We start from the raw sequence: 144,179 nt of genomic DNA, 5'->3' as shown, positions 1-144,179 counted from the left end.
TCCAGTCTGGACCGCATACTCGACCGTCCATGTCAAATCCACGGTACCCCCGATAAACCAGCCAATCATACCAACATAGAATGTTGGGTCTTGAAACAGGTCGGCAAGTAAAACGCCGAAAGCAAAGAGAAGGGATCACAAAGTGATGGCGATGACGAGGAGACGTGGCTACTGAAGACAGGAGGACAAAAGAAGTTTCCTCCACCAGTCAAAATGGTGAATATGATATACGCCACCCATATCCCCAAGAGGGAGTGGAGGCGTGCACTCAGGGACGTCTACGCGATGGAGCCAGTCGCCCGAAAGTACAACCCATGGCCATCCTGTCCGATAACCTTTGATCACAGGACCATCCGACCAGTATCCGTCACGGCGGTTCAGCCGCACTGGTGCTCGACCCAATCATTCAGGGATTCCACCTTACACAAGTCCTTATGCACGGTGGAAGCAGCCTGAACATGCTCTATCAGGATACAGTTCGAAAGATGGGTATCGATCCTTCAAGGATCAGGCCCACAAAAACCACCTTTAAAGGTGTCATACCAGATGTAGAGGCATGTTGTACGGGCTCAATCACACTGCAAGTGGTCTTCGGATCCCCAGATAACTTCCGAAGCGAAGAGCTAATCTTTGATCTTGTCCCCTCCAGCAGCGGCTATCATGCACCGCTCGGACGAACCGCATTCGCCAGATTCAATGCGGTGCCACACTATGCTTATCTTAAGCTCAAGATGCCCGGTCCACGTGGTATCATAACAGTCAACGGAAACACGGAATGCTCCCTCCGTACTGAGGAGCACACAGCTGCCCTCGCTGTAGAAGTACAGAGCGGCCTCTTTAGGTCGAACCTCAATTCGGTGGCCAAGCTCCCGAATACTGTCAAACGTGTTCGAACTACACAGCAGCAGGACAGTCTAGTCCGTCAAGAGCTCGACTAGCAATCCGGCCTCCGTCCCAACCCCGACTAAACAACGGCTTTTGTACCACGCGTACATAATTACGCACTCAAAATACCATGGGGATATACGGAGGCACAACTAGGTTGTGTTCAACAATGCGGCTCAACCGCTCCTGGACACGCATCATTTTATATATTTTTTTCTTTTCTTTTCAGGTCACTTTTTGTCTAGGCCGTTACGGGCGGCCTGATTGCTGGACTTATCAAAGGACAGATATACCAAAGAGGGAAGTAGCTCGAACGGGCGAGGGAATCTCTGGATATTCTTTTTGAGGGTCGTTCGATCTGTCTCTGGATCGGCATGTAGCTCCCCTGTGGTCACAGCAGGTTCCGAAGTCATATTGTTTATCGCACTACGTGTGCTTGTACGCTTCGATGTACTCTTGAATTAGAATGAAAACAATCTGCGGTCCTATCTATATGACATTCACTTCTTGTTTACTTTTTTGATATTTTTTGTCAAGTAGCAGCCGTACACTCTGGTACGCCCTCATTCGCCAGGGGCTTCATACCCCATAACACAGCAAGAAAGTCTGAACACCTTCACGGTTGTTCGGCACCCCGAACTTATAGCATTATATGCATCAGCTCCGAATCATGTCTTGGGTCAATAGTTGGGTTGCCCGGCTCATGTGCTTGTTACCCTATGTTCCACTATATCGGCTAGGGTAGTAAAGGAAGTACTACTACGATTGTGTCCCGGTTCTTCCGAACGAGCACCTCAGTAGAGAAAGCCAAAAACTGACTGTCATGACTCTATGAGAGATGGTCAGCTGTTCGAGAGGTCACAAAATCTTTAGTGATTTCTTCCGCATTATGCGATAACTAATGCATCGTGCGACAGATCGGTTTTTATCCGATCATGTGTTTTATAATACCCCAAGTTCAGTCTTCCAAACACAAAGGGTTGCGCCTACCTTTCTTTTGTCAAACTCATATGGCTAAGTGAGGGTGATACAGCCTTATAGTCTGATTGCCTGGTTCGTTGCGCTAAACACCTCCTTTAAGTACCAAAAATCTGGAGTAAAGAGTGTTTAGATTTATCCCGAACACCCCCGTACTTCCTACGTGGGGGCAGAAGCCGACGACTGGCCAACTCTCAGAATTAATTTAAAAAGGGCCGCATACGAGGTAAAAATTCAAATAGCAAGCATTATTTTACATAACGACCTTGTTTCATATTACATCATTGGATAACATGCATATATTCATGGGAATATAATATCCTTGGCACATTGCTCCACCACAAGGCGGGATCCCTCCAGGACACTATCATAATAAAACTCGGGCTTGCGGTGCTCTTTCCCTTCGGGCGGTCCTTCGGTCATCAGCTTCACGGCATCCATCTTCGCCCACTGCACCTTGATGCGGGCAAAGGCCATTCACGCACCTTCAAAGCAAACCGACCGCTTGATGGCGTCAAGCCGAGGGCATGCACTAACCAGCCGCTTCACGAGTCCGAAATAGCTGCCGGGAATCGCTTCGGCAGGCCATAGCCGGATAATCTAATCCTTCAGGGCTAGTTCGGCCGCCCTATGCAGCTCAACCAGCTGCTTCAACTGGTCGGTAAAGGGTACTGGATATTCTGGCACAAGATATTGCGACCAGACAGCTTCTCCGTAGAGCTCTCCTCTTCGGCTCGGTAGAATTGTGCGGCATCAGACACGCTGCACGACAGATCTGCAAACACCGCTGGAGAACTCTGAATCTGGGTCAGTAAACGAAATTTTTCCTTCACATATTTGCTCTTCATAATAAAGGCCTTACCCGCCGCGATCTTTCTGGCCTCCTGGATTTCCTGGAAGGCACCTTGGGCTTCAGCCCGGGCATCGTGTGCAGATTGACAAGCCTTGGTGAGTTCGGACTCTTTATCCGCTATACTCTGCTCCAAGGTCTCGCACTTCTTTATGGCTTCTTGGAGCTCTTGTTGAACTTCAATGACCCGGGCCTCGTGGTTTTCACGAGTGGCCTGCTCCTTGGCTGCCTTCTTCTCGGCCTCGGCTACCTCCTTCTTAAGAGCCTCGACTTCAGTCGCCGAACCTAATACATATCATGACATTTTTTATTTAAAATAAATTATTCATTTGTCTCATACCTTGGTTATATTCCAATTGCTTTTTTACTTGGACGAGCTCCTTTTCGGCTCACTCCAGACTCCTTGGCCGAGCTACTTGGCCGAGCAGTATGAGAGGTTGTAGTCAATAATGACGCCTGCTCATTCACATAGGAATTTCCTAGTTAGTCTCCTGCAAAATATATTTGATCCTCTGTCCGGCCATCTTTTCGAACACCGAACAGTGTATCAGGGGCTACTCTCTATATTTTTGTGACACTCTTTTAACTTCATTACTTACCTCAAAGCCTGTTAGAAGGCTGGTGCATGCTTCAGCCAACCTGCTTTTGGCAGACTGGATCTTCTCAATCACCGCCACCAATAAAGTATCCGACACCTCTGGGTGGACCGAGGTGACCAACGGAATAGGCGCACCACCTTCTGTTGGGCCGGAATTGTCTCTGGCTGGGGGCCGAATTCAGGACGGCCCCCGCCGTCAGCATCCATGGGGGTCTACCCCCCCCCCCCCCATGTGTCCGGCTGCCGAGGTTTGACCCTCCGGCGCCGCCTCGACGGTCTCCTGAGCTTTGCCCTGGCCTGGGCCCCTTTGGGACGATACCTCGGTGTTGGCCACGCCTTTGGGGGAGGAGGCCGTCAGGAGGGTCTCACTGTCCATCGCATCCGGGTCCAGTAAATCTTCTGATGAAGATCGCTCGATGCCGGACCCGGCCGGACTGCAGAATGCATGAGTCAATACATTAATGCTATGCAAAAGTGAGACTGAATATATGAATGTGTCCGGTTTCTTTGTACTCATGATTTGGCCAGGGGCTTGACCCTAGGTTCCCACTCCGGGCTGCTATCGGTGGCTGGGGTGGATTCGTCTGGAAGGGAAGCTTTCCCCTTCTTAGATGTTTCGGCCTCCAAACGTGTGGAGGCTGTCCTCTTCTTTCTCCCCCTCGCAGGGGGGTGTCTTTCCTCTTCTTCCTCCTCCTCTCCCTCATCTTCTTCGGCGGATGAGTGGGCCTTGGTGTCTTCGGACACCACGTCCGAAGTACCCTTGCGGCGGAGCCCGCCCTTGGTCTCCTTGGCCTCCTTCTTGGCCTTCTTCTTCGGTGCCTTATAAGGCGCCAGGACCAGCATCTTCATAAGAAGTGGGTCGGCTTGTTCTTCAGGCAGTGGGGCCGGACAGTAGATCCGCTCCGCCTTCTTCATCCAGCCCTGGGAGAATCATTAGGGAAATATTAGGTGTTTTCCCCAAAGTATACGAATAAAGGATACACCTTGTAAACATATAAAGACTTACCGAACTTGCAGGGTAGGACAATTTGTGCCCGCGATCCTCGGCGGTGTCCGGCCACGACTTGCCAGGTTTGAATAGCACCTTCCAGATGTCTTCGTGCATCATGCCGAAGAACTCCAGCAAGGTTTGGTGCTTGGCCGGATCAAACTCCCATAGATTGCAAGTCCAGCATTGACATGGAAGGATCCGGCGAACTAGCATCACCTGGACCACATCGACAAGTTTGATATTCTTGTCCTCCGTGCTCTTGATATGCACTTGGAGCATCATCAGCTCGTCTAACAAAGACCAGTCTAGGCCCTTTTCGGGCCAGGATGTGAGCCGCGTGGGGCTCCAGATCGGATTTTGGGGGCTGCGGCCCATTTGGTGCCGCGTGGCTCGGTGACATAGAACCACTGTTGTTGCCAACCTTTGATGGACTCGTTGAATGTACCTGATGGCCATTTGACATTGGGCATCTTGCTCACCATGGCGCCTCCGCACTCGGCGTGTTCGCCACCTACCACCTTTGGCTTCACATTGAAAATCTTTAGCCCAGTCAGAAGTGTTGAGGGATGTGGAGGAAGGCCTCGCACACGACGATGAATGTCGAGATGTTGAGGAAGGAATTGGTGGATAGGTCATTTAAATCAATCCCGTAGTAATACATAAGGCTGCGAATCCACGGGTGGAGGGGAAACCCCAGCCCACGGACGAAGTGAGGAAGGAATACAACCCTCTCGTGGGGTTCCGGAGTAGGGACGATCTGTCCCCCCAGCGGGAGACGGTGCGCGATCTTCCTGGCCACGTATCTGGCCTCCTGGAGTTTTTTGATATCCTTCTCCTTGACGGAGGAGGCCATCCAGTTGCCTTGCGCTCCGGATCCGGACATGGTTGGAGTGCTTTTTGGGGCAGAAGAGGTGGCTGCTTGGGCGCTGGAGCTTGAGAGTGAATAAGCAGAGGAAGAGGAAGGCATGGGTGAAAGAAGGAATCCTTATCCCTTTATAAAGGCAGAAAAAATCATGCGCCTCCCAACTTGCCCTAAAGCTCGCTTATTTCCCAAGCGCCATGCAGATGGCACGGTTGGGTTACCCGTACCCGCAACAATTAGAATCCCGTGATAAGGGGACACGATCTCTTCTTTGACAAGACGTGCCAATTAAACCATGCCTCGAAATACGGAGCGGAAGGATTAAAACGGTTCGAATAAAGACCGGGCCATGGCGTGATGTCACGTTGTGAGTTGTCAGCAGATTGGACTCGTGGGATTTTATACTCTCTACAGTGGTATCTGGAATTTGTTTTGCAGAGCCGGACACGATTCTTATGTTCAAGATCTACTTAGAAGTATTCGGAGAAGGAACCCGCCTTACAATGCCGAAGACGATCTACGCACCGGACTCAACGTCATTGAAGCCTGGTTCAGGGGCTACTGAGGGAGTCCTGGATTAAGGGGTCCTCGCACAGCCGGACTATATGCATATGCCGGACTGTTGGGCTATGAAGATACAAGATAGAAGACTTCGTCCCGTGTCCGGATGGGACTCTCCTTTGCATGGAGGGCAGGCTTGGCGATTCAGATATGAAGATTCCTTTTTCTTTAACTGACTCTGTGTAACACTAGCCCCCTCCGGTGTCTATATAAACCGAAGGGTTTAGTATGTAGAACAAGAACAATCACAATCATAGGCTAGCTTCTAGCGTTTAGCCTCTACGATCTCGTGGTTGATCAACTCTTGTAATACTCATATCATCAAGATCAATCAAGCAGGAAGTAGGGTATTACCTCCATCGAGAGGGCCCGAACCTGGGTAAACATCGTGTCCCCCGCCTCCTGTTACCATTAGCCTTAGACGCACAGTTCGGGGGCCCCTACCCGAGATCCGCCGGTTTTGACACCGACAAGGCCCCCCCCCCCGACAAGACCCTTGCTAGGGCAGCCTCCGCAGCCCTGGCAAGGGCCTTGCCGGGGCAACTTGCCCAACGCCAGCGGAGCGCGCCACACTTGATCCCAAAGGTTCCAATGCCATCAACCACGTTGGAACCAAGGCTCGGGAGGCACCTCCATGATGGCATGCAGATCTTCGTAAAGATCACAAACACACAAGGTCAGATAAGGACCAAAAGACGACAATCCTCGACAAGATCCTTGCTGAGGAAATCCACAAGACCTCCGGCAATATCCTTGCCGGGGACGACCGCGATGTCACGGCAAGACCCTTGCCGGGGGCCCGGAAAGGCCCTTTCCGAGGACATCCGCGGGGCCACAACCAGGCCCACATCTGCCGAAGCTCCACAGCCGTTCCCATCCAGCTGCCAGCCCATCAACTAGGCAGGCACCTGCATGGTGACGTGCGGTTTCCAGGCCACCTCAGCAAGCACCTGTGTGGTGGCATGCAGTTCTTCGTGAAGAACCTACCACCACCAACCTACATGGCACTGCACGCCTCGTTAGCCTGGACGTGTGTCGAGGCAAGGCGAGGCGGCAACGGATGGGACATGCCTTGTTACTGTCCCCAATAAAGCAAGGGGACACCTAAGGAGCGCATTTCATGCGTTCTGTCCCGTAATGGCGAGCGATAAGCTCAGCCACTGTACACCTTTCCACCTCCTGTGTGCCACTGTGGCGCCCCCATCGACTATAAAAGGAGGCCCGAGGCATACTAGGAAAGGATTCAGCTCTTTTGAACATGACATGCACCGTAGCTAGCTCAAGAGCTCAAGAACACTCAAATATACACCAAAGCAGGAGTAGGGGATTACGCATCCTCGCGGCCCGAACCTGGGTAAACGATCTTTGTGCTGACTCCTAAACCCGCTCTTTCCACAACCTCGCGCCCCGACAACCGTAGTAGGGATTCCAGTGATCCCATAGGTGTCGTTCCCACACCGACATCTTTGGCGCGCCAGGCAGGGGGCGTGAGCTGTGAAAATCCGGTGTACCCGTCAGTTTAGCAGTCTTCATTGCCATGGCTCCCAAGAGGAAAACGACGACAGTGGTCGGTTCATCCGGAGCTGGACAACCCATACCAGTGCGGGCGAGTAGCGGGGTGGTCGCAGACAGAACCCGAGGCGCTGCCCGTGAACACCCACATCGCTTTGGAAATCAAAGCCTAGCAAGCGGCGTCGTTCTTGCACAAGACGACGGGCCGCAAGCCGCCAAATCCAAAGACGGAGCTGGGCCCCTCGCAGGCGGAGCGGGGCCCTCAAAGGGCGGCAGCACGGCGACCTCCAAGACACCTACGCCAGCGCCCACAATGCGCTCTTCCCAAGTTGTGCGCGATGAACAGCGTCACCATGCTGGTGACCCCGGGCGCCGCCGTGGGAAGTGTCCTGCGCATCATTCGCAGGACGAAGGAAGCCAGCATGCACACAGAAGTGCCGGTGAAGATGGCATACAGCTGCAGGGCCATGATAGAGCTCCTTCTAACATGGTTAGAAGTTGGAGCGCGTCACGGTCCACGCAACTTTCGCCGCCACCCATGCCAGGAGAAGCTTTGGCGTGCGCGCAACTTCTCCTCGACTTTCCTTCTGTTGTGGTAAAGCTTGATGAGTGGAGAGCCATCATCCGGAGCCTCGTCTGTGTCGCCAACAGAGATGAGCCGTGATCGGCGGGCCCTTAGGCCGATGCTCCATTGGGCCACCACATGCTAGTGGTGGAAGGGCCGGAGGTGATGCAGCCACGATGCACTCTCCTCCACCACCAGTTACCGCGGGTGTTGGTACGTCGTGATGATGCTTGTGATAACATTTCCATAGCATCGTCTGATCCATGGACCCACCGCGATCAGTGCCAAGTTCTTCAGGAGCGAGCCCTTGAAGATGCTTGAACCACCATCGAACGCCGGCGTGATGCACGCCACCAGTCATATAGGCGGGCGGGGCCCACTATGGACCACCCGGTACCAAGAGGCAATGGTGGCCTACCTTACGAGGTGGGTTGCCCAGCCTTTACCCGTGAGCTGCGGTAGTTCCAGTGGCCCTCCCACCGCATGTTCAAGCCCAACGTTGGCGAGAAGTACAACGGCAAGACTCACCCGTCGGAGTTCCTCAGCATCTACACCATCGCGATGCAAGCTGCTGGAGCCCGTGACGACAAGGTGCTTGCCAATTACTTCTCGTTGGCACTTAAGCCCAATGTCATGTCATGGTTGATGCACTTGTCGGCGGATTCCATTTCTTCTTCGTCGGATTTGTGCCATGAGTTCGTTGGCGTCTTCACTGGGGGCCATCAAGCTCATGGCCAGGCAAGTGATTTGAATATCATCCCCTAGAAGGAAGGTCAAAGCCTGCGCAAGTACATACAAAGGTCCAGCTGGGTGCAGTACAACGTCCCAGATGTTCATCCCGCCGCCATGATCAGCGCATTCCATCAAAATGTGCGCAACCGCAAGATGCATGAAGAGCCGGCGATGAACAAGGTCAAAGATGTGGCCGAACTTTATGTTCTGGCCGATAGGTGCGCTCGAGCTAAAGAGGGGAGGAAGTACCCCGATGAGGACGCTGGTGCAGAAACCGACTCCACAAACGAAGACACCGCTGCCCCGATTAAGAAGGGCCGACGCTGCAATAGAAAGCGCAAGGGTAAGGCCGTGCTTGCCGTCAAGGGATCCGACGGCACCGGTGCTGCCAAGAAGTCCAAGGCGAGTGACCCCGGCAAGGAAATTGCCGGGTGTGCCGCTTGCTGGGCCTTGGCGGCTGCCAACAAGCCAGAAAGCTCCGACAAGCAGTACTACAAGATCCACCGCACCAAGAGCCACAACCTCCAGAACTGCCGACATGTTGAGCTGCTTGCTGAGAAGCAAAAGCAGAGTATGAGAGGCGGGACAAGGAGAAGGGTCAGGACGGTGCCGAAGGATCTGACAAGAAGCGTGGCGGCCAAGGAGGCTGCTGTGGCAAGGATGACCATCAAGAGAGGCCCGCCCGGGGCCGCGACAAGGAGCAGGAAGGGGATGGTCATGATGAGGAAGATGAGTCTGGCGACCATGAGTTTCAAAAAGCTACAGAGGCCATGTGCGTTGACGGTGGCGACTCGCTGCACATTCCTCACCGCCAGCTGAAGCAATGGGCGCGTGAGATCGCAGCAGCAGAGCCATCGTTCGATGCTCGGAAGCCACTAAAGTGATCTAGCACGCCTATCATTTTTGACACCGATGACCACCCTGATCACACAACTGCGGTCAGGTGTCTGCCGTTGTTGGTTTCACCAACGATACGCAACCTCAAGGTGACAAAGATGCTAGTTGACAGCGGGGCTGGTTTGAACTTGATCTCGCCTATTGTGGTCAAAAGGCTGCCGATTCCTGATGGGAACCTCGAAGAGACGGGCATGTTTCAAGGGGTCAACCCGGGAAGGAGTCAGCCAAAGGGTAAGGTCAAGCTGCCTGTGACGTTTGGAGGCGAGTTGAACTACGGGACGGAGAGGATTGTCTTCAACGTAGCCTAGATCCCCTTGCCCTACAACGGGATCCTCGGCCGCCCGGCAGTAGGCAAGTTCATGGCGGCGTCGCACTACGCCTATAACACGCTGAAGATGCCCCGGCTGATGACCATCATCACCGTCCCGTCCGACAAGAAGGATGCGCTGATCTGCACTGACCAACTCTACCGGGAAGCAGTTGCAGCGACTGCCTCCAAGGCACTTGCTCCTGCTGCCGAAGCCCGGGGAGGGATGAATACCGGCAAGACCTCTCGGACCCACTCCGGCAAGCGCACCTCTTCGGAGTGCTATGCTCCCATCGAGGACGTGCCAGAGAGCTCCACCGGCAAGAGGAAGAAATCCAGAGCTACACCACCAGAGACCAAGAAGGTGTCCGTCAAGGAGGATGGAACGGGAGGGGCTTTCACCATAAGCTCCGCCCTCGGTAGCAAATAGGAAGGCGCGGTCATCACTTTCCTGCGGGCATATGTCGATGTGTTTGCATGGCAAGCATCTGACATCCCCTGCGTTCCCAGGGAGGTGATTGAGCACCACCTTGCTGTCCATCCTCATGCGCGACCCATCAAGCAGAAGGTCAGGAAGCAAGCTTTGGAGAGGCAAGAGTTCATCACAGAGGAGTCAAGAAGCTAGAAGCAGCAGGCTTGGTGAGGGGAGTACTCCATATGACGTTGTTGGCCAATCCGGTGGTGGTGCGCAAGGCAAATGGGAAGTGGAGGCTGTGTATTGATTACATAGATATCAATAAAGCCTGTCCAAAAGCCCTATCCCATTGTTGCGCATTGACCAGATTGTTGACTCCATGGTCGGTGTGACTTGTTGTCATTCCTCGACGCCTACTCAGGATACCACCAGATCTTCATGATGAAAGAAGATGAAGAGAAGACAACATTCATCACCCCATGTGGTACATATTGCTTTTTACGGATGCCTTTCGGGTTGAAGAGTGCTGGCTCAACCTTTGCAAGAGCGGTCCAAACTGGTTTTGAGCCCCAGCTACATAGAAATATGGAAGCTTATATGGATGACATAGTGGTCAAAACCAAGGACAAGGCAACACTTGTACAAGATTTGGAAGAGACGTTTGCAAATTTGCGCAAGATCAACCTCAAGCTGAACCCTGAGAAGTGTGTCTTCGGTGTTTCATCCGGCAAACTTCTTGGGTTCTTTGTGTCACAGCATGGGATCGAGGTGAATCCAGACAAGATCAAGGCCATTGAGCAGATTGAGGCACCTAAGCGGGTCAAGGATGTGCATCGGCTCACTCGCTGCGTTGCCAACATGAGCAGATTCATCTCCAAGTTTGCTGAGCGTGCCCTTCCCTTTTTCAAAATCTTGAAAAAGGTGGGCCCAATGGAATGGCCCCAGAAGCCGAAGTAGCGCTGCAAGATTTGAAGAAACACCTCTCCTCCATGCCAATACTGGTTGCGCCTAAACCACAAGAGCCATTGCTGCTGTATCTAGTGGCAATGAATCAAGTGGTTAGCGCCGCGCTAGTGGCGCAGAGGGAGGTCGACAAAGAGGCAGTGGCAACAGCAGGACTGGCGGATGGTGAGCCAGAGCTCCCCCCGGCTAGGCATGGTCCCGACAAGGCGGTGCCCCCGGCAGGGCCTGACGCCGGCGGGACAGGGCCTGCGCAGTCAGATGAAGTGGTGCAGAGGGAAGATGCAGCACCTCGTTTACTTCGTTAGCTCCCTCTTGTAGGGGGCTAGGTTAAGGTACTCCGGTGTGCAGAAATTGCTCTTCGGCCTCCTGATGGCCTTGAGGAAGCTGCGTCATTACTTCCAAGCGCATGAGATCACCATCGTCACCCGCCTCCTGTTGCAATGGATACTGCATAACCCGGACGCAACCGGGAGGATTCTGGAACGGGCCTTGGAAGTATCGAGCTTCGGTTTGAAGTTTGAAAGTACTTCGACGACCCAGAGCAGAGTCTTGGCAGAGTTCATTGCAGAATGGACCTCGACGCCCGACGAAGAAATCCAGGAGACCACTCTTCCCGGCAAGGAAACAAGTCGCAACTGAATTATGTACTTTGATGGGGCTTTCTCGCTGCAAGGCGTCGGTGCTGGTGTGTTTCTTATCGCATCCACCGGAGAGCACCTCAAGTATGTAATCCAGATGCAGTTTCCTAGGGAGATGTCGACGAACAATACCGCTGAATACCAGGGATTGCTTGCCGGTCTCAGGATCGCGGCAGGCCTTGGGATCAAGAAGCTCATCGTCAGGGGTGATTCATAGCTTGTCGTCTGGCAGGTCAACAAGGATTATCAAAGCCCGTTGATGGAGGCCTACGTAGATGAGGTGAGGAAGCTGGAGGAGCGCTTTGACGGTATTTAGGCGGAGCATGTTCCCCGGGTGGAGAACGACATCACCGACTACCTGTCGAAGCGCGCCGCCTTCAAACTATGTGTGGAACCAGGTACTTTTGTGCTTCAGTTAACTCAACCATCCGTTGAACCATCAACGGAGCAGAACAAGCGGAGGAAATCAGGCCCCGACAAGTACTTTCCCACTGAGCTCCCAGGAGCCGTTGGCAAAGCTATTGCCGTGGACACTGAGCCTGCCATGGGGCAACTCACTCCGGCAGGGCGTCAAGCCCTGGCCATAGAGACAGCCACTCCCATGGCAGAGGAAATGCCTTTAGTCCTTGCCGTCGAGCCCCAGGCTCCGGCATGGGGGAAGCATACCATTCGATTCCTCCAAACAGGGGAACTTCCTGAGGAGCAGGAAGACGCGGAGAAACTATCCTGTCGGTCTGCCATGTATCAGTTCGTTGACGATGTTCTGTACAGAAAAAGACCAAACAGTGTGAAATTGAAGTGCATTCCCCAGGAGGAAGGACTGGAGCTGTTGGCAGAGATACATGGAGGCATATGTGGCTCCCACATAAGGTCGAGGTCCCTTGTCGGCAAGGTCTTCCGGCAAGGTTTCTTCTGGCCCACTGCCCTCGCGGATGCGACGGCACTAGTAACCAAGTGTGAAGCGTGTCAATTCCATTCAAAGAAACTTCATCAGCCAGCTCAAGCCCTTCAAACAATCCCTCTCTCCTATCCATTTTTGGTCTGAGGGCTCGACATACTGGGCCCTTTCCCCTGCGCTGTCGGGGGCTTTGAGTACTTGTACATTGCAATCAACAAGTTCACAAAGTGGCCGAAGGTGGAAGCAGTGAGGAAGGTGACAGCGCAGTCAGCCGTCAAATTCTTCAAGGGGCTAGTCTGCCGTTTTGGGGTGCCAAACAGAGTCATCACCGACAACGGCACACAGTTCACAAGCCACACATTCATGTAATACATCCACGACCTTGGCAACAAGGTCTATTTTGCTTCCGTGGCACACCCACGGAGCAATGGCCAGGCTGAGAGGGAAAATGCTGAAGTGCTGTGAGGCCTGAGGACAAAGACCTTTGAAAAGCTGCAAGATCGGAAGGCGTTGGATCGATGAGTTGCCGGCAGTTCTTTGGTCGATCAGAATGACACAAAATCGAGCCACAAGCTAGATGCCCTTTGCCCTGGTATACGGGGCAGAAGCAGTTCTCCCCACGAAACTCATATACGGGTCACCATGAGTGCTCTCTTATGACGAGCTTGAGCAAGAGCGATTGTGGCAAGATGACGCAACGCTCCTCGAGGAAGATCGTCTTCGGGTGGCTGTGAGAGCAGTGTGCTACCAGCAAGCCTTGCGCCACTATCATAGCCGCAAGGGTCATGCCCGAAGCTTTGACGAAGGCGACCTTGTTCTTCGGCGCGTTAAATCGGCCAAGAATTCCAACAAGTTGACGCCAAAGTGGGAAGGCCCTTATCAGGTAATACGAGTCACCAGGCTCGGCGCAGTCCGCCTGGAGACCGAAGATGCCATTCCAGTGAGCAACTCCTGGAACATCGAGCATCTTTGCAAGTTTTACCCATAGGGCGCGGTTGCCCCCCCCCCCGGCAAACCACCTATTGTACAAGCCTTGCCAGCAAGGCATGTAACCCTATGTACAAAGCTAGGCGCAGACCCTGAGCATAAATAAATGAAGCGTTGGCACCCTAAGTTATAGCATGCATGCTAGGTTAAGTCTCTCCCTCGGTTAGGGTTGATAGTGCTTAGCAGCGACTAACCCCTAGCATAGAGGTCGAGTGTGCGTCTCTCTGTTCCTTTCCGTCCTCTTTGGTTCACAGGGTATATGGACATTTCTGCTGAGCTATTTGGAAGAAAGAGAACGAGTCGGCGCTCCGATCCCGGCAAGCCAAGGTTGTCGGGGGCTGCCGACACAAGGGTCCAACCACGACAAGCCAAGGTTGTCGGGGGGGCTGCAGATTTAGATATGTCCTTTATCCCATGTTGTGCATTTCTGTATAGAATTGGGACATATGAAACCTCGTTTTATTCCTATGCCACCGTGCTCCCCTTTTCCTCTACCCAATCCCTGGGTCGGAACTTGGTTGTAGTCGCGGTGACAAGGAAGCGAACAAAGCGCCTAACCCTACTTCACCCCGGTCTCCACCAAAAGCGTGAGTATGGTCGACTGAAGCAAGGGGACGGCAAGGCCTGTTGCCGCGTGACAATGTTTATCTTAAAAATAACAAGGAATTATTCGTTGGCATGGGCCTCGCTCACGCGCAAAGAACCCAACAAGAACCCTTTTTTAATAATACGTCCCATACAGGTACAGTTCGTACAGAATGTAAACATGAGCAAGGGGATTACAAGGTTTAAATCTGACAAGTGCACATAGTCTTAAAAACTAAAGAGAGATAAGATGCCCATAATCCCTTTCATGTCCCTCCCCCAGGAAGCGGAACAAGACAGCAGGAGGGCAAAAGGAGTGCCTAAGCAAGGTACGAGTAGCAGAAGACACCAAAAGAGGGCTGGTGATGGTGGTGCCGGGAGAAGAGCCCAAAGATGAGGCAGTGGGACGGCAATACGCTGTGAAGGCAACGGTGCCCACGTACTCTGACTTGACGGCCCGCCACCCGCCTTCTTTGCCTTCTCCGGCCTTCCCGCACCAACCTCCCAAGGAGGCGACCCTAAGAAGTTCAAGGAGTTGGCGATGCAGATGATGGCGCTGCCAGCATCGCCCAGGAACGGTGTGCCCGACGCCTAGTCGGACCAGTCATCCTCCCGCCTGCTACCCTTGTCGTCGCTGTTGCTGTCCTCCCTGTCACTCTCGCTCGAAGAGGAGCTTTCACCATTGGTCGAGCTCTCCGCACAGCATCCTAGTTTGTGTCCCGAGCGCCCGAAGACCTTGACGGAGAGCAAATCACTCTCCGCTTGCTTGAAGCAGAGGATGTGCCCATCCATCAAGCAATGTGCACGTGCAATGGTTTTCCAGCCCCGACGAAGGAGCATCACTTGAGGGACGTGGAACGTTGTGTTCACCCACATGTCGTCGTGCAACACCCCTTCACGTGAAGCCTCATCCACGGTGGCTGGTCGACCTCCACCACACTCGTGAATGCCCGGGGAAGACGAAGGCTGCGGCACGGCGGCCCACACAGCTGCAGGAGGAACTCGAGCGCCGAGTCCCCGACGTGGCCGATCAGCGAAGCAGGAGGAGTTGGCGAGGGAGATGGCGACAGAGATGGAGACGACGCATGCACCCCCCTTTCGCGCCCACCTCTGCCTCGACCGCCTCGCCGACCGCGGCCCCGCCCAACAGCCCCGCCTCGAGTATGGCCTTCACCCTGAGCATCCAGCTCTTCCTTGACTGCCATAGCTCTCTGGTGGGAGGAGGACCTGGTCGCCTCCAGAGAAGAACGGCCGCGGCCACGCCCCTCGCCATGACCATGGGTGAGGATGGAGACAGGCGGAGACGCAGAGATATGTTTTTCCTCCTGCCCCAGAGTCCCTTTTTTATAGTTGGGCAGGGGAGACCGAAGGACTAGCTCTACGCCCCTGAAGAGCCCGCTCGAATCCGGCTCAATAAAGTGGTAGCAGGCGAGGCCATCGACTGCCCTTCCCGACCAATCGAGGGCGCGTGAGTATCGTCCCTCGCACGCCTTCCCATATCCCACGCGCGTGTCACCTACCCCACGTCGTGCATGCAGCGTACGTGGCGCAAGGGGGCGGGCATAGTGGGAAACATGGAACGATGGTTCCAAGGCGGAGAGAGTAAATGAGCGGCGGCTCTGCCATTCCGAGGGGACACGTAAGCCACCTCTTTACTATTCGCCACAGATGACGCAAGCATGTTGTGGTCATTCCACGCACGACCCCCACGTCACGCATTCAACGCGAGTCGTGGGGAACCACATCGGACAAGGGAGTTACCGCGGTAAAAGTCCAGCTCGCCTACCCGCGCACCATTTTGGTCCTAGCCCAACAACGCATCGCGCTTATGCTTGGCCTAGGCCCGGGGGCTCCTATTAGTGTACAAAAGTAAGGGCTCTCTTTCGTACCCCTTTACTTGTGCACGGGCAGTCAGAGCCGGGCCCGCGGCCACACCTAGCAGGGCAGAGGAGGGAAGCCGAAGGCACAAGATAATCAAGGAAACACCAAGACCGGAGACACAAGAAGCAAGAGGGCGAGGCAGGCCCCCCGGCAAGACCCTTGCCGGGGCAGCCTTTGCAGCCCCGGCAAGGGCCTTGCCGGGGTAACTTGCCCAACACCAGCGGAGCGCGCCACCCATGAGCCCAAAGGTTACAATGCCATCAACCATGTTGGAACCAAGGCTCCGGAGGCACCTCCATGATGGCATCTAGATCTTCGTAAATATCACAAACACACAAGATCAGATAAGGACCAGAAGACAATGATCCTCGGCAAGATCCTTGCCGAGGATATCCACGAGACCTCCGGCAATATCCTTGCTGGGGACGACCGCGATGTCACGGCAAGACCCTTGGCGGGGCCCCGGCAAGGCCCTTGCCGAGGACATCCGTGAGGCCGCAGCCAGTCCCACATCTGCTGAAGCTCCACCGCGGTTCTCATCCGGCTGCCAACCCACCAACTAGGCAGGCACCTGCGTGGCGACGTGCGGTTTCCAGGCCACCTCAGCAATCACCTGCATGGTGGCATGCAGATCTTCGTGAAGACCCTGCCACCACACCAACTAAGCACCCTGCCAGCCTACATGGCACTGCACGCCTCGTTGCAATGGACGTGTATCGAGGCAAGGCGAGGTGGCGACGGACAGGACGGGCCTCGTTATTGTCCCCAATAAAGCAAGGGGACACCTAAGGAGCGCATTTAATGCATTATGTCCCGTAATGGCGGGTGATAAGCTCAGCCACCGTACACTTTTCCACCTCCTGTGTGCTACTGTGGAGCCCCCTTCGACTATAAAAGGAGGCCCAATGCATACTGGGAAAGGATTTGGCTCTTTTGAACAAGCCACGCACCGTAGCTAGCTCAAGAGCTCAAGCACACTCAAATATACACCAAAGCAGGACTAGGGTATTACGCATCCTCGCGGCCCGAACCTGGGTAAACAATCTTTGTCCTGACTCCTAGACCCGCTCTTTCCACAACCTCGCGCCCCGACAACCGTAGTAGGGATTCTAGTGATCCCATAGGTGTCGTTCCCACACCGACACTTTCATTGCCACAAAGCAATGGAACATGTTTCGCATATATCCCATAATATTTATGAGTTTGGGTCATCCAAAGTAGTTGAGCACAACATGATCCAGCGGCAATGTATTCCTCTTAGGCGGTGGATAAGGATACCGAGTTTTGTTTCTTGGAGGACCAAGACACAAGAGATCTACCAAGAAATTGACAAGTACCTGAAGTGGACTTTCTATCAACCTTGTCACCAGCATATTCCGAATCGGAGTAGCCAACAAGATCAAAGGAAGACCTCTTAGGATACCAAATGCCAAAGTTTTGTGTGTGAATTAAGTATCTCACCATCCTTTTCACAGCCTTAAGGTGACATTCTTTTGGGGCCGCTTGATATCGTGCACACATGCACACACTTAGCATAATATCGGGACAGGAGGCACATAGATATAACAATGAACCAATCATAGAGTGGTAAACCTTTTGATCAACTGATTCGCCATCCTTTGTCAAGTCAAGATGTCCACTAGTAGGCATGGGGGTACTCATACCTTTGCATTCTTGCATGTTGAACTTCTTGAATAAGTCTTTGGTGTACTTTGTTTGAGAAAGAAAGGTACGCTCCTTAGTTTGCTTGATTTGCAAACCAAGAAAGAACTTGAGTTCACTCATCATAGACATCTCAAACTTCTCTGACATTAGCCTTCCAAACTTTTCACTAAAATGAGGGTTAGTCAAACCAAATATGATATCATCCACATAAATTTGGCACACAAATAATTCACCATTAACCCTTTTAGTAAAAAGTGTAGAATCAATCTTTCCAACCTCAAAGCCTTTTTGAATAAGGAACTTAGTCAAGCATTTATACTACGCTCTAGGAGCTTGTTTAAGACCATAAAGAGCTTTGTGAAGTTTGTAAACATGACTGGGTTTCTTGGAATTAACAAAACTAGGAGGTTGTTTAACATAAACTTCCTCGTCAATTTCACCATTAAGAAAGGCACTTTTAATGTCCATTTGATAAAGGGTGATGTCATGATGATTGGCATAAGCAAGTAAGATGCGAATGGACTCAAGTCTAGCAACGGGGGCATATGTCTCACCGTAGTCCATACCTTCAACTTGAGTGTAGCCTTGAGAAACAAGAAGAGCCATGTTGCGTACAACTTGTCCATCTTCATCTTTCTTCTTCCGAAACACCCATTTGGTTCCAATGACATTGTGCTTCTTATCGGGCTTTTCAACCAATGTCCACACTTGGTTCCTCTCGAAATTGTGTAGCTCTTCATGCATAGAGTTCACCCACTCCGGATCATCAAGAGCATCTTCAACCTCCATTGGTTCAATGCTAGAAATGATTGAGTAATGTTCACAAAAGTTAGCCAAACGAGTAATTCTCCCGGTTTGAATATCATCATAGATTTGTTCGACGGGATGATGTCTTGAGACTCTTGCTCGAACTCATGAGAGCTTTTGTTTGGGTCAGGGTGGAACATCCTCTTCATTGTCTTGTTCTTCCTCTTGTATTTCTTCGTTGTTGTTGGCATTGTTGTTCTCTCATGGAGGTGGAGAAGGAGCTTGTCGAGGTTCATCTTATTGTACATCCTTGTTTTCATCGTCTTGATGTGTCCCACTTGTGGATGCCTCCAAGTCAACTTGTGGTTCACCTTGGCATGAGGTTGAGGATTCCACTTGGACAGACGAGGTACTCTCCTTCACCTCCGTTGGGCGAATCTTGCCAGTAGACAAGTCTTGTATAGCTTCCGAAGGATCTTTATCACCTACATCAATTGGCAATTGCTCTACTTGCGAGCTGTTAAATTCATCAAACTTCACATCTACCGTCTCTTCAACCTTTCGGGTGAAGTTGTTGTAGACACAGTAGGTGTGAGAGTTTGAGCCATAACCGAGAAGAAATCCTACATGAGATTTAGGAACAAATTTCGAACGACAATGCTTATCAAGAATGTAGCACTTTGACCCGAATACTCGAAAGTATCCAAATTGGGGTTTGTTCCCGGCGAGAAGCTCGTATGCCATCTTGCCTAGTAGCTTGTGAAGATATAGACGATTTGTTGCATGGCAAGCTGTCTCAACCGCTTCCGCCCAAAAGTGTTTTGGCGTCTTGTACTCATAAAGCATCATTCTCTCCATTTTGATGAGCGTCCGTTTCTTCCTCTCAACAACTCCATTTTTTGAGCGGTGTACGTAGCCGAGAACTCATGTGAAATCCCTTCTTTGTCAAGAAAGGTGTCCACATTGGCGTTCTTGAACTCCGTTCCGTTGTCGCTGTGAACCTTCTTGATCTTCACTTCAAATTGATTTTGGGCTTTCCAAGCGAAGTTCTTGAAATCTTTTGGACCTGCGAATTATCATCAAGAAAGAGCACCCACGTAAATCTTGAAAAATCATCAACAATGACCAATCCGAATGAGTTACCACCAAGACTTTTGTAAGCGTTGGGACCGAAGAGATCCATGTGAAGTAGATCAAGTGGTATCCTCATGGTCATGATGTTCTTCATGGGATGACTTCCTCCAACTTGTTTTCCTACTTGGCAAGCACTACAAAGTCTATCCTTGTCAAATATAACAGATTTAACACCAAGGATATGATCACCTTTAATAAGCTTGTCAAGATTTCGCATGGACCCATGACCTAACCGTCTATGCCACAACCAACCTTTAGAGGATTTAGCAATTAAGCAAGTTCTAGGTTGAGCCTTTTTAGTGAAATCAACAATGTATAGATCACATCTAGGTATGACGGTAAAGACCATATTATGATTATCTCTTCGAAACACTTGGCAATCTACTTTAGTGAATAGGACATTGAAACCGAAATTAGCTAGTCTAGATATAGAAAGTAAATTGTAGCCAAGAGATTCAACGAGCATAACATTTTGTATGGAGATGTCATGTGAGATGGCCACCTTACCGAGGCTAACCACCTTACCCTTTGAGTTATCACCAAAAGTGACATACTTTTGAGGGCCGTCGTTTTCAGCAAGCTCACGAAACATATCCTTGTCTCTGGTCATGTGATTGGTACATCCACTATCAAGAACCCATTCCTTTCCTCCAACCATGTAGCCGTGAAGGTTTGCCATAAGACCAAAGTGTCTCATAGACTCATCGAGATCATAGTCACTATCATAGTATCCACGTTCAACATCATCTTGTGATTGATCATTTCCTAGAGAGAGTGATTCATTAGTTTTGCGATCATGAAAATGTGCATCTCTATGAATTCTAATGACTTCGGATATGATATTGCTAATGATTCCAACATCTCATTTGGTACGCATAAGGTCACGAAGCTCAAATAGAAAGTCACCAAACTTAGGGTCATTGGGACTCATCTTATTCAAAGCAATAGACTTGTGAAGAATATCATCTATGTTTTTCGAGGAATAGTCTGGAAATCTTTCCTCAAGAAATCACCATATAGTGTAAGCACATTCAAGAGTTGGCAAGCGAGCAATCAAGTTTCTAGGTAATCCTCTAGTGATAAGACTGGCCATTATAAGGTTGCGAATCCTATCAAGAGACTCATCAGGGGTAGGATGCAAGGGGTCAACAAGGGGCGCACAAGGGGTAGTAATGTACTTGTTCAAGTCATATTCATTGAAAATCTCAAGCTCTCATTTTCCCAAGCAATAAAGAACTCTCCATCAAGCATAGGCACTCTATCTCTAATACTTCCAATCGTAGACTCATCCATCTTCCTCCAATGGTGTTTCAACCAAAGCAATGGAGACCAAAGCTCTAATACCAATTGAAAGGATCGAGAAGAGGTGTCTAGAGGGGGGTGATTAGACCCTCAACAAGTAAAGATAGAAGTTTCTAAGTTTTTCAAATTGAGGTGGGAAATCAGCACAATTTCAAACATTCATACATTTCAAGCAATCATGGCAAGAGTATATGAGCATCGGAAAGAAAAGCATGCAACTTGCCAGAAAGTAAAGGGATGGGATTGGAGTGTGCAAACGCAATTGGAGACACGGAGATTTTTGGTGTGGTTCTGATAGGTGGTGCTATCGTAGATCCATGTTGATGGAGACTTCAACCCACGAAGAGTAACGGTTGCGTGAGTCCACGGAGGGCTCAACCCACGGAGGGTCCATGAAGAAGCAGACTTGTCTATCCCACCATGGACATCGCCCATGAAGGACTTTCCTCACTTGGGTAGATCTTCACAAAGTAGGCGATCTCCTTGCCCTTACAAACTCCTTGGTTCAACTCCACAATCTTGACGGAGGCTCCCAAGTGACACCTAACCAATCTAGGAGACACCACTCTCCAAAAGGTAATAGATGGTGTGTTGATGATGAACTCCTTGCTCTTGTGCTTCAAATGGTAGTCTCCCCAACACTCAACTCTCTCTCACAGATTTGGCTATGGTGGAAAGATGATTTGAGTGGAAAGCAACATGGGGAAGGCTAGAGATCAAGATTCTTGTGGTTGGATTAGAATGTCTTGGACTCAACACATGAGTAGGTGGTTCTCTCTCAGAAAATGAGTAGTGGAAGTGTCGGCACGTTCTGATGGCTCTCTCTCTCTGATGGAGAAGGGGGTGGAGGGGTACATATAGCCTCCACACAAAATCTAACCGTTACACACAAATTCCCAAACTCGGTCAGACCGACTTGGTTCAAAATGTGAACGTTAGGCTTTTCAGTGGGACCGACAAGGTCAACTCAGTGGGATCGATGTGCTAGGGTTAGTGCAAAACCTCATCTCGGTGAGACTGATTGCGTGAACTCGGTGAGACCGGCTTCAGCAATAAGCAAACAAAGACTTGGTCAATCAAACTCGATGGGACCGACTGCATATCTCGATGAGACCAAAATAACTGCAATAGGTAGCAGAGAGTTTGCAAGGCCATCTCGATGAGACCGAGATCCCACCAGTGAGATCGAACTGATTAAGGTTTTTGGCAGTGGCTATGTCAAGTGAACTCGGTGGTGCCGGATGAATCAAATCGGTGGGGCCGAGTTTGACTTTTAGGTTTAGGACATATGTGGAAATGAGAAAGTGGTTAAGGGCTTTGGAGCATATCACTAAGCACTTTGAGCAAGCAAGCAATTAAGCAACACCTCATCCCCTTTTAATAGTATTTGCTTTCCTATGGACTCAATGTGATCTTGGATCACTAAAATTAAAATGTAGAGTCTTGAGCTTTTCCCAATGTTTGTACTTAGCATCTTGAAGGGGTTCCACATCCTCATGTCCTGCCACTCCAATGTTGAACTTGTGTGAAATATACTAGATAGAGGTATTATTCCAACAAGAGATATGTTGACATTAATTACCAAAATCACCCAGGGAGCACTTGTGCTTTCACAAATGAACTTGGTGGTGTCGGATAGGATATTTCGGTGGGTCCGAGTTTGACTTTTAGTTTTGGACATATTTGGAATGGGAAAGTGGTTGAGGGTTTTGGAGCAATATCACAAAGTATTTTGAGCAAGTAGACCATAAAGCAACACCTCACCCCCTTTTAATAGTATTGGCTTTCCTATGGACTTAATGTTTTCTTGGATCACTTAAATAGAAATGAAGAGTCTTGAGCTTTTGCCAATATGTGTCCTTACCATTTTGAAGGGGTTCCACAACCACTTGTGCTTGCCATGCCATTATTGAAGTTATCTGAAATACACTAGATAAAAGCATCAGTCCAACAAGAGATATGTTGACATTAATTACCAAAATCACCCAGGGAGCACTTGTGCTTTCGCTATGCTAACTACATTGTTGCTAAATATATACCACCTAGTTTCACATACCAACAAAAGAAAAAATTCTTCTATGATTTAAGACATTACTTTTGGGATGACCCACATATTTACAAAGGAGTAGGTGGTATTATTATACATTGTGTACCTGGGCATGAACAGGAACAAATCTGACGGAAATGTCACTCCGAGGCTTATCGAGGGCATCATGCTGGAGATAGAACTACTCACAAGGTACTGTAATCTGGTTTTTAATAGCCTACTTTCTTCAAAGATGCCCATAAGTTTGTTTTATCTTGTGATGAATGTCAACGAATTGGTAATATTTGTAAGAGTCAAGAAATGCCTATGAATTATTCACTTGTTGTTTAACCATTTGATGTTTGGGGTTTAGATTATATGGGGCCTTTTCCCTCCTCTAATGGGTATACTTATATTTTGGTTGCTGTTGATTATGTCACTAAGTGGGTACAAGCTATTCCAACTAGTAGTGTTTGTCACAACACTTCCATTAAAATGTTTAAGGAAGTTATCTTCCAAGGTTTGGAGTCCCTAGATACTTAATGACTGATGGTGGTTCACACTTCATTCATGGTGCTTTCCGTAAAATGCTTGCTAAATATGATGTTAACCATAGAACTGCATCACCTTATTTATGTTTGCTTGAACTACGTCGGTACTTCCCCATAGAGGAAGGGATGATGCAGCACAGCAACGGTAGGTATTTCCCTCAGTGATGAGACCAAGGTTATCGAACTAGTAGGAGAACCATGCAACACAATGTAAACAACCCCTCCACACAAATAACAAATACTCGCCACCCGACGTGTTAAAGGGGTTGTCAATCCCTTTCGGGCAACGGCGCCAGAAATTGGCACGGAGATGGGATAAAGTTGTAATAGATTGGATAAATCGATCAAAAATAAAATAAAGTGCAGCAAGGTTTTTTGTATTTTCTGTCTAATAGAACTGAAAGTAAAAGCAATGGAAAATAGATCGCAAATGCAAATATATTAAAGAAGAAACCCAGGGTCGTAGGTTTCACTAGTGGCTTCTCTCGAGAAAAATAGCAAACCACGGGAAAACAATAACTGTTGGGCAATTGGTAGAATTTCAAATAATCATGGCGATATCCAGACAATGATCATTGTATAGGCATCACGTCCGAGATTAGTAGATAGACTCCTACCTGCATCTACTACTATTACTCCACACATCGACCGCTATCCAACCTGGATCTAGTGTATTAACTTCATGAAAAAAATGGAGTAATGCAATAAGAACGATGACATGATGTAGACAAGATCTATTTATTTAGAAATAGACCACATCTTGTTATCCTTAAGAGCAACGATACATACGTGTCGTTTCCCCTTCTGTCACTGGGATCAAGCACCATAAGATCGAACCCATCACAAAGCACATCTTCCCATTGCAAGATAAATAGATCAAGTTGGCCAAACAAAACCCAAATATCGGAGAAGAAATACGAGGCTATAATCAATCATGCATATAAGAGATCAAAGAAGACTCAAATAACTTTCATGGATAAAAACATAGATCTGATCATAAACTCAAAGTTCATCGGATCCCAACAAACACACCGCAAAAAGACTTACATCATATGGATCTCCAAGAGACCATTGTATTGAGAATCAAGAGAGAAAAGAACCGTAGGTCTACAAACTACGGACCCGTAGGTCTACAAAGAACTACTCATGCATCATCAGAGAGGCGCCAATGGATATGATGAACCCCTCCGTGATGGTGTCTAGATTGGATCTAGTGTTTCTAGAACTTGCGGTGGCTGGAATTGATTTTCGATGACTCTCCTAGGGCTTCTGGAATATTGGGGTATTTATAGTGCAAAGAGGCGGTGCGGGAGGCCACCAAGGTGGTCACAACCCACCTCGACGTGCCTGGGGGCCCAGGCATGCCCTGGTGTCTTTTGCCCCCTCGGGCTCCCTCTCCGGTACTTCTTCAGCCCACTGGATGTCTTCGGGTCCAAAAAAACCCACCAAAAGTTTCGATGTGTTTGGAGTCCTTTTGATATTGATTTCCTGCAATGTAAAAAACAAACAGAAAACAACAACTTGCACTGGGCACTATGTCAATTGGTTAGTACTATAAAATGATATAAAATGACTATAACATGATTATAAAACTTCCAAGAATGATAATATAACAGCATGGAACAATAAAAAATTATAGATACGTTGGATACGTATCATCATCCTCAAGCTTAATTCCTGCTCGTCCTCGAGTAGGTAAATGATAAAAACAGAATTTTTGATGTGGAATGCTGCCTAACATGTTCATCACATTTTCTTTTCTTTGTAGCATGGCATTTGGACGTTTATATGGTTCAAAGCAATAGTCTACTTTTGACATGAAGACTTACATACTCAAGCATACCAACAAGCAACCATGTCTTTCAAAATATCAACACCAAAGCAAGTTATCCCTAGCCCATTATGCTCAACCATTGATCCATTCATGAAACACACTCGAATATTAGCTATACCCAATGCTCAAATACGATCATAGTGCCCCTTATTTTGTGCTTTATAAGAGAAGATGGAGACTCAATTTCAAAAATGAAAAAATTGCATAATGTAAAAGAAAGGCCCTTCGCAGAGGGAAGTAGGGATTTGTAGAGGTGCCAGAGCTCAAAGCGAAAACTGAGAGATAAAAAACATTTTGGGAGGCATACTTTTCCCACCAACGAAAACGGCTTAGAGCTCCCAACACTTTCCATGCTAGATACATCATAGGCGGTTCCCAAATAGAAAATAAAGTTTATTCCTTTTTCCACCTAACTTTCACTTTCCATGGCTATCCGTATCCACAGGTGCCCTCCATACCAACACTTTCCAAGGAATTTATTATTTGATAACATAAAGTAAATTCATTTTTCATTTCGGGACTGGGGATCTGTAATACCTTTGTCGTACTCTCGTGCAATGACTAGTGAATCAACACTCATCGTGAGAATAACACATCTAGCATGGAAAATATCAGCCACCCCTCACCGCCTTGTGAGCGGTACGAGTACACAAAAGAGAAATTTATTTTGAAAATTAGAGATTGGACATAAAAATTTGCTTAGAATGGCATGGAAATACCGCATATAGGTAGGTATTGTGGACTGATATGGAAAAACTAGTTAGAAGGGTTTTGGATGCACAAGTAGTGATCATACTTAGTGCAAAATGAAGGCTAGCAAAAAGATTGAGAAGCGTCCAACCAAGAAACGAAAAATCCCCCTACCCAAGCATTAAGCATAAGTAACACAAAATAATGCACCATAAGTAGGATGTAATTTCATTCCATAACTATTGAATTTCATGCTTGCATAGGGAGTTACAAAACTTAACACCAATAATCTTACTAAAGTATAATTACTCATCAACATGACTCACATATCATATCGTCATATCTCAAAACCATTACTAAGAACCAAGTTTATTTTGTCCAATGACCTTCATGATTTTTTTATTATATCCTCCTTGGATATCTAAAACTTTGGGACTAATTCATATGTTGCTTTTAATAAGCTCAAACAAATATAAGTGAAGATCATGAGCATAATTTTTCTTTCTCTCAAAATAATCTAAGTGAAGTAAGAGAGAATTTCTTAAAAAATTTACTAACTCTGAAATAAATCTAAGTGAAGCATGAGTTCATTTCTTGAAAAATAACAAAGCACACCATGCTCAAAAAGATATAAGTGAAGCACTAGAGCAATTCCAAGGCTCTAAAAATTTAAGTGAAACATAGGAGCAAGCATAGCATAAATTTTGGCTCTGTCAAAAAGGTGTGTCCAGCAAGGATTCAAGACTTAAAATAAAAAGCAGAACAATCAAACACTCATATCATACAAGATTCTCCAAGCAAAACTCATAATATGTGACGAATAAAAATATAGCTCCAAGTAAAATACCAATGGTCGCTAGAAGAAAGAGGGGATGCCACTCGGGGGAAAGAGGGGATGCCACTCGGGGGCATCCCCAAGCTTAGTTGCTTGCCACTTCTTGAATATTATCTTGGGGTGCCTCAGGCATCCCCAAGCTTAGCCTTTTGCTAAACCTTATTCCTTCGTCCATCGTAATCTCACCCAAAACTTGAAAACTTCAATCACACAAAACTCAACAAAACCTTTGCGGGATCCGTTAGTATAAGAAAGCAAACCACTACTATAAGTACTATTGCAAACCCATTCATATTTTATTTTCACATTATATCTATTGTATTCCAACTTTTCTATGGAAAAAACTCTTCAAAGAAAATCATAGAATCATCAAAACAAGCACACAACACAAAGAAAACAGAATCTGTCAAAAACAGAACAGACTGTAGCAATGTGACTACTTCGAATACTTCTGTAACTCCAAAAATTCTGAAAAATTAGGACGACGTGAATAATTTTTTTATTAATCTTCTGCAAAAATAATCAAATCAGAAGCACTCTTCTATTAAAAATGAAAAATATTTTTATAAGCGCAAAAGTTTTTGTTTTTCAGCAAGATCAAATCAACTCTCACCCAAATCATCCCAAAGGCCTTGCTTGGCACAAACAGTAATTTAAACCCCAAAACATAGATAATCAAAGGCATATTTGTGTATTTTATTGAAAACAGCAAGAAAACCAAAAAGCAAAAAGATACAAGTTGGGTTGCCTCCCAACGAGCGCTATCATTTTACGCCCCTAGCTAGGCATAACATAAGGATCTACGTGTTGTCATCTTTAGCTCTAGATCCATATGACGCCCTCATGATTGATTCATATGGTGGCCTAATTCTTATTCTACGGAAATGTTCCATACCCTTGCTTAGTGGAAATTGAAATTTAATATTGCCTTCTTCAATATCAATCATGACACCAATAGTACGTAAAAACTGTCTACCAAGTATAATTGGACAAGATGGATTGCAATAAATATCAAGAACAATAAAATCTATGGGCACATAATTCCTATTTGCAAGAATAAGAACATCATTAATTCTTCCCATAGGATTTTTAATAGTAGAATCCACCAAGTGCAAATTTAAATAGAATTCTTCAATATCGGTAAGACCAAGCACATCACATAAAGATTTCAGAATTGTAGAGACACTAGCACCCAAGTCACATAAAGCAAAACACACATAATTTTTAACCTTGCTTTGATGGTAGGTTCTCATTCATCATGTAATTTTCTAGGAATTGAAACTTCTAATTCCAACTTTTCTTCACAAGCTTTCATCATAGCATAAAGAATATGTTTAGTAAAAGCTTTGTTTTGTTGATAAGCATGGGGTGAATTTATCATGGATTGCAACAAAGAAATATAATCAACCAAAGAGAAATACAAGAATTAAAGTCTTAGTAATCCAAAATAGTGGGCACATCACTAGTTAAAGTTTTGACCTCTTCAAACCCACTTTTATCAATTTTCTCAACAAGATATTCACCCTCCAAATTATCAGGACGCCTTCTAGCTAAAGTTGACTCTTCTCCAGTCCCTTTTTCATCAATCTTAATTTTACTAAACAAAGAATCAATGGAGGAAACACCAATCATTTTAAGATCTTCATTACTTTTATGAAAGCAATCACTAGAAAACACCCTTTCCAAAAATTATCTTTTAGCTCTAAGCATAGCGGTTCTTTTCTTACTTTCGTCCATAGAAACATAAAGAGCTTTTATTGATTCCTCAACTTTAGGCACAAAATTTTTCATCTTGACAGTTTCTACATCATGAGAAATTATATCAATACTTCTAGAAATTATATCAATACTCCTATTATTCTTATAAGAAGGATTACCATAGGAATTACCAAAATAATTAGGGGAATTACTAGGAAAATGCCTAGGATTGAAATTACCTCTATATGCATTGTTATTCAAATTATTTCACGAGATAAAATTCACATCTATGGCATCACTATTTTGCTCAATCAAAGTAGACAAAGGCACATCATTAAAATCAATAGGAGCACGTTCATTGGCAACCAAGTTCATAAGAGCATCAACTTTTTCACTCAAAGAATATATTTCTTCTACTGAATTCACCTTTTTACTAGTAGGCGCTCTTTCGGTATGCCATTGTGATTAATTTTCTACAATATTGTCTAGCAATTTAGTAGCTTCACCCAAAGTAATTTCCATGAAGGTACCCCCAGCGGTGGAATCTAAAGGATTACAAGAAACAAAATTCAACTCCGCATAAATTTTTTGTATGATCATCCAAAGATTTAACCCATGAGTTGGGCAATTCCTTAGCATCAATTTCATCCTTTCCAAAGATTGTGCAACGTGCTCATGTTCAAGTTGCTTGAAATTCATGATATGGGTTCTAAGGGAAATGATTTTTGTGGTCGGAAAATACTTCATAATTAAAGCATCCTTGCACTTGTTCCAACAATCGATACTATTGCGAGGCAAAGAAGAAAACCAATTTTTTGTGCGATATCGCAAAGAAAACAGAAATAATTTCAATTTCACAACATCATTTTCCACATCTTTTTTATTTTGCATATCTCATAATTCCATGAATGTGTTAAGATGGGATGCGGCATCCTCATTAGGAGTACCAGAAAATTGATCTTTCATAACAAGATTCAGCAAAGCAGTATTAATATCACAAGACTCCGCACTAGTGGCGGGAGGAGTAATCGGAGTGCTAATAAAATCATTGTTGTTGGTATTTGAGAAATCACACAACTTGGTGTTCTCTTGAGTCATGGTGACTTCACAACAAGATTGCACTCAAAAACATTCTGACGAGAAAACGGTGAACGAAAAAGAGGGCGAATAAAATGGCAAATTTTTGTGAAGTGGGGGAGAGGAAAATGAGAGGCAAATGGAAAATAATGTAAATTGCAAGGAGATGAGATTTGTGATTAGGAATCTGGTTGATATTGACGATCCTCCTCGACAATGGCGCTAGAAATTACTTTTAATTATTGCTTGAACTACGTCGGTATTTCCTCAAAGAGGAAGGGATGATGCAGCACAACAGCGGTAGGTATTTCCCTCAGTGATGGGACCAAGGTTATCGAACCAGTAGGAGAACCACGCAACACAACGTAAACAGCCCCTGCACTCAAAAAACAAATACTCGCAACCGACGTGTTAAAGGGGTTGTCAATTCCTTTCGGGCAAGGGTGCCAGAAGTTGGCGTGGAGACATGATAAAGTTGTAATAGATCGGATAAATAGATCGTGAATAAAATAAAGTGCAACAAGGTATTTTTGTATTTTTGGCTTAATAGAACTGAAAATAAAAGCAAAGGAAAATAGATCATGAATGCAAATATATTAAAGAAGAGACCCATGGGCCGTAGGTTTCACTAGTGGCTTCTCGCGAGAAAAATAGCAAATGGTGGGAAACAATTACTGTTGGGCAATTGATATAACTTCAAATAATCATGATGATATCCAGGCAATGATCATTATATATGCATCACGTCCAAGATTAGTAGACTGACTCCTGCCTGCATCTACTACTATTACTCCACACATCGACTGTTATCCAGCATGCATCTAGTGTATTAAGTTGATGTAAAAACGGAGTAATGCAATAAGAACGATGACATGATGTAGACAAGATCTATTTATGTAGAAATAGACCCCATCTTGTTATCCTTAATAGCGATGATACATACGTGTCGTTTCCCCTTCTATCACTAGGATCAAGCACCGTAAGATCGAACCCATCACAAAGCACCTCTTACCATTGCAAGATAAATAGATCAAGTTGGCCAAACAAAACCCAAATATCGGAGAAGAAATACGAGGCTATAATGAATCATGCATATAAGAGATCAAAGTAGACTCAAATAACTTTCATGGATAAAAACATAGATCTAAGCATAAACTCAAAGTTCATCGGATCCCAACAAACACACCGCAAAAAGACCTACATCATATGGATCTCCAAGAGACCATTGTATTGAGAATCAAGAGATAGAGAGAGAGAGAGAGGAAGCCATCTAGCTACTAACTACGGACCCGTAGGTCTACAAATAACTACTCACGCATCACCGAAGAGGCACCAATGGACATGATGAACCCCTCCATGATGGTGTCTAGAGTGGATCTGGTGTTTCTGGAACTTGAGGCAGATGGAATTTATTTTCATCGACTCTCCTAGGGTTTCTAGAATATTGGGGTATTTATAGAGCAAAGAGGCGGTGCAGGAGGCCACCGAGGTGGGCACAACCCACCTGGGAGCCCAGGCACGCTCTGGTGTCTTGTGCCCCCCTCTGGCTCTCTCTTCGGTACTTCTTCGGCCCACTTGATGTCTTCTGGTCCAAAAAAATCCACAAAAAGTTTCGCTGCATTTGGACTCCATTTGATATTGATTTCCTGCGATGTAAAAAACAAGGAGAAAACAACAACTAGCACTGGGCACTATGTAAATAGGCTAGTACCAAAAAATTATATAAAATGACTATAAAATAATTGTAGAACATCCAAGAATGATAATATAACAACATGGAAAAATCCAAAATTATAGATACATTGGAGACGTATCACCTATCATCCTCAATATAGTGGTTAAGTTGAACTTAGCAATAGAGAAATAAAACTAATATTGGGAAAACTATTAATAGGTCTCGAAAGAATTGGTCTAAGAATTAGATGATGCACTTTGGGCCTATAGAACAACTTATAAAAATCCTATGGGTATGTCTCCTTATAAGAAGGTTTATGGAAAAACTTGTCATCTACCTCTTGAGTTAGAACATAAAGCATATTAGGCAATAAAAGAACTCAACTATGATTTCAAACTTGCCGGTGAAAAGAGGTTTGATACGTCTCCAACGTATCTATAATTTTTTATTGTTCCATGCTATTATATTATCTGTTATGGATGTTTTATATGCATTAATATGCTATTTTATATTATTTTTGGGACTAACCTATTAACCTAGAGGCCAGTGCCAATTCCTATTTTTTCCCTGCTTTTGAGTTTTGCAGAAAAGGAATACCAAACAGAGTCCAAATGGAATGAAACCTTCGCGATGATTTTTCTTGGACCAGAGGACAACAAGGAGACTTGGAGATGAAGTCGGAGGAGCCACGAGGCGGCCACAAGGATGGAGGGCACGCCTAGGGGGTAGCCCCCCCACCCTTGTGGGCCCCTCGTGCACCTCCTGACCAAATTCCTTCGCCTATATTTCCCATATATCCCCAAACCAATCGAAGTATCCACGAAAACACTTTTCTGCCGCCGCAACCTTCTCTACCCGTGAGATCCCATCTAGGGGCCTTTTCCGGTGTCGTACCGGAGGGGGATTCGATCATGGAGCGCTTCTACATCTACACGATTTCCCTTTCGATGAAGCGTGAGTAGTTTACCATAGACCTACGGGTCCATAGCTAGTAGCTAGATGGTTTCTTCTCTCTCTTTGATTCTCAATACCATGTTCTCCTCGATGTTCTTGGAGATCTATTTGATGTAATACTTTTTTTGTAGTGTGTTTGCCGAGATCCGATGAATTGTGGATTTATGATCAGCTTATCTATGAATATTATTTGAATCTTCTCTGAATTCTTATATGCATGATTTGATATCTTTGTAATTCTCTTAGAACTATCGGTTTGGTTTGGCCAAGTAGATTGGTTTTTCTTGCAACGGGAGAAGTGCTTAGATTTGGGTTCAATCTTGCGGTGTACTTTCCTAGTGACAGTAGGGGCAGCAGGGCACGTATTGTATTGTTTCCATCGAGGATAAAAAGATGGGATTTCCATCATATTGCTTGAGTTAATTCCTCTACATCATGTCATCTTACTTAATGCGTTACTCCGTTCTTTATGAACTTAATACTCTAGGTGCATGCTGGATAGCGGTTGATGTGTGGAGTAATAGTAGTAGATGCAGAACTGTTTCGGTCTACTTGACACGAATTTGATGCCTATATTCATGATCACTGCCTTAGATATCGTCATAACTTTGCACTGTTCTATCAATTGCTCAGCAGTAATTTGTTCACCCACCGTATTCTTTGCTATATTGAGAGAAGCATCTAGTGAAACCTATGGCCCCCAGGTCTATTTTCCATCATACAAGTTTCCAATCTACAATATAAGTTTCTAATCTACTATTCTTGCAATCTTTTACTTTCCAATCTATAAACCAAAAATACCAAAAAATATTTACTTTATCGTTTATCTATCTCTACCAGATCTCACTTTTGCAAGTAACTGTGAAGGGATTGACAACCCCTTTATCACGTTGGGTGCAAGTTTGTTTGATTGTTTGTGCAGGTATTCGGTGATTTGCGTGTTGTCTCCTACTGGATTGATACCTTGGTTCTCTGAAATACTTATCTCTACTTTGCTGCATCACCCTTTCCTCTTCAAGGAAAAAACCAACGCAAGCTCAAGAAGTAGCAAGGTTATTTGATATTAGCTCATTAGATGAATGGAGAACCCAAGCTTATGAAAATGCATAACTATTTAAAGAAAAAGTTAAAAGATGGCATGATAAAAGAATCCAAAAGCGGGAATTCAAAGTTGGAGAATATGTGCTTTTGTACAAGTCTCGTTTCAGATTCTTTGCAGGAAAACTGCTCTCCAAATGGGAAGGACCATATGTTACCAAAGAGGTTTATCGCTCCGGAGCCATCAAAATCAATAATGCCGAAGGTACAAATCCGAACGTGGTCAATGGTCAAAGAATTAAAACTATATCTCAGGTATGCCTATTAATGTTGAAAGCAATATAATCAAAACAATGACACCAGAGGCACACATAAAATAAACCTTCCGGAACACTCCAGAATAGTTGAAAAAGAGGAGGTACATGATACGGCAAGTAAACAGACTCCGAAAGATCCGAAAAAATATTTTCTATCAGTTTTGGAATATTAAAAAAATTAGGAAAATAAGAAACAACCAGGAAGGCACCCGAGGGGGGCACAAGACACCAGGGCGCACCAGTTCCCCCTGGCATGCACAGGTGGGTTGTGCCCACCTCGGGAACCTTCTCGACTCCGTTTTCCTCCCGTTTGCTTGTTTCCCAAGATAAAAAAAATCTTTATATACCCCCCGAACGTGTTGACCACCGTATCATGGATAAATCTTCTGTTCTTCTTTCTTGTTGTTTTCTGACAGATATAAATCACCATGGCGGCCTCGAGCTCCTCCAAGGATAAGTTCTTCAAGAATGGCATAAACCCATATTTGTGGGAGGTGATGCAACACCCTCAATCCATTGAGATGCGTGAGGGGGTGCTCCACATTCAAGACATCCAGGGGCCCAAGAGGACGAAAAGCGTGGAGGCTAGGTTTGAAGCTATGGAGCAAGAGGTCTTCAAGTGCAAGGGGATGGTGGAGCGCGGACTCAATGCCAATAACCTCATGATTACGGATTTTACTCATGATCTCAATGTGGATGGCCGGTCCATGAAGGGTGTCGTCTTCACCCTCAACGAGAAAATCAACTATCTGCAAAGCTAAATCTATCATCTCCAAAACCAAGTCTTTAAATATGAGGCAATGTTTAAATGTATGAGTTTGGCTGCCAGTTGCAGGACTTAGAGACTCGTTCTTCCTCTTATGATGGTGAACCACTGCCATGGAAACTCGAGGATAAGCTCGCTACTACCTCATCACCACCACCTCCTTCTTCATCACCAAAAGGGACTTGAGTTCATGGTATGGGCACCCCCCTTGGCTGGTCCTAAGCTTGGGGGACGTGCCCCAGTATCGTATCATCACCACTATCTTTGCTTTTATCTATTTTATTTCAATCTTTAGCTTTCCTATGATTTAGTTCAATAAAAGTTTAGTTCGATCCTTTGTTTTCGAGTGCTTGCTTAGTGATCTACCTATCTATGTAATCATGTTCAAGTTATACAATAAAGTTTTGGTGTGAGTCTTTGCTTATTTACTCTCATGTTGCAATCAAATAAAAGGAAGAAATAAATGAAAAAGATCATATGATAATCTTATGGTAAGTAATGACATCAGGAAAAGTACAAGTGGTAAAATTTGTTGGAGATTGACAAACATAACATTGGTCAATGATGCAACTCATGAAAGAATTAATAAGGGAAGAGAAGATTCACATGCAAATATACTAACTTGGACATCTTTTATGATTGTGAGCCCTCGTTAGATATTATATGCCAAAATAGTTGATGTTGGACAAGGAAGACAACGTAATAAGTTTTACTTGTTCATATCCACATAGAAGTTATATTGTTATAGATCTTTCAACATGTGGTGCTTGCCTAATATCTTTTCTAGCCAAAAACTCCGCACCAAGTAGATATACTAGTTGTGCATCCAAAAACCTTAAACCCAATTCATGCCTTGAGAGTCCACCATACCTACATATGGATTGAGTAAGATCCTTCCAGTAAGTTGTCATCGGTGCGATAAGGCAATAGAAATTGCTTCTAAAAGTGTTGGATCGTTTAGTGCAAGAGAAAATTGAGCGTTGTACGAACTTGTGATGGCAAAGAATAAAAGTGACATACTGCATAATAAAGGCTGCTATCTTAAGGGGCAATATAACGTGACATTCTTTTGCATTAAGGCACATGGCAACCTCTGCTTCCCTCTGCGAAGGGCCTATCTTTTACTTTCATGTATTTACTTTTACCAATAGTCAAAGTATTCTTCCATGTTCCTTTTTATTTATTATTTTGGCAAGCATCATGTGGTGAGGAAATATCTAAGAACATATATCCAGTTGGATGTGAGTGAGCATGAAATATTATTGTTGACATCACCCTTGAGGTGAGTATGTTGGGAGGCGAAACTATAAGCCCCTATCTTCCTATGTGTCCGGTTGAAACTTTTTGCTCATGGGTATGATGTGAGTGTTAGCAATCATGGAAATTAAATGATGGTTGAGTATGTGGACTTGCCAAAAGGCTTCGACATGTGACCCTTCCTAAAAAATATGATGAATTGTAGTTGCAAAGTTGACAGAGAACATAGTTTGTCGGTTTTCAATAGAGTTTATGCTTTATACTTCAATGTTGTGATGAATTGTTACTTGTTCATTAGAAGTTACATGATAAAAAGTTGTGTGATAAAGTTTTATGTTAGGATTCTTTGCTATTATAATAATAATCATGATGCTTCTCTGTCCATATTTTGTTTTTATCTACACCTCTCTCTCTAAGCATGTGGACATGTTTCTCGATATCGGTTCTTCGCTTGAGGACAAGCGAGGTCTAAGCTTTGGGGAGTTGGTACATTCATTTTGCATCATGATTTCCTAATGTTATTTATAATGTTTTTATGCTAATGATGCTTTTTGGAGTATTTCTAATGCCTTTTATCTCATAATATGCAAGGTTTTCACAAAGAGGGAGAATACCGGCAACTGGAATTCTGGACGTGAAAAAGCTACATCAGAGTTACCTATTCTGCACATCTCCAAATGAGTTGAAACTCCACTGAGAATTTTTATGGAATATTGAAGAATTATTGGAGTCAATAACTACCATAGGGGGCCCACCAGGTGGGCACAACCCACCTGGGTGCGCCAGGGCCCCCAGGCGCGCCCTGGTTGGTTATGCCCTCCTCGACCCACCTCTAGTGCCCATCTTCTGGTATATAAGTCATTTTGACCTAGAAAAAAATCAGGAGAAGACTTTCAGGATGAAGCACCGCCGTCTCGAGGCGGAACTTGGGCAGGAGCACTTTTACCCTCCGACGGAGCGATTCCGCCGGGGAACTTCCCTTCCGGAGGGGGAAATCATCGCCATCATCGTCACCAACAACTCTCCCATCTTTGGGAGGGTAATCTCCATCAACATCTTCAACAGCACCATCTCCTCTCAAATCCTAGTTCATCTCTTGTGTTCAATCTTTGTACCGGAACCTTAGATTGGTACTTGTGGGTGACTAGTAGTGTTGATTACATCTTGTAATTGATTACTATATTGTTTATTTGGTGAAAGATTATATGTTCAGATCCATTATGCTATTTAATACCCCTCTGATCTTGAGCATGATTATCATTTGTGAGTAGTTACTTTTGTTCTTGAGGTCATGCGAGAAGTCATGTTGCAACTAATCATGTGAACTTGATATGTGTTTGATATTTCGATGATATGTATGTTGTGATTCCCTTAGTAGTGTCATGTGAACGTCGACTACATGACACTTCACCTTATTAGGGCCTAAGGGAATTCATTGTGGAGTAGTTATTAGATGATCGGTTGCTAGAGTGACAGAAGCTTAAACCCTAGTTTATGCTCTATTTCGTAAGGGACCGATTTGGATCCAAAAGTTTAATGCTATGGTTAGATTTTATCTTAATACTTTTCTCATAGTTGTGGATGCTTGTGAGGGGGTTAATCATAAGTTGGATGTTTGTTCAAGTAAGAACAACACCTAAGCACCGATCCACCCACATAACAAATTATCAAAGTAGCGAACACGAATTAAGCCAACATGATGAAATTCCTGTGTACCCTATATAACACTTTGCTCATTATAAGAGACCATTTTGGCATGCCCTTTACCTCAAAAGGATTGTGCTACCTTGCTGCACTTTATTTACCGTTACCATTACTTGCTTGTTACCAATTATCTTGCTAGCAAACAACTTGTTACCAATAATTTTAGTGCTTTTAGACATTACCTTGCTGAAAACCACTGGTCATTTCCTTCTGCTCCTCGTTGGGTTCAATTGATCCCCTATACTTGTGGGTCATCAACTTGCACCACCCTAAATGTTGGAAATATTCTCTAGAGGCAATAATAAGTTGGTTATTATCATATTTCCCTATTCATGATAATCGTTTATTACCCATCCTAGAATTGTATTGATCGAAAACTCAGATACATGTGTGGATACATAGACAACAACATGTCCCTAGTGAGCCTCTACCGGACTAGCTTGTTGATCAAAGATGGCTACGGTTTCCTAGACATGGACATGAGTTGTCATTTGATAACGGGATCACATCATTAGGAGAATGATGTGATGGACAAGACCCAAACTATGAACTTAGCATATGATCGTATCAAGTTTATTGTTATTGTTTTCTACATGTCAAGTATATGTTCCTATGACCATGAGATCACACAACTCACTGACACCGGAGGAGTACCTTGTGTGTATCAAATGTTTCAATGTAACTAGGTGGCTATGTAGATGCTCTATAGGTATCTTTGAGGGTGTCTGTTGAGTTGGCATGGATCAAGACTGGGATTTTGTCACTCCGTATGATGGAGAGGCATCTCTGGGCCCTTTCCGTAATACAACATCACAATAAACTTGCAAGCAATATGACTAATGGGTTAGCCATGGAATCTTGTATTACGGAACGAGCAAAGAGACTTGCCAGTAACGAGATTGAACTAGGTACGGGGATACCGACGATTGAATCTCAGGCAAGTAACATACCGATAGATAAAGGGAACTGCATACGGCATTAGTTGAATCCTTGACATCGAGGTTCTACTGATTAGATCTTTGTAGAATATGTAGGAACTAATATGGGCATCTAGGTCCCGCTATTGGTTATTGACCATAGAGGTGTCTCGGTCATGTCTGCATAGTTCTCGAACCCGCAGGGTCTACACACTTAACGTTTGGTGACGATATATGTATATTTGAGTCATTATGGTGGTTACCGAAGGTCGTTTGGAGTCCCGGGTGAGATCCCGGACATGACGGGGAACTCTAGAATGGTCCGGGGGTGAAGATTGATATACTGGATGAAGGGTATTGGAGTCCGGAAGTGTTACGGGGGTATCAGGTGATGACCAGCATGACCGAAAGGGGTTTCGGGGGGCCAGGCAAGTGTTGGGGGCCTCATGAGCCAAGGGGAGGGAGCACACCAACCCGCTAAGGGGTTGTGTGCCCCCAAGCCCCCTTCCCATGTTGCCAGAGGAGGTGGGGCGCCTCCCTAGAGCGGGGGGGGGGGTAAAACCCATCTAGGGTTGCCCCATCCTGGCCACCGCCACCCTAGCTAGGATCTAGGGGTGCCCCTCCTCCTCCCTTCCCCCTATATATAGAGAGGGCAGTCGCACCCATACACATATATCTATGCCACCGTGCTGCCCCTCCTCTTCATCGTAGCCTTCTTCCTCTCCATAGTGCTCAGTGAAGCTCTATTGAGATTCCGCCACCACTACCGCCACCATGCCGTCGTGATGCCGAAGGACTCGCGCTACTACTTCACCATCGCTCACTGGATCGAGGAGGTGAAGGCATCATCAAGCCGTACGTGTGTTGAACACGGAGGTACCGTCCGTTCGTTGCTAGATCGGGAGTTCGCGGGACGGATCATGATTGGGTCGTGAAGACGTTCAACTACATCAACTGTGTTTCTTAACACTTCCGCTTAGTGATCTACAAGGGTATGTAGATGCAACCTCTTGTCTCGTAGACGGTCATCTCCTAGATTGATCTTGGTGAGCATAGGAATTTTTCTGTTTCCCATGTAATGTTCCCCAACAGTGGCATCATGAGCTAAGCCTATGCACAAATGACATCATGAGTAGAACACATAGGAGTTTGTGGGTGTTCATATTCAGATTGCTTCCCTCCTTGGTCTTTTCTTGATTCAGCGATATTGTGGGATGAAGCGGCCCAAACAAACTTTACATGTCCACGTACATGAGACCGGTTCCATCGAATGACATGTGACTTTGTTGCATAAGATGGATGGCGAGTGTATGTCTCTTCCACCTTAGTTGAATCGGATTCGACGAAGGCGGTCCTTGTAGAAGGTTAAATAACAACTTGCACATCTGTGGTTTTGCGTAGGTTAGAATCATTCTTGCTAGATACCATGGCAGCCACGTAAAACATGCAACAAAAAATTAGAAGACGCCTAACTTGTTTTTGCAGGGTATGTTGTGATATGATATGGCCAAATACGTGATCAAATATATTTGATGTATGACATGATCATGTTTTGTAATAGTTTATATCGACTTGCATGTCGATGCATACGGCAACCGGCAGGAGCCATAGGGTTGTCTACAATTATTGTATGCCCTGCGTGTCAATCATTAAGCGCTATGTAATGCTTTACTTTATCACTAAGCGGTAGCAATAGTTGTAGAAGGATGGTTGGCGTGAAAACCCCGATGGCGACACGATGATGGAGATCATGGTGTCATGCCTCTGACTATGGAGATCATGCCAGTGGTTTGGAGATGGAGATCAAAAGCACAAGTTGATGGCCATATCATGTCATGTATGATTTTCATGTGATGTTAATCCTTTTATGCATCTTATTTTGCTTGGGACGATGGTAGCATTATATGGTGATCCCTCACTAAAATTTCAAGATAAAATTGTGTTCTCCCCAAATGTGCACCGGTGCGAAAGTTCTCGTTTCGAAACACCATGTGATGATCGGGTGTGATAGACTCTATGTTCGCATACAACGGGTGCAAGCCAGTTTTGTACATGCAGAACACTTGGGTTAAACTTAAAGATTCTAGCATGTACATGCATGGCCTCGGAACACAAGAGACTGAAAGGTCGAACACGAGTCATATAGTAGATATGATCAACATGGAGATGTTCACCATTGAAACCACCTCATCTCACATGATGATCGGACCTGGGTGGGTGAAGTTGGATCGTGTTACACTCAAATGACTAGAGCAATGTCAATTTAAGTGGGAGTTCTTAGGTAATATGATTAGTTAAACTCATTTTCATGAAACATAGTCTAAATTGTATTTGCAAATTATGTTGTAGATCAATAGCTCGCTCTATAGCTCCCTGTTTTAATATGTTCCTAGAGAAAGACTAATTTGAAAGATATTGTAAGCAATTATGCAGACTAGGTCCATAGTCTGAGGATTGTCCTCACTACTACATAGAAGGCTTATGTCCTTGATGCACCGCTTGATGTGTTAAACCCTCTAGCGTCGCTTGTGGATGTTGTGAACATCTGGCAGACATGTTCTGATGACTACTTGATAGTTTAGTGCGCCATGCTTTATGGCTTAGAATCGAGGCTCCAAAGACGTTTTGAACACCATGGAACATATGATTTTCCAAGAGCTGAAATTGGTATTTCAAGCTCATGCCCGTGTTGAGAGGTATGAGACCTCTGAAAAGTTCTTTTCCTACAAGATGGAGGAGAATATCTCAGCCAGTGAGCATGTGCTCAGAATGTCTGGGTGCTACAATCGCTTGAATCAAGTGGGAGTTAATATTCCAGATAAGATAGTAATTGACAGAGTTCTCTAGTCACTATCACCAAGCTACTAGAGCTTCGTGATGAACTATAACATGCAGGGGGTGGAGATGATCCCGGAGTTGTTCGCCGTGCTTAAGGCCGCAATGGTAGAAATCAAGAAGGAGAATCAAGTGTCGATGGTTAACAAGACCACTAGTTTCAAGAAGGGCAAGGGCAAGAAGGGAAACTTCATGAATGGCAAGCCAGTTGCCGCTCCAGTGAAGAAACTCAAGGTTGAACCCAAACCCGAGACTAAGTGCTTCTATTGTAAGGGGGGTGGTCACTGGTAGCGGAACTACCCCAAATACTTGGTAGATAAGAAAGCTGGCAACTTCAACAAAATGTATATTTGATATACATGTTATTGATGTGTACCTTACTAGTACTCCTAGTAGCACCTGGGTATTAGATATCGCTTCAGTTGCTAGTATTGGTTACTCGAAATAAAAGGCTACGGAATAAACAAAGACTAGCTAAGGGTGAGGTGATGATGTGTGTTGGAAGTGTTTCCAAGGTTGATGTCATCACCATCGCACGCTCCCTCTACCTTCGCGATTAGTGTTGAACCTCGATAATGTTATTTGGTGTCTGCGTTGAGCAAGAACATGATCAGATCATGTTTATTGCAATACGATTATTCATTTAAGTCAAAGAATAATGGTTATTCTTCTTACATGAATAATACCTTATATGGTCATGCACCTAATGTGTATGGTTTATTGAATATCGATCATAGTGATACACATGTTCATACCATGGATGCCAAAAGATGTAGAGTTGATAATGGTAATACCACTTTCTTGTGGCACTGTCACTTAGATGAAGAAACTCCATGCTGATGGGCTTTTTGGAGTCACTTGATTTTGAATCACTTGACACATGCAAACGTGCCTTATGGGCAAGATGACCAAAACCCTGTTTTCTGGAACAACAGAACGGACAATTGACTTGTTGGAAATCATACATATTGATGTGTGTGGTCTGATGAGTATTGACGTGCATGGTGGATATCATTACTTTCTCACCTTCACTGATGATTTGAGTAGATATAGGAATATTTACTTGATGAAGCATAAGTCTGAAACATTTGAAAAGTTCAAGCAATTTTAGAGTGAAGTTGAGAATCATCATACGAACGTCATAATCGTACCTTATTGGATATGGTGCATTCTATGATGTCTGTTTCTTATCTGCCACTCTCACTTTGGGGTTATGCATTAGAGACAACTGCATTCACTTTAAATAGGGCACCATATAAGTCCGTAGATACGACACCGTATGAACGATGGTTTGGCAAGAAACCTAAGTTGTTGTTTCTTAAGGTTTGGGGCTGCGATGCTTATGTCAAAAGGCTTCAGCCATAAAAGCTCAAACCAGAGCGGATAAATGCGTCTTCATAGGATACCCAAAGGAGACGGTTGGGTATACCATTTATCTCAGATCTGAGGGCAAAGTGTTTTTCACTAGGAACGGGCCCTTTATCGAGAAAGAGTTTCTCTCGGAAGAATTGAGTGGGAGGAAGATAGAACTTGATGAGGTTGTTGAACCTTTACTTTAACCAGTGAGTAGTGCAGGGCAGAAAGATGTTTTTGTGGCACCTACGTCAGTTGAACAGGAAGCTAATGATAGTGATCGTGAAGTTTCGGATCAAGTTACTATAGAACCTCGTAGGTCGACGAGGATACGTACTACTCCTGAGTGGTATGGTAACCCTGTCTTAGAGATCATGTTGTTCGACAACGATGAACCTACAAGATATGGAGAAGCGATGGTGGGCCAGGATTCCGACAAATCGTTAGAGGCCATGGAATCCGAGACAGGATCCATGTATGAGAATAAAGTATGGACTATGGTGGACTTGCCCGATGATCGACAAGCCATTGAGAATAAATGGATCTTTAAAAGGAAGATAAATGATGATGGTAATGTCACCATTTATAGAGATTGACTTATCTCACATGGTTTCTGATAAGTTCAAGGAGTTGACTATGATGAAACTTTCTCACTCGTAGGAATGCTAAAATTTGTTGGGATTATGAATCTTAGCAGTTCCTGCATTTTCAAATTATGAAATCTGGCAGATGGATGTCAAAACAAAGTTTCCTTGACGGTTTCCATGAGGAAAGGTTGTATGTGATACAACCAGAAGGTTTTATCGATCCTAAGGATGCTAAAAGGTATGCAAGCTCCAGCGATCCTTCTATGGACTGGAGCAAGCATCTCAGAGTTCGAATACACACTTTGATGATGTGATCTAAGTTTTTGGGTTTATACAAAGTTTGTAGGAAACTTGTATTTACAAGAAAGTGAGTGGGAGCGCTACATCATTTCTGATAAGTATATGTGGATGACATATTGTTCATCAGAGATGATGTAGAATTTCTAGAAAGCGTGAAGGGTTGTTTGAAAGGAGTTTTTCAAAGAAAGACCTGGGTAAAGGTGCTTACATATTGGGCATCAAGATCTATAGAGATAGATCAAGATGCCTGATAAGACTTTCACAGAGCACATACCTTGACATGATTTTGAAAGAGTTCAAAACGGATCATCCAAAGAAGGAGTTCTTGCCTGAGTTGTAAGGTGTGAAGTCGATTAAGACTCAAATCTCGACCACGGCAGAAGAAAGAGAAAGGACGAAGGTCGTCCCATATGCCCTAGCCATAGGCTCTATATGATATGCCATGTTGCGTACCACGCCTGATGTGTGCCTTGCCATGTGTCTAGCACGGGGGTACAAGAGTGACCCAGGAATAAGGAAATGTTTCTCGGTTATGGAGGTGATAAAGAGTTCGGCGTTAAGGGTTACATCGATGCTAGCTTTAACACCAATCCGGATGACTCCACTACAAAACAAAACACTTCCGTGATGATATCTGTTTGTCACAGTAGGTCACGTTTTCTGTTATGCATGTACATCCATGACGACTTTATGAAAGAATCAAGATAGGCATACCTATGCTGTCGTAGAAGTGTTCCATGACATTACCAAAATTATCATCACGGAAGTGTCCACTTCCATGACGATAAATCGCACGTCATACAAGTGCTTTCGTCAAGGGTGACCAACACGTGGGACCCATCCTAACAGGTCGCCGTTAAGCTATCAGGTTCCAGTTTGGATTCGTTAACCCGTTAACAGCCCGGACCAATGGGGATTTTCCACGTGTAATATTCTCAAAGGCCAGAGGAACCACATGTCGCTCACCGTTGGGACAGATGTCATCCACTCACCGGAAAGCCTATTAACGACATGTTCGCATATAGCCCATTTACAGCCTGCTAAGTCACGACCCATTACGGCCTATCCGAATTAGGCCCAGTAGCGTCATCTGGGCCGACCAATATGATTCCAGCCCATTGTAACTTCCGGCCCATGTATGGCCCATGACATCTTTCGGCCCATATGAGGCTGTCGGATTTCGGGTTCCGCAAACCCTTGATAGGTTCGAACTCTGGGGTGCATGCGGAGATCTCAACCTACCCAGCCTGCCTACTCGCGATCCTCACATCCTAGCGCGACAAACTCAAACGGAAAGAGAGACACGGCAATTTATCCTGGTTCGAGCCACCTTGCGGTGTAAAACACTACTCCAGGCTTGTGGTGGATTGCCTCGAGGAGCTGAGGATGAACTAGTACAGTGGTTGAACAACCTCAGGAGGTGAGGTGTTCTTCAGCTCAAGTGAGCTGGTGAGATGGTGAGGGTGGAATGGATTCAATCATTTCCGTCCATCGTCCTTGTGTTTTTGTCTCCCCTTCCATGGTGGTGGCTAGGTCGTATTTATAGTGGCCCTGGTCCTCTTCCCAAATGTTGGCGAGAAGGGATCCCACAACGGACAGATTTGAAGGGAGACAACAAGTGCATCCTATCCTGACTAAAGTGCTCTTCGCCTGCAAAAGCCTCTGGTCGTGACGCTGCGGTGGGCTCGGCGATAACCTCCGTCCTGCCGTTCTGGCGGTCTTGGTCTTGTTGCACCAAAACAGAAACCTTTGGTTGATTCCTCGGGACTCTGCACTTGCTTCTTGCCTCCTTTCCACCAAGGAGGAAACTGGTATACTACGCCCGCTGGCGCCCGCCTGGACGTGGTCGTCATGGCTCACCTCAGCTGAGCCTCCTAAGGTGCACCTTGCATAGAAATCTCCATTCCTCGGGAGCCAGCCTGAGGAGGCTGATCCCCTTGGAGGTCTTGGTGTCATCTACCTCGCGAGGCTTGGCCCCTCGCGAGGGTCTTGAGTTATTGATGCTGAAGCTGGGCCGCACCAGGCCGTCGATAGATCGATGCAGTGGGCCACATGCAAACATGTCTGGGTACCCCCATATCCAGAACACCGATAGTAACCCCCAGGCCCAAGGCGTGCTCGGACTTGGATTCTGGGCGAAGTCAAAAGGCAAGTGCGGAGTGCCGCGGATCCTAACCGCCTGCGGCCTTGGACGACGTGTGGCGATTGATGGTACGTGGGCGTCTCCACTTCCCCATGCTGCCTTGAAATCCGTCTGACTTGACGAGTCGAGGCTGCATGCAGAGGATCATCATCGCGCGAGGTCGTGGAGGCCGGCGGTTGGCCTCCCTCTGCCTATAAATGAGGGGAGGAGCAGAGCCCCCCTCGCTCATCTCTTCCTCCATTTTCTCGCTGCTCGTCCCTTCTTCTTCTCCACCTTGTCGTGGCGTCCATGGCGCCGATGAGGAGGTTCTCGGCTGCTGAGAAGGGGAAGGCTCCTAAGGAGGGACCAGCTTCTCCACCAACCAAGAGGGCCCGCGTCCGTCCACGCAAGCATGCCACGACCCCGACGGCGGCCCCCAGGGGGACACGGGCACGCATCCCCAAGGGTCGGCCTCTCCCTTGGCATTCGTGGTGGTGCTTCTTGCGACGGGGGCCACCGGCCACGGGGTAGCCCCCGCGACGAGGGAAGGCACGCTATGGTTGCTCGCCCTCCCCGACCGCGCTTCTGCTTGCTGGACGTGCTCTCGGAGTTTGTGGTGTGGTCGGAGAGGCCCTCCAGCACCTCATTCCGGCTTCCGCGCTTCTTCTCCGGCGAGCTTCCGTCCTCGGGGTTTGACGGCCTCTAGCTGCAGGCCGACGGCTGTAGCAGCAGGGCCTCGTGGACGGGGACTGAGGTCACTGCCGCGGGAAGTGTTGTCCTGACCCGTAGCTGGTAGGCGTTTGCCCGCGGACGAGGCCTGAGCAGGAGGTGCACCCTCCACTTCAAGTACGACGGCCTGGCGACCCTCTTCGTGAGGGTGTTCAGGGAGGATGGCCGCCGCATAGGGTGCTGCCTAGAATACGGAAGCGATGACGAGCTTGGCCTTGACATCGGCTACGCCAGCGGCAGGGGTGAGCTTGGCCTTGACGACCTCCACACCTTGTCCTATGGCAGCAACTCTTCCTTAGGCGAGAGCTCGAGTAGCAGCGGCCACGACTGTCGGTGTCAAAACCGGCGGATCTCGTGTAGGGGGTCCCGATCTGTGCGTCTTAGGCTGATGGTAACAGGAAACAAGGGACACAATGTTTACCCAGGTTCGGGCCCTCTCGATGGAGGTAAAACCCTACTTCCTGCTTGATTAATATTGAAGATATGAGTAGTACAAGAGTAGATCTACCACGAGATCGTAGAGGCTAAACCCTAGGAGCTAGCCTATGATGGTATGATTGTAATTGCGATCAGCCTTCTAAGGACCATCCTCTACGGTTTATATAGACATCGGAGAGGGCTAGGGTTTACATGGAGTCGGTTATAAGGAAGGAAATACAATATCCGGATTGCCAAGCTTGTCTTCCACGCAAAGGAGAGTCCCATCCGGACACGGGCCGAAGTCTTGAGTCTTGTGTCTTCACGCTCAAATAGTCTGGACGATGTATATAGTCCGGCTGTCCGGATACACCCTAATCCAGGACTCCCTCAGTAGCCCCTGAACCAGGCTTCAATGACGATGAGTCCGGCGCACGGCCTTGTCTTCGGCATTGCAAGGCGGGTTCCTCCTTCCGAATACTCCAAGGTTATTATCGAACACGTAGACCGTGTCCGGATCTGCAAAATGATCTTCACATACCAGCATAGAGAGAATGATACCTCAGTTGACAACTTTTTAGACGACGTGATATGTCATTACGGTCAGGTCATTATTCGAACCGTTTTCCCACAACCAGTCATAGCGCATATTGCGAGGCGGTTTCCTTGACACGTCTTGTCGAAGTAGAGATCGTGTCCCCTTATCACGGGATTCTCATCAATACGGGTATGGGTAATCCCACCGTGCCATCAATCATGGCGCTTGGGAAGTAAGCGATTCTCAACGGGCTAGTGGGGAGGCGCACCACTTTCGTGGCCTCTATAAAGGGATAAGAGTTCCCCATTTTTACCCACGCCTTCTTCCTCCTTTGCCCACTCTTGCCCCCTCGAGCTCCAGCGCCCTAGTCCAAGTCTTCTCCGCACAGCTAAACATGTCCGGAGCAGGAGGTAAGTGGGTGGCTTCCAACGTGAAGGAGAAGAATATCGTGAATCTTCGAGCGGTCGAATACTTGGCCGCAGACATAGCGCACCGGCTACCAGACGACGGGCAGGTCATTCCAACTCCAGGACCCCATGAGAGGGTCGTGTTTCTCGCCCACTTCGTTCGTGGACTGGGGTTTCCACTTCACCCCTTCGTCCCCGGGCTCATGTTGTACTACGGGCTAGATTTCGATGATCTAGCCCCGAACTTCGTCCTCAACATCTCGGCATTCATCATCGTATGCGAGGCCTTCCTCTGCATCAAGCCTCATTTCGGCTATTGGCTGCAAATCTTCCGCGTGAAGCCGAAGACCGTGAGCGGCCAGCAAGCGGAGTGCGGAGGAGCCATGGTGGGCAAGATGCCTAACGTCACCTGGCTTGACGGCTCCTTTGCGGAAACCGTGAAGAGGTGGCAGTCGGGGTGGTTCTACATCACCGGGCCGTGCGACGCCAACTGGGCGGCGGCCCCTGAGTTCCGATCCGGAACCCCCATGCGGCTTACCTCCTGGGAACAGAAGGGCCTGTCCTGGGGCAAATCTACAGAGCTGACCGGACTCCAAAACTGCATCAAGGGCATGAAGGACAAGAACATCAAGCTTGTCAACGTGATCCAGGTCATGCTCGTTCACCGGGTTCTATCGTGCCAAAGGCGGGCATTCAATCTATGGGAGTTCGTCCCGGCCGAACATCAGACGCTTCAGGGGCTCTACGGCATGAAGCACCAAAACGCGTGGAAGGCGTTGTTCAAGGCCTCCGAAGGACCTCCTCCCATATCCGAGGACCGTGGGCTCGACGCCGTGCAACCTCCTAGTTAGGTGAGTTCTCAGGTTGCCACCAGATTTGGTTCTTCCCAATATATTCATGGGGGAGCCTTAAGTAATTGTGCATATTTGTTCAGGATTATGTGGAGAAAGCGGAGCAGATTGACTGTCCGGCTCCGCTGCCAGAAAGCCCAGCTAATGCTCTCTTGACGGAGATGCTGGTCCCGGCGCCCTATAAGGGGCCGGAAAAGAAGGTCGATAAGAAGGCCCCGGGGATCCGAAAGGGTCTCCGACGTAAGGTTGCGCCAGAAGCCTCGTCCAAAGACGACGAGGCACACTCCTTCCCCGAAGGGGAAGAAGAAGAAGAGGAGGCCGCCCCATCCGAAAAGGATGAGGGGCCTGAGAGGGAAGACTAGGGGGCCAGGAGAGGCCCACGGCGCAAGGCCGTCATACCCTCGTCGTCCGATGATGACGAGGCAGATTCCTCCCGCGGAGGCAGGGGAAACAAGAAGAAACTCCACCTCCCCATATTGGGGGGGAGAAAAAGAGGAAGGCCGCCCCGGAGGGGGAGGCTGGGATGTCCAAGAAGGGAAAGGCGTCCCTTCCGGACTACTCTGCCACCGCCGCAGATAGCGAGGAGGGGTGGCCGCCCAGGAAGAAGCCCGTAGTGTGATCGTAAGTATCTGCACTCTATCGTAATTTTGCTTCATAGTTTTGTTATAACGCCGAACTTGTATGCAGTCCGGCCAGGGTCCATCCCGAAGCGTTGTCTTCAGATGGGTCCTTGAGCGATTCGGCGATGAACTCGCTCCCGACGGCCACTACTTCTCAGCCTGCAGATGACACGGAGGTGTTATCCCAAAGGCTCCCAGAGTGGGGGGAGGTGGCTCTGGAGGCGTCCTAAGGCGTCATTCCAGACGTTGGATATGCGGGGTTCAAGATCCCCGCGGACCGTGTTGATGAGAGCCACCGTAGGCCGGGCTCTCAACCGAACACTGTTCAGGAGCCTTCAATGGTTTCAGACTCAGGCGGGCAGCCCCTCGTTAGGGAGGGAGAGTCGTCTGTGTCGAGGACTTCCGTTGCACCCGAGGCGCCAGATTGTTTGCTGGAAGCGCTTCGCAGCTCTTCCATAGATGAAGAGCACCGTACTCTTATGAGTGCGGTGATTCAGAAGGTTTCGTCCGCCAAGAGCGGACTAACCGAAGCCTGCACCTGCCTCCTGACAGGCTTTGAGGTAAGTAATAAAAATGTGTGAAATTACCACCCGATAGGTAGTAGCCCCTGATACTCTGTTTGGTGTTCGGAAGGAAAAACCAAACAGAGGGTCAATTATAACCCGCAGGAGTCTAACAATAAGTTTGAATGTGAATAAGCAGGCTGTGCTACTGGCCGCTGCGGTCCGTATGGCCGAGATCGCCGGACTAAAATAGGACATGGAGCAGGCGCAGGGAGAGCTCGACCTCACGAGGAGGCAGCTCGAAGAGAGCAAAGGTGAATGATTCCCCTTTCTCATATAATGAAGGATAGATAAAATTGGTTATTCTAACGACGAAGCGTCATGATTTGATAACAGAGGCCACCACCGAAGTGGCATCTCTCAAGAAACGTTGTCCGAGGCCAAACACAAGGAGGTCTTGGAACGCAAAGAGCGCGAAAAGCAAGATGCGAGAGTGGGAGAGGTACAACAAGAGCTCCAGGATCTCGGCAAGAGGTTCGAGGCCGTGGAGCATGAGCTTAAGGCGAAAGAGGGCAAGCTTACGAAGGTCCTTGCAAGTATAAAAGACGCCATGGCCGAAGTCGAGAAGGCACAGCAGGAGATCCAGGAGGCCAAAAAGATAGCGGCCGGTAAGAAATTATTTATGCAAAGCAAACATGTGGAGGAGGCGTTTCTTTTACTTACCGAGTCCGGAGCTCTCCAGGGGCATTCGCAGATCTGCCATGCAGCATATCAGACGCCGCGGAGTTCTATCATGCTCGGGAGGGGAGCTCAACGGAGAAGCTGTTCTGATCCCAGTATGCTGGGGACGAACATCCAACGCCTCTGAGTGACCAACTGAAGCAGTTGGTCAAACTCCACAGGGCGGCCAAAGTGGCTATGAAGGATTTCATAATCCGGATGTGGCCTGGTGAGCCCCTGCCCACCAGCTACTTTGGCCTGATCAAGCGTATGGTAAATGCCTGTCCGCGACTGGAAGTCATCAAGCGATCCATTTGCATTGAGGGTGCCCGCCGGGCCTTTGCCCGTGCGAAGGTGCATTGGGGGCAAGCTGGATGCGGAGAAGCTGGTGAAGGACGGGCCACCGGAGGGCAAGACACATCGCTATTTGGAGAAGTATTATGATGGCATTAGGAAGAGCGCTCGCCTCGTGGCCGATGAATGTACCAAGGACATAATTTTAGAATGAATTCACTTCTGTCATGTTTGTAATTTAAGGACGAAGTTACTTGCGCTATGTAGCGCTTTTGTTATTTAAAATATTACCTTCTGTGCGGCTGTTTATAAAATTTTGAAAGTAGGCCAGTCGTCGGCTTCCGCCCCCATGTAACTAGTACTGGGGTGTTCGTGGAAAACCCGGACACTCTTTATCCAAATGTTTGGTCCCTTAAGGAGGTGTCCGACGCAGCGAACAAGGCAATCGGACTATGCGGCTTTACAACCTTCACTTAGCCATAGAAGTCTACAATTTTAAATTTCAGCGAAGCCCCTAGAATCCGGAAGGCCGAATTGGAGCGCTATATATGCCTAGATCGGACGAAGCCGAATTATCGCCTAAAGCGAAAAAATCTTTAAGGATTTTAAGACCTCTCGAACAGCGACCAGCTCTCGCCACATCATGTCGGTCAATTTTCAGCTTTCTCTACTGAGGTGCTCGTCCGAAAGAACCGGGACACAATCGCAGTAGTTCTCCCTGCGCTACCTTAGCCGATATAATGGAACGTAAGGCACCAAAACAAGGGAGTCGGGCTATCCCAACTGTAGACCCAAGACATGATTTGGAGCTGATGCATTTAATGCTATAAGTTCGGGGTGCCGCACTGTTGAAAGTGTTCGGACTTGTCTTGCCGTATTATGGGGCCCCATAAGAATCCCCTAGCAAACTGAACGTACCAAGGTGTACGGATGCAATATCAAAAAGACATTTGTAAGAAAAAATGTTCAAATAAGAATAATAAGCTGACGCTATATATGATCTCCCATTGATGAATAATATGTTTAAGCGTATGTTTACAATGAATGCATTAAGAGGAGATAAATAGGATTATTTGACATACCCTATCCGGGGGCAGGCTACATACAGATAGATAAAGCAGGTATAACGATCGTAAATAGATTCCACCTGGGTATTTCCTTCTGTGCGCAAAGCCTGTTGCCTCCTTGGTTTTCTCTCCTATGTAAGTCCGACAATCCGTCTCTTCTGGAGAGGATGCACGAAAGCAATGTCCTAAAAGGTGAAAGGAAAGGTTACGAAGGTACGTGGCGGTGATACCGCACTGTTGACTGAGCCACTGTTGCGCCTCCGCCTGTGCCCATGGTATTTTAAGTGCGTAATTGTGTACGCGCGGCATGAATGCTTCTTTGATGGGCTTTGAGCGGAGGCCGAACTGCTAGTCGTGCTCTTGGCGTGCCTGGTGGTCCTGTTGCGGGGTGCTCCGAACTCGCTTGACGGTGCTTGAGGTTGTCGTTGCCGGATTTGTGGTTTGCCAGAGGAGGCCGCATTGTACTTCTGTGTGAGGGCTGCAGTATGCTCTTCTGTACGGAGAGAGCGGTCCATGTTTCCGTTGACTGTTATGACCCCGCACGGGACTGGCATCTTGAGCTTGAGGTATGCATAGTGTGGTACCGCATTGAATCTAGCGAATGCGGTTCTCCCAAGCAGTGCGTGGTAACCACTATGGAAAGGGACAATATCGAAGATTAACTCCTCACTTCGGAAGTTGTCTGGAGATCCGAAGACCACTTCCAATGTTATAGAGCCCGTACAACGGGCCTCTACTCCAGGAATTACACCTTTAAAGGTGGTTTTGGTGGGCTTGATCCTTGAAGGATCGATGCCCATTTTGCACACTGTGTCCTGGTAAAGAAGGTTCATGTTGCTGCCACCGTCCATAAGGACTTCTGTGAGGTGGAATCCGTCGATGATTGGGTCTAAGACCAATGCGGCCAAGCCGCCGTGACAGATGCTAGTAGGATGATCCCTACGATCAAAGGTGATCAGAGAAGTTGACCATGGGTTGAGTTTGGGGACGACTGGCTCCATCGCGTAGACGTCCCGTAGTGCTCGCTTTTCCCGCTTGGGGATGTGAGTGGCGTAGATCATGTTGACCATTTTCACTTGGGGGGGAAATTTCTTCTGTCCCCCAGTGTTCGGATGCCGGGGCTCCTCATCATCGTCGCTGTGCAGCCCCTTGTCCATGTTTTTGGTGTTTATTTTGCCAGCCTGTTTAAATACCCAACAGTCTCTATTGGTGTGGTTGGCTGGCTTGTCCGGGGTGCCATGAATTTGGCATGAGCGCTCCAATATACGGTCTAGACTGGACGGTCCCTGATTGTTTCTTTTGAATGGCTTCTTCCGCTGACCGGATTTAGATCCGCTGAATCCGGCATTGATTGCCATGTCTTCGGTGTTGTCGCCGTTGTTCCTTCGCTTGTGTCTGTTGCGCCATAGCTTGCCATTATTGTCACGGACATCTGACATGCCGGAATGTGGTGTAGTGCTGCTGTGAGCCAACCAGCTGTCCTCGCCCGCGCAAAAGCGGGTCATTAGTGTCGTGAGAGCTGCCATGGACTTGGGTTTCTCCTGGCCTAGGTGTCAGGCGAGCCACTTGTAGCGGATATTATGCTTGAAGGCCGCGAGGGCTTCGACGTCCGGACAGTCAACTATTTGGTTCTTTTTAGTTAGGAACCGGGTCCAGAATTTCCTGGCTAATTCTCTGGGCTGATCGGCGTCCGGAATGCGTCTTCCAGGTTTTCCCAACTGCCAATGGAATTTGCTAGCAGGCTGTTAAGCCAGTGCCGGGCGGGTCCTTTGAGCTTAAGGGGAATATACTTGATGGCATGTAGATCATCTCCGCAGGCCATGTGGATGTGGAGAAGGAAGTCTTCAATCCATACCGTGGGGTCTGTTGTGCCATCGTATGATTCGATGTTTACGGGTTTGAACCCTTCTGGGAATTCATGATCCATCACTTCATCAGTGAAGCAGAGGGGGTGTGCGGCGCCTCTATGCCGGGCTATGTCGTGACGCAGTCCGGCCAAATCTGGCTGGTTGTGCTCGAGCCGGCCGGTTTTACTGTTAGTGTATCTTGTATGACCGTCATCGTCATGTGCTGCAGCACGCCCCCGTGATCCGTAGATCGATCTTGGTTGTCCTGCAGTGCTATCCAATCTATCACGCAGGTCCTAAGTATTGCCCCGGGCCATAGTAAATTGGCGCGGGGGTGCAGGCGGGTATTCGGGCTGATATGTCGTTTTATCCCGACCTCGAGGTGGCCGGTCAGCCGTGTGGCGCTCAAGTCCATATTCCTCGGCTGCCAGGACATCCGTCCATCTGTTTGTGAGTAGATCTTGATCAGCTTGAAGCTGCTGCTACTTCTTCTTCAGGCTCCTCGCAGTGGCAATAAGCCGGTGCTTGAAGCGCTCCTGCTCCGTGGGGTCCTCAGGCACGCCGAACTCGTCGTCGCTGATGCTAATCTCGTCTTCGGAGGGGGGCATGTAGTTGTCTTCCTCTGGATACCCGCCCGTCGCCTGTTCATCTGGGCTGTCTTGCCCATCCTCCTGCTCGACCTGCTTGAAGGCGGGCTGATCGGGGTTGTATTCATCTTCAGCACCGTCCGGATTGTTTTCGTCTCCGGTGCCGGTATTGCCTTGGCGGGGCTTAGAGCGGTGATGGCGACGCCCATGTTTTGCTTTCTTCTTGGAGGGGTTATCCTCCATTGCCTCATCGCCATTTGTTTCTTCCGGAGTGTCCACCATGTATATATCGTATGAAGAGGTGGTTGTCCACCGCCCTGTGGGCGGTGGCTCCTGTGTGTCTCCTACATCGTCGTCCATACCATCGATGTCTTCGAAGTCGAAGTCAAGCACATCGATTAAATCATCAACCGTGGCAATGAAGTGGGTGGTGGGTGGGCAGCAAATTCCTTCGTCGCCTGCTTCCCACTCAAGCCGGACATAGTTCGATCCAGAGCCTCCTGGCAAAGAGAGAGACTTTAATGAGTTCAGCATGTCGCCAAAGGGCGAGTGCTGAAAGATGTCCGTAGCGTAAACTCCATTACCGGAGCCCAACCTGGCTTGGCTGGCTCGAGGGTATGCGGACCGGAACCAACAACCGGATACGAGTCCGGGGGCCCGGGGTTACAGGCCTCCACAGAGCTGAGACCGGTGTTCGGCTCCACCGCCGATGAGCATGCGGCCTGCGGGGCGGGGTCCACCCCTCCGTCCTTGGGCAACGCAACCTATTTCGGATTTAGATCCGGGGCTACTGCAGGGATGATGTCCCGAGCATTGTCCGACAGCAGGTCTAGGCCGTGCTCGTCGTGACTGTCTGGCGCTCCTGGCACAGGCCCGAATCCATCAAATATCAAGTCTCCACGAATGTCCGCTGTGTAGTTCAAGTTTTCGAACCTGATCTGGTGGCCAGGGGCGTAGTTGTCGATCTCCTCCAGATGACCAAGCGAATTGGCCCGCAGTGCGAAGCCGCCGAACACAAAGGTCTGTCCGGGGAGAAAAGTCTCGCCCTGGACCGTGTTGTTGGTGATTGAAGACGCCATCAGGCCTCGAAGCAACGACACAGAGGAACTCTCAATGAAAGCACCAATGTCGGTGTCAAAACCGGCGGATCTCGTGTAGGGGGTCCCGATCTTTGCGTCTTAGGATGATGGTAACAGGAAGCAAGGGACACAATGTTTACCCAGGTTCGGGCCCTCTCGATGGAGGTAAAACCCTACTTCCTGCTTGATTAATATTGAAGATATGAGTAGTACAAGAGTAGATCTACCACGAGATCATAGAGGCTAAACCCTAGGAGCTAGCCTATGATGGTATGATTGTAGTTGTGATCGGCCTTCTAAGGACCATCCTCTCCGGTTTATATAGACACCAGAGAGGGCTAGGGTTTACATGGAGTCGGTTACAAGGAAGGAAATACAATATCCGGATCACCAAGCTTGTCTTCCACGCAAAGGAGAGACCCATCCGGACACGGGCCGAAGTCATGAGTCTTGTGTCTTCACGCTCCAATAGTCTGGACGATGTATATAGTCCGGCTGTCCGGATACCCCCTAATCCAGGACTCCCTCAATGACCAACCTCCGTGCCGTCGAGCTCGGATCGAGGGAGGCAGTCGATCGTCTCGTCGCCATGCCCCGGGAAGCAGGAAGAGAGCCGGGCCTAAGCTTGGGGCTACCGAACTTGGACTCAAGACCTGCCGCGGCCTTGCGGCCGCTTTTGTTTGACCTTTCCTTCCTTCTGCAAATTTGAAAAAAGTAGGGTGCCCCGCGGGGGTGTGTAATGAACTATGGCAGTTATGCCCCTTATGCTATGCTTGCTATCTTTTAATGTTGTGCCATGATGTTTGTATTCTCGGTTGGCAAGGGTAGGATAACTTAGCTTAACATGTTTGCGGTAGCTTCCCGCCTCACGAGGGCGAGACCCTTGACACCTGGCGAAGCCCCCACTCCTAGTGACTCGGGGGCCACTATTCTCGGGAGGTGTTTAAAGCCTCAGGAGACGCTGTAGATCTGCTGCATAGCTGTTTAAAGAAAAAGAAAACCTGACTAGCCCCTCATTCATCCTTGCACGAGCCCCCTGTCATAGGTTAGTTGTGGCTTAATGCACCGTGTCATGCTGCCCGAGGGGCACGGACATGAGAGGATGTTGGGGCCCATGAGCTTGTTCGAGGGTTCCTCACGAGGATAAAGCCGAAGCACTGGGGCAACGGGGTTCGGTGAGGTGTGCGTGTGCGAGGGCAGGCCCGTGCGCACACACCTGCCTAGCCCCCACGCGTGAGGCGTGCGAGGAAAAGCGACGGGAAACTGCCGCTCCTTCCTGGCCTAGGCTAAGAGCGAACGAATCGAGAGGAGAGAAAATGAACAGTCGTGTTTCTTCATGAACCAAAGCATGAAAACACCAACTCCATTAAAGATCAGTAAAAGATTGCGAAGCAACTTCGGAAAGCAAATGAACAGTCGCGTCCGGCACCTAGTAAAGTCTTCTCACCAGCGCAGAGCAAAGTGTTGCCACTAGGACGTGGGAGGGAGCCCCCGTGAGGCCCCAGGGCGGCTCTCAGGAAAATCCGGGGCGTGTACAGTCCCACTCATTATTGCGTGAGAGTGTCACGAGCGGAGACCTTCATAGGCCGGAGCCTTGAAGGTCCTTGCCTTGAGGCCTCTCTAGACTTTTGCATTGGCGCGCTCGGCCTGGCCGTTGCTCCTGGGGTGCGCCACTGAGGCATAGCATATCTGCTTTCCAAGGTCAGCACAATATGTTTTGAAAAGGTTGCTAGTGAACTGCGAGCCGTTGTCAGTGATGATGCGGTTAGGAACCCCAAACCGGCTCACGAGACCCTTGATGAACTTGACAGCCGATCCGGCTAGGATGGTGCGGACGGCTTCTACTTCCGCCCACTTGATCATGGCGACGTAGAGGTAGCGGTAGCCCCTTGGCGCTTGAGGAAATGTCCCCAAGATGTCTAGCCCCCAGACCGCGAACGGCCACGTGAGTGGGGTAGTGTGGAGGCCTTGCGCGGGCTGGTGGATCTACTTGGCATGGAACTCCCCTGCTTTGCATGAGCGCACCAGCTCGGTGGCATCGTTGAGTGCCGTGGTCCAATAGAACCCACTGCGGAACGCCTTGCCCATGAGGGTGCGTGACGAAGAGTGGTGTCTGCAGTTCCCACCATGTATGTCTGCCAGCAGATCAAGCCCTTGCTCCCTGGACATGCATCGCAAAGAAATGTCATTGGGCCTTTTGCAGTACAGCTCGTCCTAGATGTAGTACGCGGTGGCCTGGCGAACCACTCACTCGGCATCCTCCTCCTTCTCCGGCATGGTCCCCTGAAGCAGGTACGTCTTGAACTCCTCGGTCCAGCACCCCTCCCGAGGCTCAAGCGCAAGGAGTAGGCGGGCTCCTGAGAATGGGCCACAGGCCGGGACGCATGTTGCTGGTGCTTGGGGTAGGTCCTGTCGTGGTGGCGCTGGTGCTGTAGTGGGAGGAACCGCCGATGGCTTGAAGAGTTGTTCCTCAAACACCCTTGGCTTCTGAGGTAGCCTCCGGGATGCCCTCTTGGCAATCTCTTCCACCTCCTTGTTCGTACCTCGCGGTACGTGCTACAATTCCAAGCCCAAAAACCGTTTCTCCATTTTGCATACCTCTTCCAGGTATGCTTTCATGTGCTCGCCCTTGGGTGTGTACTCTTTATTGGAGAAGTTGATGAGGAGCTGGGAATCACCCTGATGGTGAGACGCTTCACTCCCAGAGCCGCCGCAGCTCTAAGGACGATGAGCGATCCTTCGTATTCTGTGATGTTGTTGGAGACATTTTCGCCATGCTAGAAACAGAGTTGTACAGTGTAGTAGAGCTTGTCCTTGGCGGGTGAGATGAGGACGGCTCCAGCTCCCACGCCTTGCCATGAGAACGCGTCGTCGAAGTACATGATCCCCCCTATCTGGAACCTCGTCTCTAGGCAAGAGGGAGCGATCCCCACATATTCCGCAGTTCGGGATGTCAGTCCACTCCGCCATGAAATCGGCGAGGGACGCGCCCTTGATGACCCTGGTGGTGCTGAACTCGAGCTGGAACGCCTGAAGCTTGATGTTCCATTCTGTGACCTGTCTAGCGGTGTTAGGGCTCTGGAGTACCCTTTCTAGTGGGTAGGCTGAAACGACCTTGATGGGGTGGCCCTGGAAGTAGTGGCGCAGCTTTCAGGAAGTGACGAGGAGTGCAAGCAAAAGCTTTTAGGGCATGGGGTAGCGCGCCCGTGCCTCGTGTAGCACCGTGCTGACGAAGTAGACCGGATGCTCGATGAGGAAGGTGTTGATGAGGTCTTGTGTTTCTTGAGCATGCTGACCTTCAGGGGTCCCATCACTTGTCGCGCCAGCTGTGGCCTTGTGAGACTCGGCCTCAAGAGCCCCTCCGGCTGACGGGTCGGTTTGAGCCTCATGAAGAATATTAACTGTCGGGTCCGCTGAGGCCTCAAGAGCACCATCCTAAGGATGCTTCGCTTCGCTTGTTGACCGGGTGCCCTGCTGAAGGTCCTTGATCTGGCGCTCTTCTCTTAGCATCACCAGAGCACCGCTGGCGGAGTGAGGGGTGGCGGCCAAATAGAGCACCAAGGGCTCGTGAGGGCGCGGTGCCACCATCACCAGCGGGCTAGTTAGGTATCTCTTGAGGTATTGAAAGGCCGCATCAACTTCAGGGGTCCACTCAAATGGCCCCTTATTTTTCATCAGCTTGAAGAACGGGAGGGCGCGTTCCCCCAGCTTAGAGATGAAGCGCCCCAGCAAGATCACGCAGCCTGCCAGCTTCTGCATTGCCTTGAGCGTCTAGGGTGGGCTCATGTCTTCTATGGCCTTGACTTTTTCTGGTTTAGCCTCGATTCCTCTGTGCGACACTAGGAAACCCAGCAGCTTGCCAGAGGGGACCCCGAACACGCACTTCTCGGGATTGAACCGCAGGTCCGCCTTGCGCGGGCTGGCAAACATTTCCTTTAGATCTGCAATCAAGGTCTTTGCCTCCCGAGACTTCACCACTATGTCATCAATGTACGCCTCAGCGTTCCTCCCGAGCTGTCGGCTTAGGGCAATGTGCATCAGCCACTTGAAGGTAGACCCAACATTACGCAGTCCGAAGGGCATGCAACTATAGCAGTACCCCGCAGGGGGCGAGGAACGCATTCTTCTCTACATCTTGCACATCCATCTTGATCTGATGGTAGCCCAAAAAGGCGTTCAAGAAGCATAGTAGGTCGCACTTAGTGGTGGAGTCGACTATCTGGTCGATGCGCGGAAGTGGGAAGGGGTCCTAGGGGCAAGCCTTGTTGAGGTTGGTGAAGTCGATGCACATGCACTCCTTCCCTCCTTTCTTGGGGACGATGACTGGGTTTGCGAGCCACTCCGGGTACCGCACCTCCCGGATGACACCAGCATCCTACAGCTTGCGAGTTTCTTGGCCGATGAACGCCTACTTCTCGGTGGACTGTCGCCGGGCCTTCTGCTTTTTTGGGCGCACGTTTGGGCACACCCTCAGGTGGTGCTTGATTATTCCCCTCGGGATCCCAACCAGGTCCTTGGGCTCCCATGCAAACACTTCCCTGTTGGCGCGCAAGAAGCTGACCAACGCTTTATCTTGGTCCCTGGAGAGGCCAGCTCCTATGGTTAAGGTGGCGCCTGCCGCCCCATCCTCATCAACTGGCACTTGCTTCGTCTCGGCTCGGTCTTGGGAAAACAACTGCTTCTTCTTGGCTGGTGCTGCCCTCGCTACCTCAGGGCCCCCTCTCTCGCTCGGCTGCATGGACGCCGCGGTCCTGAAGACGAGCTTGAGGGACTACAGCGCGTCCTTGGTGTCCCCTGCCACCGTGAGGACACCGCTGCTACCTGTCATCTTCATGAGATTGTAGGCTGGATGAGTTGCCGCCATGAACTTGGCTAGGGCTGGGTACCCAAGGATGGCGTTGTACGATAGGGCAATCTGGGTGATGTTGAAGTCGATGAGCTCGGTGCGGTAGTTGTGGCAGGCCCCGAAAGTGACGGTGAGGCGGATTTGCCCCAGGGGACTGGTGGAGCCATCACCGACCTCGGAGAAAGGCTTGGTGGGGCGGAGTCGGGCATGGGGAACGTGAAGCAGGCCGAATGCCTCCACAGAGAGCATGTTGAGTCCGGCTCCGCTGTTGATGAGGGTCTTGGTGACCGCCATGTTGCAGATGGTGGGGGTGTAGAGCATCGGGAGCGCGCCCTCCCGCTGCGGTAGCTGGGTGATCTTCTGGGCCGAAGGTGAGGTTGTCCTTGGGCACCGCCCAACTTGGGGGAGCCCCCGACTGCACCTGGGCGGCGGTTATTTGGGAGTAGAATTGCTTGCTGTTGCGGTCAGAGGGTGGCGCCTGCGAGCCACCCAGGAGATCTACGATGACGAGGGGCGCCGGTGCCACAAAATGCACGGTGAAGAGGCCGCGCAGCTCCTCCCAGGAGGCCACAGAAGACTCCGACAGGTTGAGCAGCCAAGCATGTAGTGCGCCTACGAGGGAAATGGGGAGCCAGATGGCCATCACCTTGTCATCTCCACCGACCGCCTAAACTGCCTCCTCATACGCCTGGAGGAAGCCGGCCGGATCCGCTGCACCATCGTAGCAGGGCGGCATCTCCGGCCTGAACTTGGTTGGCCACTCCACCCATTGCAAGGTGGGGGTGAAAGCGCGGAGGCCCGTGGCTCCCCCAAAGGTGCGCGATGGCCTAGTCGACAGGGGAGTGCCTGCCATCGGAGCCGGCAGCGGAATGTGGCGGACGAAGCAGCGGATCTCCGACGCACCCTACCTGGCGTGCCAAATATCGCATTTCGGGTTCTGCAAACCCTTGATAGGTTCAAACTCTGGGGTGCGTGCAGAGATCTCAACCTACCCAGCCTACCTACTTGCGATCCTCACAGCCTAGCGCGATGAACTCAAAGGGAAAGAGAGACATGATAGTATATCCTGGTTCAGGCCACCTTGCGGTGTAATACCCTACTCGAGCCTTGTGGTGGATTGCCTCGAGGGGTTGAGGATGAACTAGTACAGTGGTTTAACAACCTCAGGACGTGAGGTGTTCTTGAGCTCAAGTGAGCTGGTGAGATGGTGAGGGTGGAATGGATTTGATCATTTCCATCTGTTGTCCTTGTGTTTTTGTATCCCCTTCCATGGTGGTGGCTAGGTCCTACTTATAGTCGCCTTGGTCCTCTTCCCAAATGTTGGCGGGAAGGGATCCCACAACGGCTAGATTTGAAGGGAGACAACAAGTACATCATATCCTAACTAAAGTGGTCTTCGCCTACAAAAGCCTCTGGTCGTGACGCCGCGGTGGGCTCGGCGATGACCTCTGTCTTGCTGTTCTGGCGGTCTTGGTCTTGTTGCACCAAAACGGAAACCTTTGGTTGATTCCTCTGGACTCCGCGCCTGCTACTTGCCTCCTTTGCACTGAAGAGGAAACTGGTACACTGCACCCGCTGATGCCCGCCTGGCCTTGGTCGTCATGGCTCACGTTAGCTGAGCCTCATGAGGTGCACCTTGCATAGAAATCTCCGGTCCTCGGGAGCCATCCTGAGGAGGCCGATCCCCTTGGAGGTCTTGGTGTCGTCTGCCTCGCGAGGTTTGGCCCCTCGTGAGGGTCTAGAGTTATAGATGTTGAAGCTGGGCCGCACCAGGCCATCGATGGAGCCACGTAGTGGGCCGCAGGTAGGCAAGTCTGGGTACCTCCGTATCCAGAAAGCCGATAGAGGCCCTTTGTAAATCTTGGCCCATTAATGGCCCATGGTGAAACTGGACCGTAATGAACAGTGTATCATTTTATACCCATTAACGGCTCATTATTCCATTGGGCCATTTCCAGCCCGTGTTACCTATCGGACTTCTCAGGGCCCATTTATTCTTCGGCTCATTTCCAACATTCGGTTACTTATGGCCCGTTATTGGCCTTTTCTGCTTGTAAGCCAAATTCAGCCTGTGGTTACAGTCGGCACTTTTGTGGCCCATTAATCCATTGAGCCGTTTTCATGGTGTCATCAAATACGGCCAATTAACAATGGCCCATTATGGTCGGTCCATGAACGGACGATTCCAACTCTAGCCCGTTTACGGCCCATAATGTAGTCCGTTATTGGCCCATGTTTGGCCAATTGATCATATGGCCCATAGAAGGCCCATTGATGCTACGCCCCGTAGAAGGCCCATTGTTTCTACGGCCCCTAGAAGGCCCATTGTTTCTACGGCCCGTAGGAGGCCCATGGTCACTACAGTAAATATGTAGCCCATGGTTATTGTGGCCTAGTTTTAAAAAATAGGTTATTGCGGCCACTAGCAAACCGCGGAAAAAGAACTACACTGACGACAAGCAAACAAATCAACAAGACAACAAGGAAATAAATACACAAGCAACTTACGCTAGGCTATCACGGCTATTACAGATATTACATCCACTGGGCATCAAAGTTCACCACCAGTGCAAATATAGGGAACAAAGCAGCATATCATATACACAGGTTGTCAAAGTTGGCGACCAGTGCAAATGAACGCCGTAGCAAAACAAGTCCAGAATTAAAACCACTTCAGAAGAGCTCAAGAAATAATATCCTGGGTACCCATAATGCTGGTAAGATGCTTAGCAAGCTTATTAACTTTCTCTTGTTTGGCGCTTAAATCCTCCAGCGCTTGTTGTTGCACAAAAAAGTGTGCATCTGAATTCTGCTGGGACTTCCTCGGTCCTTCGGCTTCTTGCCGCAGCACAGCTGGCTGATGCCTTTCATCTTGTAGCTGAGACTGAAGAAGCCGAAGTGATTCAGGCGGCGAGTTCGAACAGCTTGTGCCAGCGGTACTGGCCAGTAACTCGAACACTACATTAACGCAGGACTGTGTGGTTGTCTCACTGTCTACAAGATCGTTTTTATCACATTTCTTGAAGAACAACAGGGTTGTCTCACTATCTTGAACCTTATTTGCATTACTTTCTCTACCAGTGCATAGTGGGCTGCTCTTCTCCAATATTTTGTTTGCATTCTACAAGAGAAACAAGCAGACACATCACGGGTTTGGCATGTAGTATACGAAACTCATTTTGGTAAACCGGTTCAGTAGTAAGGTGGACATGCTAACAACATGAAACAAACATATACCAATGTACTAGGGTCACTGTATTGTCCATATCATTCTAGTTTATGTTGCCAAATCAAGATAGAGACACAGTTCGAATCATATATTTTTAAGACACAGCAGCATAGACAGAATATAAGTGTGAGAAACTACACAACACTCGCAACACGTGTAATGTGCATCACATTAGAACATAACTTCTTATACAGCTAAAACTGAAATCAACATAGAGCAAGAAGTTAGAACAACAGTCGAGTTAAAGAAATAGGTTTAAAATATACCTGTTGCACCATTGGAGTTTCAATTGGATCCTTCAAATTGGAAATTAGTTGGTATGAGTAAATACAGTGATGCAAGAGCAAAGGAGTATGGACCATAGCTACATAATCTGACCTGAGAACAGTTGCTCTTCTGCTTTAAACATGGAGTTTGGGTTTTTCTTTGTATTCATGCTTTGGGCACTCAATTGCTTTACAAGCTACTCATGTGGGGGTACACTGTGGTGGACATGGTGTTGTGTAAACTAGAAGTGGGTTACTATCCGCTGGGGTTGGGGATAGATGGGTTGTAGCTGGTTCTCTGTCCAACAGTGTAAGTGTGCAATCTGGAAGAGTCTCGATTATGTGTGGTGGGGATAGTTCATGGGCCAGTACAACCATGGTTCTATCTGCATCGATGGTAAGCACCGTCTTTTGTGAGGAAAGGGTTTTTGATCCCTTCGATACCGTCATCACCCCCTCGAATTCAAATGGCTGATACACAAGAAAATAAATTGAACGTACAGACATTCTATGATAGACATATGTGATAATTCACATATATGTTGTCTAACCAAACAAGACGACATGACACAATTTCACATATATGATGGTTAACTAATCAGGATAGCATGACACAGTTTCAGATATATGATGAATAACTTAACAGGATATAATGGCACAATTCAACATATGATGAGTATCTAAACAGGATGACATGACAAAACTATATGATGTATTTCTAAAATAGCTTGGGATGAAATAATTCACATACATGTTGTCTAAGTATACACGATGGCATGATATAATTGACATAATTGATTCATATCCTAAGCAGTTGGCACTCGCATGTATGATCTCTAAACTAAGCAAATGGAATTGAATATTGTGCATATGATGTCTAAACTAAGCAATGCAAGACACCATATGCATGATATGAGAAATATAAACATTGCAAATTAGAGCATACACCTTAGGTGGGATATAGGACTGGTCATCTATCTCTGAATCGTCCTCTAAGGAGCTATCTGTAACCATCGAGATATGCTTCAACAGGTACCATTGCGTGCTCTGAAGAACTTGTTTTCACTCCTGATTTTTCCATAACTGGCTCAAATGGCTGATACACATGAAGAGTAGTTCAATATACACAGATTTTCTACAAATGGAATACATAATAAAAAAAGGATGGCATGAGATGATTCACATATATGATGCCTGGCTACATGGTGGTGCATAATTCACATATATGATAACTAGCTAAAAAACATGGCAGCATAATTCACATATCTGGTATAGATAGCAAACATGAGGCGCTCACACAAAGCATCTCCAATCTAAGCAGATGGCATGACAATGCAAGACACCATATGCATGATATGAGCAATATAACCCTGCCAAGTTAGAGCATGCACCTCGGGGGCGGGGGGGGGGGATACGACTGGTCATCTGTCTCTAAATCCTCCTTTGAGGAGCTATCAGTAACCAGCAAGAAATCTGCATCGACAGGTAGCACTGACTGCTCAGAAGACCTTGTTTTCACTCCAGATTTTCCCATGACCGACTCAAATGGCTGATGCATAGGTAGATTAGATGAATGTATAAACATTGTTGATAAATGGAATACATTATAAAAAATGGCAGAATACAATTCACATATACGATGACTGGCTATACAGGATGTCATTGCATGATTCATGTATATGATGCCTGGCTAAAGAAGATGGCATTGCATAATTCCCATATACTCCCTCTGTTCCTAAATATTTGTCTTTTTAAAGATTTCAAATGGACTACCACATATGGATGTATATAGACATATTTTAGAGTGTAGATTCACTCATTTTGCTCCGTATGTAGTCACTTGTTGAAATCTCTAAAAAGGCAATTATTTAGGAAGGGTGGGAGTATGATATAGAAACCTAAACAGCTGGCATTCACACAAAGTAAATCTAAACTAAGCTGATGACATATAAGATGTATAATGTAAGCAATGCAAGGCGCCATATGCATGATATGACCAACATCAGCATGCCAGGTTAGAGCAAACACCTCAGGGGGTAAATAGGAGTGGCCGGCTCCCTCTGAATCCCCCTCTGAACAGTTATCTTCCTCTGGAATACAATCTGGAATGGCGGGAGGGGGCCACTTCGCCCACCATGGAGCGGCGTCTGCATGACAATATACTCCCACACAATGGTCTTCTCTTTTTCTCTAGATGTTCAGTATGATTGTATACAATAACTGACATGCATAATAAAAAAACATAGTTAGACTATGTAAGGCCTAAGGGGTGCATGAAGAAATCAAGACTGATGGTAGCAAACGAGTGGATAAATCCAAAACTCATGATAGCAGGTAGATTATAGCTTTAGTTTAAAAAGATAGACGATGGATCATCTACTGTTTGTTGCCCACCCAACATGAACCACATAGAAGATGCTAGACCAGATAGTAGATGGAGACTATTCGTTGTTGCCCTGATATGTGCCACACATGCATTTTAAAACTCAAGTTTGAACATTAGTTTGGACCTGACTTGGAGTCTAAGAGGTGAACAGGACAATAAAGTAGCAGGTAATAATAATCGATGTATAACGTAAGCAAGCACGAAAGACTGCCACCTCTCTTCTGGAACAGTGTAGTCCTCAGGTTCATCTGCTCAGTCGATGACAGTAACGCGGTTGGCGTGGCTGGCAGCAACGGGGAAGATGATCTGAGGCGGCGAAAGGAAGTTTGCAGGGGAAATCTCTATTGTAGTGAACACTTCTGTCGATGGTGCACCTCAGGTGGGGTGGATGACGACACTACAGGAGCAGGACATAACACACGGAGTTTTTTTGACACATATTTGAAAATGAAGTAAATCAGTAAGGGCTCCTTAGAATTGGAAGATTATATAAATGCAGGGATAGGAAAACACAGGAATAGGATAGGAATGCACGTGCAAAACACAGCATTTGCAAACATAGGATTTCTGTCAACCAAGGTGTCTGGTTCACATGAATTAGAAGAACACGGCAATGGAGAAACATGGTCAAATTAAAGTCAAACTATGTGAAAATGAAAAATAAATAAGAATCTTATTATGCAGTAATGCAATTAGTCATGTTCTCCATGCATATTAATTTGAAAAGGACGTCCAAGTGGATATTAAAATTCCTACATTTTTTCTTCGAAAGAGACACCAAAGGGAAAAAAATCCTCCAATTTTGCTTTGCTCCATTCCTTCTAACCAAATGCACGAATAGTAGTACCATAGTAAAGTTTCCAATTCCTATGTTTTCCTTCACAATTTCTTTGAACCAGTGGTGATTCTACTAGGCAGTCTGCAACAGGCTGAAGCCTGCCCTCGAAATATTTTGTGAGCTTACATTTGGTCCACATCAGTATCATATAATGGCTACCTTGCTAAATTGATTAAAATTGTGGTTCAAAAGAGCATTTAGTTTTCTCCCTGTTAACTTTGTGACCATGATTCATTTATTTCCAGATTTGCAACTACTTTGAACCAACGGATCCCTGAGGGATCGACATGAATGCAGAGTAACAAAGTGATGCGACGAGTGTACAACCTCTTTGGCATAGCCTTGTTGACTTCAACATCATTGGGCTGGACGTGGAGGATGGTAATGCTGGTGTGACTGTCGGAGGCGGGGAAGAAGATCTGAGGCCTCTAGATACGTCGCTGAGGGTACTGCTCCGCTGTGATGGATGGTTTCGTTGTTGGAGCAGCTCCGGTGAGGTGTACGACAACAAGGCTCAAGCAGGACAAGACAGACAACGTTAATATAAAGTGGGATTCTAATATCATCTACAATAGATGATGAAAAATACATCACTAAAAAGTGCTAGATGTAAAATGCATCACCCGTGCCACGACCGCTCCACAAATGCTCTAAATAATGTTCACTCCAAACTTAACTGAAGAAACTGAAGTTTACAGTCAAAACTGAATTTTACTGTCAAAGCTGATTAAACTAGTAGCAGAGCATTGCAATAGAAGTTTAGGGCGTTTGAGCACTAGTAGCAGAGAAGCAGTGATCTAAATCAGCGGCCACTCGAGTAGGGAACACACTAGCGGAGAGCAACTCGTGCAGCAGCACCGCGAGTGAGTGCTAAAGCAGCAACTCCTGTAGCTGCCGGAGGTCGTGCAGCATCAACAACGTGAGTGAGAGCAAGAGCAGAGCAGCAACACAAACAAGAGCAAGAGCGGAGCAGCGGCGCGACCAATACCAATAGCAGAGAAGAGTAGTAGCACGAACAAAAGCAAGGGCAGTGCAGTAGCACGACTGGCAGCAAGAACAGAGCAGCAACGCAAGCGAGAGCCGGAGCAGCAACAGCGTGAGCGAGAGCCGGAGCAGCAGCAGCTACTGCCGGTGTGGAAGTCGCCGCCGAGGAAGAAACGACATGGGGGAGAGACGCCACGGATGAAGTGCTCGGCGATGTCGCCGTCGATCGAGACCCGCCGTGGCTGCTCGGTATCGAGTACTGGCAGCCATGTGAGATCGAATAAAAGATAAAATTCAGCGATGAGTGCAGAACCTCCTTGGTGGCACCGAGTAGGCCTCGGCTTCATCGGTGGAATTGGTGAGGGTGTTGCGGTTCCGGTGGGGCAGGTCAAGACAACGCCGTGGGGATGGAGGTGGCATGATAGACGAGGCGAACATGGGCGCAACTCCTTGGAGGTGGAGGACGGGGCGGCTAATCCGGCAGGACAACGAGATTGACGACGGATCCTCATTCGGTGCGGTGGATGAGGGATGACGAGCTGCTGCCGTGGACGACATCGTCCTGGAAGAGTCTCTGGCTAGGCGGCGATCGGGAGGCCGATGGAGGAGCGTGGGGTTTCACTGTAGCGACCAGACCTCAAACAGTCTGATCTTTGTGCATCAGTGACATCCCTGGATCGGTAATGCTGACACGCACAATACTTGACGGATTTATAACAGAGTAGCAATCACACACTTATTACATCGAATGTCTCAAAAGAGAACTTATTGCAATAAATATGGCTTAAGGCCATCTAAAACGATAACAACGGAAGGCTTGGAAGATAAAGTGAGTCCATCAACTCCAACGGCATCACTGGATGAAAGATCACGACCTAAGGCACCTTACTCGTCGTCTGAAAAGTCTGCAACATGAACGTTGCAGCCCAAAAATGGGTCAGCACATGGAATATGCTGGCATTGTAACACATAGAGAGTAATGAACAGGAATAATGCTATCACTACATGCATATATGGCTGGTGGAAAGCTCTATGGTTACAGTTTTGCATAAAGCCAATTTTCCCCTACAACAAAGGAATAAATTTTATTTAACTGTCATGGTGGTTGTTAAACATTGAGAAGGTTCCTCCAACTCAATCCCAATTAAGCATCATCATTAAACCCAATCAAAATTAAATTAAGTAACATGATGAGATCAACATGATAAACCAAGAACTAGATACTCAAGACGTCCATAACCGGGGACACGGCTAACCATGATTAGTGTGTACACTCTGCAGAATTTGCGCACTTCTCCCATAAGACTCGAATACATCCATGGTTGGAGAAACGAGACACGGTCTTTCTGAAACAATAACTCTTTACTCTGAGTGGATAGTTACGCCTACTTTCCCCTACATCTGCTAGCCCGCCACTGAAAGAGGTCTTGCAACGTACTCAACTATGCTAGAGCCCATAATAGCTTGTGGCTGCACACGGAAGTTTCTAGCATGAAATAATCTTATGATCCCTTTGAGCCTGGGTGGCGGTCCATAGGAGAATCACACGGAACCCCAGGATTTCCAAAAATAGAGGAAACACTGGGTTCCCCAGGTGCCCGAATCCACCCATATGTGTATTAAAGTTGCCACCTTAAGTTAACCATTAGGTAACAAACTCACATATGTCATGGATACACTCACCCAATCCACGTCTACAAGCATAGCATAACAAAGTATAAGCAACGTAGAAGTGGCTCCCAAAGGTTTGATAATAAACAGGACAATAGGTACTACCTCCTCTACTTCCCAAAACCCACATGTTAATCAGATCCTAACCATGCAATTGTTTGAGGATTGATCTAATGCAATAAAACTGGGTAGTAAAAAGGTATGATCAAAGTGTTACTTGCCTTGCTGATGATCCGGGAAACCAACAGACTAGTAGTAGCACGCTGTGCACTCTTGGTACTCTATCGCAAACAAACAAGCATACAATAAGCACTCAACTAGAAGCACGGATAAAACTCAAATAAGAGACCTAACTAGGAAGTTCAACTTAAGAACTCTGGTTTGCAAAAAGAAACAAATCAAATGAAGCAACGAAACTCAACTGCGAAAAACAACAAGCTTTGTTTACTAAACTGGATTTAAGTCAAATTTTACAGTAGCTAAATCTTGTTCAAGTTGGTTAAATAGAAAGAGGGTTTCGAGACGAAACTCTAGACGCTTGAATCAACTGATTCCGATAAACGAGCAAAAAGATAAACTAAATCAAAAATCGGGTCAGAAAAACCCTGGAAAAAGAAAAACTGACGAACTGGCTAACGAACGAACGTTCGCTGTCTGCGGCTAAACGGTGAAAACTATTTGTTAAAATGAACGTACGGACGAACATCCGCAAAATAAACTAAACCGAGAAAAACCGATGAACCGATCTAAAAAAATAAACCAAGGTTCCTAAAAACCGACGGTTTTCTCTCGGAAACCGCGGCGGCGGCGGGGCTACCTCCGGCGGGTCCGGCGGGTCGGCGGCGAGGGGCTCCGGCAGGGTCGGACGGTAGGGCGATGGCAGCGGCGGCGGATGGCGGCGGCGGCGGCGGGTGGCGGCGACGTCGGCGGGTAGCAACGGCGTCGGCAGGTGGCGGCGGTGGCGGCGGCGGCTGGCGATGGGTGGCGGCGGCGGCTTAGGGTTAGGTTTCGGGGCGCAGGCGGCTGGGCCGTCGGGAGCCGGGGCGACGGCTTAAAAAGGCCGGCCCGAGGTGTCCTGGCCGGGTACAGCCCGAAGTCGGTCTCCATTTTTTTAAAACAATTCCGATGTGCAGAAAAAGAAAGAACTGAAATACTAAACGGACACCAAAAATTCCGAAATAAAATTTCCTCGTCCTCTAAAAATATGCCGGACAAGATGAACATTTATTTGGGCCTAAAATGAAATTTTGAAAAATGCGTATTTTTTCTTATTCAAATAAAATAGCAATAAAACTCCGAAATAAAATCTTATTTGATTTTAATATTAAATCTCCAATATTTCTTTATTTTCGGAAAGTCATTTTATTCCCTCTCTTATATTTTTATCAAAGAAATTTTCGAAAATAAAATAATTAAAATCAATCAATCCTCTTTTCAAAATTTGAGAAAACTCAAATGTGAAAATAATGAAATCCCCAACTCTCTCCGTGGGTCCTTGAGTTGCGTAGAATTTCTAGGATCAAGCCAAATGCAATAAAATATGATATGCAATGATGATCTAATGTATAACATTCCAAATTGAAAATTTGGGATGTTACATTCACGGGTTTTGGCGGCCTCAGTATACGGGGGGCGAATGGGAAGGTAGGGGGAGTCATGGTTTAGGGATGCGCTTGTCCAAAATCTAGGGTAAGTTATGAACTTACCCCCACCAGTTTTGACCACGCGACGTCAAGGCAGCATTTCTGGCTGAGGGGTAGAAGGGGGATTTCGCGTGTCTAGGCTGCGGGGCTGATTTCGGATGACGAGGGAGTTTTCGCGCGCGTCAAAATTTCGGGATAACAAGGCACGGTGCAGGTTGAAGAGGCGGGAGCTCCACAGTAGAAGAGACAAAAGATACCTGAGCATGAAAATTTCAGGATAACAAGGCAAGGATTCCGTGTTCGGCAGAACAAACTTAACGTGTACAAAAAAATAATTCATACAAGACACAAGAGAGTCATGTCCCTTTTGCTATATTGCTATAAATGCCATTGAAAAAACTACAAGAAAAATGTAGAAAAAATGGGAGAACAAGATTACCCTATACAGTACCAAATCAATTCGCACTTCCCTCAACAACAACAAAAATCAATTCCCACCACAAGAAAGAGTCATGTCCCTTTTTATATGATTACAAATGCTCTCGTGCACCAAAGTTTACATTTTGATAAATTTTGGAATTATTTCGGGTTCGTTTGGCCTTTTTATACATTAATTGAGTGTCTGGACATTTAATGTGCATAATTCAAATTTAAACTCTAAGTACATGCTCCGGTGCACCAAAGTTGGTTGAAAAATCACATGTGTGTCCTTGTGTGAATTTCTAGGTCCCATGCAAGAAATGGGAATGAAATTCAAACATCTGGGCATCGTGACTCGGCTGAGAACCATGAGTAACTTGGTTTTTAAATTCGTGTAAATCCAAAACTCGCCTGGAAATCATGAAACTTGGCATGGTGTCATGTCATGGCACTAACATGATGTGTGTTAAAAAACTTTGCCGGATTGGAACAAGTTTTGGTATAAGATTCTTGCAAACCGGAGCTTCTCTCAAGAAGGCTCGTGGTTCTCAGAGGGAACATGTCACCTTTGTGTGCAAAACGATATACGCTACCCCCCATGATTTTCTTTATAGATGCAACATAGACCTATATGACTATCGTGTTAAATTTTCGAATTAGTCAAGGTTCATTTGGCCTTGTTTGTACATTAATTGCGTTTTTGGTCATTTAATGTGCATAATTCAATTTTGAACTAGAAGCACATGCTCCAGTGCACCAAAGTTGGTTGAAAAATAATATGTGTGTCCTCGGGTGAATTTTAGGTTCCATGCAAGAAATGAGAATGAAATTCAAACATCTGGGCGTCGTGGCTCGGCCGAGAGCATTGAGAAACTCGGTTTTAAAATTCTTGTAAATCCAAAACACACATTAAAATCATGAAACTTGGCATGGTGGCATGTCATGGTACTATGATGTTGTGGTAAAAATATTGGCCAAATTGGAACATGTTTTGGTATAAGCTTCTTGCAAACTGGAGCTTCTCTCAAGAAGGCTTGTGGTTCTGAGAGGGAACGTGCCACCTTTGTGTGCGGAATGATATACGCTGCCCCCCTTGATTTTCTTTACAGAGGCAACATAGAACTAGAGTGTCGTGTTAAAATTTGGAATTATTCCAGGTTCGTTTGGCCTTTTTATACAGTAATTGAGTTTCTGAACATTTAGTGCGCATAATTCAAATTTGAACTACAAGCACATGCTCCAGTGCACCAAAGTTGGTTGAAAAATCACATGTGTGTCCTCGGCTGAATTTTAGGTCCCATGCAAGAAATGGGAATGAAATTCAAACATCTGGGCATCATGGCTCGACCGAAAACATTAACAAACTTGGTTTTTTATTTCCTGTAAATCGAAAACTCGCCTCGAAATCATGAAACTTGGCATGGTGTTATGACATGGCACTAACATGCTGGGGTAAAAAACTTGGCCGAATTGGAACAAGTTTTGGTATAAGCTTCTTGCAAACAAGAGCTTCTCTCTAGAAGGCTCGTGGTTTTGTGAGGGAACATGTCACCTTTGTGTGCGAAATGATATACGTTGCACCCCTTGATTTTCTTTACAGAGGCAACATAGAACTATATGATCATCGTGTTAAATTTTGGGATTAGTCCGGGTTCGTTTGGCCTTGTTTATACATTAGTTGAGTTTCTATTCATTTAATGTACATAATTCAATTTTGAACTACAAGCACATGCTCCAGTGCACCAAAGTTGGTTGAAAAATAACATATGTGTCCTCGGGTGAATTTCTAGGTCCCATGCAAGAAACGGGAATGAAATTCAAACATCTGGGCGTCGTGGCTTGGCCAAGAACATTGAGAAACTTGGTTTTAAAATTCTTGTAAATACAAAACAGGCCTAAAAATCATGAAACTTGGCATGGTGTCATGTCATGGTACTATCATGCCGTGGTAAAAAAATTGGCTGAATTGGAACAAGTTTTGGTATAACCTTCTTGCAAACCGGAGCTTCTCTCAGGAAGGCTCGTGGTTCTGAGAGGGAATGTGCCACCTTTGTGTGCGAAATGATATATGTTGCCCCCCCTTTATTTTCTTTACAGAGGCAACATAGAACTATATGAGTGTCGTGTTAAATTTTGGAATTATTCCGGGTTTGTTTGGCCTTTTTTATACATTAGTTGAATTTCTGGTCATTTAATGTCCATAATTCAAATTTGAACTACAAGCTCATGTTCTAGTGCACCAAAGTTGGTTGAAAAATCACATGTGTGTCCTCGGGTAAATTTCTAGGTCCCATGCAAGAAATGGGAATGAAATTCAAACATCTGGGCGTCATGGCTCGGTCAAAAACAATGAGAAACTTGGTTATTTAATTCCTGTAAATCCAAAACACACATGAAAATCATGTAACTTGGCTTGGTGTCATGACATGGCACCAACATGCTGTGGTAATTTTGCTGTCCGATTTGCGAAGGCGCATACATTAACAATCAACAAATTCATTTTGGAACAAGTGTTGTCAAGTTACCATCGGAAACACAAGTATTATTGAAACCGTGGGCGTTCTAATTACCATTTACGTACCGCCACGTGTCCCCTTTTCTTATTAACTCAGAGGCGCAGTGCAGGGTAGCTATTTGAGTACGGGAGGCGTGCGATCAGAACCCTACGCATGCTTATCGGGAGGAGAGCCATTTGACCTCCATCTGCCGCCCACCTCTCTCACAAGTTCTCCATTAATGGTGCCCGAGCCCTTGTTTAATGGCGTGGCTATGTCTCACTCAACTGAGATTTATGAGAGAAAAAAGAAAATCTGAGAAGAAAATTTTGCACGGATCTTGATGTAAGATCTGACGAACCTATATAGCATCTACTGCGACTTATAGCAAGACCAATAAATATATAAGGATGATGACAGTGGATAATAATTGTCTTACCTATCTAGGAAGATAATTAAAAACCACACGCGGCTACGCCCAAAATACACAAGGGCAAAAGAAGAAGGAAGACACATACAATGATCTAGCTCGCTGATCTCTACTTTCTTGATACGCTGCAAGTCGCGGAGACTAGTTCTCGCGGCAAGCGGCGATGATCTCTTTCATCAGTTTCATGTCCTTAATACGCTGCTCGGTAGCACCCACAGATTCCTCCACCAGCCTTTCACGCTCGATGCGAAGCATGACATTCTTGTCCATAAGTTTCTTGACGATAATGCTCGTCCTCTTCAACAAGGCAGCAGTCTCCTCCTCCTACTTCGCCCTTCCAGCGATCTTCGCCCTCGATAGGTCGCGCTCGGCCCGGAGCTCTGCATTACCCTTCCCTAGTTGTCGGATGATGCCGGTAGCCTGTTCAAATGAGGCATTCATCTCGTCATGCAATTTCATCTAGCCGGAGACCTGATCCATCTTCCTATCGACGATCGCATGCATGCGCCTGTAAGAGTCCACACCTGCCCACGAGACATTTACCTAGGCCGCCGTGGCGCAGGATGACATCTCTGCTGCATTTGCGGTGTGGCAGGACATCTCTGTTGCTTCCGCGGCGCGGGCGGACCAGTCTGCTGCATCGACGGTGCGGCAGGACCTCTGTGCTACTTCGGTGGCGCAGCGGGGCCTCTGTGCTGCTACTGCCATGCGGCGGGACATGTCGGCTTCTTTCGCGGTGAGGCGGGACATCTCTCATTCTTCGGCTTCCATGCTCGCCTCTCCCTGGTGGTAATCTCTCGACCTAGAACTCACGCTGGCCATGGCAGGCACAAGGGAATGATGTTGAATGACTTGTTTTCTTTTGTGGATGAGGAGTTGAGGAGGAATGTGTAGTCATCTGGGCATAGTAGTATTTATAACCAAGTACTAATATGCTCCTAAGTGGGAAACAGTTTAGGTTGTGATCGGTGTGAACAGGTTTGCAATTAAATATATCGGTGTGATCGGTGTGAACAGGAGTAGTAATTTGGAATGTGACTAGACGCAAGCTCAAATTTTATTGATGGTTCTAGTTTCGAAGTGCGGCACTATTTGGGGATGGCATGACGTGGGCACGTGTTCTCGGCCGTGGTGTAGCTGTTTTGTAATATTCCATGGTACTTATTTTTCTACTGTTGTGTACGTGCAATAACTGGCACCCGGATACATATCTTACGGTTATTGGGGCGTTCGACATGAATAGCCTCGTGGCGAGCCATAGACTAGTCTTTTTTACACGCATTACATCGACACATATCATCTCTCTCCCTCTTTCCCACGCACACACCTAGTCTCTCGGGACTTCTCGCACGCACCATCTCTAGCTCCCTTGGTCGATGCCACCTGAGGGAGTCATGGATTAGGGGGTGTCCGGATGGCCGGACTATGACCTTTGGCCGGACTCCCGGACTATGAAGATACAAGATTGAAGACTTCGTCCTGTGTCCGGATAGGACTTTCCTTGGCGTGGAAGGCAAGCTTGGTGATTCGATATGAAGATCTCCTTCCATTGTAACCGACTCTGTGTAACCCTAGCCCTCTCCTGTGTCTATATAAACCGGAGAATTTTAGTCCGTAGGACGAACAACAATCATACCATAGGCTAGCCTCTAGGGTTTAGCCTCTCTGGTCTCGTGGTAGATCAACTCTTGTACTACCCATATCATCAATATTAATCAAGCAGGAGTACGGTTTTACCTCCATCGAGAGGGCCCGAACCTAGGTAAAAACATCATGTCCCTTGTCTCCTGTTACCCTCCGCCTAGACGCACAGTTCGGGACCCCCTACCCGAGATCCACCGGTTTTGACACCGACATTGGTGCTTTCATTGAGAGTTCCTCTGTGACGTCACCTTTAGGCCCGATGGCTTCTTTGATCATCAACCACGACGCGGTCCAGGGTGAGACTTTTCTCCCCGGACAGATCTTCGTATTCGGCGGCTTCGCACTGCGGGCCAATTCGCTTGGCCATCTGGAGCAGATCGAAAGCTATGCCCCTGGCCATCAGGTCAGGTTTGGATGCTTAAACTACTCGGCCGACATCCGCGGGGACTTGATCTTCGATGGATTCGAGCCACGGCCGAGCGCGCCGCACTGTCACGATGGGCATGATCTAGCTCTGCCGCCGGACAGCGCCCAGAGCGCCGCTCAGGTGCCCGCTCCGACCATTAGCTCGGAGCCAACTGCACCAGTCGGGGACGGACGGTTGGACGCCGCCCCAGGAGCCGCAATCTCTATGGCGATAGAGCCGAATACCAGCCTAGTCCTTTGCGAGGCCTGTGACTCCAAGGTGTCGGACTCTGTTCTGGACTCCAAACCTTCCGCACCCCTTCCGATCGAACCCGATTGGGCTCCGATCATGGAGTTCACCGCCGCGGACATCTTTCAGCACTCGCCCTTTGGCGATATCCTGAATTCACTAAAGTCTCTCTCTTTGTCAGGAGAGCCCTGGCTGGACTATGGTCAGCATGGTTGGGATGCGGACGACAAAGAAATTCGAAACCCACCCACCACCCACTTTGTAGCCACTGTCGATGATCTAACCGACATGCTCGACTTCCACTCCGAAGACATCGACGGTATGGACGCCGATGAAGGAGAGGACCAAGAACCAGCACCTATAGGGCACTGGAAAGCCACCTCGTCATATGACATATACATGGTGGACACCCCCAAAGCAGGGGATGGCGATGAAAAAACGGAGGACGACCCCTCCAAGAAGCAACCCAAGCGCCGGCGTCAGTGGCGCCGCTCTAAATCCCGCCAAACAAAAAACGGTGAGTCCGGCACTGGAGACAACAACACCCCGGACAGTGCCGAAGAAAACCCCCTCTAGCAGGATTCAGCGCAGGAGGACGGAGGAGCCAGCCCTCATGAGAAAGCGGCAGACAGGGAGGTCGAGGACGACAATTATATGCCTCCCTCCGAAGACGAGGCAAGCCTCGACGACAACGAATTCATCGTGCCAGAGGATCCCGTCGAACAAGAGCGTTTCAAACACAGGCTTAAGGCCACGGCAAGCAGCCTCAAGAAAAACAACAGCAGCTTAGAGATGACCAAGACTTGCTAGCCGACAGATGGACTGAAGTCCTGGCCGCCGAGGAGTATAAACTCGAACACCCCTCCAAGAGCTACCCAAAGCGCAGGCTGCTACCCCAACTAGAGGAGGAAGCAACTAAACCTAGATCACCAGCGTATGATGCACCCAATCGGTCACCCCGTGGCCGCGACAGAGAGACCTTTTGGCCCACAACTCAAGCCGCACCCGGGCGCCGCTCCAAAAATACCAGAGCACGGGGAAATGCAACAGAACTGCGAGACATATTGGAGGATAAGGCAAGGCAAACAAGATCGATCTACGGATCGCGCGGGCGCCCCACGTCACGTGACGATAACCGTCACACCGGATATGATAAATACGGCCAGGCCGAACACAACAGACAAAGCTCATCCGAGCTACGTCATGATATAGCCCAGTATAGGGGCGCCGCACACCCACTATGCTTCATAGATGAAGTAATGGTTCATCAAATCCCTGAGGGTTTCAAACCCATAAACATCAAATCATACGATGGCACAACAGATCCCGCGGTATGGATCGAGGATTATCTCCTTCATATCCACATGGCCCGTGGTGATGATCTACACGCCATCAAATACCTCCCTCTCAAGATTAAAGGACCAGCTCGGCATTGGCTTAACAGCCTACCAGCAGAGTCAATTAGTTGATGGGAGGACCTGGAATCCGCACTCCTTGACAACTTCCAGGGCACTTATGTGCGACCACCAGACGCCGATGACCTAAGCCACATAATCCAGCAGCCAGAGGAATCGGCCAGACAATTCTGGACACGGTTCCTAACCAAGAAAAATCAAATAGTCGACTGTCCGGACGCTGAGGCCCTTGCAGCCTTCAGGCACAACATCTAAGACGAATGGCTTGCCCGGCACCTAGGACAGGAAAAGCCGAAATCTATGGCAGCCCTCACGACACTCATGACCCGCTTTTGCGCGGGAGAAGACAGCTGGCTAGCTCGTAGCAATAACATAACCAAGAGCCCTGGCAATTCGGATACCAAGGACAACAATGGCAGGTCACGTCGCAACAAGCACAAGCGCCGCATTAACGGCGACAATACTGAGGATACGGCAGTTAATGCCGGATTCAGAGGCTCTAAACCCGGTCAGCGGAAGAAGCCATTCAAAAGAAACCCTCTGGGCCCATCCAGTTTAGACCGGATACTCGATCGCTCGTGCCAGATACACGGCACCCCCGAACAACCAGCCAACCACACCAACAGGGATTGTTGGGTGTTCAAGCAGGCAGGCAAGTTAAGTGCCGAAACCAGAGACAAGGGGCTGCATAGCGATGACGAGGAGGAGCCCCGGCCGCCGAACAACAGAGGACAGAAGGGCTTCCCCCCGCAAGTGCGGACGGTGAACATGATATACGCAACCCATATCCCCAAAAGGGAGCGGAAGCATGCTCTCAAGGACGTCTATGCGTTGGAGCCAGTCGCCCCAAAGTTCAACCCATGGTCCTCCTGCCCGATCACTTTTGATCGAAGGGACCACCCCACTAGCATCCGTCACGGCGGATTCGCCGCATTGGTCCTAGACCCAATCATTGACAGATTTCACCTCACTAGAGTCCTCATGGACGGCGGCAGCAGCCTGACCCTACTTTATCAGGATACAGTGCGAAAAATGGTTATAGATCCCTCAAGGATTAAACCCACAAAGACAACCTTTAAAGGCATCATACCAGGTGTAGAAGCCAGCTGTACAGGCTCGGTTACACTCGAAGTGGTCTTCGGATCCCCGGATAATTTCTGAAGCGAAGAGTTAATCTTCGACATAGTCCCATTCCGCAGTGGCTATCACGTCCTGCTCGGATGAACCGCATTCGCAAAATTCAATGCGGTGCCGCACTACGGATATCTCAAGCTCAAGATGGCAGGCCCTCGCGGAGTCATTATGGTAAATGGAAACACCGAACGCTCTCTCCGAACGGAGGAGCACACGACGGCCCTGGCGGCGGAAGTACAGAGTAGCCTCTCAAGGCAATTCTCCAATCCAGGTGTTAAGCGTCCAGACAATGTCAAGCGCGCCCGAAGTAACCTACAACAAAACCGGATGGCACGTTCCGAGCAAGCATAGCAGTGCGGCCCCAACCCCAGCCCTCGCCAGATGGCGATAGCGGTACCACGCGTACATAATTACGCTTTGGAAATACCATGGGCATAAGGGGAGGGGCATAACCACGGCACGCCCAGAATGCGGCTCAACCGCACTAGGGGCTCCCTATTCTGCTGTTTCCTTTTTTTATATACTTTCAGGACCCAACTATCCGGAAGGCCTGTCCGGCAATACACTCGCCGAACACACGATGCAACAGCCAGGGAGAGAACAAGCCACGTCAAATGTCCAGGTGGTCTCTATAACGAGCTAAATACCTGTTTTACTTAAAGTCTCGCAGCTTGCCCCTAGAGGGGGACATGTCAAATAATCCCATCTCTTGCTTATTGCACTATTTGTATCATTCTGCTTTCATAACAGCCCTTTTTAATAAACAATACATAGCTCTTATTGTATTCATCTATTTTTTACAAATATGTTCAGTCATGACATTATGCAACCATACACTTTGGTACGGCCAATACACCAGGGGCTTAAGCACCCCATAACACGGTGTGAGAAGACCGAACACTCTCATGAGTGCGGCACCCCGAACTTATAGCACTATATGCATCGGCTCTGAATCATGTCTTGGGTCAATAGTTGGGTTTGCCCGGCTCCCATGTTTTGGTACCTTACATTCCGCAATGTTGGCTAAGGAAGCGTTGGAAGAACTACTGTGATTGTGCCCCAGTTGAGCTGGGTTAACACCTCGGTAGAGAAAGCTAAAACCGACCGTCATGATAGTGCGAGAGATCGGTCGCTGTTCGCGAGGTTTTTCGAGTCCCTAAAGACTTATGCCGCTTAGAGCGAGGAGCCGGATTTATCTGGCCTAGGCGTGGATAGCGCCCCGAACTCGGTCTTCCGAATACTAGGGGCTTCGCCGAAATTTAAAATTATAGAATTCTATGGCTAAGTGAGAGTGATAAAGCATTATAAGTCCGATGGCCTTGTTTGTTGTGATGAGCGCCTCCCTAGATGGACCCAAGAATGGGAACAAGAGCGCTCAGGTTTATCCCGAGCACCCCAGCACTCGTGGCATGGGGGTAGAAGCCGACGACTTGCATCTCTCAGATTTGATAAACGGCCGCACAGAAGGTAATATTTTAAATTAACAAGCATTGCTTAGCGCATATGAACAAAGTTTTCAGCGTACAGGATAACAGATGCGAGTGTACTCAAAAATTACATCTTTGGAGCATTCACCCGCTATAAGGCAGGCACCCTTCAGGACGCCCTCATAATACATCTCGGGCTTGCGATACTCCTTGCCCGGCGGTGGCACGTCCGTCACAAGCTTCTCGGCGTCCATCTTGCCCCAGTGCACTTTAGCACGGGCAAGGGCCCGACGGGCACCTTCAATACAGACGGAGCGCTTGATGACTTCAATCCATGGACAAGCGTCCACCAGCCGCCACACCAGACCGAAGTAGCTCCCAGGCTTGGCTTCTCTAGGCCACAACCGAACTATGAGGCCCTTCATGGCCTGTTCGGCCACCTTGTGGAGCTCGACCAGCTGCTTCAGCTGGTCTCTCAAGGGCACCGGGTGTTCGGCCTCCGCATACTAGGACCAGAACACTTTCTCCGTCGATCTTCCTTCCTCGGCCCGGTAGAATGCAGCGGCATCGGATACACTGCGGGGCAGATCTGCGAATGCTCCTGGAGAGCTCCGGATTCGGGTAAGTAACAGGTAATTTAATTTCACATGCTTGCTTTGCATATAGAATGCCTTACCGCCGCAATCTTTTTCATCGCCTCAATCTCCTGGAGGGATTTTTGGGCTTCGGCCTTGGCAGACTTGGCACTTTCAAGTGCAGAGGCAAGCTCGGACTCTCGAGTCCTTGAGTCACGCTCTAAACTCTCATGTTTCTTCGCGAGAGCATCGAGCTCTTGTCGCAACTCCGCCACCTGCGCCTCTTGCCTCTCTCGCTCTGAGCGCTCCATGGCCGCATTATCTTTGGCCTTGGAAAGCGCTTCCTTCAGGGTTGCCACCTGAGTTGTGGACCCTGCAACATTCATGTTGGTCCTGTCATTATTTGCAACCAGGTATTTCTATATACATTTACATACGGTATTACATACCCTCCTTGTCCTCGAGCTACTTCTTGGCACGGCCGAGCTCATTCTTGGACCACTCGGGGTTCTGCTTCAATGCATCGACCTCCGCAGTCAGTGCGACAGAGGTCAGCAGCGCAGCCTGCATTCCCATATTGACATATTTATGTTAGACTCCTGCGTATATCTTTTTTTAGATCCTCAGTCCGGCTTTTCTTTCCGAACACCACACTGAGCATCAGGGGCTACTGTCTATGCGGTAACATTTTTATATGTTTTGAATACATACCTCAAAGCCTATTAATAGGCTCGTACAGGCTTCTGTCAGCCCGCTCTTGGCGGACTGAACCTTCTGAATCACTGCACTCATAACAATGTGGTGTTCATCGTCGATGGAGGCGCCGTTAAGCACCTCCAGCAAATTCTCTGGTGCCTCCGGTTGGACGGAGGTCGTCGGCATTGTAGGCTTGCCCTTCTTACGAAGGCGCCACCTGCCAGACTCCGGAACCACTGAAGGTTCCGGAGCAGTGTCCGGCCCAGGGCCGGACTTAGATCCCTTTGGGGCTTTACCCCCTTTGGGCCTGGAGTCTGGGAGGTCGCCTTGCGGCGGCTCCAGGACAACCTCCTCCTGGTTTAGTCCCTTTTGGGACTCCACCTCGGTGTCGTCCGTAGGGAGAGGGGAGGAGGCCATCGGAATGAAGCGTTATTCACGTCCGACGAATCCAAGGAGCCGCTCAACGAACCGCCGAGCTGAGACTTGGGCGGACTGCATGATTGAATTTGGCATCAGAAGGTACCATACATTAGAGGAGCGCCATGAGTTATTCTGGTATCCGGATACTTACGGTTTTGCCAGGGGCTTGACCCTGGATGGCCATTCCTCCCTGCCGTCTTCGGCATCGGAAGCGTAGTCCGGCAGAAGGGTCCTCCCCTTCTTTGACCCTCCGGCCTCCCCAGTTGGGGTGGCCTTCCTTTTCTTTCCTCCCCCCGCTGGAGGGGGAGAGGCTTCTTCTTCTTCCTCCTCGTCCTCAGAGGCGGAGGGTGCTTCGGGGTTGTCAGGCGATGAATCCGACACCACCAGGCGCCGGGAACTCTTTCGAGTCTGCGTGGCTTTCTTCTTGGCCTTCTTCTCCGGCACCACGTGAGGTGCCGGAACTAGCAGCTTCGTCAAGCGTATGTCCGCTAGGTCTTCTGGTAAGGGAGCTGGACAGTTAACCTGCCCGGACTTCTTCAGCCAGTCTTGTCAAAGGTAAGGGAGTTTAGATCCCACATAGAGTCAGACTATGAAAAACAAGAGTCCCGTAAAGGGTAGAATAGCTTACCTCGCTGGCCTGACGCCACGAGCTGAATCCGCGATCTTCGGTAGCGAATGCGGGGGCCTCGGCGCCCTTAAACAACACCTTCCAGGCATCTTCGTTCGTAGTGTCGAAGAGCTTGCTCAAGGTTTGGTGTTGTGCTGAATCAAACTCCCACAATTTGAAGGCCCGTTGTTGGCATGGGAGGATCCGGCGGATGAGCGTGACCTGGACTATGTTGACAAGCTTGAGATTCTTGTTCACCAGCTTTTGGACGCAGGCTTGAAGTCCGGTCAGCTCTTCTAAATCTCCCCACGTTAGGCCCGTCTCTTTCCAGGAGGTGAGGCGTATGGGGAAACCAGATCGGAATTCGGGGGCCGCCGCCCATTTGGGGTCGCGCGGCTCGATGATGTAGAACCACCCCGATTCCCACCCCTTTATTTTCTCCACAAAGGAGCCCTCGAGCCATAGGACGTTGGCCGTCTGGCCCACCATGGCACCTCCGCACTCCGCTTGGCGGCTGCCCACTACCTTCGGCTTGACATTAAAAGTCTTCAGCCATAAGCCGAAGTGGGGCTGGATGCAAAGGAAGGCCTCGCGCACGACGATAAACGCCGAGATGTTGAGGATGAAGTTCGGGGCCAGATCGTGGAAGTCCAGGCCGTAGTAGAACATGATCCCCCAGACGAACGGGTGAAGAGGAAAGCCCAGTCCGCGGAGGAAATGGGGGAGAAACACGACCCTCTCATGGGGCCCAGGGGTGGGGATGAGTTGCCCCTCATCTGGAAGCCGGTGCGCGATGTCATGAGACAAGTATCCGGCCTTCCTCAACTTTTTGATTTGCCCCTCCGTGACGGAGGAGGCCATCCATCTACCTCCCGCTCCGGACATGATTGGAGAAAGGTTGAGGTGGGAAGTGCGGACTTGGGCGCTGGAGCTCGAGTGCGCAGGGATGGATAAGCAAAGGAGGAAGAAGGCGTAAATGGAAAGGGTGGATCCTTATCCCCTTATATGGGCGGCCGAAACTATAAGCCCCCACCAGCCTAATAAAACTCGCTTATCTCCCAAGCGTCGTGGTTGATGGCGCAGTTGGGTTACCCACGCCCGTATTGATGAGAATCCCGGAATAAGGGGACACGATCTCTTCTTTGACAAGACGTGCCAAGGAAACCGCCTCGCTAAAACGCGCTGAGGTGGAACAGGAAAACGATTCGAATAAAGGCTTGGCCATGGCGTGATGTCACGCTGCATGATACGTCAGCAGATTAGATTTGTTCAGATATTATTCTCTCTATGGTGGTATGTGGAACTTATTTTGCAGAGCCGGACACTATCCTTGTGTTCAACATCTTCTATGAAGTATTCGGAGGAGGAACCCGCCTTGCAATGTCGAAGACAATTTGCGCGCCGGACTTGTCGTCATTGAAGCCTGGTTCAGGGGCTACTCAGGTAGTCCTGGATTAGGGGGTGTCCGGATGGCCGGACTATGACCTTTGGCCGGACTCGCGTACTATGAAGATACAAGATTGAATACTGCATCCCGTGTCCAGATAGGACTTTCCTTGGCGTGGAAGGCAAGCTTGGCGATTCGATATGAAGATCTCCTTCCATTGTAACCGACTCTGTGTAACCCTAGCCCTCTCTGGTGTCTATATAAACCGGAGAGTTTTAGTCCGTAGGACAAACAACAATCATACCATAGGCTAGCTTCTAGGGTTTAGCCTCTCTGATCTCGTGGTAGATCAACTCTTGTACTACCCATATTATCAATATTAATCAAGCAGGAGTAGGGTTTTACCTCCATCGAGAGGGCCCGAACCTGGGTAAAAACATTGTGTCCCTTGTCTCCTATTACCCTCCGCCTAGACGCACAGTTCGGGACCCCCTACCCGAGATCCACCGGTTTCGACACCGACACCACCCACATACACTTGTACTCTGAGTTTAGTATGTTATACACGAAGAGAAGAGGTGCACGCATGGACTCGTCCTCTCTCACACATGCATATGTAGCTATGAATTGTAGTGTTCTCAACCATCCAATTGGCTCTATCATAGGTTCTCGTTGCTCCTTGGCCTTGAGATTGAGAAGTTTAAAACGCGGAGGCTACGCTGGAGGCGTGAGGTTTTGGTTAATGTGCGGGCCGCACACGGCACCAACACGACACGAGCTTCGTCTGCCTGGGGCACAGTCTGGTGACTACTACTAGTAGTAGTACTACTTTGATGTGTGGCGTCAACTTGCACAAGTATGCAACACTTCCTGAACAAACGAGCATATAAGCTGCTTAAACTTCTTACCAAAAGGATCTTTATATCCAACAAACACAAAAAATCTGTTCGACTGTTGGAAATTACTTTAACTGCTGATCTGAAGTCGAAGTAATTGATGTGTCGCCACCAAAACCCACCATCTCTTAAGCCAAAGTAGACTGACCTACCCCCTATATTAGCATGTTACTAAGATAAATAGAAGGCACTGTAGAATCATTTAGGAGGTGAGCTTGTCAATCTGAATGTGGAGGGACACCATCCTCGACAACCCAACCCCGGCCAGCAGCTTGGGCGGAAAAGTGAAGAATGTCAGCTCCTGCACGGCGACATCACAGGAATCCTTGCTGCTTGTCACCTCGATTTCCAACTTGACAGTGTCGGTCCTGCCTTTGGGCTCCCCCGGCGGGCCGTTCTCCCACAGCTTGGCCGCATAGTGTGGCAGTGGGGATGCCCCCGCTCTGAAGCAGATGACCGACACGTCGATAGGAGCATTGTTGTCGAGCACGCCACCAACTAAGAAAAATGCACGGCCGTCCTCCTCCGCGAATAGCAAGAGCCGTGGCTCCGACACTGGCACTTGCAGCTAGAGCACCTTGCCGTACTGGATCCTGTACACGGGCATGGGATGCACGGTGCTGATGTGGTGGGAGAGCGCCGGTGGCGGGCCTGTACACGGGCACGGGGCATTTGTAGGGCGCGAGCGGACACACACTCTGGTGATCGGCGAGCTTGTGGTAAGTGACGTAGAGCCCACAACCTTCATGTGGGCACTTCCCCCTCACCGAGGAGAGGACAACGTCCATCATCGTGTTCCACACGTCGAAGCCGCCACCGCACTCGCACTTCTGGCACTGCCGCTGGTTCCCGGGGCGCTCGCCACGGCAGTCCGCGCAGGCCAGCTGCCCTCCCTTGCACTGCACAAATCAATTGAACAACACATCAATCAAGAAACCTGCACCTTGCTCAATGAGCCAAACGGACAAGGTGTATTCGAACCTCATACACTGGAGGCTTCAAAGGGCGGAGGCACAAGGGGTAGTGGAGCAAGGTGAGGTCCATAGAGACCATGGAGAGCTCCATCGTCAGGTCCTGTTCCGTCAGCATGATCTCGCCCTCCTCATGCACAACTGTCTCTCGCTTTAGGGTCGAGGCATTACAAAGTTTTACCGTCACATATTCATACTACTTCAAGGTGCATTAAATCAACACATGCAAGTATCAAAAGGAAAGTCATGGCATGCATGCATGCATTGTAATTAATGCATCGGTAAACACAAATTATTGAAATATATTGAGTGCACTACTTTGATGTGTCGCGTCAACTCGTACAACAAGAAGTTTGATTATAGCACCCTCTCCCTCACTCATGACCGTGGTCGCTCGCGGGACTAGGAGAAGCATTTTTCACACGCTCTCCCTCCCACACGTGGTAGACATGCAGTAGTTCATTCGGTGTTAGATGGCCAGAAGCATACTAGTAGTACTCCACTGCAGTAGTACCATCATTGTTCGACTTCCTAAAGAGGCGAAGAGCCAAGCGCAACCCGGACGCTCGTGTGGCAGTTTCATGTGTAGGAGAGGTAGTATAGTGACATAGTCTTGGATAGCGTGTACCATGCCTCTAAGCTTAACATCGTTGGAGTCGGCTCCATGCTATGAGGCCATCTCGAAGCATTTTTTGATTAACATAATCTTCTGGCCCTACTTATCATCCTGGTGATTGTAGTTTGAACGCTCATCTGGTCAAGACAGGAATATATACTTTAATTTGTGGTGGGGTAAATGTTAGAGGTTGAAGCAAATATATTATACACTGCGGGTCGTTTAGGCAAGTTTAGAGGCAAGCATGTGGGCCAGTGCTATGACGTGTCGCGTTAACTCATACACTGAGGAGAAGCTTGATTTTACTAATACACGCCCTCTCCCTCACCCATGCACACGGTGGCTCACAGACGAGGACATGCTTTTGCTTACTACAACAAGCTATCCCTCCCGCACACGGTGGACGGACATGCAGTAGTTGATTCGATACTGTAGAAGTAGTAACATCATTGTTCGTCTTCTTGAAGAGGCGAAGAGGCAAGCGCAACCCGAACATGGTAGTTGCAAACGCTCGCGTGGCAGTCTTTGTGTAGGGGTGGGGCATGGTGAGGAGCCTTGGAGCACGCATATAGCCAGGCTCTTGCATGAGACAAAATTGCCATGTAAGCATGCTATAAGCCCACTATTGTACTTGCTCTTAATAGTATAGCCCTGTAAATCGGAAAGGAGGGACTACTCCCTCCGTTCCTAAATACTCCCTCCGTTTTTATTTAGTCCGTGTATTAGATTTGGTAAAGTCAAGATTTATAAACTTTGACCAAGTTTATAAAAAAATACAAACATAAGCAATAACAAACCAATACAATTAGATTTATTATTGAATGTACTTTCACATCATATATACTCTATTTGTTATGATAAATGTTTATATTATTTTTTATAAACTTGGTCAAACTTTATGAAAAGTTGACTTCAGTCAACTCTAATATGCAGAGTAAATAAAAACGGAGGGAGTATTTGCCTTTCTAGAGATTTCAACAAGTGACTACACCCTAAATGAGTACATACGGAGCGAAATGAGTGAATCTACACCATAAACAAATACGTAGTTCTCTCATTTTCCTCTCCAGCTTGGTTGCGGTGCACAATATTGAGTATACTACTACTGACTAGTCTCTTTTTGACATGCATTTACGTTGATACGGCTTGAATGCCGACGAGGCAGAGTGTAGCGGTTCCCGAAATGGTGAACGGTTAATGATGCCTCCGCATTGAATTAGCATGGAGAGGTAGGAGTAAGTAATTGGAGAAGCAGAATGGGGCCAGCACAATTTGAATGTAACGCAATTTGGACTCTCATAAAGGCGCCCCACCACTCCAATCCATCTACTCCTAGTCTCTGTGCAACATTGCCCACTCCAATCCAAGACTGATGTCTACTACGCAACCATCTTGTAGACTCGTGTTGGGCCTCCAAGCATAGAGTTTTGTAGGACAGTATCAAATTTACCTCAAGTGGATGACCTAAGGTTTATCAACCCGTGGGAGGTGTGGGATGAAGATGGTCTCTCTCAAACAACCCTGCAAGCAAATAACAAAGAGTCTCTTGTGTACCCAACACACCTAATACAATGGTAATTGTATAGGTGCACTAGTTTGATGGAGAGATGGTGAGCGAAATATGGATAGTAGATAAGGGTTTTTGTAATCTAAAATAAAAAAATAGCAAGGTAGCAAGTGGTAAAAGTGAGAAAAAACAATATTGCAATGCTAGGAAACAAGGCCTAGGGTTCATACTTTCACTAGTGCAAGTTCTCCCAACAATGATAACATAATTTGATCATATGGCAATCCCTCAACGTGCAACAAAGAGTCACTCCAAAGTCACTAATAGCAGACAACAAACAAAGAGATTATTGTAGGGTACGAAACCACCTCAAAGTTATTCTTTTTGATCGATCTATTGGGCTATTCCTATAAGTTTCACAAACATCCCTATAGTTCGTACTATAATAACACCTTAAGACACACATCAACCAAAAACCTAATGTCACCTAGATACTCCAATGTCACCACAAGTATCCGCGGGTTTGATTATATGATATGCATCACACTATCTCAGATCCATCTATTCAAACCAACACAAAGAACTTCAAAGGGTGACCCAAAGTATCTACCGGAGAGTCAAGACGAAAACGTGTGCCAACCCCTATGCATAAGTTCACAAGGTCACAGAACCCGCAAGTTGATCACCAAAACATACATCAAGTGGATCACTTTAATATCCCATTGTCACCACAGATAAGCACATGCAAGACATGCATCAGTGTTCCCAAATCCTTAAAGACTCAATCCTATAAGATAACTTAAAAGGGAAAACTCAATAAATTACAAGAAGGTAGAGGGGGAGAAACATCATAAGATCCAACTATAATAGCGAAGCTCGCGGTACATCAAGATCCTACCAAATCAACAATATGAGAGAGAGAGAGAGAGATCAAACACATAGCTACTGGTACATACCCTCAGCCCCGAGGGTGAACTACTCCCTCCTCATCATGGAGAGCATCGGGATGATGAAGATGGCCACCGGTGATGGATTCCACCTCCGGCAGGGTGCCGGAACAGGCTCCCGATTGGTTTTTGTGGCTATAGAGGCTTGCGGCAGTGGAACTCCTGATCTAGGTTTATATGTGAAATCTCTCTTCCTTCAATATTCTTTCATGAATTGTTCAAGTGACCAATACTATGTTTGCTAACTTTCAATAAATTTACCACCTCTACTTATTATATGGAAAGTCATTAGTCCCCATGGTATAAGCATATGAAACATATATAAATTTCAGATTTATGATATTCAATTCATTCAACCATTTACTCATAGGATATAAGTGAAGCACACGACTAACTGACAAACTACTCCAAAAGATAAAAGTGAAGATCAATGAGCAGTTGAATAATTATTTAGCCATGTGAAGACTCTCTCTCTCATTTAAAAATTTCAGATCTAATGTATTTTATTCAAACAACAAGCAAAACAAAATAAAATAAAATGACTCTTCAAGCAAAACACATATCATGTGGTGAATAAAAATATAGCTCCAAGTAAGGTTACCGATGAACGAAGACGAAAGAGGGGATGCCATCCGGGGCATCCCCAAGCTTAGATGTCTGGTTGTCCTTGAATATTACCTTGGGGTGCCTTGGGAATCCCCAATCTTAGGCTCTTGACACTCCTTATTACGTTTTCCATCAAAACTTCACACAAAACTTGAAAACTTCACAACACAAAACTCAACAGAAAACTCGTAATCTCCGTTAGTATAAGAAAATAAAATCACCACTTTGGTACTGTTGTGAACTCATTCTAAATTCATATTGGTGGTATATCTACTGTATTCCAACTTCTCCATGGTTCATACCGTCCGATACTACTCATGGATTCATCAAAATAAGCAAACAACACATAGAAAACAGAATATATCAAAAACAGATCAATCTGTAGTAATCTAGAAACTTTCCATACTTCTGTAACTCCAAAAATTCTAAAAAACTAGGACAATCTATGCAATTTGTATATCACTCTCATGTAAAAAATTCAGATCAAAAGCACGTTCCAGTGAATTTACAAAATTCCTGGACTGAGCACAAAAGTTTCTATTTTTCCACAAAATCAAGTCAACTATCATCCACACTATCCCAACAGCTTTACTTGGAACTTTATTGAACAAAAGCTATAAAACATGATTAATAAATGAGCATAATCATGTGAACACACAAAAATGGTAGGGGTAAATATTGGGTTGCCTCCCAACAAGCGCTTTTCTTTAATGCCTTTTTAGCTAGGCAAGATGATGTCAATGATGCTCACATAAAAGATAAGAATTGAAATATAATGGGAGCATCATGAAGCATATGACTAACACATTTAAGTCTAACCCACTTCCTATGCCTAGGGATTTTGTGAGCAAACAACTTATGGGAACACGAATCAACTAGCATTGGAAGGCAAAACAAGCATATATAACTTCAAGATTTTCAACACATAGAGAGGAAACTTGATATTATTGCAATTTGTACAAGCATATATTCTCCCCTCATAATAATTTTCAGTAGCATCATGAATGAATTCAACAATATAACTATCACCTAAAGCATTATTTTCATGATGCACAAGCATAGAATTTTTATTACTCTCCACATAAGCAAATTTCTTCTCATGAATAGTAGTGGGAGGAAGCTCAACAAAATAACTATCATGTGAGGCATAATCCAATTGAAAATTAAAATCAAGATGACAAGTTTCATGGTTATCATTATTCTTTATAGCATACATGTCATCAAAATAATCATCATAGGTAGCAACTTTGTTCTCATAATCAATTGGAACCTCTTCCGAAATAGTGGATTCATCACTAAATAAATTCATGACCTCTCCAAATCCACTTTCATACATATTGTAATAACATTCAACACCCTCCAAAATTGTGGGATCATTACTTCCTAAAGTTTACACTCTTCCAAACCAACTTTCATCAATATAATCATCATAAATAGGAGGAATGCTTTCATCATAATAAATTTTCTCATCAAAACTTGGGGGACAAAAAATATCATCTTCATAAAACATAGCATCCCCAAGCTTGTGGCTTTGCATATCCTTAGCATCACGGATATTTAAGGAATTCATACTAACAACATTGCAATCATGCTCATCATAGAAAGATTTTATGCCAAACATTTTATAGACTTCTTCTTCTAACACTTGAGCACAATTTTCCTTTCCATCATTTTCACGAAAGATATTAAAAAGATGAAGCATATGAGGCACCCTCAGTTCCAATTTTTTTCTTTTATAGACTAATCTAGTGATAAAACAAGAAACAAGAAGATTCAATTGCAATATCTAAAGATATACCTTCAAGCACTCACCTCCCCGGCAACGGCGCCAGAAAAGAGCTTGATGTCTACTACGCAACCTTCTTCTTGTAGACTCGTGTTGGGCCTCCAAGAGTAGAGTTTTGTAGGACAGTAGAAAATTTCCCTCAAGTGGATGACCTAAGGTTTATCAATCCGTGGGAGGTGTAGGATGAAGATGGTCTCTCTCAAACAACCCTGCAACCAAATAACAAAGAGTCTCTTGTGTCCCCAACACACCCAATACAATGGTAAATTGTATAGGTGCTCTAGTTCGGTGAAGAGATGGTGATACTATCGTAATATGGATAGTAGATAAGGGTTTTTGTAATCTAAAATAATATAAAAACAGCAAGGTAGCAAGTGGTAAAAGTGAGCGAAAACGGTATTGCAATGCTAGGAAACAAGGCCTAGGGTTCATACTTTCACTAGTGCAAGTTCTATCAACAATGATAACATAATTGGATCATATAACAATCCATCAAGGTGCAACAAAAAGTCACTCCAAAGTCACTAATAGTGGAGAACAAACAAAGAGATTATTTTAGGGTACGAAACCACCTCAAAGTTATTCTTTCTGATCGATCTATTGGGCTATTCCTATAAGTGTCACAAACAGGCCTAGGGTTCGTACTAAAATTAACACTTTAAGACACACATCAACAAAAAACCTAATGTCACCTAGATACTCCAATGTTACCACAAGTATCCGCGGGTTTGATTATACGATATGCATAACACAATCTCAGATTCATCTATTCAAACCAACACAAAGAACTTCAAAGAGTGCCCCAAAGTTTTGCTACCTCTTGAGCACTGCGTTGGTTTTCCCTTGAAGAGGAAGGGGTAATGCAGCAAAGTAGCGTAAGTATTTCCCTCAGTTTTTGAGAACCAAGGTATCAATCCAGTAGGAGGCTACGCTCAAGTCCCTCGTACCTACACAAACAAACAAGAACCTCGCAACCAACGTGATAAAGGGGTTGTCAATCCCTTCACGGCCACTTGCGAAAGTGAGATCTGATAGAGATACTAATAAGATAAATATTTTTGGTATTTTTATGATATAGATTGGAAAGTAAAGATTGCAAAATAAAGTAGATCGGAAACTTATATGATGGAAAATAGACCCAGGGGCCATAGGTTTCACTAGTGGCTTCTCTCAAGATAGCATAAGTATTACGGTGGGTGAACAAATTACTGTCGAGCAAATGATAGGAAAGTGCATAGTTATGAGAACATCTAGGCATGATCATGTATATAGGCATCATGTCCGTGACAAGTAGATCAAAATGATTCTACATCTACTACTATTACTCCACACATCAATCGCTATCCAGCATGCATCTAGAGTATTAAGTTCACAAGAATAGAGTAACGCATTAAGCAAGATGACATGATGTAGAGGGATAAACTCAAGCAATATGATATAAACCCCATCTTTTTATCCTCTATGGCAACAATACAATACGTGCCTTGCTGCCCCTGCTGTCGCTCGGAAACGACACCACAAGATTGAACCCAAAGCTAAGCACTTCTCCCATTGCAAGAAAGATCAGTCTAGTAGGCCAAACCAAACTAATAATTCGAAGAGACTTGCAAAGATAAACAATCATACATAAAAGAATTCAGAGGAGATCAAATATTTCTCATAGATAAACTTGATCATAAACCCACAATTCATCGGATCTCGACAAACACACCGCAAAAAGAGTTACATCAAATAGATCTCCAAGAAGATCGAGGAGAACATTGTGTTGAGATTCAAAGAGAGAGAAGAAGCCATCTAGCTAATAACTATGGACCTGAAGGTCTGTGGTAAACTACTCACAACTCATCGGAGAGGCTATAGCATTGATGTAGAAGCCCTCCATGATTGATTCCCCCTCCGACGGAGCGCCAGAAAAGGCTCCAAGATGGGATCTCACGGGTATAGAAGGTTGCGGCGGTGGAAATAGGTTTTCGTGGTGCTCCTGGATGTTATCGGGGTACGTATATATATATATATATATATATATATATATATATATATAGGCAAAGGAAGTCGGTCAGGGGAACCATGAGGGGCCCACGAGGGTGGGGGGCGCGCCCACCCCCCTAGGGCGCGCCCTGGACCCTCGTAGCCGCCTCGTTTACTTATTGACATCCACTCCAAGTCTCCTGGATTGCGTTTGTTCCAAAAATAACTCTCCCGAAGGTTTCATTCTGTTTGGACTCCATTTGATATTCATTTTCTGCGAAACACTGAAATAGGCAAAAAACAACAATTTGGGCTGGGCCTTCGGCTAATAGGTTAGTCCCAAAAATGATATAAAAGTGTATAGTAAAGCCCATAAACAGCCAAAATAGGTAATATAATAGCATGGAACAATCAAAAACTATAGATACGTTGGAGACGTATCAAGCATCCCCAAGCTTAATTCCTGCTCGTCCTCGAGTTGGTAAATGATAAAAATAGAATTTTTGATGTGGACTGCTACCTAGCATATTTCTTAATGTAATTTTATTTATTGTGGCATGAATGTTCAGATCCAAATCATTCAAAATAAAAGTTCATATTGACATAAGAGTAATAATACTTCAAGCATACTAACAAAGTAATCATGTCTTCTCAAAATAACATGGCCAAAGAAATTTATCCCTACAAAATCATATAGTCTGGCTATGCTCTATCTTCATCACACAAAATATTTAAATCATGCCCAACCCCGATGACAAGCCAAGCAATTGTTTCATACTTTTGATGTTCTCAAACTTTTTCAATTTTCACGCAATACATGAGCGTGAGCCATGGACATAGCACTATATGTGGAATAGAATGGTGGTTGTGGAGAAGACAAAAAAGGAGAATATAGTCTCACATCAACTAGGCGTATCAATGGGCTATGGAGATGCCCATCAATAGATATCAATGTGAGTGGAGTAGGTATTGCCATGCAACGGATGCACTAGAGCTATAAGTGTATGAAAGCTCAACAAAAGAAACTAAGTGGGTGGGCATACAACTTGCTTGCTCACGAAGACCTAGGGCATTTTGAGGAAGCCCATCATTGGAATATACAGGCCAAGTTCTTTAATGAAAGTTCCCACTAGTATATGAAAGTGACAACATAGGAGACTCTCTATCATGAAGATCATGGTGCTACTTTGAAGCACAAGTGTGGAAAAAGGATAGTAACATTGTCCCTTCTCTCTTTTTTATTTTGGTGGGCTTCTTTGGCCTCTTTTTTATTTTGGGCTTCTTTGGCCTCTTTTATTTTTCATAAAGTCCAAAGTCTCATCCCGACTTGTGGGGGAATCATAGTCTCCATCATCCTTTCCTCACTTGGGACAATGCTCTAATAATGAAGATCATCACACTTTAATTTACTTACAACTCAAGAATTACAACTCAATACTTAGAACAAAATATGACTCTATGTGGATGCCTCTGGTGGTGTACCGGGATATGTAATGAATCAAGAGTGACATGTATGAAAGAATTATAAAGGTGGCTTTGCCAGAAATACAATGTCAACTACATGATCATGCAAAAGCAATATGACAATGATGGAGCGTGTCAAGATAAACGAAATGGTGGAAAGTTGCATGGCAATATATCTCAGAATGGCTATGGAAATGCCATAATAGGTAGGTATGGTGTCTGTTTTGAGGAAGGTATATGGTGGGTGTATGGTACCGGTGAAAATTGCGCAGCACAAGAGAGGCTAGCAATGGTGGAAGGGTGAGACTGCGTATAATCCATGACTCAACATTAGTCATAAAGAACTCACATACTTATTGCAAAAAAATTATTAGTTATCAAAAAGAAGTAATACGCGCATGCTCCTAGGTGGATAGATTGGTAGGAGAAGACCATCACTCGTCCACGACCGCCACTCATAAGGAAGACAATCAATAAATAAATCATGCTCCGACTTCATCACATAACGGTTCACCATACATGCATGCTACGAGAATCACAAACTTTAGGACGAGTATTTCTCAAATTCACAACTACTCAACTAGAATGACTCTAATATTACCAACCTCATATCTCAAAACAATCATCAAGCATCAAATTGATCATAGTATTCAATGCACTCTATATGATAGTTAGTATTATACCCAACTTGGATGCCCATCATATTAGGACTAATGTTATAACCAAAGCAAATACCATGCTATTCTAAAAGACTCTCAAAATAATATAAGTGAAGCATGATAGATCAATAATTTCTAAAAAATAAACCACCGCCATGCTCTAAAAAGATATAAGTGAAGCACTTAGAGCAAAACTGTCTAGCTCAAAAGATATAAGTGAAGCACATAGAGTATTCTAATAAATTCCGATTCATGTGTGTGTCTCCCAAAATGTATGTACAGCAAGGATGATTTTGGTAAACTAAAAATCAAAGACTCAAATCATACAATACGCTCCAAGCAAAACACATACCATGTTGTGAATAAAAATATAGCTCCAAGTAAAGTTACTGATAGACGAAGACGAAAGAGGGGATGCCTTCTGGGGCATACCCAAGCTTAGGCTTTTGTTTGTCCTTTAATTTACCTTGGGGTTCCTTGGGCATCTACAAGCTTAGGCTCTTTCCACTCTTTATTCCATAATCCATCAAATCTTTACCCAAAACTTGAAAACTTCACAACACAAAACTCAACAAAAAATCTCATGAGCTCCGTTAGTACAAGAAAACAAACCACCCCTTTAAGGTACTGTAATGAACTCATTCTTTATTTATATTTGTGTTAAACCTACTATATTCCAACTTCTCTATGGTTCATACCCTCCGATACTAGCCATAGATTCATCAAGATAAGAAAACAACACACGAAAAACAGATTTTGTCAAAAAACAGAACAGTCTGTAGTAATATGTAACTTTCGAATACTTCTGGAACTCTAAAACTCCTACAAAAATAGGAAATAATAGGCAATTTGTCTATTAATCTATTGCAAAAAGAATCAACTAAAAAGCAAGTTCCTGTGCTTTATTAAAATTATTCTCGTGCGTGCAAAAGTTTCTGTTTTTTCAGCAAGATCAAATTAACTATCACCCAACATGATCCCATAGGTTCTACTTGGCACAAACACTAATTAAAACATAAAACCACATCTAAACAGAGGCTAGATGAATTATTTATTAATAAACAGGAACAAAAAGCAAGTAACGAAAAAAGTTGGGTTGCCTCCCAACAACCGCTGTCATTTAACACCGCTAGCTAGGCATAAAAGCGAGAATAGATCTAAGTATTGCCACCTTTGGTATTCAATTCTTCAATAGAACACTTATAACCCTTAGGATTTTCTTTCTTTTTAGTAATGATTAAAATCCTAGGCAAGAAATCAAGAGGTTCGTTTGTAGCAAAAGGTTCTTTAACGAAAATGAAAAAATTAGGATGAACTCTTATGGATTTGAGATCCGCATTTTCCTTACTAGGAGATTCACCCTTATTTTTAGGAACATACATTAATTTGGCAATTTTGGTAGTAGGAGTTGTATTTTTCATGGATGAAAAGGCAGACCCTAAGTTGGTAATAATATCCCCAATTTTACCGATTCTTGTGGAATCTTGATCTATTCTTTCGTTAACTATAGGTTCCTTTTCTTTTAAAAAATCAGAATAACTCCAACTTTAGATCCATATTGGGTAAATTGGTGTGGATCTTTTTATCCAAATTTTCAATTGACTCTATAGTGGCAACTTTATTTTCAATTATTTTAAGCCTTTGCATCACATGTTCCAAAGTTAAAATAGTTCCATTAACCAAAAGAGGTGGTGGACCAAACAAATCTATTATAGCATTATAAGAATCAAAAGTATGGCTACCCAAGAAATTCCCTTCGATAATGATATCAAGAATATATCTATTCCAAGGAGTAATGCCTACATAAAAATTGCGAAGAAGAACGGAAGTAGATTGCTTCCTAGTAGATCTATTTTGAGCATTGCAAATTCTATGCCAAGCATCTTTTAGACTTTCTCCCTCACTTTGTTTAAAATTAAGAACTTCATGATTGGGAGTACTAAAGATGATAGGAGGACTAGCCATGATGACGAAATAAACAATCTAACACACGAGCACACAAGAGGCAAGCGAAAAAGAGGCGAACAGAAAAGAGAGGACGAATAAAACGGCAAGGGTGAAGTGGGGGAGAGGAAAACGAGAGGCAAATGGCAAATAATGTAATGCGAGGGAGAAGAGTTTGTGATGGGTACTTGGTATGTGTTGACTTGAGTGAAGATCTCCCCGGCAATGGCACCAGAAATCCTTCTTGCTACCTCTTGAGCACTGCGTTGGTTTTCCCTTGAAGAGGAAAGGGTGATGCAGCAAAATAACGTAAGTATTTCCCTCAGTTTTTGAGAACCAAGGTATCAATCCAGTAGGAGGCTACGCGCAAGTCCCTCGTACCTACACAAACAAACAAGAACCTTGCAACCAACGCAATAAAGGGGTTGTCAATCCCTTCACGGCCACTTGCGAAAGTGAGATCTGATAGAGATAATAATAAGATAAATATTTTTGGTATTTTATGATATAGATTGGAAAGTAAAGATTGCAAAATAAAGTAGATCGGAAACTTATATGATGGAAAATAGACCCAGGGGCCATAGGTTTCACTAGTGGCTTCTCTCAAGATAGCATAAGTATTACGGTGGGTGAACAAATTACTGTCGAGCAATTGATAGAAAAGTGCATAGTTATGAGAATATCTAGGCATGATCATGTATATAGGCATCACGTCCGCGACAAGTAGATCGAAATGATTATGCATCTACTACTATTACTCCACACATTGATCGCTATCCAGCATGCATCTAGAGTATTAAGTTCATAAGAACATTGTAACGCATTAAGCAAGATGACATGATGTAGAGGGATGCACTCAAGCAATATGATATAAACGCCATCTTTTTATCCTCGATGGCAATAATACAATATGTGCCTTGCTGTCCCTGCTGTCACTCGAAAACGACACCACAAGATTGAACCCAAAGCTAAGCACTTCTCCCATTGCAAGAAAGATCAATTTAGTAGGCCAAATCAAACTGATAATTCGAAGAGACTTGCAAAGATAACCAATCATACATAAAAGAATTCAGAGGAGATTCAAATATTTCTCATAGATAAACTTGATTATAAACCCACAATTCATCGGATCTCGACAAACACACCACAAAAAGAGTTACATCGAATAGATCTCCAAGAAGATCAAGGAGAACAGTGTATTGAGATTCAAAGAGAGAGAAGAAGCCATCTAGCTAATAACTATGGACCCGAAGGTCTGTGGTAAACTACTCACAACTCATCGGAGAGGCTATGGCGTTGATGTAGAAGCCCTCCATGATCAATTCCCCCTCCGGCGGAGCACCGGAAAAGGCTCCAAGATGGGATCTCACGGGTACAAAAGGTTGCAGCGGTGGAAATAGATTTTCGTGGTGCTCCTGGATGTTTTCGGGGTACGTAGATATATATAGGCAAAGGAAGTCAGTCAGGGGAGCCATGAGGGGCCAACGAGGGTGGGGGCGCGCCCACCCCCCTAGGGCACACCCTGGACCCTCGTGGCCGTCTCGTTTACTTCTTGACGTCCACTCCAAGTCTCCTGGATTGCGTTTGTTCCAAAAATAACTCTCCCGAAGGTTTCATTCTGTTTGGACTCGGTTTGATATTCCTTTTCTGCGAAACACTGAAATAGGCAAAAAAACAATTTGGGATGGGCCTCCGGTTAATAGCTTATTCCCAAAAATGATATAAATGTGTATAGTAAAGCCCATAAACATCCAAAACAGGTAATATAATAGCATGAAACAATCAAAAATTATAGATATGTTGGAGACATATCATGTTTCTACCGGAGAGTCAAGACGAAAACGTGTGCCAACCCCTATGCATAAGTTCACAAGGTCACAAAACCCACAAGTTGATCACCAAAACATACATCAAGTGGATCACATGAATATCCCATTGTCACCAGTGATAAGCACATGCAAGACATACATCAAGTGTTCTCAAATCCTTAAAGACTCAATCTGATAAGATAACTTCAAAGGGAAAACTCAATCCATTACAAGAAGGTAGAGGGGGAGAAACATCATAAGATCCAACTATAATAGCAAAGCTCACGGTACATCAAGATTGTGCCAAATCAAGAACACGAGAGAGAGAGAGAGAGAGAGAGATCAAACACATAGCTACTGGTACATACCCTCAGCCCCGAGGGTGAAGTACTCCCTCCTCGTCATGGAGAGCACCGGGATGATGAAGATGGCCACCGGTGATGGATTCCCCCTCTGGCAGGGTGCCGAAATGAGCTCCCCATTGGTTTTTCGTGGCTCTAGAAGCTTGCGGCACGGAACTCCCGATCTAGGTTTAATTCTGGGTGTTTCTATATTTATAGGAATTTTTAGCGTCGAGAACAAGTCAGGGGGTCCATGAGTTAATGACAAGATAGGGGGTGTGCCCTAGGGGGCGCGCCCTCCATCCTTGTGGTGGCCTCGGGACTCTTCTGGCCCAACTCTTTTGCTTTTGGGGCTTCTTCTGGTCCGTAAAAAATCACCGTAAATTTTCAGGTCATTTGGACTCCGTTTGGTATTCCTTTTTTGTAAAACTCAAAAACAAGGAAAAAACAGAAAAATGGCACTGGTCTCTAAGTTAATAAGTTAGTCCCAAAAATAATATAAAATAGCATATAAATGCATATAAAACATCCAAGATGGATAATATAATAGCATGAAACAATCAAAAATTATAGATACGTTGGAGACATATCAAACATCCCCAAGCTTAATTCCTGCTCGTCCTTGAGTAGGTAAATGATAAAAACAGAATCTTTGATGTGGAATGCTAGCAAGTGCACAAGTTTGATCAATGATAATTTCAATCACTTTTTGTAGCATCATTATATATGATAACAGTAGCTCATATCGTAAAGCTTCTCATGATGAATTAACACACTATTCACATGTTAAAGCATAGAGACCATAAACCTTCTTGAAAACTAACAAACTATGCTCTCAGTCATCAAACAATTGCAATTCATCTAATTTTCAGGAAGGGTCTATGTAAGAGCTTTGATTTAGAAAATCCCACATAGTAAACCATCATATAGTCTTCTGGTCCATAAAAAATCACCATAAATTTTGAGGTCATTTGGACTCCGTTTGATATTCCTTTTCTATAGAACTCAAAAACAAGGAAAAAATAGAAACATGCACTGGTCTCTAATTAATAGGTTTGTCCCAAAAATAATATAATATAGCATATAAATGCATATGAAACATCCAAGATGGATAATATAATAGCATGGAACAATGGGGAGCAATAAACCAGGACGGAGGTAGATTGGTCCGTCACCATCGTGTTTTGTGTCTAATTTTGACTTCAGCGACCCAACCTACATGGAGGGAGTGTTGTATATATTTGCGCGACAACCAAACTTATATATTTAAAACTGAGTGTTACTACAAGTCATGAGTTCAAAGCGAGAAAGTGGAACAAGTACAGAATGCATGTGCTCTTCGCATCGCACCCCCACACGGTCGCAGTGCACAATGTAGTAAATGACTAGTCTCTTCTTGACCCGCATTTACATTGATACGGCTTGAATGCCAAGGAGGGAGAGGGTAGCGGTTCCCGAGACATTGAACGGTCAATGATGCATCCTCAATTAGCATGCAGAGGGAATTGATTGGAGAAGCATAACAGAGCCAGCACGATGTGAATGCAACAGAGTTTGGACTCTCATATAAAGGCGCCCCACCACTTCAATCCATCTACTCCTAGTCTCTGCTCAACATTGCTCGCTCCAATCCAAGACCAAGTGACCAGAAGCCACAAGCACCTATGGAGGCGATGGACGCGAGTAGCAGTCGGCTGTGCCAGATCATCCAAGATGTCGGCCTGCTGCCCCGCACCATGGATCGTTTCCAGATGGTACTGGTGACCGTCGGTGTCGTAGCCCTCGCCGATGCCGGCTTCACCTCTTCCATGGACGACATGATGGTCCGCTCCATCCACAAGTTCACCGCCGTCAAGTAGCGCGCAGACGACCTTGCCGTACTTCTCCAGCCAGCGCGCCCAGGCTCCTCATTGCCTGCCACCCTCATCAGCCTCCATGGTGACGAACTCTTTCAAGCCCTAGTGGCCCTGCAGGTGCCGGAGGTCGTGACGAAGAATGTGCACCTCGAGTCAGCGCTCGCCGCATAGCGCCTCGCCATGCAAGAAACCGTCGACCTGTACATCCACGTCTACGAGGAAATCCTTTACATCGGCCACTACAAGGCCAGCGAGGACAGAAAGAACGTTGGCCCTCTTCCAGCGGTTGGAATATTTGGACGCCATTGTTTAGAAGCACGTCGACTTGGCCATGAAAGCTGATACTACTTGGCCGCCGTTCGTTGGGACGGCGCCCTGAGTCGAGGAGGTGGACGTTGTCGATGGATGCATCTTTCTTCTTGCCTCTTGTAACCAGCACTGCATCACCTCGTGGCCTTAATGTTGTATTAGTGTATGGCACTTTTATTCCAGTCGTAAAATTTAAAAAAATCAGACCAACCCGGGCTAGACTAGCCTATTGGCACTTTTTATAGAAGAAAACTCCGTGAGCACCAAGCGCTCGAGCCGAGACTTGAACCTTGGTGGTCCGGCTGCGATCTCCCGCGCCTTGCCAACTGAGCTACGCTCCATTCTCCAGTGGTAACATTTTCACTGTGAGGTGGGGCCGTAGTTGAGCAAACCGACCATCGGCAAATCTCCACCCCGCCCACCGCGCGTCGGTTGAGTTAGAATTAGAAGAGAGAAACTAGGGAGAAGAGCTAGCTATAGCACAGACGCTGTTGTAAGATGGGACTCATGTTGATAGAATAGGAGTACTGAGTACTCGTCCCTCTTTTTTTAGGGAAAAAGTAGTCGTACGTCTAGTACCACTAGTTGGGTGCGTGCAACCTATACCTGTCATCACTTTAGGTATCCTTTTTGAACCGCAGCTACACTTCATAGTACATATTTTTCACGCATTTATCCTCCTATATGTACTCCTAGGCTATTTCCACGTGCTCCCTTTCACCGACATGTGGGACATAGAGCATCTGGGTCGTAGTGCATGCACGACTCAAAGCATATGCAACCATGTCGGCATACTTTACATTTCAGACCTCAAGAATTACATGCAAACCCCTTGTAGAAGAATAAATAAATGAATGAATTACTACATGCAAACCGGATTATTTTCATAGAAACCGGAGCACGTACATTAAATTTGGACGTAACACATTTATAAAAAATGACCGGACCTAAACTAGTCTAAGGGCCTCTTTCATTCGCAGGATACCAAAAACACAGGAATGGGGAAAGTATGATGATGATGAACCGAGACGAGGAGGAAGAGGAGTAGTATTGTACATGCATCAGACTGGACTATAGCACATTGTTTTTTATGGCCATATCACCACATTGTTTTCTATGGCCTTTCGCCTGCTGGTTCACTGGGCTGCCATGGTTCGCACTCCTCCGACATGAGTAGTAATACTAGTATATATACTATATACAACACATGATTCTTTGCTCCTTCTTGCGTACTTCGCCGACATGTGGGAGAGCCAGCATCCGGGTCGGCGTGTCATACACCAGATTAGAAGGGGGGACGGATGGGGGGCATCACCCCGATCATAGCGCCAGTAATTCATGACTATAGTAAGTATTCATATCACAAGACCCCGTCTTTCCAGCAGTAACGCGCCGTCTAATCGCACAACCCTTTTCCAGCAGTAAGTTGAATCCGCTACTCCCTCACCCTCCTTGCCTCTCTGTCAAACCGCCTACGTGAAAACTGCCACGCGTACTGCCCGGGAAAAGCCCCGCCCTCAACTTTTAATTACTCATAGTATAATTTTGTATCGATGAATTGTGCCATGGAGCAGAAAAACAAAAGAAAAATGTGGTACATGTAAAAAATACAGTTCAAGATCTAGCCAGCGATTCGGAATGCAAACCGTGCATATACGTATAGGTTACTTCAAAGTATTGAGTACATTGATGCAATGTGGTCAAACTGTACCATCGATATCTCAAAGCCAAAATAGTTGGAGCTTGTTTGTTCTATATAAATACTAGTACTGTATGTTTATTCACCCGTGGGGTTGTTCAATGAATGGAGGGCCGGGGAGCACAATGAAACTATACTACTACTGTACGAGTAAGTAGGAGTCGTACAGTTAGTCGCGTTAAATAGAGAGTTTCTTTTCTTTAATGACACATACACAAATTGAAACGGTTGTTGTGGAGAGAAAAAGATAATCACTCCACTATATATATAGGCAGGAGCCAGAGCGCTTGCTTTACAAGGGTTGCTCTCTTCATTCTCCCATCCTCTCCAGATCTAAACAAGATAGCGGTAGCGACATTTTCTCTCTGCTCACCGTTGGTCAAAGATCCAGTCAGATCCCTTCGGCCAGTATGTGTAGAGGACTAGTGCATCATTCACGTGGTCATCGACAGTGAGGGGGGAAACCCACAGCTGCCAGCAGGTCCTGATCCTCTGCCCGTGTCGTTCTCTCTAACACAATGCCGGCTCGGAAGGTCCTCCGACCCTTCTTCCTCCCTGTCATATTATGCGCAGATCCGACCTGCCGCCACGGACATACCGACGACTCTCAGGTATAAGTTCTTTGAAACCGGCCTTGGTCTACTACCCCAGCTCCCCACGTGTCTGCATGTGCATCTTTTCGATTTAGCTACACTTTAGTCGACTAAATTGACTTTTGGTCCAGTCGATTTTCAGGGGGTGGGGGGTCGCCGGAGTTAAGGAAGAACTAGTCGTAGCAGGGAGGGAGCTTGCTAGAGATGTACCCCACTATCTATCTTAGGGTTCACAGTGGGGGCGATGGTCGCTGGCGGTGGGGGCGTGATGGTGGGGCGGTGGTGTGGGGATGGCCAAGAAAATGTTCGGCACGGGGGGGGGGGGGAGGGCTAGAGTGATGGCCGGGGCGGTGGCGGGCCAGCAGTGGGGAGTGGTTTCGAGGAGGGCAGGGCAGGGAGGCGGCGCTGGAGCTACTTCATGCAGTCAAATCTAGGACTTGGTTCAAACAATGAAGAAAGGGGGAAAGTCGTAGCATGAATCTAGGACTTGATTCAAAGAGGAAATAACAGGGGGAAAGTAGTAGAGACTGGATACCCAACCAGTCTCTTGGTTGAAAAGGGAAATAAAGGGAAAAGGCAGTACAAACTGGATAAGGAAGATATCTATTATTGGTTAAAAAAGGATAGAAAGTGGCGGTTGGTGGAAAAGTCAACAGAGTATGTCCAGGATTGGATTTGCTTCTCTCATATAGTAAAAGGTCTCTAGGATTAGATTTGTTGCCCTCACAGAGTATGAACAAACACGGCATCACCACTTTATGCCTCCTTGTAGGTAAATTGTGCTGATGCGTCCACTGTCACATGTCCTTATAGCAATTTTTTGTTGTTGTTAATGTAGGGGTGCATGTAAAATGAAGCGATCACACTGTTACCTTAAGGACATGTCTAACTAGTGTGATTGTTAATCTAATGCCTCTAGTGATATGATGCAATTAAACTATATTACAAATGGTACTCCTGTTGCTTTCCCTGGTATGATAAGTAAGTTGCTTATTTACACTGCTGAGTGTCCTGGTGTCCCCGTGGTCCCATGCCCTTAAACCAACTCTTTAGCTGCTGTTGATTTATTGTATCTGGTAAACAAGCAATGCCACCATTAAAGTAATCTCATATTTGACGAATGGCATTGTTGATCGTAATGCTTCCGATAACATGAAGCATTGTTAACATTTTAAGATTTCTATTGTACTTGCGTGATTGCCATGAACATAATCAAGATGCTTCTTTTCATTTCGTTTATGTTTCGTATCTTGTTGTTGACCAGGAACTGTTTTCTTTCTATCTTTTTGTGCAGATAGGGATATCCATTTCACCTTGTTGCTATTGTGACCTTTTGGTGAACTGCACAAAACAATTTTTTTGAATGAGTGTCATCTTCAGTTCAACTAAAATGTCACGTGGGAAGCATCTCTCAATTTTGGTGGAACTGGACAAAATGGTGACTGGAGTTTCCAAAATCTCCATCAAATTCTGCTGGTAATCTCGTGTAAAATTTTATTAGCCTTTGCAAGATGAGTCATCACTTTCACCACAATGCCACTTTATTTTAGTGGAACTGCACAAAAGGATAAGAAAATTATAGTTGCACCTTACATGAGAAGGACAACCAACCTTAATGTTGCTCAATTTTAGTGCAACTACTAAATAAGAACCTGCGAGAGCAAGTACTTCTTGCTAGCTGATTGATGCAATCTTTGCTTCATTTCAGGTGAACTGCTGAAAAAGGCGCATGAATTGAATCATGGATCTGCAGGTTGAGCTCATCCGAGTGGAATTGCAGCTTCACCAGATTGAGTCGTGGTGGCATAGGGCCCCTCACACTGGTCAGTACTGTCCTTTATCAACATGATTGTGCTTTGTCATATTGTGCTAACGTTGTATTTTTTAAATAAAGCTATTCTATCACAATCTTTTCTCATTTTGGAAATAAAGTTTGCTTCAACTAGTGCCACTATTATAGTGATCATGCTCTTTCTTATCTGTGCAAACAGGAATACTCAATTACAGATGTTGTGATGGTCAAGAGCATTCGCCAAGTTCTTGGGTTGTATGACACGGCTAGCCAAGATGGATTTAATCCCGATATTCACTTTATCAAAAGGCTCTAATGGGTTTGTTCTGAATCTTGCAAGCTGGGAATCAATGAGATGTGTAGGCATCTTTGTTGTACTTATTATTTGAATCTTATTTGTTGGTTCTGAATCTTGCAAGCTGGGAATCAATGAGATGTGTAGGCATCTTTTTTGTACTTATTATTTGAATCTTATTTGTTGGTTCTGAATCTTGCAAGTTGAAAACACGTCATGATGATGCAGAGGACAGCAACCATAACAAACTATCCAAACTTGGTAGTAATGTCTATGTGAAAGTGCAGCAAATGTGTTGATCGTGTGCATCCTGAGAATAATAATTCTAATTGTTGTGCATATTGATCTTGTGGCACTGATAGAACGAGCCAATGCATTGCTTGTTTATTAATTTTAATTAAAGGTAATTACATTTAAGTAAAGTAACCACTAACACTTGTTATTACAGTACCAATACAGACCCACTCGTAAACCGGCGTGTGGCCGAAATAGGTTTCTTAATGGAGGCGTTTGAATGCGTCGAGGGTGCATGTTCTGCCGGGCGTGCAGCGGGCAAGGGAGCAATACCAACTATTGTCGCATGTACACACTCAGTTTATTGTTGTATCCAGTTCCCGAAGAGCTGAAAAACAAACTGCTGCCGCCGCCTACCCACTCATTCACTTGAATAGACTCCAATGGCGATCCGAGGGCTGGATATGGACTTCAGCAAGGAGTTCATCTTTGATTTTTCTGTTCAGTCCCATGGCTGCACCAAGTTGAATGTGATGTAAACCAACAATCCAGACTCGGTGAAGCTCTGCCTCAACGAGTTCAAGCAGTACCTATAGGACGAGAAACCACAAGGTTGTAGGACTAGACCTTGTGCCCATCCATTCGTCTCTTGACAGGGACCATCGGATCACCGTCGCCCAGGTATGTGTGCGGGACGAGGTTCTCATCTACCACAGTTGTAGGGCCATTAGAGGTTCTGGAGCATTCACTTGTTTCATCGGCAGCACCGACTGCACCTTCCCTATGCTAGAGAGAAGGAAGAACGTGACGTTTCGGCCATCTGGTGTAACAAGCTTGTCGACATCCAGAAGCAATATAAGATCATCGGGAACGGGTAGGAGAAGGACTCTGTGGTTGACCTCGCTGAGACCATCATCGACCCCTGCTACGCCAACATGAAAGAAGATAACGATACCAAGGACCTGAACATGTGGGAGGTACCTCTGAATCTAGCCATAACCTATGCGGCCAAGGACGCATACGCATGCTATGACATGTACATGTGTATCTTGGACATGAGGGCGTGTCTGCTTCCCGTAACCGACGAGTACATGGACAGTCGTAGCGTCATGATGAAGCATGCAAGGAAGGTCTAGATGATGTACTTTATCTGTTTAAGCACCTTTATCATCTGAGTGTTTCATGCATTAGCCTATGTGTCATAATTATCTATTTTGTCTGAAATATTTCGTCTAAGAACCCATTAACCTGTTTGCTTTTTTTCTAGTGGCTATTTGCTTATGTATGTAACTAGTTCACTGGGCTGCCATGCTTTGAATCTCCTTCCTCCCAACATATTCCCCTTCTCAGGTGGACCCAGTAGGTCTCATACACATACATCTGGGACCAACCACCTATCCATTTGTATTTCTTTATTTTGTTCAATCTTTCGTCATCTTCCTATACAGCGCCTGGCGGGATTGTCGCACATGCCTCGGTGACCTATCATAGCCTATGGAGTTGGCCAAGTCCTCCCTCTACTCTCACACATTGTCTGGTGGTGGCATCTCCAGCGGCCCACCCTGCACCCGAACAAGTCAACCCTCATACTCCCCTCTATCTGTGTCTTCCCCCGCTCTGGTTCGTTTGGTCCAAGCTCTCGACATCGTCCTTTGCCTTGGTGCTCTCGCCGCGGCGCCGCCGTCTGTCATTCCCAACATGGTCAGTAAAAAAAGAGGAATCAGGAGATGACTGTTCGTCAAGAGGCTGATAGTCCCGGGCCCACCAGGTCCATGGCCTAGGTTTTGTTGTTTAACATGTGCAGCCCACGACATGTTTCAATTTTTTTGGATCCAACAGGTATCAAGTGGCCTCTGGGCCTCCCAGCCCAGCTTGTCTATAGCATGAGCATCCCAAGTTATGTTTGTTTTTTCAAGAGGACGCACAGCTCAGTTCTATTTTTCTATAAGAATGCAAAACTGAACCTATGTTTTCCCTTCTATAATAGTATATATTTTTATTTTTATATCTTATTTTATTACATATATATAATAGAAACAACATAAGGTTCCGTTAAACCTGTCGTTCTTCCAACCATTTTATAGACCTTCCCACTTCCTTTATTTTTCATTTTCATTAATCCTATATCTGAATTTTCTCCCACTTTCTTTTTTGATGTAATCAGAGTTTTCTCCCAGTACTTTTCCCTAGAACCAACTCAACTGTCCCATGACTAACCTAAAAAATAATAATACCCCACGTCTTGTTAACTCATCAAGTTAAAATGATATTTTATTTCAGAAATTGAAAGTTCTTACAAAATAATAATAATTGTTTATATATAACTTGGCAAGTTAACTCCTGGTTATTGTGTACATAAGCTTGCAAAGATTTTACTGATCAATGCAGTAATAGACCTGCAATCATGTGTTTATGTTTTTATAACATTTCTCCATCCAGCCCAACATGATATTTTCACCCAGCCCAGCAAGTCCGCGGATTTCGAGAAAAATGCAAAAGGGCTTTAAATTCTACCATATTATATAAACGGGCTGCATAGGCGCTACATCATTGTTTCACCCAGCCCACCAAATGGAGTAAAAAATAAATGGACTGGTTGACATGTGGGCTAGTAGGTCGAAGCCTAGGCACTTCCGCAAAAAAATAAAAATACAAAGGTCCAAGCATAAGCAAGGCATTGGATTCACATCCAACGACTGACATTCTTCTTTAATCTCTCGTCTTCTTCCCCCCAGCGATGCCGGGACCGCCTGCTCCAGCCTCCGGAGTCTAGCGGTGTAGTTTTGCGCACCTCGTAGTGAAACGCTACCCCACTGATGGCCAGGTCATGCCTCCACTCCTCCACACCTCCTGTTATTCTCTGTCGAGTGTTGGCCCACCCCGCACCCGAACCAGTCAAGTTTCCCACTCCTCTCCGTCTGCGACTCCACTGTCGTGTCATCCCCATCTCCGGGGCGTTTCAGTCTAGGGCCTCGCCGTCGTCCATCGTCTTGGTGCGCTCTACACGGTGTGGTCAATGTAGTCACCAAACGAGAGTCATCGAAAGATGACTATACATGGAGAGTCTGACAGTGGGGATGCACCACGCCCACGGACGCATGCATGCAACTGCATCATTTTTACCCTAAAATAATGTTTTCTCTCCCTGACAGCTGGGACCCACCAGCTACATTTTCACACGCAAGGAAGTGCATCCTTATTATAGGCAAAAAAATGATTCTTTCCCCTGACAGCTGGGACCCACTAGCTATATCTTCACACGTAAGGAAGTGCGTCCTTATCCTCCCTGACAGCTGGGACCCACCCAATCGAATCATATGTAGCGTTGTTTGTGTACATACCGGTCGATCGGTCTCTCTGCCACGATGAACCGTGGCCGAGTAAGGAGCGATAGCAGTTCAGGAAGTCCAATCCAAACCATGTACATGTACGTACAACCAGATGCCAAAAAATACGGCCATGCACGTACATACGGGCAAGGTCTCGAACGCGTACTTGCCCATATGTACGGCCAAGGCTCGTGTACATGGAGAGACCACAAATGGCAGCAATGGCGTCCTGTTCATTGCAAGCCAACCGGCTGGGTCGGAGCGGAGAAACTGCATGGTATTCATGGGGACACAATGAAATGCGTCGTGTTCATCGGGAGGTAACGGAATATGTCGCGTTCATCGGGAGCCAACCAGCTTGGACGGAACAGCCAAAACGAGGTCTGGCGTACCGCAGAATGGAGGAAACATGCCTTCTGGGACCGCGTACGGTCGAAAAGGGATCCTGTTCATCGGGAAGGGTCTGGCATACCGCAAAGAAACGGACTTGTGTTCGACCGCGTACAGTCGAAACAGGATCCTGTTGATCAGGAGGGGTGTGGCGTACCACAAAATGGAGGAAACGGACTTGTGTTGGAGAGCCTACGGTTGAAACAGGGTCATGTTCATCAGGAGGGGTGTGGTGTACCGCAAAACGGGACTCCACGGGCTACTGTTCATCCACCTCGACTTCCCCCACCCTCCACCTGGTACTGTTCATCCACCGGCGACTTCCTCCAGCCTCTGCCTGCTACTGTTCATCCACCGTCGACTTCCTTCAGCCTCCACTAGCAACTGTTCATCCACGGGGTCATGTTCATCCAGCCTCCACCAGCTACTGTTCATCCACGGGGTCATGTACATCCAGCCTCCACCGGCTACTGTTCATCCAGCCCTCCACAGGGTCCTCTTCATCCAGCCTCCACCGGCTACTGTTCAACCAGCCCTCCATGGAGTCCTGTTCAACCAGCCCCCCATGTATGGGGACCCTCCACCAGCTACTATTCATCCACCCCCACCTCCTCGATCGGGTTCCTATTCATCCAACGGCAACGACCTCTACTACTGCGGGATCCTGTTCATCCAACCCCCACTAGGAACTGCTCATCAAGAGGCAACTTCGATCGGCTTCAGTTAGCAGCAGTAGCGAAGGAATCACTCGGGTTCAGTTAATAGCAAGGGATCAGCCGGGGTTCAGTAACGTAGCTAGTGCAATCGCTCGGGTTCAGTTAGAGCCAACGCCTCGCTCGGGTTCAGTTAGAGCGCAACGCCTCGCACACACGCGCATACGTGTATGAGAGAAACATGCAAACCTCCGTGTATCGCTCATCCCCGACCACCCACTATAACAGGGAACTCCCCGAAATTTTCCCCGCCCTCGCTTCTACCATGATTTTTTCTGTTATGCACGGCCCAACGAATGTCATGCAGGTGTGTCCTCCGGGCCGCCCAGGATGAAAAGCCCATTTTCCGTCATGGTCTTTTGTCATAGAAGTAGGAGCCCACCACATCTATGATGACACCGGGTTTTGTCACAGTTATCATCATAGAAGTGTCATAAGCATGACAGAAAAAAATTCGTTCGGCCCAAAATGTCACACATGTGAGTAGCAAACCGGATACGTTTAGTGGAGTACCCATTTGTAATAGCTCCAAGTGGAGCATGGTACCAACATCTAGAATATGACATAGAGATTTGCGAAGTACACACAAATCTGCAGGTTGCAGACCCGTTGACAAAAGCATGTCTCACAAGCAAAATATGATCAAACCCCAGAACTCATTGGGTGTTACTCACATGGTGATGTGAACTAGATTATTGACTCTAGTGCAAGTGGGAGACTGTTGGAAATATGCCCTAGAGGCAATAATAAATTGGTTATTATCATATTTCCCTGTTCATGATAATCGTTTATTATCCTTGTTAGAATTGTATTGATCGGAAACTCAGATACATGTTTGGATACATAGACAACAACATGCCCCTAGTGAGCCTCCACCAGACTAGCTCGTTGATCAAAGATGGCTATGATTTCCTAGCCATGGACATGAGTTGTCATCTGATAACGGGATCACATCATTAGGAGAATGATGTGATGGAAAAGACCCAAACTATGAACATAGCATATGATCATGAGATCATGCAACTCACTAACACCCGAGGAGTACCTCGTGTGTATCAAACTTCACAACGTAACTGGGTGACTATAAAGATGCTCCACAAGTATCTCTGAGGGTGTATGTTGAGTTGGCATGGATCAAGACTGGGATTTGTCACTCCGTATGACGGAGAGGTATCTGTGGGTCCTCTCAATAATACAACATCATAATAAGCTTGCAAGCAATGTGACTAATGGGTTAGCCATGGGATCTTGTATTACGGAATGAATAAAGAGACTTTCCAGTAATGAGATTGAACTAGGTAAGGGGATACTGATGATCGAATCTCGGGCAAGTAACATACCGATAGACAAAGGGAACTGCATACGAGATTAGCTGAATCCTTGACATCGAGGTTCGACCGATAAGATCTTCGTAGAATATGTAGGAACCAATATGGGCATCCAGGTCGCGCTATTGGTTATTGACCGTAGAGGTGTCCCAGTCATGTCTGCATAGTTCTCGAACCCGTGGGATCTACAGACTTAACGTCTGGTGATGATATAAGTATAGTTGAGTCATTATGGTGGTTACTAAAGGTTGATGGGAGTCCCGGATGAGATCCAAGACATGATGAGGAACTCTGGAATGGTTTGGAGGTGAAGGATTGATATATTGGACAAAGAGTATTGGAGTTCGTAAGTGTTTCGGGTGTACCGGGTGATGACCAGCTTGGCTGAAAGGGGTTTCGGGGGGGACAAGTGTTGAGGGGCCTCATGGGCCAAGGATACGGAGCACACCAGCCCACTAAGGGGTCGTGCGCCCCCAAAACCCCATTCCCACGTTTCCAGAGGAGCCGGGGCGCCTCCCTAGTCGGGGGGCCAAAACCCATCTAGGGTTGCCCCATCCTGGCCGCCGCCCCTAGATGGGATCTAGGGGCAGCCCCTCCTCCTCCCTTCCCCCTATATATTGAGAGGTGGAGATAGGGCAGCCTTCTTCCTCCCCGTAGTGCTTAGTGAAGCTTTGCTGAGATTCTGCCGCCACCACCACCACCATGTCGTCGTGCTGCTGGAGGACTCGAGCTACTACTTCACCATCGCTCGCTGGATCGAGGAGATGAAGTCGTCATCAAGCCGTACATGTGTTGAATGCGGAGGCGTTGTCCGTTCGGCGCTAGATCGGGAGTTCATGGGACGGATTGTGATTGGATCGCGAAGACGTTCGACTACATCATTCACGTTTCTGAACGTATGCGCTTAGCGATCTACAAGGGTATGTAGATACAATCTCTCCTCTCGTGGATGGTCATCTCCTAGATTGATCTTGGTGAGTTAGGAAATTTTTTGTTCCCCGTGTAACGTTCCCCAACACTAAAACCCCAACCCTGAGCCCCTAGCGCCGTCGATATCCGTCGTTGGGCTCGCCCATGCCCGCCGCGCCATTGCCACCCACCCGAGCTCATCGGATCTACTCGAGCCCATTCGTGAGCACCACTAGTCTCGCCGCCCTCGCCCACACCTCCATGTGCTCACGCCCGAGCCCAAAACCCACAGGAGCAATGTCCGTGCTCACCACTGAATGCCCTCACCGCCCTCAAGCTCGGCATCGTCATTCCAGTCGTCCCCGAGCTCGTTGGCGCTCATCCCTGGACTCACCTTCGTTTGTTGCGTCGTCTGGTGCCGTCGGCGTCACCGAAGGATCACCGGAGCCGCCACACCATCGACTCCTGAAGTCGCCAACCTCGCCGGAGCTTGCCTCGCCACGGTGAGCCACCGTCTACATCCTCCTCCGTTCGATCTAGAACGTAGGGCCTAGATTAGATCACATTTTTTATTTCTAGCGAACCGTATTATGCTATGCTTCAGCCGTCTGCCCGATTATATCTAGCACACACCCACCTCGGCCAATCCCAATGCGCCACCTGTACCTTGTCCGCTACTTAGCATTTTCTTATTTTCTGTTTAGGTTTGAATTTAGAGATTAGTTATGTTTTTGAATTGACTAGATCTTTTAGGTTATTTAGTCTTTTTGATTGATTATTTTTGCATTAGACCAATATTTTGTTTTAGATTGTGTTATTGCCTTGAAATTTTGAATTTGGATAATTTAAATTTGAATTATTTCAAACTTGTTCAAATCACTATTTTGGCTATAACTTGAGTTAGGATTATTATTTTTTAGTGATTCTTTTTGGAGTGGTTTTGTAGTAGGATTAATTTGAGAAAATCTTAGAATATTTTAAATCAAGTTTTTAGCTCAAATGGTACTGTTTTACTTATAGTTTTTTTATAATCTTTTCTTTGTTGTGTTTTATAGTTTTATTTGTCAATTTTTTCTAATTATTTCTTTTTCTGTTATTTAATATCAGTCATTTTTTGTAGTTTAAATAATTTTCTTTAGTTTGTAGTACAACCTTGTATAGGTCATAAGTAGGGTTTTATAAATGCTTTTTATTTGTTCCTTTTTGCTAGCAAAAGTTTATGAAAAATACTCTCTGTTAACTAAGTTGTTTAACATTTTCCTTTATGTTAATTTAGTAGTTTAGTATTTTGTTTGTTGTAAAGTTTTCTTAGTAGGTTCTTTATAGTTTTTCCTATTAATTTTCTTTTGAAGTTTTCTTTGGATTGTATTCGGTTGTAACTAGTTCTACTTCAATGACGAAGTATTGACATGTATGACCTTGTGACACCTCTCTACTACTCACATCAAGGCCTTTTATAGACACATCCATTAATAACTCACAGCTTATCTCAAAATTATTGTAAGGAATCCAGTTATCAACTTCATTGATCTACAAGTTGATGCAAGTTTTTTATGCATACCTATAATGAATACTTTTCATTTTAAGGACCAACATATAATTCATGCAAATTATCAATTACTATTTAACTCCCTAAAAAGATATAAGTGAATCAAGAGAGTCCTAATCCTTTTTATAAAATCATGTTATTCTGGTGCCCTTTAACATATTTAAGTGAAGTGCAAAAGCAATTTTGTAAGTGCCTCAACCCAATAGGTATAAGTGAAGATCAAAGAGCATTCTATACACATACGAGCAATGTATGTCTCTCTCAAGTGTAATTAGAACATAATGATTGCAAAGACCACCAAGGAAAACAAAGAAATAAAAACAAAACACGCTCTTTATCCTCAAGCATAGACGCTTGAGTCTCCTTTAATATTACCTTGGGGTGCCTTGTGTATCCCCAAGATTGGAGTTTTTCTTCTCCTTATTCCTCGCATATTGATGTCTCCCCTCGAACTTAAAAACTTCATTCAAACAAAACTCAACGGCACTCCTGAGATAGGTTAGTACACATAAAAATAAACCACCCAATCAATCACTGTCAAGACAAGTTTCATAGTTACTTTTAGATATTAGCTATTGTATACTATCATTTCCACAATTTATATCCCCCAATATAAACCATAAAACTCTAGAACAGGCAGATAACAAAAAATAGGACAACAATCTGTCAAAATGAGAACAGTTGTAGTAATATAAATAAGATGCATACTTTTGTAACTCTAAACTTCTTGCAAATTAGGACCAAACATAGAATTTGTAATTCAGTACTGCGTAATCATTTCAGGATTCTTCCACTACCCGGTACAAAGAATAAATTCAAATATTGCACGCAAAAATTTTTGTTTCTGCAGAGAACCGAACAAACGTGCAATTGCAACATTCGAAAGGCTAAACTTGACACATTATTCAAAGCAAAGATACAGACATAATTAGTACAGTAGCAAAAAACCATGTTGACACACAAAAACAAATAAAAATATATTGGGTTGCCTCCCAACAAGTGTTTTTATTTAATTCCTTTTTAGCTAGGCATGATCCAATAATGACGTTTTTTCATCATTTAGCTCTTTAATATAGTGACATGATTTCTTAGGAGGAGTTCCTATAATCCTATTTTTCATAACACTTATGGTATGAAACCAAGAATTTTAGTGTTACAATTTGGTTCTCTCTTTATCTTCCTAAAAGTAGGATGTGATGAAGCTATGTAGCTAGGGTAGGGTCATGGACCTGTCCTAACTACCCTACCCAAGGACATCCCTAGAAGAAACCACCTGTCAATCGACTCAGAAGTGTTCCACTCGACAGACTCGAGGACACTCGACCATGAAGCCAACCACTCGACCATGAAGCCAACCACTCGACGCCCAGGAGATCTAAAGTCACTCTATGTACAAACGGTTGGTCATTAAGTAGCTTTTGTGGTCATCATAGCACTTTATGTGTAGCGTTACCAGTAACGCCCAACCTTAATGTATCTTAAACCCTGCATAACTGAGGGCCGGAGGGGTCTGGCAGACTCTATATAAGCCACCCCCCTCCTCAGTGTAAAGGGTTCGCACCCCTGTAACTCATACGCATATAATCCAGTTGACCGCCTCCGGGCTCTGAGACATAGGGCTGCTACTTCCTCCGAGAAGGGCCTGAACTCGTAAATCTCTTGCGTATACAACTACTCCATAGCTAGGATCTTGCCTCTCCATTAGTACCCCCCTACACTACTGTCACACATAGAACCACGACAGTTGGCGCCCACCATGGGGTAGGTGTCTTAGCGACTTACTGGAGAAGTTGCAATATTTTCCGATCCCCTTCATCATGGTTTCAGGCGGAGTTTTGGTTGAGGGCCGCGAGATCCGTCTCGGCGTGCTCACATTCGTCGCCGACGACTCTGCTTGGCTTCAGGAGGGTCCGCTCGACATTGACACGCTCCCAGTCCGTGGAGTGACGCACTTCCGCGCATGTGTCCGCGGCGTCCTCCTGCGGCAGCTGTCGACCCAGTATCGGTCTGTCTTTATGTCGTCCTCCCACCTATTTCCCGTCGGCGCAAGTGCTCCGGTCGGTCGAGGCTTCAGCGGTGGGTGAGACACGCAATGGCTCGCCAATCGGCCACACCCCAAGTCGCGGCAATCGAGCCCGACGGATCTCTCTATAGCCTGTTCGATCTGTCGACTGGCTCCGCAGAGACTGCATCCGAGTGCGACAGCAGTGATCCAGCGGTGGAGGTTCTGATGGTTGATGGACCACATAGTCCTCCCGGTTTGCCCGGCGCCGACAGAGGCGACAGCGGAGGCGATCCTTCGCATGCCCATGAGGAGTATCTCCCCGAGCCCCTCACTTTGCTGCAAAGGGAAGAACTTCGCCGCCGGAACATGGATGCGCTACACACTCCTATCGTTGGAGAAACCCCTGAGGCTCGTGCCTTGGAGGACGCGCGCTTGGCCAACTTGGCTGAGCGCACTGGACTGGAGAACCTCCAGCGAGCACTCGACGAGCGTGCGCGGCAACGGGTTCCGGATTCCAGTCGACGTCAGCTCTTTCCACAACCGACTCAGGTATATCGAACTCCGATTCAGAACATAGCAGTTGCGGCCCGTATAGCGGAGTCAATTCAGCCTTCCCAGTCAGAGGCTGGCAGAGGCTTGTTGAAGATCAGAGATTTGCTCTGAGCAGTAGGAGATCAGAATTCAGTTGTATCACAGTCGCGGAATAGGATTCACAGCAGATCCGTAGCTGCAAATATAGTCCAGTCGGCTCATAACCCCAGATCGCCCCCAAGGCGTGAAGGGCGTGGAGACCGGCACGATCAGTACAAGAACCGTGAGCAGTATGATCACCGAATCGATCGCGATGATCGACGTCGAGTGCCCACCCCTCCCCTAAGGGGTGGATCGCACGCGCCTCGACAACAGGATGATAGACGCCAGCATAGTGGTGGGCGAAGGATTCCAGTCGACCCCAGGGAACCAGGCTTTGATGCGAGATCCATTATCGTTCAAGGTCTGGTCGACAGGAACAGAGCTCAATGAGAGGGTCACGACAGAGATGTACCCACCAGCAGCAGAGTGCATGTCTCAGGACCAGAGTGTTTTAGCAGAGCCATCAGGGCTGCGGATGATTCCTCCTAACTTCAGGTTGGCGACTGGAGTCAGTAAGTTCACTGGTGAGTCCAAGCCTGATACTTCGCTTGAAGACTACCGAGTGGCTGTTCAGATTGGCGGCGGAAATGATGAGGTGGCCATGAAACATCTGCCTCTTATGTTGGAGGGCTCGGCCAGAGCATGGTTGAATCAGTTGGCACCCAGCAGCATTTACACTTGGGAAGATCTTTCCCGGGTGTTTGTCAGAACATTTGAAGGAACTTGCAAGCGACCAGCAGGACTGACGGAGCTGCAAACTTGTGTACAGAAGTCGAATGAGACTTTGAGAGATTACATCCAGAGATGGATCACATTGCATAACACGGTAGAGAATGTATCTGATCACCAGGCAGTCTATGCCTTCAAGGAAGGCATTAAGAAGAGAGAGCTAAACCTGAAATTCAGTCAAACCAGAGACATGTCTCTGAGTCGAATGATGGAGATAGCCACCAAGTATGCCAATGGTGAAGAAGAGGATCGGCTCCGGAGTGGCAAGCACAAGTCAGTCACCCACGAAACCGGAGGAGGGAATTCCAGTCGGAACCAGAAGCGGAAAGCCGAGCCAGCTGCTCCTGGAGAAGCCTTGGCCGTGACTCAAGGAAAGTTTAAAGGGAAGCCCAAAGGGCCTTGGAACCCCAAGAAGGCAAAAGACAAGGAGGGAAATGACGTGATGGATTTGCCATGCCACATCCACACGAATAAAGAATAAGAGGGTAACTTCATTTACCCGAAACATACCACTCGACAGTGTCGGCTCTTGATCCAGCAATTCGAGGGGAAACAACCCAAAGATAAGGAAAAGGAGTCGGACAAAGTTGAGGACAAAGAGGATAGTGATGATGGATATCCCCAGGTCAATTCCACCCTGATGATTTTTGCTGACGTTGAAAGCAAAAGTCGATTGAAAGTTATCAATCGAGAAGTGAATATGGTTGCTCCGGCGACACCCAATTATCTGAAATGGTCTCAGACTGCCATCACATTCGACCAGTCTGATCACCTGACACACATAGCCACCCCTGGGAGGCAAGCTCCGGTGGTCGACCCAGTCATCGAAGGCACTCGACTGACTAAAGTTTTGATGGATGGTGGCAGTAGCCTGAATATACTGTATGTAGAGACATTAAAAGGGATGGGCATTCCGATGTCCAGACTCAGTACCAGCAACATGAGTTTCTATGGAGTCATTCCTGGAAAGAAGGCTGCATCACTCGGTTAAATTGCTCTTGATGTAGTTTTCAGAGATTCCAAAAATTTCCTCAAAGAAAAGTTGACATGTGAAGTTGTGGATTTCTAGAGTGCCTATCACGCTATTTTGGGCAGGCCAGCTTATGCACGTTTTATGGCTCGACCATGTTACATGTATCTCAAATTGAAGATGCCTGGCCCCAAAGGTGTGATCACTATTACTGGCAATCGGAAGAAGGCGGAAGAGTGCTTTCAGAAAGGCTCAAAGATCACCGATGCTCAGATGGTAGCGGAAGAGTGGCAGGAACACCAGAAAAATGCAGATCCAAGTGATTTGTTGCGAACCAAGAAGCCCGCTGCGGAATCAGTGTTTCAGTCGTCCGGTGAAACAAAACCGATTCACATTCACCCGGCTGACCCCAATGCTGCTCCGACTAATATCTCTACAACGCTCGACCCCAAATAGGAAGAAGCGCTCATCCAGTTCCTTCGTGAGAACTGGGACATCTTCGCATGGAAACCTTCTAACATGCCCGGTGTTCCCAGGGGGCTGGCTGAGCACCGCCTATGAGTCGACTCAGAAGTGAAACATGTTAAAGAACATCTTCGACGGTCCACCGTCGAGAAAATAAAGGCCATTGGAGAGGAGGTAGCTCGGCTCTTAGCAGCAGAGTTTATCCGAGAGATTTACCACTCCGAGTGGCTCGCCAATGTTGTCATGGTCCCCAAGAAGGACAAGTCACTTCGCATGTGCATTGACTTTAAACATATCAATCGGGCCTGCCTGAAAGATCATTTTCCTCTCCCCTGCATCGACCAAATAGTCGACTCGACTGCAGGATGTGAGCGCTTGTCTTTCTTAGACGCTTATTCCGGTTACCATCAGATCCGTCTATATGGACCCTATGAGATCAAAACAACTTTCATCACCCCATTCGGGTGCTTCTGTTAGGTCACCATGCCCTTCGGCCTCAAGAATGCCGGAGCCACATTCATGAGGATGATTCAGAAGTGTTTGCTCACTCAAATCAGTCGGAATGTGGAAGTGTACATGGATGACCTTGCTGAAACATTTGCCAACATCAGGAGGTATGATATCAAGCTTAATCCATCAAAGTGCACATTCGGAGTTCCTGGCGGAAAATTACTCGGTTTTCTCGTTTCCGAACGAGGAATCGACACAAATCCAGAGAAAATGGGCACTATACTACGAATGGAAAGACCTGTGCATGTGCATGATGTTCAGAAGCTTACTGGTTGCTTGGCCGCTTTAAGTCGATTCATCTCTCGTCTCGGTGAAAAGGCATTGCCTCTTTACCGACTGATGAAGAAGTTAGACAAGTTCGAGTGGACTCTTGAAGCTGATGCAGCGTTTGCAGAGCTAAAAGCCTTGCTTTCCACCCAGCCGGTGCTTGCTGCCCCGATCAGCAAAGAGCCTTTGCTGCTTTACATCGCAGCCACAGGACAAGTCGTCAGTACAGTACTTACAGTCGAGCGGGAAGAAGAAGGAAAAGCCTTTAAAGTTCAGCGCCTAGTATATTATATTTCTGAAGTTCTGACCCCATCAAAGCAAAGATACCCTCATTATCAGAAGCTTGTATATGGGATTTGTATGACCACGAAGAAAGTTGCTCATTACTTCTCTGAGCATACCATTACAGTCGTCAGCGACGCCCCATTGTCAGAGATTCTGCACAACAGAGATGCAACTGGTCGAGTGGAAAAATGGGCGATTGAACTCCTTCCCCTCGATATCAGATTTGAGGCAAAGAAAGCTATCAAGTCCCAAGCAATAGAAGATTTCATCGTCGAGTGGACTGAACAGCAACTGCCGACTCAAGTTCACTCGGAGCACTGGACCATGTTCTTTGATGGCTCTAAGATGCTGAATGGTTCCGGTGCTGGGGTAGTGTTGGTTTCCCCCCGAGGAGATAAGCTCAGATATGTACTCCAGATTCACTTTGATTCCTCCAACAACGAAGCAGAATACGAAGCACTTTTGTATGGGTTGCGTATGGCCATTTCACTCGGCGTCCGTCGCCTCATGGTCTACGGCGACTCAGATTTGGTGGTTAACCAAATGATGGAGGAGTGGGACGTCAGAAGCCCAGCCATGACTGGTTACTGCAATGCAGTAAGAAAGCTGGAGAAGAAATTCGAGGGGTTAGAGCTTCATCATATACCCCGACTGAAAAACCAAGCAGCTGATGATTTGGCAAAAATAGGTTCCAAGAGAGAAGCCATTCCTAGTGATGTGTTTTTGGAACACATCCACACGCCGTCAGTTCAAGAGGATCCTTTCACCGAAGAAGCCCCGCAGCCAAAAAGTGCCACGGATCCGACTGAAGTTGAGGTCCCAGCTGTGGTCGACCTGATCATGGAAGTTTTGGTCATCACTCCCGACTGGACAGTGCCATACATCGCGTATATCCTAAGGAAAGAGCTCCTAGAGAATGAAGAAGAGGCTCGACAGATCGTCCGTTGATCCAAGGCCTTCACTGTGATGAAGGGATAGTTGTACAGGGAAAGCGCGACTGGAGCCAGTCAGAAATGTATAACGCCAAAAGAAGGTCGGATGATTCTCAACGATATCCACTCAGGTACCTGTGGCCATCATGCGTCCTCTCGGACTATTGTGGCTAAAGCATACCGAGTGGAGTTCTACTGTCCCAGAGCAAATGAAATGGCGAAAGAGATAGTCGACAAGTGTGAAGGATGTCAGTTCTATTCCAATATGTTGCACAAGCCCGCCTCAGCCTTGAAGACCATTCCAATCGTCTGGCCCTTCGCTGTTTGGGGATTAGATATGGTTGGACCACTGAGAACTGGCAGGAGTGGCTTCACCCATGTACTGGTGGCAGTCGACAAGTTCACTAAGTGGATCTAAGCCAAGCCTATCAAGAGTCTCGATGCGGGGACTGCTATCAGCTTCATCAGAGAGTTGATATTCAGATATGGAGTTCCGCATAGCATCATCACTGACAATGGGTCAAACTTCGATTCCGACCAATTCAAAGCCTTTTGTGCTTCTCAAGGCACACGAGTCGACTGATGAAGCCATGTACCTAGGGTAGGGTCACGGACCTGACCAAAGTACCCTAACCAAGGACATCTCTAGAAGAAACTACCTTTCAGTCGACTTGGAAGGATTCCACTTGACGGACTCGAAGATGGTCGACCATGAAGACTCACTCGACAACCAGAAGATCTAAGGTCACTCTACGGCCAAACGGTCTGTTATTAAGTAGTCTTTATGGCCATGATATCACTTTATGTAAGGCGTTACCAGTAACGCCTGGCCTTTATGTACATTGAACTCTCTGCTACGTGGGCTGACTGGGGTCCTGGCGCACTCTATATAAGCCATCCCCCTCTACAGGCAGAAGGGTTCGCACCCCTATAACTCTCACGCATATAATCTAGTCGACCGCCTCCAGGCACCGAGACGTAGGTTGTTACTTCCTCCGAGAAGGGGCTGAACTCGTAAAACACTTGCGTGAACAACTAGTCCATAGCTAGGATCTTGCCTCTCCTTTAGTACCCCCTACACTACTGTCAGACTTAGAACCGCGACAGTTGGCGCCCACCGTGGGGCAGGTGTCTTAGCGATTTATTGGAGAAGTTGCAATTTTTTCCGATCGCCTTCATCATGGTTTCAGGCGGAGTTTTGGTCGAGGGCCGCGAGATCCGTCTCAGCGCGCTCACGTTCATCGCCGACGACTCTGCCTGGCTTCAGGAGGCTCCGCTCGACGTCGACGCGCTCCCAGTCCGTGGAGCGACGCACTTTCGCGCGTGCGTCCGCGGTGTCCTCCTGTGGCAACCTCGACCCAGTATCGACCGGTTTTCGTGTCATCCTCCCTCCCAGCTTCCCGCCAGCGCAAGAGTTCTGGTCGATCGAGGCTTCAGCGGTGGGTGAGGCACGCGGTGGCTCGCCAGTCGACCACCGCCCAAGTCACGGCAATCGAGCCCGACAAATCTCTCTACGGCCTGTTCGACCTGTCGACTGGCTCCGCAGAGACTGCATCCGAGTGCGACAGCAGTGATCCAGCGGTGGAGGTCATGATGGTCAACGGACCACATGGTCCTCCCGGCTTCCCTGGCGCTGAGGGAGATAACGGCGGAGGCGATCCGTCGCATCCCCATGAGGAATACCTTCCCGAGCCTCTCAATTCGCTGCAGAGGGAAGAACTTCGCCGCCGGAACATGGATGCCCTTCATACTCCTATCGTTAGAGAAACCCCTGAGGCTCATGCCTTGGAGGATGCGCGCTTGGCCAACCTGGCTGAGCACACTCGACTGGAGAACCTTCAGCGAGCACTCGATGAGCATGCGCGACAACGGGTCCCTGACTCCAGTCGACGCCAGCTCTTCCCACCTCTGACTCAGGTATATCGAACTCCGATTCAGAATTTAGCAGCTGTAGCCTATATAGCAGAATCAATTCAGCCTTCCCAGTCAGAGGCTGGCAGAGGCTTGATGCAGATCAGAGATTTGCTCCGAGCAGCAGGAGATCAAAATTCAGCTATATCACAGTCGCGGAACAGGATTCACAGCAAATCTGTGGCTGCGAATACGGTCCAGTTGGCTCAAAGCCCCAGATCGCCCCCGAGGCGTGAAGGGCGTGGAGACCGGCACGATCAGTACAGGAACCATGAGCAGTATGATCACCGATTCGATCGCGATGATCGACGTCGAGTGCCCACCCCTCCCCTAGGGGTCGATCCTACATACCTCGATAGCAGGATAATAGACGCCAACATAGTGGCGGGCAAAGAATTCCAGTCGACCCCAGGGAACCAGGCTTTGATGCGAGATCCATCATCGTTCAAGGTCTGGTCGACCGGAACAGAGCTCACAGAGAGGGTCACGACAGAGATGTACCCACCAGCAGCCGAGTGCATGTCTCCGGACCAGAGTGTTTTAGCATAGCCATCAGAGCCACAGTTATTCCCCCCAACTTCAGGTTGGCGATTGGAGTCAGTAAGTTCAACGGTGAGTCTAAGCCCGATACTTGGCTTGAGGACTATCGAGTGGCTGTCCAGATCGGCGGCAGAAATGAAGAGGTGGCCATGAAACATCTGCCTCTTATGTTGGAGGGGTCAGCCAGGGCATGGCTGAATCAGTTGACACCCAACAGCATTTACATGTGGGAAGATCTCTCCCGAGTGTTTGTCAGAACGTTTGAAGGAACATGCAAGCAACCAGCAGGACTGACGGAGCTGCAATCTTGTGTGCAGAAGTCGAATGAGACTTTGAGAGATTACATCCAGAGATGGATCACACTGCATCACACTGTAGAAAATGTGTCTGATCACCAAGCGGTCTGCGCCTTCAAGGAAGGCGTTAAGTACAGAGAGCTAAGCCTGAAATTCGGTCGAACCGGAGACATGTCTCTGAGTCGAATGATGGAGATAGACACCAAATATGCCAATGGTGAGGAAGAGGATTGGCTCTGGAGCGGCAAGCACAAGTCAGTCGCCAAGGAAACCGGAGGAGGGAACTCCAGTCGGAAGCAAAAGCGGAAAGCCGAGCCAGCTGCTCCTAGAGAAACCTTGGCCGTGACTCGGGGAAACTTCAAAGGAAAGCCCAAAGGACCTTGGAACCCCAAGAAAGTGAAGGATAAAGAGGGAAATGACATGATGGATTTGCCGTGTCACATCCACACGAAGAAAGATGAAGAGGGTAATTTCATTTACCCGAAACATACCACTCGACAGTGTTGACTTCTAATACAGCAGTTCCAAGGGAAACAGCCCAAGGATAAGGATAAGGAGTCATACAAAGCTGAGGACAAGGGGGATACTGACGAGGAATACCCTCAGGTCAATTCTACTCTGGTGATTTTTGCTGACATTGAGAGCAAAAGTCGACTGAAAGTTATAAACCGAGAGGTGAATATGGTTGCTCCAGTGACAACCAATTATCTGAAGTGGTCTCAGACGGCCATCACATTCGACCAGTCTGATCACCCGACGAACATAGCTACCCCCGGGAGGCAAGCTCTGGTGGTCGACCCAGTCGTTGAGGGCACTCGACTGACTAAAGTGTTGATGGATGGCGGCAGTAGTTTGAATATACTGTATGCTGAGACGCTGAAAGGGATGGGCATTCCGATGTGCAGACTCAGCACAAGCAACATGAGTTTCTATGGAGTCATTCCTGGCAACAAGGCTGCATCACTCGGCCAGATTGCTCTCGATGTGGTTTTTGGTGATTCAAAGAACTTCCGCAAAGAAAAGCTGACATTTGAGGTTGTAGATTTCCAGAGTGCCTACCACGCTATTTCGGGCAGACCAGCTTATGCACGTTTTATGGCTCGACCATGTTACGTGTACCTCAAATTGAAGATGACTGGCCCTAAAGGCGTGATCACTATTACTGGTAATCGCAAGAAGGCAGAAGAGTGCTTCCAGAAAGGCTCAAAGATCGCTGATGCTCAGATGGTGGCAGAAGAGTGGCAGGAACACCAGAGGAATGCAGACCCGAGTGATTTGTTGCGAGCCAAGAAGCCCGCTACGGAATCAGCATTTCAGTCGTCCGATGAGACAAAACCAGTTCACATCCACCCGACCGACCCCAAAGCTGCTCCGACTCACATCTTCACAACACTCGACCCCAAATAGGAAGAAGCGCTCATCCAGTTCCTCCGTGAGAACTGGGACATCTTTGCATGGAAACCTTCTGACATGCCAGGTGTACCCAGGGGGCTAGCTAAGCATCGTCTGCGAGTCGATTCAAAGGCAAAACCTGTCAAGGAACATCGGCAACGGTTCGCCGTCCAGAAAAGGAAGGCTATTGGCGAAGAGGTGGCTCGGCTCTTACCAACAGAGTTTATCCGAGAGATTTACCACTCCGAGTGGCTCGCCAATGTTGTCATGGTCCCCAAAAAGGACAACTCACTTCGCATGTGCATTGACTTTAAACATATCAATCGGGCCTGCCCGAAAGATCTTTTTCCTCTTCCCCGCATCGATCAAATAGTCGACTCGACTGCGGGATGTGAGCGACTTTCTTTCTTAGACGCCTATTCCGGGTACCATCAGATCCGTCTGTATGGACCCGATGAGATCAAAACAGCTTTCATCACCCCATTTGGGTGCTTCTGTTATGTCACCATGCCATTCGGCCTCAAGAATGCCGGAGCCACGTTCATGAGGATGATTCAGAAGTGTTTGTTCACTCAAATCAGTCGGAATGTGGAAGCATACATGGATGACATTGTGGTCAAGTCACGGAAAGGTTCCGACCTGCTGACTGACCTCGCTGAAACATTTACCAACCTCAGGAGGTATGATATCAAGCTTAATCCATCCAAGTGCACATTCGGAGTTCCGGGCGGAAAGTTACTCAGTTTTCTCGTTTCCGAATGAGGAATCGATGCAAACCCAGAGAAAGTGGGCACTATACTCTGAATGAAACGACCTGTGCATGTGCACGATGTTTAGAAGCTTACTGGTTGCTTGGCCGCTTTAAGTTGATCCATCTCTCGTCTCGGTGAGAAGGCATTGCCTCTTTACCGACTGATGAAGAAGTTAGACAAGTTCGAGTGGACTCCTGAAGCTGATGCAGCATTTGCAGAGTTGAAAACCCTGCTTTCCACCCAGCCGGTGCTTGCTGCCCCGATCAGCAAAGAGCCTTTGCTGCTTTACATTGCAGCCACAGGACAAGTTGTCAGTACAGTACTTACGGTCGAGCGGGAAGAAGAAGGGAAAACCTTCAAAGTTCAGCGCCCAGTATACTATATTTCTGAAGTCCTGACCCCATCAAAGCAATGATACCCTCATTATCAGAAGCTTGTATATGGGATTTATATGACCACGAAGAAAGTTGCTCACTACTTCTCTGACCATACCATCACAGTCGTCAGCGACGCCCCCTTATCAGAGATTCTGCACAACAGAGATGTAACTGGTCGAGTGGCAAAATGGGCGATTGAACTCCTTCCCCTTGATATCAGATTTGAGGCAAAGAAAGCTATCAAGTCCCAAGCAATAGCAGATTTCCTCGCCGAGTAGACTGAACAGCAGTTACCGACTCAAGTTCACTCGGAGCACTGGACTATATTCTTTGATGGCTCTAAAATGCTGAATGGTTCCGGTGCCGGGGTAGTGTTGGTTTCCCCCCGAGGAGATAAGCTCAGATACGTACTCCAGATTCACTTTGACTCCTCCAACAACGAAGCAGAATACGAAGCACTTTTGTATGGGTTGCGTATGGCCATTTCACTCGGCGTCCGTCGCCTCATGGTCTACGACGACTCAGATTTGGTGGTTAACCAAGTGATGAAGGAGTGGGACGTCAGAAGCCCAGCTATGACTGGTTACTGCAACGCGGTAAGAAAGCTGGAGAAGAAGTTCCAGGGGTTAGAGCTTCATCACGTACCCCGACTGAAAAATCAAGCAGCTGATGACTTGGCGAAGATAGGTTCCAAAAGAGAAGCCATTCCTAGTGGCGTGTTTTTGGAACATGTCCACGTACCGTCGGTTCAAGAGGATCCTTTCACTGAAGAAGCCCCGCAGCCAAAAAGTGCCACGAATCCGACTGAAGTTGAGGTCCCAGCTGTGGTGGACTTAATCATGGAAGTTCTGGTTATCACTCCCGACTGGACAGTGCCTTACATCGCGTATATCTTAAGGAAAGAGCTCCCAGAGAATGAAGAAGAGGCTCGATCCAAGCCCTTTACTGTCATGAGGGGACAGTTGTACAGAGAAAGCGCGACTGGAGTCAGCCAGAAATGCATAACACCGGAAGAGGGTCGAATGATTCTCAACGACATCCACTCGGGGACCTGTGGCCATCATGCGTCCTCTCGGACCATCGTGGCTAAAGCATACCGAGCAGGCTTTTACTGGCCCAGAGCAAATGAAATGGCAAAAGAGATAGTCGACAAGTGTGAAGGATGTCAGTTCTACTCCAATATGTCACACAAGCCCGCCTCAGCCTTGAAGACCATTCCAATCGTCTGGCCTTTCGCTGTTTGGGGGTTAGATATGGTTGGACCACTGAGAACTGGCAGGAGCGGCTTCACCCATGTACTGGTGGCAGTCGACAAGTTCACCAAGTGGATCGAAGCCAAGCCCATTAAAAATCTTGATGCTGGCACTGCCATCAGCTTCATCAGAGAATTGATATTCAGATATGGAGTTCCGCATAGCATCATCACTGATAATGGGTCAAACTTCGATTCCGATCAGTTCAAAGCCTTCTGCGCTTCTCAAGGCACACGAGTCGACTACGCTTCAGTCGCCCACCCCCAGTCGAATGGACAAGCAGAAAGAGCAAACGGCCTAATTCTCAAAGGACTGAAACCCCGGTTGATGCGTGACCTCAAGCACGCAGCAGGCGCGTGGGTCGACGAACTTCCATCAGTTCTTTGGGGATTGAGGACTACTCCAAATCGGTCGACTGGGAGAACTCCGTTCTTTCTGGTCTACGGAGCTGAAGCGGTTCTGCCAAGTGACCTGCTTCACAATGCACCGCGAGTCGAGCTCTACTCTGAAGTCGAAGCAGAACAAGCCCGGCAGGACACAGTCGACCTTCTATAAGAAGAAAGAGAGATGGCCATGATCCGATCGACCATCTATCAGCAAGACTTGTGCTGATTCTACGCCAGAAATGTGAAGAGCCGAGCCTTCCAGGAAGGAGACTTGGTCCTCCGAGTGGACCAACAGAAGCCACACAAACTCGCCCCTACTTGGGAAGGCCCCTTCATTGTTAACAAAGTTCTCCACAACGGAGCATACCATATTTACAACGTCGATCGCCAGATTGACGAGCCACGAGCTTGGAATGCGGATCTGCTCCGCCCCTTTTATACTTAAGTATTCACTCGGATGAGTTGTAATAAAAGTACTTCTGTAGTTTATTTATCAAAGACAAGAGTTTTATAATTTTTCCAGTGATTGTTGTTACTTTTGTTCACACAAATCAGTCCCCCAGTGGGTGGCTTAGCTGCGAATCCGTTTCGCCTAAGTTTGTAAAAAAAATCCTTACCGAGTGGTGAGCCAGCCTCCCGCTCGGAGGCTTAGCTGCGAATCCATTTCGCCTAAGTTTAAACAAATCCCTACCGAGTGGTAAGCCAGCCTTCCACTCGGAGGCTTAGCTGCGAATCCGTTTCGCCTAAGTTAAAACAAAATCCTACCGAGTGGTAAGCCAGCCTTCCACTCGGAGGCTTAGCTGCAGTCCAAGTACTCGCCTAAGTTTAAACCAAATCCTGCCGGGTGGTGAGCCAGCCTCCCACTCGGGGGCTTAGTTGCAACCTAGTGTTCGCCTAAGTATAAAATACAACGTGCGCTCCGCAAGGAGGATGAAGCGCAGGTCGACTGCTGCCTTCTCCTTCCGAGCTACGCCACAAATACAACATGCGCTCCGCAAGGAGGATGAAGCGCAGGTCGACTACTGCCTTCTCCTTCCGAGCTACGCCACAAATACAACATGCACTCCGCAAGGAGGACGAAGCGCAGGTCGACTACTGCCTTCTCCTTCCGAGCTACGCCACAAATACAACATGCGCTCCGCAAGGAGGACGAGGCGTAGGTCGACTCCTGCCTTCTCCTTCCGAGCTACGCCACAAATACAACGTGCGCTCCGCAAGGAGGACGAAGCGCAGGTCAACTGCTATCTTCTCCTTCGGAGGTACACCACGAAAATCCTACCAAGTGGAGAGCAAACCTCCCACTCGGGGGCTTAGCTGCAGCCCAGTGCTCAACTAAGTTTTTGGAAATCCTACCGAGTGGTGAGCAAACGTCCCACTCAGAGGCTTAGCTGCAACCCAGTGCTCGCCTAAGTTTTTGAAAATCCTACCGAGTGGTGAGCAAACCTCCCACTTGGGGGCTTAGCTGCAGGCCAGTGCTCGCCTAAGTTTTTGAAAATCCTACCGAGTGGTGAGCAAACCTCCCACTCGGGAGCTTAGCTGCAGCCCAGTGCTCGCCTATGTTTTTGAAAATCCTACCGAGTGGTGAGCAAACCTCCCACTCGGGGGCTTAGCTGCAGCCCAGTGCTCGCCTAAGTTTTTGAAAATCCTACCAAGTGGAGAGCAAACCTCCCACTCGGGGGCTTAGCTGCAGCCCAGTGCTTGCCTAAGCATGATGAGTACAAGTCGATTGCAATTTGTGCTTCGTCCCTACCTGCAAAAGAGCATCACAAACACTAGTATATATTTCGAGCAAAGGACGATGATCGTTCGAAGGCAGAAGCAAACATATTCAACGGCAAACCCAAGTTCAGATAACGTCTTATGGATCCAGAAGTGCTCCGGCACCAAGCCTGTTAAAGTTTATCGGTTACAAAAACCACTCGGCATTTCGAGGCAAATTTAAAGCATCGAGCATAGAAGTTTTTTACTCCTCCTGCGGAGGACTAGAAGGCGCAACGAACTCGTCCAGGTCGATTCCATTTGTGATCCGAGTGGCAGCAGCAATGAAGGTCTCCATGAAAGATCGGAAGTCGTGCTTCTTGGTATTGGCCACTTTGAGAGACGCCAGCTTGTCCTCTCGCGCGTCCTTGCAGTGAACACGGACCAGAGACAGAGCAACATCGGCACCACACCTGGCAGAAGACTTTTTCCATTCTTGCACTCGACTTGGAACTTTGTTCAGTCGAGTCATCAGAGACTCGAGGTCGTTCTGAAGTGTTTCTCCCGGCCAGAGTGTTGTGTCGATGCGGATGTTGCAACCTTCAGTCTCGCAAGATAGTCGACCACAGCAGCAACGCGAGACTCGAGACGGAGCACGTTCATGGCGGCTTCATCCTTCACAGGAGAGTTGATGGGATCTAAGCCAGTCTCCACTTGACTAGCCTCTTCAAAGTTTTGGCAGAATTCTGTGAATACGATCCAAGGATAAGCTAACGTTCCTACAATAAGTCAGTGATTACCAGTCGGATATAAGGGGTTACCTTCGAGCATGAGGAATAACTTCTTGGCGAGCCCTCCCAGATAAGCTTCTAAGTCGTTCTTCTTTCCCACCAGTTCGCTAGCCTTGTCACTCAGGACCATCTTGTCATTCTTCAGTCGAGTGACCTCCTTGTTGGCCACGTCGAGAGCAGCTTTCAGATTGGTATTCTCCTCTTCAAGTTTGCTGATTGAAGCCAACTTTTCTTCTGCGAGTTTCGTCTTGTCCGAAGCCGCTTTCTGCGCCTCGGCGAGGTCAAGGTCCTTCTTCTTCAGAGCATCCCTTAGTTTATCTACGAAATGACAGTGAGGTCAGACTCAGGAATGGACAAAAAATAAGGGCAGTCGTCAAGGTTCTCACCAAACATACCTTTTGCCTCCTCCTTCGCCTTCGTGAATTTCTCCTGGACAAGCTTCAGATCAAGTTCGAGCTGGATATGCTTGTTCTCCAACTCAGTATAACGAGCCACAAGCTCGCAAGATTTCTGCGAAAGATCAGTCGACAGACATCAAAGACAGGTCATTTCCGAGTGACTAAGAGAAAAATCGTAGCATTTCTAAGACTACAGCCGAACCAAAAATTTCAACTGTAGTCTCGGGGACTACACCCAGTGGGTGCACTCAGCGTGCCCCCACTGGTTCTACCGGCTCGGATCGATCAGTCGACCGAAAGTAGCTAACTGCCAACAGTTAGACACATAAAAAAGAGCAAAGTATTCTTCAGACCATAGCCGACTACCAGCAGTCGACCACGGTCTCGGGGACTACACCCAGTGGGTGCACTCAGTGTGCCCCCACTAGTTCATGATTCCATTCGACCAGATCGAGTGAAGAAAGTAAAAAAAATTCAAGACATAAAGACTACAGTCGACTGCCAGCAGTCCACCGTAGTCTCGGGGACTACACCCAGTGGGTGCACTCAGCGTGCCCCCACTAATCCAGACTTTTCAATCGACACACCCAGTGGGTGTATGACAAGTATTAACATGTTCAGAAAGAAAAATTGTCAGGTATCATATCCTAACAGAACAGGCGGTGGTCAACTAACCTGGACATTGCTCTGGAGAGCTGAACTTGCATCATAAGCTGCTTGGCTGGCGTCTCGGATCGCCTTCACCTGCTCCATCATGACCCCCGCCTGGCGTATGGCTTCCTTGGCAGCACCTGCTTGGTCCTCTGGGACGTGGTGTGTGGAGAAGAGGGAAGGTGGATCAGCACTCGACGACGGAGGGCGGACACTCGTCAATGGCACCGCAAAGGACACGATAGCCCGAGCAACGTTGCCCCCCTCCGGAACCAATGTCTCAGGCGCTGACGCAACCTGAGCAGTCTTGCCAGCAGACGCTTTCCTGTTCCTCCTTTGCCTCAGTGGCTCCTCATCGTCATCGTCAGGGAGATCAATGATAATGCTAGGTGGAGCTACAGAAAAGGTTCAAAGTTAAAAATGAAGATCCGATCGACCGAAAGTGAAACTGCATAGATCATACCAGGATTGGAAGTGGCAGCATCCTCCATTTCTTGATCATGCCTGGCTGAGGTCTCAGAAGTAGCAGCACTGCGATTTCAGAAATCAGTGGTCAGCGATCGGGTCGACCAAGAATATATCCATGTTGAAAGAGAAAACATGAGTTATGTTGTTACCCAGAAACAGTCGGAATCTCCATCCTCATCTTTGGTAGAGCTTTCGCTCGGGGTTGCTTCGACGCTTTCTCAGTCGGCGCCAGAGAAGTCGTCTGAGGGCGTTTGGTCGACTGCCCAGCAGGCACGACTCCCTTGCCTCGCTCAACCGCAGGATCATGGGTGAGCTTGGACCGTCTTTCAGTACGAGGAGGCTCGACTGCCTCCTCCTCTTCCTCCTCCTCTTCCTCATCAGAGCCGGCATCTTCTTCACCTTCGTCGCCGTCCGACTTCCACTCCTCCTGACTTTCACCTCCACTTCCTTCTTCTTCTTCGGCCTGTTCTTGTGCCCCGTTGGGCATCGAGTACATCTCGGCTGTGACCTAGAAGATAACAAACAAGATAAAGGTCAGTCGATCGAATTGCAGCAAAGCAGAATGAAGAAAACAGAATCACAAGTCAGAGAAATGTAGTCAGACCTTGTCTGGTTCGTAGGACTGGTCGAGTGGCGGGATCCTCCTTGCTCCACGAGGATTATCTCTGTTCCCCGTGATGGCGGTCATCCACCTCTCCAGAGTGACATCGTCGACCTCCTCCGGGTGGACCCGAGTGGTGTCTTCAGTACCAGAGTACAACCACATCGGATGGCCCCGATACTGAAGTGGCTGAATGCGCCGTCGAAGGAAAACCTCTAGAAGATCCATGCCCGTCACTCCGTCGCGAATGAGCTGGACCACGCGCTCCATCAACATCCTAACCTGAGCCTTCTCCTCCGGAAGCACCTTCAGAGAAGATGGCTTGTTCACTCGGTCCATGGAGAACGGGGGAGGCCAGTCGACTGCCCTGGCGTCGACTAGTCTTGGCAGTAGAACCAGGTCGACTGCCACCCTCGAACTGACTCGGGAAGGGTCATGGCTGGAAAGGCACTCTTACTCCTCATCTGAACCCCGAGACCCCCACACATTCGGGCTAGCCTTTTTCACCGTCTGAGAGCGACAGGTGAAAATGTGTTTGAAAAGGCCCCAGTGCGGCCGGCAACCCAAGAAGTTTTCACACAAAGACACGAAAGCGGCGAGGTAGGCAATGGAGTTGGGTGTGAAGTGACGGAGTTGTGCCCCAAAGAAGTTCAGAAACCCCCGAAAGAAAAGATTCGGCGGCAGAGAAAAACCGCGATCTACATGGGTGGCTAAGAGGACGCACTCACCCTCCTGAGGATGCGGCTGCCACTCCTTCCCCGGAAGCCTTGCTGACCCATGGGGGATCAGTCCTTCGTTGGCCAGGTCGTCGAGGTCCTTCTGGGTGATGGTCGAGCGGATCCAGTCTCCCTGGATCCAGCCTTGCGGCAGGCCGGACCGCGACGAGGATCCGCCCCGACTAGGCGCTCTCCCCTTCGCCTTCACCGTCGCCTTCTTCGCCCGCTCCAAAGCCGCCATCTTTTCCTTCACCATCGTTGCCGGTGAGGCGCGCAAGGAGCAGCGAGGCGGAGGTGGAAGCGAGCGCAGCGGGTGAGTTCAAGGAAGAGGGAGAGGAGACTAAGGGCGCACTGTTTGAAAAACCCTCGTCCGGTGCCTTATATGAAGTCTCTTCCGAGTGGCTGACTGGTAGGCCCGGGTGATCCTGTCAAATCCCGCAACAGTCGCGCGCGCGATACGTGGCGAAAAAGGTGGCATGGAAATTGAGGTGTCCCTGCCTTATCCCATCCTAGTATTGCGGCTTCCTCCGCCTCGCACGCTTCCTGAAATTCAGATCCCGCTAAATCCGCGAACAGCAGAGCAACTTGTCAGACTGAAGATTTCCTCTGATCCGTCGCTCGGAGATCTCCAAGTATAAAAAAGTCACTCGACTAATATAAAGAATGGATCATGGCGACTGAAAAAGAAGTTGGTGTCGTCACCTAAGGTGATTGATCCAGAACAAGACATACTCATATCACAAAAAGAGGGGTCGGAAGAATTCTCAACTCCTTCCTCACTCAAACCTCGATCCATTCGGGGGCTAATGATGAAGCCATGTACCTAGGGTAGGGTCACGGACCTGACCAAAGTACCCTACCCAAGGACATCTCTAGAAGAAACTACCTTTCAGTCGACCTGGAAGGATTCCACTCGACAAACTCAAAGACAGACGACCATGAAGACTCACTCGACCACCAGAAGATCTAAGGTCACTCTACGGCCAAACGGTTTGTTGTTAAGTAGTCTTTATGGCCATGATATCACTTTATGTAAGGCGTTACCAGTAATGCCTGGCCTTTATGTACATTGAACTCTCTGCTACGTCAGCTGGCTGGGGTCCTGGCGCACTCTATATAAGCCACCCCCCTCCACAGGCAGAAGGGTTCGCACCCCTATAACTCTCACGCATATAATCCAGTCGACCGCCTCCGGGCACCGAGACGTAGGGCTGTTACTTCCTCCGAGAAGGGCCTGAACTCGTAAAACACTTGCGTGAACAACTACTCCATAGCTAGGATCTTGCCTCTCCTTTAGTACCCCCTACACTACTGTCAGACTTAGAAACACGACATCGACTACGCTTCCGTCGCTCACCCCCAGTCGAATGGACAGGCAGAAAGAGCAAACGGCCTAATTCTCAAAGGATTGAAACCCCGGTTGATGCGTGATCTCAAACACGTAGCAGGTGCATGGGTCGAAGAACTTCCATCAGTTCTTTGGGGATTGAGAACTACTCCTAATCGGTCGACTGGGAGAACTCCATCATTTCTGGTATATGGAGCTGAAGCAGTTCTGTCGAGTGACCTGCTTCACAATGCACCTCGAGTCGAGCTCTACTCTGAAGTTGAAGCAGAGCAAGCCCGGCAGGACACAGTCGACCTTCTAGAAGAAGAAAGAGAGATGGCGATGATCCGATCGACCATCTATCAGCAAGACTTGCGTCGATTCCATGCCAGAAACGTGAAGAGTCGAGCCTTCCAAGAAGGAGACTTGGTCCTCCGAGTGGACCAACAAAAGCCACACAAACTTGCCCCTACTTGGGAGGGCCCATTCATCGTCACCAAAGTTCTCCACAATGGAGCATACCGTCTTTACAATGTCGGCCACCAGATTGATGAGCCACGAGCTTGGAATGCGGACCTGCTCCGCCCCTTTTACACTTAAGTACTCACTCGGATGAGTTGTAATAAAAGTACTCCTGTAGTTTTCTTATCAAAGACAAAAGTGTTATAATTTTCCCATTGATTATTGTTGCTTTTGTTTGTGTGAGAAATATCCCAGTGGGTGGTTTAGCTGCGAATCCGTTTCACCTAAGTTTGTAAAAAAAATCCTACCGAGTGACGAGCAAGCCTCTCACTCGGAGGCTTAGCTGCGAATCTGTTTTGCCTAAGTGTTTGAAAATCCTACCGAGTGGCAAGTCTGCCTCCCACTCGGGGGCTTAGCTGCGAATCCGCTTCGCCTAAGTATTTGAAATCCCACCAAGTGGAGAGTGAACCTCCCACTCAGGGGCTTAGCTGCAGTCCAGTACTCGCCTAAGTAACAAAAAATCCTACCGAGTGGTGAGTCTGCCTCTCACTCGGGGGCTTAGCTGCAGTCCATACTCGCTAAGTAGAATATCTAGCAATGAGACCCTATCGAGCTAGCTGCAGCCATACCGAAAATCATCTCGCTCTGAAGGGACTGCAGGTCGTGCTACCTTCTCCTTCGAGGCTACGCCCACAAATACAAAAATACCTACCGAGTGGAGAGCAAACCTCCCATCGGGGCTTAGCTGCAGTCAGTACTCGCCCTAAGTGTTTAAAATCCTACCGAGTGGAGAGCAAACCTCCCACTCAGGGGCTTAGCTGCAGTCCAGTACTCGCCTAAGTGTTTGAAATCCTACCGAGTGGAGAGCAAACCTCCCACTCGGGGGCTTAGCTGCAGTGCAGTACTTGCCTAAGTGTTTGAAATCCTACCGAGTGGGGAGCAAACCTCCCACTCGGGGGGCTTAGCTGCAGTCCAGTACTCGCCTAAGTGTTTGAAATCCTACCGAGTGGAGAGCAAACCTCCCACTCGGGGGCTTAGCTGTAGTCCAGTACTCGCCTAAGTATGAAATCCATTTTGATCCGCAAGGACGACGAGGTGCAGGTCGACTGCTACCTTCTCCTTTGGAGCTCTGCCACAAATACAATGTGCGCTCTGCAAGGACGACGAGGTGCAGGTTGACTGTTACCTTCTCCTTCGGAGCTACGCCACAAATACAATGTGCGCGCTGCAAGGACGACAAGGTGCAGGTCGACTGCTACCTTCTCCTTCAGAGCTCCTCCACAAATACAATGTGCGCTCCATCCCGATCCAAAAGGGCGCAGGTCGACTGCAATCTGTGCTCCATCCCTACCTGCAAGAGTGTGTCACAAGCACTAAAATATATTCTGAGTGAAGAACAATGTTCGCTCGAAGGCAAATGCAAACATATTCAATGGCAAAGCCAAGTTCAGATAGCATCCTACGGATTCAGAAGTGCTCAGGCATCGAGCCTGTTAAAGTTTATCGGTTACAAAATCACTCGGCATTCCGAGGCAAATTTAAGGCATCAAGCATAGAAGTTTTTTACTCCTCAGGTGGAGGACTGGAAGGCGCGACAAACTGGTCTAGGTCGATTCCATCTGCAATCCGAGTGGCAGCGGCAATGAAGGTCTCCATGAAAGATTGGAAGTCATGCTTCTTGGTATTGGCCACTTTGAGGGACGCCAGCTTGTCCTCTAGCGCATCCTTGCAATGAACACCGACCAGAGACAGAGCAACATCAGCACCACACCTGGCAGAAGACTTCTTCCATTCTTGCACTCGACCTGGAACTTCATTCAGTCGAGTCATCAGAGACTCAAGGTCATTTTGAAGCGTCTCTCTTGGCCAGAGTGTCGTGTCAATCCGCGACGCTGCAACCTTCAGTCGAGCAAGATAGTCGACCACACCAGCAACACGAGACTCCAGTCGGAGCACATTCATGGCAGTTTCATCCTTCACAGGAGAATTATTCGGATCCAAGCCTGTCTCCACTCGACTGGTCTCCTCCTTGAAATTTTGGCAGAATTCTGTAAACACAACTCAAAGATGAGCCAACAGTTCTATGATGAGTCGGTGATTACAAGTCAATCGGGTAAGAGAGATTGCCCTCAAGCATGATGAATAACTTCTTGGCGAGTCCTCCCAGATAAGCCTCCAGATCATTCTTCTTCCCCACCAGTTCACTAGCCTTGTCACTCAGAGCAATCTTGTCGTTCTTCAGACGGCTGACTTCCTTGTTGGCCGCGTCGAGAGCAGCTTTCAGGTTGGCGTTCTCCTCTTCAAGTTTACCGACTAAAGCCAGCTTCTCTTCCGCAAGCTTCGTTTTATCCAAAGCCGCCTTCTAGGCTTCGGCAAGTTCCTGGTCCTTCTTCTTCAGAGCCTCCTTCATTTTATCTACAAAATGACAAAGAGACCAGAATCAAGAATGGGCAGAAGGATAAGAACAGTCATCAAGTTCTCACCAATCATACCTTTTGCTTTGTCCTTTGCCTTCTGGAAGTTCTCCTGAACATGCTTCAATTCAAGGTCGAGCTGGATATGTTTGTTTTCCAATTCAGTATAGCGAGCCAAGCTCGCATGATTTCTACAAAAGAGTCAGTCGACAGATATCAATGAGAAGTTGCTTCCGAGTAACTAAGAGAAAAACCGTAGAATTTCTAAGACTACAGTCAAATCAAAATATTCAACAGTAGTCTCGGGGACTACACCCAGTGGGTGCACTCAGCGTGCCCCCACTAGTTTTATCGACTTGATCCGATCAGTCGACCGAAAGGAACAAAGAGATCTCATCATGATCTACAAAAAAACAGGATCTTCAGACTACAGTCGACTGCCAACAGTCCACCGAAGTCTCGGGGACTACACCTAGTGGGTGCACTCAGCGTGCCCCCACCGGTTCCAAGATTCCATTCGACATGGTTCGACCAGACCGACTGAAGAAGTTGGAATGAGGAAATTCAAAATACAAAGATTACGGTCGACTGCCAGCAGTCGACCATAGTCTCGGGGACTACACCCAGTGGGTGCACTCAGCGTGCCCCCACCAGTTCGAAAAATCAATCGACGCACCCAGTGGGTGTACAGATTCAAAGATCTTTGGAAAGGAAGTCTTCAAATAGCATATCCTAACAGAACAAGCAGTGACCAACTAACCTGGACATTGCTCTAGAGGGCTGAGCTAGCATCATAAGCCGCTTGGCTGGCTTCCCGGATCACCTTCACCTGCAACATCATGATCCCTGCCTGGCGTATAGCCTCCTTAGCAGCACCCGCTTGGTCCTCTGGGACGTGGTGCGTGGCGAAAAGGGAGGGCGGATCAGCAATCGACGATGAAGGTCGGGCACTCGTCAGCGACACAGCGAAGGACACAGAATGCCGAGTGACATCACCACCTTCTTGAACCAATGCCTCAGGCACTAATGCAGTCCGAGTGGTCTTGCCAGCCGGCGCCTTCTTGTTCTTCCTCCCCCTCAGTGGCACCTCGTCGTCATCATCAGGGAGATCAATGATGTGAGGAGGAGCTGCAGGATAAATCCAGAGTTAGAAATGAAAATGCAATTGACCATAAGGGAAACTACAAGAGGGCGTACCAGGATTGGAAGTGGCGGCGTCTTCCATCTCTTGGTCGTCGTTCTTGGTGGAGGTCTCGGAGGTAACAGCACTGCAGATTTCAGAAATCAGTCGGTCAGTCGATGAGTCGACCAAGAGTTCGTCCATGCTAAAACAAGAAAACACAAGTTCTGCCGTTATCTGGAGATAGTGGGAATGGCCATTCTCATCTTGGGCAAGGCCTTCGGCGGCTTTGATGGCTTCGGCTGCTTTGGTGCTTTCTTAGTCGGCGTCGGAGAAGCCGCCCGAGGGCGCTTCGACGACGGCACAACAGGCGTGACCGCTTTGGCACGCTCACTCGTGGGGTCGTGGGCGAACTTGGATCGCCTTTCCATGCGTGGAGGATTGATTTCCATCTCCTCCTCCTCTTCACTGGAGTTGTCGTCGTCCTCTTCCTCCTCACCATCAGATTCCCACTCCTCCTCACTTTCACCTCCGCTCACCTCTCCCTCCTCGGCCTGTTCTTGTGCCCCATTGGGCGTCGAGTACATCTCAGTCATGGCCTAGAAGACAACAAACAAGGCAAAGGTCAGTCGACTGATTTTAAAGCAAACAGAATGAACAAAGCAAGATCACAGTCAGAGATGCAGAAGTGGACCTTGTCTACGTCGTATGATTGGTCGAGTGGAGGAATCCTCCTGGCTCCTCTGGGGTTGTCATTGTTCCCTGTGATGCTTGCCAGCCACCTCTCCAGCGTGGCCTCGTCAATCTCCTCCGGGTGGATCCGAGTGGTGTCCTTAGTGCCAGAATACAACCACATCGAATGGTCTCGAGCTTGAAGCGGCTGGATGCGTCGTCGGAGGAAGACCTCCAAGAGGTCCATGCCGGTCACCCCATCACGGATAAGCTGGATGACACACTCGACCAACACCTTAACTTGCGCCTTCTCTTCCGGGAGTACCTTCAAAGAGGAAGGCTTCCTCACTCGGTCCATGGAAAAAGGAGGGAGTCCAGTCGACTGCCCTGGCATCAGCTGGTCTTGGTAGTAGAACCAGGTCGACTGCCATCCCTGGACTGAGTCGGGTAGGATCATGGTCGGAAAGGCGCTTTTCCCTCTCAACTGAACCCCAAGACCCCCACACATCTGAATCACTTGGGTTCTCTCGTCACTCGGATTGGCCTTTTTCACCGTTTGGGAGCGACAGGTGAAGATGTGCTTGAAAAGACCCCAATGAGGCCGGCAACCCAAGAAATTCTCGCGCAAAGACACGAAAGCAGCGAGATACACAATGGTGTTGGGTGTGAAGTGGTGGATTTGCGCCTCGAAGAAATTCAGAAATCCTCGAAAGAAAGGGTGAGGCGGCAAAGAAAACCCACGGTCGACATGGGTGGCCAAGAGAACGCACTCACCCTCCTGAAAAACAAGTTGGTGTCATCACCTAAGGTTCATTGATCCAGAACAAGGCATACTCATAGCACGAGAAATGGGTCGGAAGAGTTCTCAACTCCTTCCCCACTCAAACCTCGATCCATTCGGGGGCTAATGATGAAGCTATGTACCTAGGGTAGGGTCATGGACCTGTCCTAACTACCCTACCCAAGGACATCTCTAGAAGAAACCACCTGTCAATCGACTCAGAAGTGTTCTACTCGACAGACTCGAGGACAATCGACCATGAAGCCAACCACTCGACCATGAATCCAACCACTCGACGCCCAGGAGATCTAAAGTCACTCTGTGTACAATGGTCGGTCATTAAGTAGCTTTTATGGTCATCATAGCACTTTATGTGTAGCGTTACCAGTAATGCCCAACCTTAATGTATCTTAAACCCTGCATAACTGAGGGCGGAGGGGTCTGGGGGACTCTATATAAGCCACCCCCCTCCTCAGTGTAAAGGGTTCGCACCCCTGTAACTCATACGCATATAATCCAGTCGACCGCCTCCGGGCTCCGAGACGTAGGGCTGTTACTTCCTCCGAAAAGGGCATGAACTCGTAAATCTATTGCGTATACAACTACTCCATAGCTAGGATCTTGCCTCTCCATTAGTACCCCCCCTACACTACTGTCAGACTTAGAATCACGACAGGATGCACACTATTCATCTTTAAATCCCCTCTTTCTTTACTAGGCAATGCATCAAAATTGGTCGAGGAACCTTAGGCACATATGTAAACCTTGTATTTTTATTCTTAGATGCCTCTCCATTAGTTTTTATAGAAGAAAAAGTTGAACCCAAAACATTTGTATCCTCCTCCAATTTATGGATTATAGCGGGACTTTGTTCTACTCTATCGGTACAGGGTTCTTTCTCCAAATCTTTCAGCATTTTAATGCACTCCCTACCGAAGAGCCTAACTTAGTAAATTGATTGTTCATATTTTATCAATTTCTTCTAATTTTTGAATACTTGGCATTTCGTTTTGATTTAAATACACTGGAGGTGCCTCAACTTGTCTTGCACGGTCAGCTTAATGCCTAAAGTGCCAAATAAAGGAATTGATGCTCCAACTTGTCCGGTCGTACAAATACGATACCTCCATCCATATCTGGACGTACGTCGAACCCATCTGGTATGCCGATGGCCTACCTGTTAGTGGCTGAGAGAGGGGAAGGAGTCGGGTGATTTTTTTTTAGAATACCCCCTCACATTTTATTTAATCATGTAGAAAAGCCCCGCAAATTAGAAAAAAGAATTTGTGTGATGCAAGATTGATCCTGAGACCTCATGATAGCGGATTGCATTGCACACCCAGGTTGTCCGCCAGGCCATACTCTGCTCATTAGATATTGATGGGGTCCAACTGTATATATTGCATTACTATGCAAAAGGTAAGTTTGGAGCACGGGCACATTGTGACATTTTTTTACGAAGTACAAAGAAATGGATTTTTACAGGTAAAAAAATCTGAAACCTTTTGTACATGCACACATATAAGTGTAGTATATCTGTGTAATTTTTCATCAAATTCTGTGTTTGTATGTGAGAGAAAATAATAATAGATACATGCAAAAATCTACTCGATTGGCCGGATTTTCTTGTTTTTTGCAGGGTATAATATAACATAAGTTTCAACAAAATTTTAAATTCACTTCAAGCACATGCATCCATTTTTGTGTGAAAACAATAAACTCCTTTTGAAACTTTTAAGTGTCAGTTTTTAGTCTTTCAGAAAAAAGAATGTGCTCAGTGGCCATCGCACTCCAAAAATCTGCTTTGCTTGCTATGTACCTCCTCAAATGATTTTTATTTATATATGGCGCTTCTATGGGCCTGCACAAGTTTTCTTTTTTCCCAGTTTTTTTATTTTTCAGATTATTTTTACCATTAAAAACTAATTGTAAGGAAACATTAAAACAGCCATATACTTAAAAATTGTGTTAGTGCATTGTAAAAACGTTCAACATGTTTATAGAAAATGTTTCACTTGTATTAAAAATTTATAACGTGTTTTTGAAAAATGTCCTCTTGCATTAAAAAATTGACAATTTGTATTTGAAGAAAATTTCAACATGTATTAAAAAGTTATTCTCTAACATGTTGAATGATTATATTAAAAAGTTGAACACGATTTTTTTTGCGAAGTTCAACGCCATATTTTCAATACATGTTGAATAGTTTACAAAATACAACTTTGTCAATTTGTTAATAATTGTGTATTTTAGAAATACAATGAAGATAAAAAATAATTGTGTGTGCTTGTGGTCCAAAATAAATGTACATAAATACACACAATAATTTCTAATATAGGCCAAACTATTTAAATCCCCACAAATTTTTGAAAAAGTTCATGTCTACCTCTTGAAAGTACGCAATAACGAAAGTAGAAAGAAAGATTAAAATAAAAAATAATTACATATTCTATTATTTATATGGGAAAATTTATGTTTCATGTAACTAAACAGAAATTTGGAAATAATAATAATAAAACCGATAGATAGTGCATTAGGAAAATTGCAGAGAGATATGATGGGTATTGTCTACATAAGTTCTAAGCTAATAGATGTATGCATGGTATATTTCGGCCGGTTGGCCAGATTTGCGGTAATTAGGAGGTGCCGGCTTCAAAACCCCTGCATTATGATTTTTTTTTCATGCTATTTCTCGTTACCATACATTGTATTCGAGGTTTTTCCTACGCGATTAAATAAAATATGAGGGAGTGTTCTACAAAAAGTTCCCTCACGTGCGGGCCACCTAGCGCTTTCCCCTCTCTCTAACACTGACAAGTGGCCCACTGCCACACTAGCACGCCACACGGATTGGATGTACGTTCGGATACGGATGGAGGCACCGTATTTCCACGTCCGGACAAGGTCGAGCACCGGCGTATTGTACTTTACAACTTTGGGCACTAAACTGATCGCGTAGGACAAGTTGAGGCACCTTCAATGTATTTAACTCTTTTTATTTTTCATTATATCCACCATCTGCATAGCATGCTCCAAAGTTACTTAAGTTTCATTGATTTTAATTGTTGGGGCTCCTACTAGATTTTACATAGCATTAAAAGCATCTAAGGCATGACTACCCAAGAAATTCCCTCATGTTATAGTATCTAGGACGAACCTATACCAACTAGTAATGCCAACATGGAAATTCCTAAGAAATATTGTGGTAGATTCACTGGAAAAAAATAGCGCGCTATAGCGCCGCTAATAGCACGCTATAGCATATAAAGAATTGTCTCGATAAATAAATCAATGTACAATGCTTCGCTAATAGCACGCTATAGCGTGCTATAGCACGCTAATAGCATATTTTCAGGGGCCACGCTATTTTCTGTAGCGCGATATTTTTTTCTACTTACTAGTGGATCTTTTTTGGACATCACAAATTCTGTACCAAGCAACTTGTTTCTCCACCGCTCTGTTTGAAATTAAGCACCCCTAGCTCAGGTATGATGGTAATAAGTGAAGAACTAGCCTTGATAGTAAGACAAAACAAAAGTAGCGACGAAAGAT

Source organism: Triticum aestivum, chromosome 2B (genome assembly GCF_018294505.1).
Source record: "Triticum aestivum cultivar Chinese Spring chromosome 2B, IWGSC CS RefSeq v2.1, whole genome shotgun sequence".
NCBI classification, from domain to species: Eukaryota; Viridiplantae; Streptophyta; class Magnoliopsida; order Poales; family Poaceae; genus Triticum; species Triticum aestivum.
Note: the sequence above shows the minus strand (reverse complement) of the source record.